The following is a 138,594-nucleotide window of genomic DNA, read 5'->3' on the forward strand; positions in this document are numbered from 1 at the left end:
ACCCAAACTTAGGTAATGTGTGGGGGACTGTTAGCCCAAATCCTTATCTTGCTCCAGACTCCATTGGTTCATCTTTTTGTAAGACAGATACATGACAGGAGGCAGTTTATTGAAGTTGGGGCAGTCACCCAAAGTTTCTTAAGGGCTCTTTCTGTAAGCATTAGGGACTCCTTCGCAAAACAGATAGTGACCAGAGGTAGACAATTAACCAAAGTTGTTTCATTGGCTTCTTCTTTGGGCACCGTGGACCCTCTCCTGCATTCCAGGTTTTGGAATGAAAGCACAGTTTCAAGGCCTTCTTTCCCAGATGGTGGAAATGCTACACAGGATTTCAAGGACTTCCCTCCTTCTCTGCTAACATAGTGTTTCTTGTGATGTTGAAACACCTGGCAATACTATCAGACCAGGCTCAGGACTGCTGAGTTAGTGGGTGAGACATGTCTCCCTCTTCCTCCCTGTCTTGGTTTACTATTCATTCTACCTAAGTGATAAAAAGCATTTCTGGGCAACCAGGATGCTAGACGTTGGCCAGTAACAGCAGCGCAGTCTGAGTTCTTCCTATGCTGTCTCCTGCCTCATTTACGTAACTTTTTAAAACTCAAACTCTCTTTCTCCCATGATTGGTTCATGACCCTCTGCTGTGCTGTACGGGTGGACACACAGCCCATAGCCATCCTCCCAAATGGACCAAAGCCCTTACATGGTTACCCTGGGGTCGGTGAGCAGCCATGGAGGGCTGGAATCTCCCCACGGGACCGCAGGGAAGGCTAGCACCATCTTTCTCAGGAGTCCCAGGCTGCCAGGAAGCAGGTGGTTCAGCAGCTCATTCAACAAGAGGGTTCGTCACCCCTCTGAGAGCAGTTCCTCTGTGCCAGGCCTGTCCTGGGCACATTACAAATGTTGACTCATGTCAACTTCAAAGTTCTGTGAGGCAGGTACAGCCACCAACCCCATTGCACAGATTAGGAAGCTGAGGACCAGGATGGCTCAGTAACCAGCTCAAGGTCATGCAGTCAGGGAGTGCTGGAACCAAAATGACACCAACTGTCTGGCTTCAGAGCCAATGTGACACCGCCCTGACCCCTGGGCGGCCCCCACTGCCTACCCCCTCTTCCCTATGCCCTTCCCAAGCAATACCCCTTTCAGAACCTCCTTTTCCCATCAGCCCTGTCCTTGACCAGAGGCGCCTGACTCCCAGAGCCAAACGGCATCATGATGCCCACAAAAGAGGAAACAGAGGCCATGAGAAGTTCAGGGCACACCCATCTTCCCCCAAATCATAAAGGTAGTGGAGAGAGAAAAAGGAGCAGGTGCAGTCAAAACACCTAGAAATAGTCACGAAGCACCCACTGCAACTGAGTGGCAAACACCGTTCAAGGCACTGGAGACCCAGCACTGACAGGACTCAGTCCCTGCCCTGGTGGGGATCACAGGCCGAGAGGCAGGTGACCTTTAGCTTTAAAATCAAGGAACAAGATAACCTCAGATTTCAGTGGCACGTGTTCTTGAGCAAACGGAAAGTGCAAAGCCTGAGAAGCGGCGGGACCGGGGAGACCTACTTCTGGAGGTGAGCTTTAGTCCCAGGTCCTCATCTCGCTTTATAAGGACCTGTCTGGTGAGGACAAAGACAGTCTTGGGGTTTCAAATGCCCTCTCCTCACTGCACGAAGAAGAGGGGCGGGTGGGTATTTTTATTGGCAGAAAGAGGAATGTGGGACAGAAAGAGGTTAAGCAACTTGCTCAAGGTCACCTGTCAAAACCCGACCCTGTGAGTTGCCCAGCGCGCAGCTTTATCTTCTCCACAGCAGCTTGTGGTAACCGATTACCGAAGCACGGGGCGGAGGGGGCGGCAGGCCTGGTTACCTCGGGCGGGGAGACGAGTACGCGACGCACTCCCCGTGGGGAGTGGGCGAGGCCTCCGTCACGCAGAGCTCGCGCCCCGGGGGAGGCGTTGCCGAGGGCTGAGCGGGAAGAGGCGTGGCCTCGCGTGGGCGGCCGTTGGTGGCGCGGCCCCGCCCCGGATGTCGCGCGCCATAGGCTGAGAAGCGGTGATTGGTTGTTGCGGTGTGAGGGGCGTGGCGGAAGGTTCTGGAGAGGGCTGGCGGGCTCTGGAAGCTTCCGCCGGACGGGTATATAGAGTCCGGGACGGGGCGGCGGCAGCGCGGGGGGAAGTAGATAGCTTGGCGGCGGGCCGCAGGCGGGGGCCATGGGAAAAGACTATTACCAGACGCTGGGCTTGGCCCGCGGCGCGTCGGACGAGGAAATCAAACGGGCCTACCGCCGCCAGGCGCTGCGCTACCACCCGGACAAGAACAAGGAGCCCGGCGCCGAGGAGAAGTTCAAGGAGATCGCCGAGGCCTACGACGTGCTCAGCGACCCGCGCAAGCGCGAGATCTTCGACCGCTACGGAGAGGAAGGTCCGTGAGCGCGCGCGCGGCTGGGGGCGCGTCCCCGCCGTTTGACAGGCGGGGAAACCGAGGCAGCGCAGTTTGGCTGCGGAATCCCTGGGGGATGGTGGGAGATGCCGGGTGCGGCGAGCAGTCCCCGCCCTCTAGCCACGCGAGCCTACGCCCTCGCAAAGGCGGCCGCTAGATGGGAGGAGGAACCGTGGCCGCGCCGCTCACCCAGAAGCTTCTAGCACGTCTAGAGCTGCACCTCCCTGGGCGCCTCCGCCCGCCTCCCTGGTTGCGGGTGCAGACGGGGAGGGGGACGGAGGTTTCTTAGGCTGTTGATGCTCCGGGCCTGCCTATCGCGGCTGATCTGGAAGAGGGTGGGGGCTGTGCCGTCCCGGGCTGCAGTTGGGCAAGGCTTTTGGCTGAGCGCCGAGCAGTGAGCCTTCAACGGGGAGCGCTAGTTCTCGTCCACCTCCCTCCCGGGCTCCTGGGAGGGCGGGGTGAGCTAATCCCTGTAAAGTGCTTACCCAACCCACAACCAGGCATGCCGATGGCAGCCAGCGCCCACTTCGGGCTGTCCAGGTGCAGAGATCTGTGGGGCCCACCTCTAACGCAGCCTCCCTAGGTAGCAGTCCTCAGGGAAAGAGAAAGGAGCTTTCGTGTTTGTCCAGTTGTTCGTGGATAATTCAAACTGTTTTCTGGGCTTGGTGTTAAGAAGTTAAGTGGCTTTTTTATGTAAGGATGGTGGCAGTTTTTGTCAGGGTGTGAGAATGGGAAAGTCTACGTGTATTGTTTTATCAACATTTTTTACTCGCCCCACACACATCTTCAGCCCTAAAGTGCTTAAAAGTGGACAGTGAAAACTGGCTCTGGATCTTGGTTTTTTTTTAAGTCTATCTTTTTAGTGAATTCTTTTAATTCATTGTATCATTGCTGGAGGGTGAGTCAGTGAAGAAGTGACAGGATCTGAGTGGTCCCGAGAGGATCATGTCAGAGCTTGAGCCCCCTGGCTACTGTCATGCCATACTAAAGTACCTGGATGGGGAGTCTGTCTCTGCTACTGTAGTGGAAGGTAAAAGCTCAGGTTCCTCCTTGTCTTCTAACACACTAAATAAAATTCATCTCCTGGTGACGCCCAAGCTTTTTTTCCTTTAAGGCAGGCCCCTGGCCAACCATCTGACTTCTTTGAATTCTGCCTTTCAGGCCTAAAGGGCGGTGGTCCCAGTGGTGGGAGCAGCGGCGGTGCTAACGGTACCTCCTTTAGCTATACATTCCATGGAGACCCTCATGCCATGTTTGCTGAGTTCTTTGGTGGCCGAAACCCCTTTGACACCTTTTTTGGACAGCGGAACGGAGAGGAAGGCATGGACATTGATGACCCGTTCTCTAGCTTCCCCATGGGCATGGGTGGCTTCACCAACATGAACTTTGTCCGCTCCCGCCCTGCCCAAGAGCCCACCCAAAAGAAGCAAGACCCCCCTGTCACCCATGACCTTAGGGTCTCCCTTGAAGAGATCTACAATGGCTGTACCAAGAAGATGAAGATCTCCCATAAGCGGCTGAACCCCGATGGGAAGAGCATTCGCAATGAAGACAAAATCTTGACCATTGAAGTGAAAAAGGGGTGGAAAGAAGGGACCAAAATCACCTTCCCCAAGGAGGGAGACCAGACCTCTAACAACATTCCAGCTGACATCGTCTTTGTTTTAAAGGACAAGCCACACAATATCTTTAAGAGAGATGGCTCTGATGTCATTTACCCAGCCAGGATCACCCTTCGGGAGGTAAGGCACTAGCTGGGACGGTGTCTGTGGAGAGAGAGATGGTTGCTTTTCGAAACAGCTTGGCATATATTTGACAGATATTTCTGAGCACTTGGTGCCTGCTAGACCTGGAGGGTACAGCAGGAACGGGGCTAATCAGGACTCCATTTTTCTGGAGCTTCTGTGCTGGTGACTTGGGTAGGTCTTAGCTGCAGAGAGGTCTGATGACTCCTATCCTACCCCGAACAGCCTCTGGACAGGAGTGGAACTTTCTAAGGTACCTTTCATCTAATACTGTCACTTTTGCTTTCCAAGGCTCTGTGTGGCTGTACTGTGAATGTCCCCACCCTGGACGGCAGAACCATACCCGTCGTGTTCAAAGATGTCATCAGGCCTGGTATGCGGCGAAAAGTTCCTGGAGAAGGCCTACCTCTCCCCAAAATGCCCGAGAAACGTGGGGACCTCATTATTGAGTTTGAAGTAATCTTCCCCGAAAGGATTCCCCAGACGTCAAGAACCGTACTTGAGCAGATTCTTCCGAAATAACCACCTGTGTTCCCCCAAGGACTGACCAGGGACCTTTCCAGAGCTCAAGGATTTCTGGACCGTTCGACCATTTGTGGACCCATGAGAGGGTGGGAGGGCCCAGGGAGGGCTTGCGTACTGCTGAATGTTTTCCAGAGAATATATTACAATCTTTCAAAGTCGTGCACTAGACTTCAGTGGTTTTTCGAGCGATAGGGCAGCAGGTGGTGGTGACAGCAGGAGAAGGCATTCCAGTCTGCTCCACTGGGTCCTGCAGCCCTCCTGGGATGGGCCCACCCCTCCTCCTCCAGGCCCTGCCCAGGACCGAGAGGCCGCCCTGCAGCTGGACTTGAGCTCTCTGTCATCCCTTTGCTTGCGGCATTTAGGTGATACCAGCCTGCCATCCTGGTTACCAGACTTTCTCTTCAGTTTCTGTTGTGTGACCAGTTCATGTTTTATTCCATATTTGTTTCCCATGTCTTGCTCTTCCACTGAAGAAACCCTTCTTTTGCCATCTCAAATTGAGAACCTAGACTGTTTTTACAGAACTGCCTGGTCAGTGTCCACAAGCAATACCTCTTGTTCCAGGAGGACCAAGGGAGCCAGCCTCAGCGAGTGAGAGTGACTTGCACAGCCACCTCTCCCTCGAGAGTCAGGAGCCCTTTCAACCTCTGGCTCAGAGGTCAAGTGTGCTCACTTAAAGGTCCTTTCCTGTAAGGCGATCTCCGGCATACCAGGGCTTCCCAGTGGCCCAGGTCATTTTTTTTGTTTGTTTGTTTAATGGACTCTGGACTTTTTCAAAGGGATCTGATCCTTTTGAATTTTGCACAGCCCTAGATATAATCCCTTTTGATAAAAGGGTCTTTGCTCCTGATTATAGGAGCGCTGTGGAACGTCTGTAAATACGTTTTTATAATTCCATGTAAAGTTGGTATACACTCAAATGAAACCAGTCTATGGCAGCTGCTGTTCTCTGTACAGGCCCATGATGGAATTCAGAAGGAATGGGGTGAGGGGGTTGGAATGAGTTTCTGTTCCCTACAGAACAGTCTGGTGCTCAGACCTTTAGACTCATTGTTAAGTTGCCACTGCCAATACAAGACCAAAGCGTGTGACTTGTCAATGTGCAGCGTGACAGCATTAAAGACTGATGCTAAACCTCAGGGGAACAGTCTTGCGACTCTGTTTGAGGGCTCTGCTGACTGGGGCTGGCGAGGGGGCTTGGGCATTCCTCCAAAGGCAGCCAGGGCTGGAGGTGGGGACTGGGTGAGAGGCAGGATTCCTCTGTGAAACAGAGAACTCTTCTGGACTCCACGTGAGTTAGGGAATGTCAACCCACCCCGACTTTGCATCCTGAGATCTCAGTGGATTCAGAGCTTGAGGGCATGTGTCGGGGGTGGGGGTGGTGAAGGTTGGGGCCCAAGTTAAGCATTTCTCCTTCCTGTCTTCTGGGTCCCAGAAGGCAGTGTGTGGTCTGCCCTCTATACATCCTCCACTCCTTTTCTTGCTGGAACAGGCTGGGTGTCAGGCAGGTCCTGGCCAAGCCTGACTAGGATTCCAGCCTGATGCTGGCTGCCTGCCCCAGAGAAGACCATTTCCTGCCCTCACTTTATTTGCAGGTTGCTGAAACTGCTTTTACTTTGTAACTTTTTTATAAGGAACTGGTTTTACTATAAGTAATTACATAGTCTGGAGACAATGTATTGCTCCCTTGCTACAAAGTGTTTTAGAGTGAAAATTTAACACCCTATTGAAGTCAACTTAGGAGTGGCTTTTCTGTCCCACTGAAACAATTTAACCACTAACAGTCTAGGAACAGGACCATGCAAGAAAACTTCACAATGAAGTGAATGGTCTGTTTTTAAATGGCAATTAAAATTCAATAAAATTAAAAATTCTCAGTTGCTCCAACCCCATTTCAAGTCCTCAGCAGCCACATATAGTGGCAAAAATTGCACAGCACAGAACTAGAGGGCTTTTCACCCAAATCTAAGACACAGGCCTCTTCTTGAGCAGTCGCATCGAGCCATTCCATGGTTGGGAGGTGACCCCAGATATCAGAGCCATGAAGGACCCGATCACAAGAGATACTGAACCAAGGAGACATTTAATGAAGAATTGAACCTGGTCTCCAATGTGGTTGCCATGCCCAGGACTGCCAATGCCCTGCCCCCGGTCTCCATTATGTAGCAGGTCCCTGTGAACTTCCTATGCACAAAGCCTGAATGGGCACACAGTAATGGGAACTCCAAAAACAACCTTCGGAGGGTGTGAGTGGGGCAGTGACCAGGGTGAAAAAGGCCAAAAGGACTCAAGTGGACAGCCTGCTTCTCAGGTGTGCCTTATTTCTGACCTGCTTGTGTGTGTCAAGAGGTGCTTGGTGGGTCCATTAGCAGACTGCTTCTCTTCCTGGGCTGCCTTTTAGGAATTTTTTTTTTTTTAATCCTCACCCATGGTGGACATGCTTATTAATTTTAGAGGGGAAGGGAGGGGGAGAGAGAGGGAGAGAAATACTGATGTGAACCCACAACCGAGACATGTGCCCTGATCAGGAATCGAGCCTGCAACCTTTTGGATTAGGTGACAATGCTCCAACAAATTTAGCCACACCAGCCAGGTCCAGAGATTCATCTTCCTGTTTCTGTGCTGCCTCAGCACATTTTGGAGTTCCTTTTCTGCCAGTGCATGCAGAGCTACCCCACTGACCCACCTCACCTTAATCCATTGTACCAGTAGTGTCATTTTTACATGATTGAAACACAGCACTAAACTCCAAATGTTATCCAGCCTGCTGTGAGAAGTTGAATCCCCTCCCACCTCTGTGCAGCTCCTTTTCCCTCCGTGCCAGTATGGACAAGCCATGGCATCAGAGATTTTTTTTAAAACGTTTTCTGTGCATTCTCAGAAAGTACTTATATAAACATAGTTTCTAAATTTCAGTTCAGTCGTTGGCTGTGTAATCACAGTACCAAACTTGCAAAGGCACATAGAGGGACAATCCCCCCCCCCTTATTTGAGTCCACCCACAGTGAATATTCCCAGTACCTCTTGTGCCTTTCTTGAGATGCCATGCAAATACACTTTTCTGTTTTTCATAATTGGTGCACACTATACACTCTACATTTTTCCTCTTGCGTAGTGTGTCATAGAAATAGCGAGCTTCTGCATCTGCTACTCTGCACCTTTATTCTGCCATGCCTACCCACATGGGCGTGAAGATCCAGGTCAGTGTCTGGTGGCCCCTTACTTAGCCATTTTTCCTGCTTCCAGGCTTGAGTCCCAGCTCGACAATTCTAGCTGTGTGACTGGGGCAAGTGACCACATCCCTGTGCCTCAATTTTTTCAACCGTATAATAAGTATAATAATAGAGCAGGTCCCCCACTTATCTGTGGTTTCACTTTCCACATTTTCAGTTAACACCAGTCTACCACAGTCAAAAAATATTAAATTCCAGAAATGCGTACATTTTAAATTGCACGTCATTCTGAGTAGTTCAAGGAAGTCTCCTGCCAACCCGCTCCATCCAGCCCAGAGCTGAATCATCCCTTTGTCCAGTGTATTCACACTGTGTATGCTCCCCCCTCCCCACCCGCTCATTAGTCACTTAGTAGCCATCTTGATTATCAGATCAACTGCCATGGTATCAGAGTGCTTGTGTTCAAATAACACATTTTATTTAGTAATGGCCCCGAAGTGCAAGGGTAGTGATGCTAGCAATTCATAAATGCTAGCCCAAGGACACTGTATCTGAAGCAGGCTCACTCCCCTGCTATCATGACAACCTGCTCACTCGACTCCTGGGCTGAGCCATCGTGGCTCTGAATCCAGGCTCTGTCACTCTGCTGCTGAGTGTCCTTGGGCAAGTGACTTCACTTCTCTGAGTCTCAGTGGCCTCCTTTGACAACCAGGGGCAATGGAGGTACAAACTTTATAGGGGTGTTGTGAAAACTGAATGAGGCAATGCATCAGGAGGCAAAAGAACACAGTGTTAAGAACTTGGTTTCTGGAGGCTAGCTCTGCTGAGTTCAAGTTCTGCTCACTGCATTCCCCAAGAAAAATGACAAAACCTCTCTGAGCCTTGCTTTCTTCCCATGTGAAACAGAACTAATCATAGAAACCACTCACCCCTTCTCACTCCCCCAGAGCGAGAGCTCAGCTAAGGAGGAGCCTTGCCCAGAACAAGTGTGTAATTAACATGGGCAGTCTTTCTAAAGCACTCAGCGGAAAACCTGTGTCAGATTTCCTTGAATATTACTTTTTCTTATTAGTTACTAATTATCAAAGCACACAGCATAGTACCTGATGCATCAAAAGCACTCACCCATTCAGTAAAGGTATACTGAATACCTACTGTGTGCCCAGCCCTGTTTTTGATGCTAGGGACATAGCAGCGAAAACCAGACAAAATTCCTGCCTTTGCAGAGTTGACCATTAAGTGGGGGAAGGGATAATTAAGAGTAAATAAAGCATTAAATATGCTAGGTAGTGATGAGAGTGATGAAATATAAAACAAGTGGGTGGAGAGCGTTGGGTACAATTTTAAGTAACAAAGTCAGCAAATGCCTCACTAAGAAGGTCAGATTTGAGCAAAGACTTGAAGGAGGTAAGGAGGAAGCCAGGCAGAGAGTGAGAGAATAGCATTCCAGGCAGAGGGAGCAGCCTGTGCAAAGGTATCAAGTTAGGAGTGGGCCTGAGTTGTTTAAGGAACAGCCAGGAGGTCAGTGAAGCCGGAGCAGAGTGAGTGAAGGGAGAATGGGAGGAGAGGACACGGGGGGAGGTGAGAACAGTGCAGGTGATGGGGCAAGGGGTGCCGGGTCCAGGGGGCTTCAAGGAGAACTTTGGCTTTTCCTCTGAGTAAGGAAGGTTTTAATCTTGCACACATTTTGGTTTTTGTTTTGTCTTAATTTACCTTTGCTAGGAGTGAGGAGGTGGAGTGTCATTTAATTGTAAGAAAACTTCAAGTCCCCGAAACATGTCATTATCAGATCCTTGAAATTTCAGCACACCAACTTTCCATCTTAAAAAGCACAACAAAAACAATAAGCACATATATTTTCTATTAAAATCTAATCCTTGAAGTACATGTCTTCCTGTCCCCTCCCACAGACCTGGGAACACTTTCACAGTCTGCTGATTCCACGCCTGTCCAACAAGGGGTAGGGAAGGGAGTCTGAAACCATCTGATTATTCAGCCAGACATCTTCCCTCTTTGTCATGAGGGGAAGAGAGACAATCTCAGGAACACTCAAGAAGGTCCCCCTTCAGAGCAACCAATTTTCCTTGAGGTCACCACCATCTTTGCACCCCAAGTGCCCAGAGTGGCACCTGGCCCGGAAGTGACCCTCTGAGTGTTTGCTGAATGAGTCACTGAATGACAGAGTGATTCAGACAAGAGGACCTGCAACCTTTGTTCTGTGACAGCTCACATCAGGGAGCATGCAGAGGAAGGACAACACAGGCTGGGGTCCTGTCGTGGCTCCCCAGCAAGGGGCCCCCACGCTCCGGCTCCTTCAGCTCCCACATGGGAGGAGTGGATATTCTATGTGTCCCCAGGAAGGCCCTTCTTTCCTGGGCCCTGCTCCTACTTCATGACTCATGTGTTTGTCATTGGGCACAGCTCCTGAGGGCCAGCTCAACAATAGGCCCAGGGGACCCAATGAGCAATAAACACAGCAATCTGTGGGTGCCTTGTGAAGCTCCCTGTCTTCTGGGAAAAATGGACCTCGCTAAAACAGAGGTTTTAGTGTCCCGGGCTGCCATAACAAAGCACCACAATCTGGGGACTTAAAACAAGAGGAATTTAGCCTGTCACAGGCCTGAAGGCCAGAAGTCCAAACCCAGGGTGTAAGCAGGGTGGACTCCTTATGGGGGCTCTAAAGAAGAGAGTCTGTCTCAGGCTTCTCTCCCAGCTCCTGGCGGCTGCTGGCCATCCTTGGGGTTCCTTGGCTTGTAGCTGCAACGCACCAATCTGCCTCCGTCCTCAAGCGGCCCTCCCCTCTGCATGTCTCTGTTTTCTGTATCTTATAGGGACACGTGTCATTGAATTCAGGGCGCGCCCTAATCCAAAATAACCTCCTCTCAAGATCCTTACTTTCGTTTGCAAAGACCCTTATTCCAAATAAGGTCACGCTCACAGGTTTGGGGACAGGAACGTATCATTGGGGGTGGAGGTGGGGTGAGTAAATCATTCAGCCCATTACACCGAGCAAGGCACTTCCTATGACCAGAGAGGTTGGAGAGCAGAAGCCTGACAGGCCCTGGGCACACAGGCCAGGGGACAGGAGCTTGTTAGCGCTCAGGGACGGGCTGTCGCAGCTGAAGTCCCATGCAGGAGGTCCCTAAGCAGGTGGCAGGTGTGGACCCAGCAAGCCTGGGGAGCGGCAGGCCTTGAGGCCTGGTGTGGTCTGAAGAGACGGCACAGGAGAGTAGGGTGGGGCATGCCCATGATTAAGACAGGCCAGGTGTCTGGGCCCTGCTGAGACAGGTCTGGGTGCCCTAGGCAGAGAAGCTGGTTGAAAGAGTTTGAGTCAGGAGGGACGCGGTTTGACTTCCTTTTACCGGGAAGTTGGCGCTGGGACCTGGGCGGTGTGTCTAATTGGGGGCCCAAGTTTCCTTGGGAAGATTATGGTGGACATCAACATAGCCAGGCCTGACTTCCGATGAAATACTTCAGTGAAGGGTGTTTGGAGGGCACAGGGCCTCAAGGTCGGGTCGGGGGTGATTAGCAGAGAAAGTAAGAGGTGTGGGTTGCGGGGAGGGAATCTGACTTGGGTGCTCACAGGCGCCCTCTGGCCACTGTGGGGGAAACACACGGGGTGCAGTGAGGCAGGAGCCTGGAGATCAGAGAGAGAAATCACCTGCTGGAGATGATGGGGCCAAGGTGGTGGGAAATCATTGGAGAGGCTATCTTGAAAGGAGATCTGCCCACCCAGAAAATAGCACTGCTGCCAAATTTTATCACGACTTCCTAAAATCCACTAGCCACGGGCAGGCGCCAAGCCAGGGCTGAGACCCAAGGCCACAAGGCCTAGCCCAGTCAGGGCCACTTATTCCGCTTTCCCTCTGGGCCTGTCCCTCTCCTTCCAGTCCTGCCAGGCTATAAGGGAAGTCCACCCTACAGGTCACTAACAGCCAGAAATCAGACTCCGAGATGAGTCTGCCAGGGCAATGTCCCTCAGCACCATCCTTCCTCAGTCTGCCCTGTCCCCACATCTCAGAGTCAGGCTCCAAGTGGAGGAAGATGAAACTCACACCCCCAGAGGGAGGTCACCTGTGCTGGGATTGGAGCTGTAGTGCCACACCCATGAGGGGCTGTGTGACTTTGAACCAGTGGCTCCCCCTCTCTGGGCCTCTGTCGCCCTCTCTGTAGAATGGGGACAATATCTAGTGGGATTCCTCCTAAAAGGCAGCCAGCACAGAGCCTGGCACACAGTAAGAGCTTAATAAAAGTTCCTATTTCTATCATGTTCCTACTATGACATATGGTGCTTATTCATTTCTGTGCCCTCAACGCAGTTTAATAATAGCAGCAGATGTTCACTGAGCACTTGCTACCTGCAAGGCACCACTGTAGGCATTTGACACAGAATAGTTCATTGCATCCTAAATATAATTGTAACAACTTTAGAATTATTATACCCATTGTCTATGATGAGGAACGTCATTTTACAGATGAGATTGAGGCAGATGCAGGAAAGGGCTTCCCAGGGTCACATAGCTGTTGAGCAGTTCAGATTATGGAGGAATATGACTGTATCCTATCCTACAACCCAAGGTGGACTAAAGACACAGGAAATAAGAAGATGAAATAGGAAGATAAATAACAAGAAAATGAAGAAAAATACCTTTGTGATTTGAGAGTAGAAAGGGCCTTCTTAATTAAATTTTACAGATATAAACCACAAAAATGGATGTTTTATTACATTGAAATTAAGAATTTCCTTCCAGTGAAGAATATCATGAGTGAAGCAAATTGTCATATGATGGAATGGAAGAATATATTTGCAAAGTTGAACACTGTAGCTAGTGCTCAGAGGGTCGTTAGGAGAGTTAAATGGTTTAATAAATAAATTCTTAGAACAGTGCCTAGTGTATAGGAAGTTCCATCTAAACATTGTTTATCATTGTGGAAACTGATGAGGGCTCTATATCCCAGTTCCATTCAACAAAACTATGCAAGTGCATGTGTAAATTTAAGTTTTAGATTAAAATAGTAAAAAAAGCCACCAAGTTAATTTGAATAACATTTAATTTAGCCCAATACATCCACATTATTATGATGACATGTAATCAGTATAAAAAAGTAGCTAATGAGATGTGATATTGTACATCCTCTTTGCTTTCCACTAAGTCTTAGAAATCTGGTGTGCATTTTACACTGACAGCACATCTCAATTTGTATTAGTCACATTTTAAGTTCTCAATAATCATGTGAGAGTGAAGCATTCAAGTTAGATCAGACTGGCCAGTGCAGGTTTACACTCTGTAAGAAATGCATGCAAACAAACAAGAAACGATAGCAAGACCAAGTGCAAACAGGGCAGAAGCTATGAAAAGGTAATTTACAGAAGAGGAAAACCAGCAGGCCATCAGGCAAATGAGGATGTGCTCAAAATTATTAGAAATTAGAGAAATATAAAATAAAGCAGTGGTGACATTCCTTTACAGTGAGTCAGAGTGGCAAAAATTAGTAAGCTGGATAATCCAATGACTGGCAGAAATGTAGGAATATGGGACCCTCCAGTGCTGCCAGTGGGTATGATGCGGGCAGCTAGTCTGAGGGACCACAGAGCAGCTGATTGTGCTCTGTGACCCAGCATTTATGCATCTCAGTGTCTCTAGGGAGATTTTTAGCAGGTCCCTAAAGAGGTATGTTCATGGCTGTCCACTGTGGTGTGGGGAGCTGTAGGCTGTCTAGTGGCCATCCTTGGGGAACAAATGAATAAGTTATGAAGGATGCATCTCATGGAGCATCAAGCAGAATTTAGAAGAACACAGAGTCAAGAAATTAGCAACACAGATGGATCTTCAAAACAAGCAAACAAGCAATACCACGCTGAGTTGGGGGAAAAAGTAAGAAGCGTAATATAATAGAACACCCATATAAAACACATTATACAGTGCACATTTTTTTAAAAGACACAAAAAAGAAGTTTGCCTCTGGGGATGGAGAAGAAATGGGGGTATTTTTCTGCAATGATTATTTTGAAAATTTCAAAGCTATAGAAAACTTACAAGAATAATAAATACCCATATACACATACCACTCTCCTGGATTCAGTGGCAATTGCTATTATTTTGCCACATTTGTTTTCTCAATCTCTCTCTTTCCTTATGTATTGATACTAATGTATACCATATTATGATACTGTATATAAAATATTGTATACGTAATTTTTTTTCTGAACCATTTGGCAGTTTCAGCCATCACAAATTTACCAGTGAATAATGCAATGTGTATTGCCTAAAAATAAGACCATTCTCTTATGTAACCACAGTACAATGCTTACCCTCAAGAAATTCAACATGGACAAGATATTATTATCTACTCAACATTCAAATATCCCTGATTATCCCAAGAATATCCCTTATAACTGTTTTATCTTTTTTTGAATTTTTTATCCAATCAAGGATCATACAGATTTTGGTAGTCACCTCTCTTTTGCCTCCTTCAATCTACAACTGTTCCCTAGGCTTTTATTCATTCATTTGATTCAAAGATTGGCTTTGCCTTTTATGACATAGATCTGCTTGAAAGGTACAGGTCAGTTTTCTTTCTTTCTTTTTCTTTCTTTCTTTCTTTCTTTCTTTTTCTTTCTTTCTCTTTTTTTCTGTCTTCCTTCTGTCTCTCCCACCCCTTTCTTTTTTTCCCCTTCTTTACTCACCTCCTTCCTCCTTCCCTCCCTCTTCCTTTCTTTCCAGAATGTTCCTCAGTCAGGATGTGTCTGCTTTTTCTCAAGATTAGATTCAGGTTAAAGACTTTAGGCGGAACAGAATATTTTACAGGTGATGTTGTGTCCAGCTCCAAACATCACAGCAGGGGCACATGAGCATGACTTGTCTCATCACTGGTGATGTTAACTTTGATGGCTTGGCTACAGTGGTGACTTCCAGGTTTCCCCACTGGTACCTTTCCCCATTATAATTAGCAAGTAATCTGTGAGCTGGTCCTTTGAGAGTGAATGTCCTCTTCCTCATTTATGACCCTTGCCTGAATTATGTATTCATTTACTAACTGCAAATTGGTGAGTTTTCTAACTCAACCTTTCCTTCTGCATGTAATAGTTGGCATTTCAGATTTTTCCGCCCAAAGGGGCAGATGTAATACTCAAATCTGAGCTCTTCACCAGCTGCATCTCCCAACCTCAAGTTTTCAGGCATGCCTCTTGAACTGTAAAAGAGGATAGGAGGTGCCAGGGGCTGCTCTGTGCCCTTGGGCAACTCACTTACCCCTCCCTGGGCTCTGCCTCATCAGTCAACATGCGGATTCAGGTGGTTCTGGCTCAGGACACTACTGTCCCTGTGGCCCTACATCCTGCCCTCTCCAGGTGCGTAGGGGACAACTCAGATGCCAGGTGCAACCAGGGCAGCGGGCATAGTCCCACAGAAGGCACTAGCCCAACTGAGGCAAATGATGGATCACTGTGAATGACAGAGGTCAGCAGAACAGGAAGAAGAGGACAATAGCTGAACCTGTTGCCATGGCAAGCTCCGTGTTTGCCAGCTGGGTGGGGCCAGCACAGGCAGCCCTCAGCAGCTAAGCCCAGGGCCCACTCTCGCCTTTCATTTTGCCTCTCTGCTGGGCTGTGGCCGCGCTGGGATGCACAGCAGCTTACTCTGGGGACTGCAAGGACCCAGTCACTTAATGAGGTTTGAGCAGCGTCGTAGCAGTTACAGGCCTCCAAGAACTACAATTTCCAGGACACACAGCGAACTCCTGGTCTAGCTGCTCGAGTGGCCGGCTTTGAAGTAGAACAAGGAAATCTCTCACCTGTCCTGGGAACTGAGCGTCCTGGCCTTTGCGAGGTGCGTTTGTGTCTTTGTTTCTCAGATCTGCTCCCGCCTGAGCAATCCCGGGTACGAGCCAAGCCAGGAGATGGTGAGATTACCCGTCCTCTCATGCATACATACATGTGTGCTCTGTACAGAGTGGGGTGGTGGGTTGTTCACAGAGGCTTGGGTTGCCTGGGTACCCAATGAAATCTAGCACTTAGTATGTGCTCTATAAACATTTTCTAGTCTAACCATCTCACCCTTGTCTTCCTCCCACCCGTTCACGCTGCTTTGCTATCTTCTACTATATTGCTCTCTCCAGAAGCGGTTTATCTCTCTATCAGACCTCCAGGGCTTTGCACGCTGTTCCCTCCACCAGGTGCACATTTGGCTTACTCGTCGGTGTGTAAGTAGAGATAGGGCAGAGCCTGGCACAGAGCAGGGGCACATTAAATATTTGATGAGTGAATGAATGAATGAATGAATGCCCTTGTCCATTGTACATCCCAGGAAGCAGGGACACTCAGGACCCTCCCTATTCATCTCGGTCCCCCGCCCGCCAGCCTGAAATGAATGCATCTTTTTATCCGCTCCGAGTATGACCGGATTGGGACAGGGGCAGGCCGGGCCGAGAATTGGATTGAGGGCCGCCCTCTGCCCCTTCCTACGGCTCCCAGAAGGTTCGCTTTTCCGGGCGTAGAGAGATTGCTTCCTCTCCTCAAAACTCAACTTTAATCACCTGACTCCCACGACCAGCGCCCCCTCCGCCGCTCACCACCCAGTACCCGCAGACAGACTACCAACCTACAGCACGGGGTCCGGAGCCCCCAACTTCCCATTGGTCGCTCGTCTCCTTCCTTCCCCTCGATTGGCCGGGACCCAGCCGCAGCTCCCCCCTCCGCAGCGGTGGTACAGCCCGTCGCGGCTTAGGCGGGGCGGAAAGGTCCAATGCGTTAAAGCGCGAGGGGGGGTTCGGGAAGAGCCGGACAAGGCGGAGGGATCCCTTTGGAATGTTTCCGTCGGACCCACCCGACCCGTTGAGGCGCTGTGCGGATTGGCCGCGAGCTCCGGGAGGCAACTCCTGATTGGCTGAACTTAGCCTCTGGCCCCGCCCCCTGTCCGAGGCTGCGGGAGAGGCCCGGGCAGGAGTTTGCGGAGGGTAGAGCTGGGTTCGCGCAGGCAGGAGGCGGCGCAGGTGAGTGATCCCCGCAGGCGGGTCACGGCGCTGCCGCCCGGGGGACCCTGTCGCGGACCTGCGGGGATCCGGCTGATCATATGGGGTGGGGCCGACCCCAAGGACGCAGCTGGAGTCGGCTGGGCGGGCGAGGGGATGCCCAAGGCCCCTTCCCAGCCGGGCGCCTCCCTTCCCTCTGCGGGCATGGTGCCAACGTCTCCCGCCGCTAGGATGGGGTCTCCAGCCGCACCCCTGCCCTCTGCACCCCACTGGACAGCCCTCGTCCCGGCGGGGACAGACGTGGAGTCGATATTTCTGAGCGCTACCCAGGCCAGGCATCTCCCCGGAGGTGGCTGTATCCCCAATCGTCCAGGGCCCAGGGGGCCTGGGTTAAGACCGAGGCCCCGGTAATAATAATAATGAAGAAAAAAAATCACCCGACTGGCATTGATTGAACACTTCCGTGTCAGGTATTTACCATGCAGATCATTGAATTTAAGCACTTCATGGAAGCTACTGCTACTTTTTTTGAGTGAAGCAGCAGACCCAGAAAGGTGGAATGATTTGTCTAAAGCCACAAAGCTAGTAAGTGGCAGATCTGGAACTCAAACCCATACCTCAGAGGCCAGAACTGGAGTCTCAGCCACTAGACTACATGTTCAGTGGCTCTATGGCTCAGATGGTCCTAAACAGTTCCTCTGCCTTCTGCTGGCTACCCAGCTTCCCCCGCCCCGCCCCGCCCCCTCCGCACAAACCCCGTGCATTGTACCTGGGCCACACCTGCTGGTCTTTTTCTTCTCCCCACACTCCCTTCTTCCCTGAGCTGGAAGGCAAGGCTGGAGTACCTGGGTCCTAAGAAGAGAGTGACATCTTCAAGGAAGATAGGGGGCCAGGATGTTGGGGTCCCATGCCTGCTGGGTGCCCCTGGGAAGCCTGGGGCCATGCCAGTGCAGTAGGCGTTCTCCCAGGAAACACCCAGGAGCTGGTTTTTCAAGATTGAATCACAGGCCTCCCGCCCTCCTCTGCAGAGCAATACCCTTCTGGACAGGGGAACCTAGGTGCGGTGTTTCCTGTCCCCGAACTTGGGTGAGCTCCCAGGAACCCCCTTCATTGCTTCCTGCTCCCCCTATTCTGTGCGGCTGTGGGGTTGCCAAGTTTCAGGCCCTTCACAGGGAAGAGAGGGTGGGGATGCTGGCATCCCAGCCAACCCACTCGGTGCCCAGGCCGCAACTCCTCTTCTTCAGCCCCGTGTTCAGGTTGGAGGGGAGCCTGAGAACAGGAGGGACGGTGGCAGTTAGCAGTTTCACAGCAGACATGTTCTGATGATTGGGGGGCTCAGAGAGCCCTCAGAATGAAGGTATAAGATACATTCATTCACTCTACAAATATTTATTTAGTACCTACCCTGTGCCAGGCACTGTTTTTGGTGCAGAGGGTTCAGTAGTGAACAAGACAAAAATCCTTGCTCTTGCAAGGGGAAAGAGGCAACAAACAAGCTAAGAAGTAAATAAAGAAGATACCTACAGATGATGGTAAATGCTATGAATGAAATATGAGGGGGTAGCATGATAGAAACTCTGGGCACGGGGGGCTGTCAGAGAAGGTGACTGGAGCTGAGGCCTGGCAGACAAAAAGGAGCCAGCCCTGCAAAGATCAGGTGGAGGGCACAGCCAGGCAGAGGCTCTGAGGCTGGACCAGGCTTGGAATAGGGTGGCTGGGGCAGGAGATGTAGGCAAAGTGGCGATCCTGTGAGTCAAGGGGTTACATTAAGGAGTTTGGAGCTTTTTCTCCGTGAGGTGGGAAACTGTTGTAAGATTTGAAGCAGGGGAGTAACATGATCTAGTTTACATTTTAAAATAGAGACATGGAGTTAAATAACAGCCTAAGACTGGAAGACAAGAGTTGTGCTAGGGCAACATGTAATTAAGTTCATGGGCCTGAGCCGTCTGGACCCCAGGGTTCTAAGAGGCTGGAACAAGCTGGGGAGGCTGCCTGGAGGAGGTGGACTGGAGTAGGCCTTGGCAGGCAGAGAAGACTGGGATGTTCCTGGGCAGGGCAGGGAAGGATGCAATATAATAACGACAATAATAACACTTTCCTCAAGTTGAATGTTAGGCAAAGTGCTAAGCAGTTTATATACATAATCTCTTTGAATCCCCATAAGCACTCTGAGAAAGGAATTCTGTTCATTTTTCAGATGAGAAAACTGAGGCCCTGTCAAGTGAAGTGACTTGCCTGCTGGTAAGTGGCAAGAGTGGGATTTGAACCTAGGCCACCCTGCCTCTTCTGGCCTGGAGGGCAAACTCATTAATGACCCACTTTCTTCACCACCATTATTCCCCTCTCACAGGTGAGGACACTGCAGGCAGCCTGAACCAGGGGAGCAAGTGTGGGCAGAGAGAATAAAGAGGTCGGGAATTGGTGAATAGAACGTGGGGGTCCTGGGAAAAAGGATGTTTGAATCTTATATATTTATAGATGAAAATAGTAATAATCTCCAAAGTTTATGGAACCCGTATACTGTGTGCCTGGAACTGTTCCAGGCACGTGTTCCCTAGAACTCAGAGAGCTTGAGACACTTGCCCAAGGCCACGCAGCTGTTAAGTGGGGAAGCCAGATTTCAGACTCAAGTTCTTAACATTCTGCCTCTCTTAGTGTATGGTGGGGGAGGAGAATCAGGGGAAGTGATGATGAAGGATCATTTTGGGTTTTTTTTTTGTTTGTTTGTTTTTTTTATCATTGAATGTAATGAAAAAACTTGACAAGACAGTATTGGTTTATTCATTCAGAATTTAGTTTTTGCCAGATATTCAATTAGTGCCTACTGTGTGCTAGGGCCAATGATGGGTATCAATGGAAGTAACCAATAAAAGACCAGTATTCAGAATATATAAAGAGTTCCCACAAATCAATAAGAAAAAAAGACAAGCTGTGCAATTTTTTTAAATGAGCAAAGACTTAAACAGGCAAGTCACAAAAGAGCAAGTCCAAACGGTTAATAAGTGTATTAAAAGGTATTCCGCATCACTGATTATGAGGGGAGTGAACAAAACCCCACATGAAAGGTGGAGATAACGGTACCTGTCTCCATGGCTAGATGAAGCACCTGCCCTGTGCCCAGCTCTGTGCTGGGAGGCAAGGTATAGGGGACTACAGCTGTGGGGCTTGTGTTTTTGCTGGAGAAACAAGACTCTCCTGAGGGCAGAGACCACAGCCTGTGCCCCTTTGTCCCCAAAGTTGGACACAGGGTCTGGTGGGTTGGTGAATATTAGGATAAATCATTCAACAAATATTTATTGATCACCTGCTATGTGTCATGCACTGTTCTCTACACTGAGAATATAAGGATGAATAAGAAACAGAACTTCCTGCCCTTTCAGACAACAGTGAACAAGATAAATTAATGAAATATATTTCCACCTGAAAGAGGTGAGAGAGTGAGTTGTATGGATACCAGCAAGCACAGCCAGTGCAAAGGCCCTGAGGCTGGGCTATGCCTAACTTGTTGGGACGAGACCTGTGTAACTGGAGGAAGTGAGTGAGGGTGGAATGGGGACAGATATTTGGGAGCCAAGGGGAGGAGGTTAGCTTTTACTCCAATTGAGTGAGGAGCCCTGGGAGGGTCCAGAGCAGAGCACAGATGTGATATGGCTTATGGTTTACAGGATCACTCTGGCTACTGTTTTGGCAAGAGACCGTGGAGGGACAAGGGTAGAAGCTGGAAGACCCGGAGGAGGCTACTGCTCTAGTTTAGGTGAGTGATGATGGGGCTGGACCAGGTGATACTAGAGGAAGTGTTGGAGAATGGTGAATGAATGAAGGAATGAATGGACAAACTAACAAACAAAGGGATGTGTGAGGATGGGAGCAGCCCACTGGGCTTGACTGAATCCAGGACAGCTCCCAGAAGAGGTGATGTACAGGGAGAGGACAGGAAGTCTTTTACACAGAAAAACATAACTTGGTATAATTTGATCCTCACCAAAACCTGGCGAGGGATACAATGTCCCCATCTGCAGGCCAGGCATCTGAGGCCCAGGAAGATTGAGCGGCTCAGGGGACAGCTTTGTGGTTATGAACTTGGGCTTGGAAGCCAAACCTTAAGATGCAGCCAGCCTCTGTGACTTTGGGCATGTGACAGAAAAATGAAATCCGAACTCTTTCCCCAGCCTGTAAGGCCCCGCACAGTTGTCTACTGTCACCTCTTTTACCTTCCCTCATCTCGTCTCCCCATTGCCTACTCCACCCCATCCACACTGGCCTCTAACTGATCTGTGAGCTGGGGCCTGTGAGTCTGCTCAGAACTCTCCATGCTACCACCTAACTCAGAGCAAAAGCCCAAGTCCTCTCTGCAGCCCTCAAGGCCCTGTTACATCTGCCTGTCACCTCCCTACCCTTGCCTCCCACTCTCCCCTTTACTCACTCTATTCCAGCTATGTGGGCCTCCTTGCTGTTCCTCAAACATGGCAAGCTCCTGAGGGACTTTGTACCGGCTGTTCCCTCTGCCTGGAACGTTCTTGCCTCACATCCTCATGCGGATGCTTCTTCCCAACAGTCAAGTCTCAGATTCAGCTATAACCTACTCAGAGAGCCCCTCCCTGACCTTGTTTATAGAACTTTTCTTGTTTTACTATCTTAATGGGACTATTAAAAGTTATATTAGGTATTTACACCTCCTCCTCCAAAATTCCTGCTTCTGGACATCATGGACAGGGCCCCATCCAGCCAATACAGCACCTGGGAGTGAACTGGAAAAAGGCGACCCTTCCTCCCAGCACACACATCACCACACCGGGGTCTGGTGCTTTTGCGCAGTGAACAACCTGTGTAACTGCACACGGTGGTCCTAGTCAGGGACGTTGTGTATTGAAGACAGTATCAAAAATGGTGTGTGGAATATTTTAAATACTCTAAAAATATTTGTCTGAAGGGAGAGAGGGGGAAAGAGAGAGAGAGAAAGAAACAGAGAGTAGGGGGAGAGAGAGGGGAAAAATAGTGCATCCGCCAGGACAGGTTGTGCTGCAGTAACAGACAACTTAGTGACTGAACAAAAATCTTTGTAGCTGAACTCAGCAAAGGTTTTAATTTTCATTCCTGTTCCATGTCCATTGCAGCTCAGAAGAAGTTCTATTCACTCTAGTTACTCAGGGCCTGGCCTGATCGAGCCACCACCATATCAATTGTGGCTGGTCACCCTGCCAGGGAGAAATAGACATCTGGAGGCTCTTGCTCTAGCAATTAAAAGCTTCAGTCCAGAAATGTCATGTGTTACTTGCTCTTACAACTCATTGGACAGAACTAGTGACATGCCCACCCAGTCATAAGGAGGTCAGTGAGTGCCATCTGCCTCTGTGCTTTGAAGGGAGAGTCGTAAATTTTTTGCACAGCATTAATGACCACAACTGATAGAAAAATAAAGGGAAATCTAGCCACTCTGAGCCTCCATTTTTCTCACCCATTAAATGGATGTAATCATAACATAATATTCCTACATTACAATGTGGTGTAAGGTCATGGAGCAGTCAGCATGGCATCATAATAGATATTAGCTGCTAATATTTATGTGCGGGTGCCAAAGTGCTGGGACAGGGATTTGAACTGAGGCCATTTGATCTGACTGTGTCATTGGGCCTGTTGAGTGCTAATGGTGGGGGAGAGATGGGACCGCTGCCCAGGCCCTAAGCCCACTTTCCCACCCTGCAGATCTCCTGGGCGTGCTCCCTTTTCCCACTGCTCATGCCGCTGGGACTGGGGCGGCGGAAAAAGGCGCCACCTCTGGTGGAAAATGAGGAAGCTGAGCCAGGTCGCGGTGGGCTGGGTGTTGGGGAGCCAGGGCCCCTGGGTGGAGGTGGGGCAGGGGGGCCCCAAATGGGCTTGCCTCCTCCTCCCCCGGCCCTGCGGCCCCGCCTCGTGTTCCACACCCAGCTGGCCCACGGCAGTCCTACTGGTCGGATCGAGGGCTTTACCAACGTCAAGGAGCTGTATGGCAAGATTGCCGAGGCCTTTCGACTGCCAGCTGCTGAGGTACCCACGAGGGAGCCCCCGGGGTCGTGATACTGGGCTAGAGGCCTGGGTGTGCATTCTGGTCCTGACCTACTGTTCAGGTGCTGAAACTGCAGATGCTTAGGCCTGCGCCACACTGGATTATGGGAAACTGGAGGCCAGGGCTGGATGCTGAGTTCCCATCAGGCACTGGGAGGCCTGGGCACTAGTGAATCCTCGGGGCTGATTTCCATAGCTGGATGACGAGTTCCCATGAGGCATGGGAGGCGGGTACCCCAGTGAATTATGGGTACCTGGAAGCCAGGGCTAGGTGCTGAGTTTCCATTAGGTTTTGGGAAACCTGCACCCCAGTGGATTATAGGAACTGCTGTCCAGGACTGAATGCTATATTCCCTTCATGCATTGAGAGGCTTGCACCCCAGTGCATTGTGGGGGCTGGAAGTCCGGTGCAAGATTCACTTCTCCATGATGCATAGGGAGGCCTCATCCCAAGGACTTTGGGCACAGAGGAGAGGCCTGGAGGGCAATAGAGGGATTGAGCAAGAAGTAGCTACAGGGGTCTCAGTAGACTGGGTGGGTGTCTGTGCCCTTCATTCATTACATAAGCATTTACTAAACACCCGCAGTAGGCCAGGTTCTGTGCTCTGGAATCAGCAGGGAGTTTTTGCTAGGACAGAAATTCCAGCCCTAGCAGAGCTGACATCCCAGTTCTGGCTCTGGAGGTGATCAGGCACTGGAGTGGGGCCTTTCCGAACTCAGGTGGGTGTTGCACAGGGCGAGGGAGGGAAGGTGAGAGTTGAGTGTCTCCCACCTCTGCAGGTGATGTTCTGCACCCTCAACACCCACAAAGTGGACATGGACAAGCTCCTGGGGGGCCAGATTGGGCTGGAGGACTTCATCTTTGCCCATGTCAAGGGGCAGCGTAAGGAGGTGGAGGTGTTCAAGTCCGAGGAGGCGCTGGGGCTCACCATCACAGACAACGGGGCTGGCTACGCCTTCATCAAGGTGCTTGAGGTTAGGCTGGGTCAGAAGACCAAGGGGCGGGGCCGCAGGGCTGACAGCTCCTTTCTCTGCAGCGCATCAAGGAGGGCAGCGTTATTGACCACATCCAGCTCATTAGCGTGGGCGACATGATCGAGGCCATCAACGGGCAGAGCCTGCTGGGCTGTCGGCACTACGAGGTGGCCCGGCTGCTCAAGGAGCTGCCCCGAGGCCGCACCTTCACACTGAAGCTCACGGAGCCCCGCAAGGCCTTTGGTGAGGGGCTGCTGCCAGGGCTACCAATATAAATACTCCCTGGTCACTTGGGTCCAGTCTGCAGTACCATGGTCCACCAGAAGGTGGCGCCCAAAGTCCAGCCGGTCGAACTGGAAAGGGGACAGCCCCGCCCTGCTTCGGGGAGAGGGTGCTGGCTCTCTGCCCAGCCTGGAAGGAGAGTGGGGGCAAGGAGGAAGTTGCCCCCACCCAGCGTCCAGGAGCCATTAGCCCAGCCAAGCTCCCCCAACCCTGGCCACCCGCCCCCCAGGCCTGATAAGCCAGGCGTGGCTGACCTGTGCCAGCCCCCCCCAACTCCCTTTTCAGTCTGGCCTCACTAACTCTCAGGAATGGGCTCTCAGGCCCCTAGGGTGGGGGTGGGGGACTCTGAAACACTTCCCCAGGCAGAGAGGGCTGATCCGTGGTCCAGAAGCTATACCCCTTTGACCCTGGGAAGAGCAGCTAGAGATCAAGGCCCCACCCCCTTCCTGTCCAGCAGGCCCTGGGAGCAGATGTGGCCCACTTCAGTCTAACTCTTCAGCCTTTTCCTTTCCCAGTCCCTGGCTGTCCCTCCGCGATCCTTGCCAAGTCTGAGTCAGGAGTCCTGTCCTGGGGTCACCTCAGCCCCCAACTGCCCCTGGAACCTGAAGGAGCTTGGAGAAGATAGAGGGGGATGAGGATGTCTGGATTTCTGTCTAGGACATGCTGGATTTGGGCTTCCCCCACCCTCATAACTCCCCTGCCTTTCACAGACATGATCAGCGTGCGCTCTGGGGGTGGCCGTCCTGGCTCTGGCCCCCAGCTGGGCACCGGGCGAGGGACTCTACGGCTCCGATCCCGGGGCCCTGCCACAGTAGAGGACCTGGTGAGTGTTCCAGCTGGGCCCCAGCCCATCTTCCCTGCACATGCACAGGTAGCAGCATCGCCTGTTAGCTGAGGGGCTTCAGGCACTGGATGCAAACCCTCCTCTGCCTCCCCCTCGCTCTAGGACCTTTCTTGGATAAGTAGGTCTTATTAGTTTCCTTATCTGTAAAATGGGGGGTAATAATACTGATAATGTCAGGGTTGTCATGAGAATGAACTGTGGGTTAATATATAAAGTGGCAAAAAGAGACCTGGCACTTAGTGAATACAGTTCAGTTATAGTCACATTATTGTGATGCTGCTGTTTGTCCTCCCGTCCCACCTCTAGCCCTCGGCCTTTGAGGAGAAGGCAATTGAGAAAGTAGATGACCTGCTGGAGAGTTACATGGGCATCAGGGACACAGAGTTGGGTGAGTGGCTTACTTGAATCCGGGTAGAGGGGGAGGCTGGGGGAAGAGGCTTCCCGGTCCTGTGGACTGAGTCTACCTGAGCGAGCGCCTCTGCTATCCGTGCCTCCATTCTGCTCCCCCCACCCCCAGCGGCCACCATGGTGGAGCTTGGGAAGGACAAGAGGAATCCAGACGAGCTGGCTGAAGCCCTGGATGAGCGGCTTGGTGACTTTGCCTTCCCTGATGAGTTCGTCTTTGACGTCTGGGGTGCCATTGGGGACGCCAAGGTCGGCCGTTACTAGCCTTCCTACTGGACCTTGCGATGACCTGAGCCTGGCCTGGTGGGAGCCCCTGGCGTGGGGACACCACGGCCCAGGCTCCAGCATCTCCCTTGGCCTGGCCCTCGTCCTGGCCTTGGCTCAGCAGTCCCAGGATGATGTGGCGAGGAGGTGGGGCCGAGTCCCTGCCCCACTCCAATCGGTACCACCCCCTCCCTGGTTCCCAGCCTGGCTGGGGTCCCCAGATCCCCCCCACTCCCACCCTGTTCCCCACCTACCTCAGCCAGGTCAGACTCTGGGAAGAACCAGCCAGATTGGGCAGCCAGCCCCCGCCCCCAATACTTTCCACATCAGCTGCCAAACTGGTTTCTCTGTCTCCCTGGGGCCTTGGGTTCTGTTTGGGGATCCTGACCTCCCTGGTTTCCTAACATAGGGGACCCCTTGGCAAATGCAATAATCCCCCCTTTCCTGCCACCCCCCCCCCAGAGGAGCTCCCTACCTCCACATTTGAAACATGAGTCTGCTGTGAAGCCCCAACCTCCCCACCCCACACCTGTCTCCCTCAGCCCAGCCCCAGACACACAGGGATGAGGGATGACGGCGGTGGGCTTTTGTATCTGAATTTGCTGTCTGGAACATAAAGACTCTGCTGTTGGACCTGTCTGGTGGCCTTGGGGTGGGTGTGTGGGGCAGGCCCAGGCTGGGAAAGAATGTAGCAGCTGAAATCCATCCTCCTAGGGCTCCAGATTGAATTAGGAGCTGGCCCTGGCCTCCCGCCCCCTCCCACCCGTTCCGCCTGATGAGTCTCCTGGCTGTGGGCCACTAGGCTTCCAGGCAAGGCCCGAGCATTCTGGCCTGCCGAGGGTTCAAGTCTGGCTCCCTTTGAAACAAGGCCTCCTGCCACCTCAGCCTGATGTGAACACTGGGCACAGGCTGCTGGCTGTAGCCCAGGGTTGTGGGGAGCCCAGGACTGGGAGGAGTGGAGGCCTGGCTTGTAAAAAGAAAGGTGGGGGAGGGAGCTCAAACAGAGCCTCAGGCCTGCTGGGGTGAGCGCTACGGTGAGGAGCCCACTCCCGAAGCTGGGGAAGCAGTCTGGTGCTGCCCGCACAGCCTGGCTGGATGTGCAGCGTCTGCGGGTGCTCGTGGTGGGCCATGCCACGCCCTGGACATAAACCCGGCCTGCTTGTTTTGACAACCCACTTGATCCTTGAGGATTGAAGGGGGTTGGGGAAGGGGGGTCGGCGGGACCCTGGCCAGACTTGGAGGGATGAGCCAAGACTGAAGGGAGGGGAGCCAGCTAGGCCAGAGGTCCCTGCAGGAATGTTGGAGGGTGAGCCGAGACGGGAAATGTGAACCCAGTGCACTCCACATTTCTACTGGGTGGGCGATTGGCCCCCTGGGGTGGGGAAGGCCGGGGAGCCACTGGGCTAGGGGTGCATGGCTGTATTCTCTGGTGGGACGGGGCAGCGGCTGTTGGGGTTACTCTGTGCGTTCTTGGACACCTGTGGGTGTTTCAAGTGTCTGGTTTGAAGGTGTAGGGGGGAGTGTTGAGAGTAGGGCTATGTGTCAGAGTGTTGATGTGTGACCACACTGAGGACTGTAACTGTTGAAGAAAGCGGGGGCAGTGACTGTGTGCCAGCGTGTCTGTAGGTGTAACTGGCAGTGTCTGCATGGAGTGTGGCTGTGTGACTGCAGAGCTGTGAGTATGCGTGTGTCTGAATGTTCCGCTTTCTAGCGTAAGGGGCGACCGGCAAGAACTCAGGGTGTCCAGGGACTCCTTGTGCCCGTGGAACTTGTCTTGGACTATGAAAGGGTATCTCCGGGTGATACGGATATGGCGGGGGTTCTGTATCAGCAGTAAGGATCTCAGGGGCTGCATTTCAGGATGTGGAGAGGAGTGGCCAGTGTGAGTTGGTAACTAAGGGGATGTCTCTGGTGCTGGGGGTGCAAATGTCTCGAGTTCAAGGGTGTGGCAATGGCTGACCCCAAGGCTCTGAGGAATGTGGCTGGCTGGGGACAGGCGGAGATGGTGGCCGGTCTCAGGGTGTTAGGGGATATGATAGTGTGCCTTCAGATGTGAGACTGTGTGTGTGTCCCTACCTCTCAGGGCAGGAGGTGAGGCTTCCGCTGTGGGTCCTCAGGTGTGTCCCAGGTGTCGTTCACCACATCCCGAAGCAGGATCTAGGAGAGTCCCCCGGTCTCTGCGCCTCCTCCTCCTTCCCTCCATGGGTATGACTCTGCTGCCCAGGCCTGGGCTTTAAGCCCCTTTGTAAATAGTGGGCGGATCTTGTGGCCTGGCTGGGCCTGACCCAAACTAGTCCACCCGAGGCACTGCCCACTACCTCCACCCAACACCCATGCAGGCTCTGGCAGGGCGAAAGAGTGCTGCTGCCCCCACCGGGGTTAGCCTCTCAACCCCGCAGCCCCGAGGGTGCAGCGGCACCCCCTGCAGTCACCCCAGCCGGCCCCTGGTGACGCTCACATTTTCCAGTGTTTAGATTTTATCCACTTTATTAATGAGGCAAGCGAGAGGCCTGAGCCTGAGGGGAAGGGGGGTGCTCGTGCCCAGCCAGGCGGAGGGGATCACAGGGGGGGCCAGGACAACGCCCTAGGAGCACCCCTTTCTCATAGGAGAGCTGGGGCCCAGAGTGGTCCCCACCCACTGCCAGGAGCACAGAGATGGGGTCTCTGCCACCCGGGCCCCCAGCGGGCTGGTGCTGGGTGGAGCGGCCCCCTGGAGGCCTGAGTGGGCAGCGGGAGGAGGCCAGGAGCTGAGGAGCCGCCCCTGTGGGAAGGGAGGGAGGAAGCGGGCTGCCGGAGAGCTCGGGCGCGGCAGGAGGTGCAGCAGGCAGCAGGGACTAAGCAGCAGGCGATGGGGACCCAGTGTCCCAGGCACCACCAGGTAAGAAGGCTGGGGTGCAAGGATCTCAGGTGGGGCTGGAGGGCAGGAAGGATGGGACCATGGTTCCCTCTGCCTGCCTGTCCTGTGTTCCTTGACTCAACCCTCCGTCTGTCCCTGTCGCTCTTTCCATCTGTCCATTCTCCCTTCCCATCTGACTCAGGGGGCCGTTCTGCCCTCTCTGCCCTCACCACTGGGTATCAAGGAATGGGTGGTCCTGGGTCAGCCTGGAGGCCTCTCAGGCAGGGACAAGGATTTGGCAGGAGTGGAACGCTGGGGCACCCAGGGGGAGGCAGCTGTGGTCGGCGCAGGGCCTTAGTGAGAGACAGCGATGGAGCTCAGAGATGGGAATGTGGGGCACAGAAATGCAACCATGGGGATAGAAGTGCATCTGTTGGGACAGAGAGGTGGCCATGGGGTCAGCAGTGGGACCATGTGGATAGAGACAGTGCAACAGGGAGAGATGGGTCCACAGTGGCAAAGATGGAGCTGTGGGTATCAAAGATGGGACTGGAGAAGTGACATGAATGTCAGAGATGGGGGAGTGGGGCCTTGGGATCAGAAATGGGTGAGTTATCAGAAGGGACCAGGGCCAGGAATTTAATGTGGTGTAAATGGGAGGTGGGTCTGTGAGGCCCAGAGGCTATGACAGACAGGAGGGCTAGAGCAGCGGAGCCACGGTGAGTCTGGGAGCAAGAGCTGGGATGGTAAGGAGTCAGGCCTGGGCAACAAACGTCATTGGAGTTGCCATGGGGTCCCACGGGCTCTAATGCTCAGAGAACGGACCATCAGCTGGTCCCAACAGTGGGCGCTGTGCCCGGGGCCAGTCTCAACTTGCCCTCTTCTTCTCCCCAGCCCCACCCCGGCACCTGACATGAACCCTTACGGCCCCCTCAACCTGAGCCTAGAGAGCGAGGTGACCACATGCACAGCGCCTGGGCCCCCCAACGCGTCCGCTGGGCCCCCGTCGGGCCTCGGGGGTGCCTCGCCGGCGCTACCCATCTTCTCCATGACGCTGGGCGCGGTGTCCAACGTGCTGGCACTAGCACTGCTGGCTCAGGCTTCAGGCCGCCTGCGCCGCCGCCGCTCAGCCGCTACCTTCCTGCTCTTCGTCGCCAGCCTGCTGGCCACCGACCTCGCGGGCCACGTGATTCCGGGGGCGCTGGTGCTGCGCCTGTACGCGGCGGGGCGTTCACCTGCCGGAGGCGCCTGCCACTTCCTGGGCGGCTGCATGGTCTTCTTTGGCCTGTGCCCACTGCTCCTGGGCTGCGGTATGGCGGTAGAGCGCTTCGTGGGGGTCACGCGGCCTCTGTTGCACGCGGCGCGAGTCTCGGTGGCCCGCGCACGCCTTGCGCTGGCCGCGCTCGCCGCGCTGGCCTTGGCTGTGGCGCTGCTGCCGGTGGTGCGTGTGGGTCACTACGAGCTGCAGTACCCCGGCACGTGGTGCTTCATCGGCCTGGGTCCGGCGGGCGGCTGGCGCCAGGCACTGCTTGCCAGCCTCTTCGCCGGCCTCGGCTTGGCTGCACTGCTCGCCGCGCTCGTGTGCAACACGCTCAGTGGCCTGGCCTTGCTGCGCGCCCGCTGGCGCCGCCGCTCTCGACGGCAACCCCCGACCTCAGGCTCCGACAGCAGCAGGCGCTGGGGCGTGCGCGGACTGCGCTCGGCCTCCGCCTCGTCCATCACTTCAGCCTCCGCTGCCACCGGCGGCATCCTAGGCCGTGGCTCAGCGCGTAGAGCCCGCGCCCACGACGTGGAGATGGTGGGCCAGCTCGTGGGCATCATGCTGGTGTCGTGCATCTGCTGGAGCCCACTGCTGGTGAGGGGCGCTCCGGCCCTTCCAGCCATACTTTTCCCCACTCCCATCTCGGCCCCTCCTGCCCTTTCCCTTTGGAGAATACTTGGGTCCTTTCTCCCCTCTCCATCCAGGGCCCCGCCTCCTCGAAGCCCCACCAGAAAAGAGCCCGCCCTTTGCCGGCTCCCTCTGACGTCCCACTGCTCCCTGCCCCTTACTCGTACTCCTCAGTCTTTGCAGTTCTCCCCAACGCCCACACGCCTCCTCCCCAGCCTCACCCCTCTAGGTCCGATGCTTCATCCCAGCCCCCTCCTCTGCCCCACCCCGTTCTTCTCCTCCCCTCCAGTCTCCTGGCCTTCGGAACACCTGGACTTCTCTCCTTTCTAGCCCAAGCCCCCACCCAATGAAGGCCTTTGCTCGCTGCACCCTTTATGCTCCTTCGGCAGTCTTTCCATTATCTCCTTTTAACAAGGCACCCGTTACCCCCTGATGCTCCGCCCCTTCTCACAGCCCCCTCACCTTCCAGTCGTGCTCCCACCCATCCCAGCCCCACCCTTCGCTGGTCCCCTTCTCTCACACCCACCCCACCGCTCACAATGGCTTCTTCCACAGGTGTTGGTGGTGTTGGCCGTCGGGGGCTGGGGCTCTAGCTCCTTGCAGCGGCCACTATTTTTAGCCGTGCGCCTCGCTTCGTGGAACCAGATCCTAGACCCCTGGGTGTACATCCTGCTGCGCCAAGCCGTGCTGCGCCAAGTGCTTCGCCTCCTGCCCCCGAGGTCCGGCGCCAAGGGTAGCCCCGTGGGGCTGAGCCTAACCAGAAGCGCCTGGGAGGCCAGCTCGCTGCGAAGCTCCCGGCACAGTGGTCTCAGTCACTTCTAGACACACCCTGAGGCCCGGCAGCTAAGGTAGACCACTCTGGCCGGGGCAAGGTCCGCAGCGTGGAGCCTTCGAGGAATAAAGCCATTCTGTGGACCAGCCCAGGGCAGTGTGTCCGGCTGGGGCCGCAGCACGCCTGTGACCGCCGGAGGGGGAGGGGTGGCAGAGGCACCGGGTGCTCCTCTGGGGGTGCAGTGCCGGCACTTGCCACGCGGGGGCCCAGAGACGCCAAGCCGGAGACAGCGGAGCCTGTGCCAAAGGTCGGGACCACAGGCCAGGGCGCCGGGCTCCACTGGAAGCAGAGCGAGATAGTTGCAGCGCCTTTCTTGCCCCTGCCGGTTGCCAGGACTGTCTCCCACAGCCGTTTGCCCAACGTGGCTCTGAGCTCCCCAACACAGCCGCAAGACCGTATCCCCAACCTCGCGCTCCATCGCTGCCTCTAATTCCATACGTCCCTCAACAGCCCCGAACCCCCTCCCTCCGCAGCCTGTCCATGCTTCCCACCACAGTGGCAGCTCCGAGTCCCCACCCTCCCTTCACCCTCTTCACATAACCCCCTACCATAACCCAGGACGTTTCCTCGTCATTCCTAAGCCCCCCACCCCCTCATCCCATCTCTGATCACGGCCCACCATTCCCATTGCTGCGAACAAGAAGAGCCGGGGATGCATGGAGAGGGCAAACCCCAAAGGCATTTTTAAAAACTAACAACAGCTGGATGGGAGCAGGGACAAGAGAGAGGGCTAGCAGTCCCCCGCCACAAAATCAAAGTCCCGGAAGGCCGCCTGCTCCACGGCCGTGAGGGGCCGTGCGTCCCGAGGCGGGCTCAGCGTGGGGGCCTCCCCTGTGAACTCCTCGTCGAAGTTGCTGACATCCGTGCGACCCGACAGCGTGGGCACAAAGGGCGGCGGCAGGCGGCGGGCCAGCAGGGCGTCCCAACCGAGGGTCTGCATGGGGCGTGGGGGAAGGTCAGTGTGGGGTTGGGGCACAGATGGCTTGGGGGGCCATGCGCCCCATCCAGCCCTGGATCTGAGGAGATCTACCTGAGTCACAAGATAGAAGGGAAAAGTCGGGGAAACTGAGAGCTCACGAAGGATCACAGGGTGAGCGTGGGCTTACACACAGGGCAGTGGTTCCAGCCAGGGCAGCCTGGAGTAGGTGTGGGTATAGGAGGGTCAGCGGGGTGACAAGGCTGTAGGTAAAGCAACGAGGACTTAGGGGAAGATAGCCAGGCCCTGAGGGGGGGAAGGGGGCTCACCCTGAAGAAGGGCTGTTTCTTCACATCCTCTGCATCTCTCTCACTGGACCCCAGCCTCCGCTCTGGATTCCTCCGCAGCAGCTGGAGGGGTGGGGCATTGTTAGCCTTCCCCTTTGGGACCCCAGAACCTCGCCTCAGGCTCACCCGAATATGGAGGGTCCTCACCCTGCGCATGATGCCAATGGCTTCAGCTGACAGGAATCGGGGGTAGCGAACCTCATCATTGACGATGCTGTCAAATACTTCTTCCTCGTCATCCCCTGGGAAAGGGGACTGCACGCATAGGAAGAACAAGGCGAATGAATTAGGTACCTCAGGCCATGCCATGCCCAGGCCCACCCGAGCCCTCCACTTGGGCTGCAGTTCTTCACATGAAGGGCAAGTCCCCATTTTACAATTTGAAAACAGACCAGGGAAGAGAAGCCACCTGCCCCAGATCATACAGCATGTGGTGGAGCCAGATTCTGATTCCACCCCTGGGCACGTGCAGGTTCCAGTGCCATCCCCAGAACAAGCAGGGTGGGTGCAACCTGGGGCCTCACCTCACCAACCAGCATCTCATAGAGCAGCACGCCCAGCCCCCACCAGTCCACAGCCCGCGTGTACGATGTGTCTGTCAGCACCTCGGGTGCCAGGAACTCCGGGGTTCCACAGAATGTGCTGGTCCGGTCCCCATAGCCCATCCCTGGGGCAGCAGGTACATGTGAGGTTATTGAGGGGCGGGGTGGGGGTCCAGCCAGCCTTGTCCCAGGATCAAAGGTGGGGTTGTGAGATAACCTTGGTAGGGTTGGGGACTCCATTCCTTCCCCCCACCACCAACTCTGTCTAAAGCCCTCAGATATCCATCCCACCCCTCACCCTCCTTGCAGAGGCCAAAGTCTGCGATCTTGACATAGCCCTCGGTGTCCAGGAGCAAATTGTCCAACTTCAGGTCCCTGTGAGGGGTTGGGGGGACATAGAAGAGGGATGAGTGGGAATGGGGGCCCTGCCTAAGGGCTCCCCCATGGGCAGCATGCACGCACAAGCACGTGCATGCGCGCGCACACACACACACCTGTAGACGATCTTGTGTTCATGGAGAAACTGCAGCCCCAGCACCACACAGGCTGAATAGAAGCTGCAGAGAGAGGCTGGTGTCAGGGAGCCAGGCCTCCCCACAAGAAAGATCATATAAACCTGGTTGTCAAATCCTCAAAAGTCCTGTTCCCCTAGACTCCAGGGGCTGGGGGTAGGTGGGGTCTCCAGGGGAAGGAGCGGGAAGGGGGCCGAGGCATGGGGAGCAGGGCGGTGGGAAGCGGGGGGCTAGGCTCACACAGCACGGGGTTCGGAGAAGACGTCACTGTGGATGTGCAGCATCAGGTCCCCGCCAGCTGAGTACTCCATCACGAAGCACACGTGCTCTGGTGTCTGGAAACAGCCAAACAGATTCACCAGGAAGGGGTGTCCCGCGCTGGTCACCGCTGCCAAGATCCTCTTCTCACACATGAGGCTGGGCAGGGTAGGGTTAGGGGTCAGAGAGCACCATAGCTCCCTACCCACAACTCTCACATACCCTAGGGTCCTTAAGAATCAGGTATTTATTGAGGGCCTCTAATGGCCATGCAACTTTGGGCATATTGCTCAATATCTGGGAACCTCAGCAGCCTCATCTACTAAAAAGGCACCTAGAATCCATCTGACATCCTAGTAACAGACTCCCAACTTCCTTTTGGGAAGGTGGCCGGGGTGAGCTGATTGAAGCACCCCATCTCCCTGGCCAGGAATTGATCAGGAATGAGGAAGCCGAGCCAGTGGGACTCAATCAATCTGCTAAAATTTTTAAAAAATAACTTTATTTACTTGTTTTTAGATAGAGGGGAAAGGAGGGAGAAAGAGAGGGGGAGAAACACTGATCAATTGCCTCTTGTACACACTCCAGCCAGGGACCGAGCCTGCATCCCAACCATGTGCCCTGACTGGAATCAAACTAGTCACCTTTCACTTTGCAAGATGATGCTCAACCAACTGGGCCATGCCAGTCAGGGCTCTGCTGGAATTTTTAAGGAAGAAGGGCTAAAGCTGGTGGATGAACCTTAAACTCCTGGGGTGGGGGTCATCTCTGTCCCCATGAGGGGACTGCAATCAAAGCCCGCACAGGAAAGTAGAACAGAGACAACATCTGAGCACCTGGACATAGCCATGCCTGAAGGCAGACACCGATGGACGTTTCTGAGCCAGAGCAATAAATTCCTCTATTTGCTTAAGCCTATCTGAATTGGGTTCCTGATTAACAAAAGGATGTCAGGAAGATCAGTGTTTCTACTAGGCATTTACAGGGGGCCAGGCACTGTGCACAATGCTTTAAATTCACTTTCTCATTTAATCCACCTGATTACCTTGCAAGAAAGGCATTATCACTCCCATTTATAGATGGAGAGGCTGAGGTTCAGAAGGGCCTGCCCAGGATCTTTAAGCATGTCTGTCGCAGAGATGGGATTTGAACCCAGGGACCAGACCCCAAGGCAGAGGACATGTAATGGCACCATTAAGGGCACAGACTTCAGGGCCCGAGTCCCCACATTTGAATAATCCCTAAACTGCTGCTTACTGGCTGGGTGACCTCAGGCAACTTGCTCACCTTCTCTGTGCCATCAGCAGAATGGGAGCAGTAACAGTATTTGCGCCAAAGGGCTGTTGTGGGGAACAAATGAGTTACTAAATATAAAGTACAGAGTGGGTGTTTTCTAAGGGTTATTACTATCTTATGGGCTAGCTTAGTAAATGTGAAAAGAAAGGCTGCTATGTCTCCCATTTCCCAGAAGACTGATGTTCTCAGAGGGCCTGAGCAGGGTCCCTACCTCTCAACCTCATCTCGGGCCACAATGTCCCCTTTCTTCAGAGCCTTGATGGCGAACAGCTCCCCGCTGGGCCGGAACTCAGAAAGCAGCACCTGGAACCACAGTGGGCAGGGGTGGCCTTAGCAGCCAGCCCAGGGCGCAAGGGTACAGACTCCCACCCCTTGTCCCCATCTCACCTTCCCAAAGTGACCCCGGCCCAGGACCGCCAGGAATTTGAAATCCTCAAGGGTCAGGGGTGACTTCCTGAGAGGGCTATAGAGAGAAGACACTGGTGGGGACAGGGAGAGTAGGTGGGGGTGGTAGGTAGTGGGCAGGGGAGGGGTGTCACCTGCACAGGGTGGGGCCTGGGGTCTCCTGGGTCTCCGAAGGCAGCTCAGATATGGTGCTTGTGTCCTGGATTGGCGAACTCTGTGGCAAAGAGAGAGGGTCAGAGTAAGGGAGGTCAAAGGCACCCCATAACGACCATAGCCACCAAGGCTCTTGTCACCTCTCCGACCTCACGTCTCCTCCTGCTTGCCCCCTTATTCCCTCCTCTCTAGCCACAGGTTCCTCTCACTGTGCCCTGAACAGACCAGGCATGTTTCCACCCCAGTACCTTTGCATGGGCTGTTCCCTCTGCCTAGAACTCTCTTCAAGACACCTGCACAGCTCCTCCTTTACCTCCTTCAGGACTTTATTCAAATGTCCCCTTCATGGGTGATCAGCTGAGCACTCCATTAAATAACAGAATCCCCCAACACCAACACTATGTCCGCCTTCTCTGCTATTTTTCTCTCCAGTACATTTCATGCTGTAAACATATTTTATCATTTATCTACTTATTCCCTTTAAATTTTAAAAGATGTTATTTATTTAGAGGGGGAGGGGAAGAGAGGGAGAAAGAGAGGGAGAGAAACATCCATGTGAGAGAGAAACATCGATCGGTTGCCTCCTGCATGCGCCCCGACCGGGGGCTGAACCTGCAACCCAGGCGTGTGTCCTGAGCAGGAATTGAACCGAGACATTTTCCCTTTGCAGGACAATGCCCAACCAGCTGAGCCACACAGGTCAGGGTTACTTACTTCCATTATTGGCATTAGCCCTTTGGAACCACTTAATTTTATTTCTCATTTAAAAATATATATTTATTGATTTTAGAGAAAGCGGGGGAGCGCAAGAGGGGGAGAGAGAGAAACATCAATGACTGGTTGCCTCCCAAAGGCTCCCAGAGTGGGGACTGAACCTGTAGCCTAGGCATGTGCCCTGACCAGGAACTGAACGCCCTGCGTACCTTTTGTTGTACGGGACAATACTCCCACCCACTGAGCCACACTGGCCAAGGCTGGAGCCCACTTAATTCTTTATACCACATATATATATGTAACTTTGAAACGAATCAAAATTAATATTTCTATGGGAAAAAATTACCTACTGGTCCATCATCCTCCACTATAGACACTGTTCCAAAATTTCAGTCAGTGCAAATAGGTTGAAATACGGTCCTTTCCTGCGTCAGCTGCCCTCCCTAGAGCCACCTGCTGTTAATGATTTCCTGGGTATCTTTCTAGATATATTTTTATACCCACATGAGCAAAAATGTCGGTAAAGGCTTGATTTTTCTTGCAGCCACTATTGACAATATTCCAGTCTTGCCTCTCCCACTGGACAATCTGTCTTGGAAATCATTCTATGCTGGTACACCAAACCAGTTTCGTTTTTCACAGCTGTGTAGTAGTCCACCTTGTTATTTATTTAGCACGGGTTCCCATGGACGGACCCTGAGGTTGTTTCCACTTTTCTGCCCTCACGAAGTTGCTGCCGTGAACATCCTGGTTGTGCGTGTTTAAAAATTCAAGGCAGATATCCCGAAATGGGATTTCTGGATCAGGAGAGTGTCCATTTCTAACTTAGTCAGGTAGGTCCTCCCAAGTGTAGGTAGTGACTGGCATGCCTCCCACTGGCTGCCTGTTTTCCTGTATCTTTCCTAGCCATTGGTGTTATCTGTCATACATATGTCCACCTGGGTGGGGACCCATGCCTAGACCATGGATGGGTAAAGGTAAATGCTGTTTTTTCTATTGTCTGTGACCTCAGGATGGTCTTTAGGTTTTTGAATGGGAAAACAATCAAAAGAATAGTTCCTGATCTATGAAAATGATATAATATTGAAGCTTTAGTGTACATCAGTAAGGTTTCCCCAGAATACAGCCATGCCCATTTGTATATGTAAGTATTGTGTGTGGCTGCTTTCTACAATGGCAGTGTTGAATATTTATGATTGAGACTAATCTGGCTACAAAGCTGAAAATATTCATTATATCACCCTTCACAGAAATACGCTAACCTCTGACATAGATCAAGATGCAGAATATTCCCATCACTTGGAAGGCTCCCTTGTGTCCCGCTCCAACAATAACTACCTCCCCTCACCCTGGCCAAGTTGCTCCATTGGCTGGAGCACCATGCCGTACACCAAAAGGTCACCGGTTCGATCCCTAGTCAAGGTAAATACCTATGTTGTGAGTTCAATCCCTGGTCGGGGGCATAAGGAGGCAATGGTCAATGTTTCTCACATTGATGTTTTTCTCTTTCTCTCCCTCTTCCTCTCTAAGCATATCCTTGGGTGAGGATTAAAAATAAAAGAAAAAAACACCCCCTGCCCAGAGAAAACCACTATCTTGACTCTTATTTGTTTGTTTGTGTTTTAGAGAGAGATGGGAAGGGTGGGAGAAATAGAGGAAGAGAAACATCAATGTGTGAGAGAAACACTGATCAGTTGCCTCTCGCACAAGCCCCAACTGGGGACCAGGAATGTGACCTGAACAGGAATTGAACTGGTGACCTTTCACTTTGCCAGACAACGCCCAACCAGCTGAGCCACACTGGTCAAGGCTTGACTTCTATCTTTGACATGAGTTTTTAAACAAGCTCACTTTTACAGGGCAGTGCACTGAGCACAGAGAGGTGATGTGGCTTGGCGTGGGCCACGCAGCTTGGAAGAGGTGGCAGTGCAGGGATGGGGACCCTGGAGGCCTGACTCTTGAGCTCACGTTTTTATTTAATATAAAGAACTGGACCCAGGTTCTGCCAGAGGAGTACCGTGTGACCCAGGAAGCTCCTGGTGGTCTCCGGGCCCTCAGCTGGGGAGGGGGCTCCCTGGTGCTGCCTAGCCAGGCCTAGGAGGAAAAGAGGGAGATGCTTACCAGACTCAATGGGCTGGAAGGAGGGCCCAGAGGGCTCTTCTGGGGTGAGCTGTCTGAATCAGCCCCGAGGTTCAGCTTCTCCACGGATATGTCGCTATTAGTACAAAAAAGGAGGGTATATTTGGGATCCGGCACCCTGGGGAGCAACCAGGGCAGCTGGGATCCTCACGGCCTTCCCTCCTTACCCTGTGGACCGGGCCTCGGATGCAGGAGAAGCCCCAGGGCTGAAGGTGCCTGTGGCCGTGGCATTGGGGATGAACCTTCGAAGCAGCCGCACCCAGGTGGCGACGTCGATGTTCATCTGCCTAGCACGCTGGAACGCCCTCCCTGGGGCAGCGGCGGGCAGTGTCACACCCTGTGACACTCCTGGGGCCCCTGGCCCCTCCCCTGCCCCAACCCACCCACTCACCTTGCTGCTTGGAGAAGATTTTCTTCTGCCTTCGAAGCCGGGGTATCCTCTCAATGACAGGGTTGCGGAAGGTGACCTGGGGAGAGGGGTCAACAGGGGAGGACCCTCACCCATCTGCAGGCACCTTGGTGGAGAAGCCCTCAGGAGCACAGGTGTGCACACCCATGTTTTGGGGATTCCAACCACTGTGGCACTGCAGTGTATTAAAGGGTTACAAAACTAACCGATCACTTGGCAGGGCCACCCCCTAAAGTGCCATAATGGAAAGATAAGACCCAGGTCATCTTCGAGTGGTGGGGAGGGAGTCTGACTCAACGAGATGTACATTCAACTCTAGCAAACAGGCCCTAGTGCCCTGCTTCCCGGGGGTGGTCCCAGACCTACAGATCAGCGTTACCTGGTAAGGTGCTAGAAATGCAGATCCTTGGGCCCCCCGCCTGGACCCTCAGATTCAGAAATACTGGGGGTATAGCCCAGCAGTCTGTATTTTAATAGCCCTCCAGGTGATACTAGTGCCCACCCAGGAGGGGTCTAGTTGAATTCTCCCAACTCCAACACATCTTCTAGAAAGTGCTAAAGTCAGAGAACTCTGTCACTTTATGTATGTCCAATATGATTGCCACTAGCCACATGTGACTATTTAAGTGAAGTATAATTTAAGTAGCATTAACATTTCAATTTCCTGGTCGCATTAGCCATGCTTCAAGTGGCTAGCAGGCTGGCAGCTAATATACTGAATGACGCGGACATAAAACAGTTCCTTTCACAACAGAACGTAACTATTGTTGGCTCACTGACAACAGAACTGCACAAAGCTCTACTGGATGGCATTTTGGAAAAGCATAGAACAAAATCAAATGCTACAGATAAACCTTGAAGGCTTCGGAATTCGCCCCCAGGGCCAAGCCCCACCATTCTCGCTTGGTTTTAGTTCCTCACGGAAGGGGCTGCCTCACTGCTGTTTCCATCAGTGGTCCTGCATCATGAGATCATGCAGGAATTGCCATATGGCGATACGGCTATGGGGAGATGTGTGTGTATACATAACACAGGACTCATGGATATGTGAGAGGCAAATTCTAAAACATTTTTAGGATAATTTTGGCTAAAAGAAGGGGCCAGGGACCTTCCTTTTCTGTGTCTGTTTTCTCCTCTGTCAGCTGTGCATTGGGTTGTGAGGATGAACAAATTAATGTCCTCAAAGCACTTGGGACAAAGCTTGGTTCATACTACAAGGGGTCAGCAGGACCAGGACCTCCCAACCAGGGGACGTTGGCACTGTCTGGAGACAATGTGGCTGTTACAACAGGGAGGTGGCTACTGGCATCCTGGGGGTGGAAACCAGGGATGCTGCTCAGTGCCCTACCGGGTACAGGGTGGCCCCTGCAGCTGAGAGTGACCGGCCCCCCAGTGTCTACAGAGCCCAGGGTGGGGAGGGATACCCAGATTTGTACCCCAACACCACTGCAAAAGGAATCTCTCTCTATTCAACTGTGGCTCTGACAGCACATGTCACCATGCGCCATGACATGTTGCTCAGTTTTATTTATCTTTCCTAGCTAGACAAAATTTTGTGACTTTCTTTTTTTTTTAAATCTTGCTTCAAAACAAAACCAATCCAAGCTTAAGTCGTGTCACTGGTGTGACTAATCAGATGTACTTTTCTTCAAGGTTCTGAGACCAATCAAAAACCTATCTTCCCTTTCTAGAAAACTGGGAGCTGCAGATGAAGGAAGAATTTTCCTAAGGTCAGGTGTTGGGCTGTACCTCAGCCACCAGGCAGCCCTGGGGTTCCATATCCAGCTGGACCTCGTGCCTCTCGTTGTCCAAGAAATCTTCCAGCTTTAGAAATTTGAGGGCGCACAGGCCCCGCTGGTCCCGCCAGAACACAGCCAATTCCAGTTCCCGTGCCTCAAGGGAAAGGAAGAGGACCATCATGTCTTTTTTGACTGGCTTATTTCACTTAGCATAATGTCCTCCCCAAGGCCCAGAGCCCTCCTCCTTCATGCCCCATTGTCCCCCAACCTAGCTCACCCTTTCCAGCTCCAGGGTGAAGCTCTGGTCCCAGGTGCTGGGGCCACATGGCTTCCAGGATGTCTGTCCCACCACTGTGTTATCCAGCTTGAGCACAGTGCTAACCTCACCTGGAACGGGATGGGGGGTGGGGAAGGGACGGTCAGGAAATGCATTCCAGCAACATATTTCTAAATATTTTCCCTAAAAAATGTGTGCAGATATACATCAAAAGATGCATAAATATGATGCTTATATAATAGCCCCAAACTAGAAACATCTCCCTGTCCACTAAAAGAAGAATATATATAAATGACAATAGTCATATTAACTGAACCATGAAATTGTTGATATTCAACTATTTTGATCTAAAAAAAAAAAAAAGACATCAATTTGATATGGCTCAGTTTAGACAACGGAATATTAAACAGGAGTAAAAATAATGAACAAACTATAGTTCTGTCCAACAACATGGATCTGTCTCCCAAACGATGTTACATGAAAGAAGCCACTGCTTTGGAATACATTCTGTATGCTTTCACGCATAAGAAGCCTGAACAGCAAGCAAAATTAAACTATATTGTATACATAGTTGCTAAAACTACAAAGCAAAAAAAAAAAAAAAAAAAAACCATAAAGTCTGAAGAGTAGCAACCTCTAGGACAGAGGAAGGGGCTGGACCTGGGGAGGGTGACCGAGGGGTCGTACAGAGAATTCTATTTCTTGAGCAAGGGGCGGGGGTGGAAACATGGATGTTTGCCCTATTATTCTTCTTTGATACATACTATTTTGTACGTATGTGTATGTGAGTGTATACATGTTAGCTTTTTTAATTGTGGTAAAATTCACATAAAAGTTACCATCATAATCATTTTTAGGTGTACAGCTACGTGCTACTGAGTTTATTCACACTGTGACCATCCCTAGACCTCTTCTCATCTACTCAGACTGAAACTCTGTCCCCATTAAACATTAACTCCCCATCCTCCACCCCCAGTCACTGGGAAACACCGTTCTTTCCATCTCTAGGACCTAGACTACTCTAGATACCTTGCACAAGTTGAATCATATGGTGTTTGTCTTTTGCGACGGGCTTATTTCACTCAGCATAATGTCCTCCCGTTCCTCCATGTTGCAGCATGTGTCTGCATTCCCCTCCTTTTCAAGGCTGGATAATACTCCATCACATGGCCATACTACACTGTGTTTATCCATTCACTCGTCAATGGACATTTGGATTGCTTCTACCTATTGGCTACTGTGGGTCATGCTGCTATGACCATAGCGTACGAATGATCTCTTCAAGACCCTGCTTTCAACTCTTTTGGGTATATACTCACAGGTGCAACTGCTGGGTCACATGGTGATTCCACATTTAGTGTTTTGAGGATCTGTCATGTTGTTTTCCAAAGGGGCTGCCCCATTTTACATTCCAACCAATTATGCACAAGGGTTCCAATTTCTCCACATCTAATACCTGATGTTTTGTTTTGGTTTATAGTATCCACCTTTTTTTTTTTGCTTTTGTTTTAAATTATTTATTTATTTATTTTAGAGGGAGAGGAAAGGAAGGAGAAACATCAATTCGTTGTTCCACTTATTTATGCAGTCACTGGTTGACTGTTGTACGTGCCCTGACTGGAGGCTGAACCTGCAACCATGGTGTATCAGACGATGCCCTAACCTGCTGAACTACCCAGCCATAGCGTACAGTACCCAGCTTCATGAGTGTGATGTACTCGTTTGTTATAGTGTTACAAATGTGGGGCATCGCAGGACCCCACCCCCACCCCACCTCATCCCCCTCCTCCCAGGGCTCTTAATGCCCACTCACTGGTGTTCTCAGCTTCTGCTTTGAGGCTGCTCCGGCCACTGAGGCTTCCACTTCGGCTATAAAGGCCCCGGGCTGGGCGGCTCAGGAAGGGGGTTCGGCTGTCCGGGGTCCCAGGCCCTCCCGTTGAGAATGAGGAGCTCCAGGGGATGGTCTCTGGAAGGTCCCTGCAGCCCACCACACGCACCTCCAGGGTCCCTGAGGGAGGGTCAGGAGCAGGGGGATCACATTTGAGGCAGGTTGAAGGGAGAGGACCCCTGGTGAAGTGAACACATACAGAAGCCGCCAGCATGCAAGTGGGAGCTGGTGAGGGACAACCAGAGTAGGGCAGGGGATCTGATGCAGGGATGGCTGTGCCCAGAAGTAAGAAATACGGGACCAGGTGGAGGGGACAAGGCTGTCACGGCCACACTGGTGAGGGGCTCCAGATGCTGGGATTTAAGGACAAAAAAGAGGTTCAGGCCATAGGCTCGAAGTCTAGGCAAGGAGAAGCAGAGTGGAACTAGGGGGCCCACAGTATGACTGAGAGGGCTGATCTGAGGTCTGGGGTAGGTGCTGGGGTCTACTGTAGGGCTGGTCTGGTGAGAGAGTGGCTGAGAAGTCTAAGGGGACGGGGTTGATGCTGGGTCAGAGGTTCAGTGCTGATGGTTCTGAGAGTGAAAGGCTGGACTGGGCTGCAGGAAAAAGGGACCCAGGCTGGGGTGTGGAGGAAGTGAGAATGGGGACATGAGGGACAGAAGTCCAGAATCAGAGAGCAAGGTGGGGCAGGAAGTCCTGGGTGCATGTGGCTATCTGGATTAGACAAATGGGGCACAGGCTAGAGAGTCGGGGTGAAAGGGAAAGTGAGGGAACAGCGGGATGGGAGTCTGGAAATCCACATGGGGGTGAAAGGTGGGGGTCTTGGGGCTGGGGACACTGAGGAGTCCGGAGTCCAGAGCTGGGGGGGTGGGTTCGGGTAGGAGCAGTGGTGACTCACCTGTGAGGGGCGCGGGCTTGCATAGGGTGCTATAGTGCGTGGCAGGGAAGGGCCCAGCCAGGCGGGCACTGAAGGCTGCCGATGAGGCCGCCACGAGTTCCTCGCGCAGCAGCCGCCCCTTGGGGTGGTCAGCGGGCAGCTCCCCCAGTCGCCGCTCCAGAGCCTCCCGAAGGAGCCCCAGCTTCTGGTTAGACTCTGTCAGCTTCAGCTGGGCCTGCAGTGGGAGGGGCGGGGCCGGGCTGGGGATGAAGCAGGTCTGGGGGTTCCTTTTTCCAAGCAGAGATCGAGGTCTCTCTGCTCACTAAGTTCTACCCGAAGTCCTACCCAGGGCTCCTTTTCCCTGGAGACCTTAAACCCAAACCTTCTTGATCCTACCCGAGATCCCTGAAAACGAGGCCCAGTCCCATGGAGGCCCTGCCCTGGGCTGCACCCAATCGCGAGGCCCCGCCCCCGCCTGCACCCTACCCTCAGCAAAGGCCCCGCCCTGCCCTTCACGCTGGGAGGACCCGCAGCTGACCTCGCTGACTGCCTTGCGGTCCGGAGCCTTAGCAGAGTTGAGCAGGCGCAGCACGTTCTTGGCGCCCTCCGCCACCGCGTGCTCCACTCGGAAGTGGTGCCGCAGCTCCTCAATGCGCAGCTCCACGGCGCCTAGGTCCGGACTCCCTGTGGGCACGGGACATGTGGCAGTGAGGCCAGCTTGGGACCCAGGGCCAACCAACCCAGGCCCAGACACACAGCCTCCACAAGAACAGGTACTAGCCACAGACATACGGCCACCAACATGAATCAAGTTTCACCCAAGGGGTGGTCAGCCTCTTTTATCCAAACACTGTCCCCCACAGAAACGGCCCCACAGACAGAGGCTGTCACACCGGGACGGTGATATACACAGGCATGCTGTCAACACAGGCTTAGGGACAAAAACGTTGTCAGGGTCCCTCTTCATCCCCAGGGACTGTCATGGGGACACCATGGACAAATGGGCAGCCACAAGGATAGAGTCACACAGACACAAGGACACTTTTTTTAAAAAATAACTTTTATTCATTGCTGATGAGACTACAAGTTGCCTTCCAATGGAAGCAGTTTAGCCATATCTATGAAAATCACCATTGTATTTACTCTTTGATCGAGCAACCCAATTCCAGGACTGTGTCCCATAGAAACACCTCTGCACTTGACATGCATACACAGCTATTCATGGCAGCCTTCTTTCTAAGAGCAAAAGACTAGAAACAACCCAACTTCCCTCGGCAAAGGGACACTGTCACAAGGGCAGATGGACATGATCTCAAGACCCTTGTGAGACACAGTTACATCAGGACAGAACTCCCAGGACTCTACCTCCAGCCCAGGGAAAATCATAAGAATGTAATCACACTGCCACACAGATAAGGCATAGAGGTAGTCAAAGAAATGCCATCACAGGGCGGTATCACCAATACTGAAAGATATGGAGAGACCCAATGTCAAAGGGAAATAGGCTGGCTGTCACACCCAGTATGAAGTCACAAGAACACAGCTTTGGCCTGACACAAGACACAGCCAGTCACCCAATGGCACAGGAACAAGCACAAGGACATACTGTCACACAAGTGTAGGAAACGTGTCACCCAGAGCCACAAGGTCAGGCACGCTTATCCATGGCTGTGGATTCCAGGGACAGTCTCACTGGCCTGTACAGTGACCCACACTCACACCCTGGCACTCAGACAGAGAGAGGCACACTACCACCCACAGGTGTGTGGCGCTCACCAGGAAAGCAACAGTACAGCGTCACAGAAACGCTGGTACTCGCTGGCACGCCGTCTTATGAGCATAGCCACACTCTTGCTTCTAGACCTGCTCTCACATGGCGCTCAATCGGAGACTTTCACACTTACATGGACAAAGTCACACTGTCACCAAGATCATGATATCACCCAGAGGCACATGGCTGTGATCGTGCCATCACAAACCACTACTGAGAAACCCACAAGGACATTCACAATACAGATGGACAAGCACACAGACAGTCACACTGACACCGTCTCCGAAGACACACATGTTGTCATCTGAGTTACAAGCTTCATTACTATGGTCTGAATGTGTCCCCCCAAAATTCACATGTGGAAACCCAGCCCCACTGTGGCAGTATTAGGAGGTGGGACCTTCAGGAGGTGATTAGATCATGAAGGTGGAGCCCTCATGAATTAGTGCCTTTATAAAAGGGACCCCAGAGGCCTCCCTCACCCCTGCCACATGAAGACACAGTTAGAAGATATCATCTATGAACCAGGAAGTAACCCTCACCAGACACCTAAACTGCCAGTACTTTCATCTTGGACTTCCAGCCTCCAGAACGGTGAGCAGTAAATTTTCATTGTTTACTAGCACCCCAGTCTATGGTTCTGTAGTAACAGCCCAGACCCCCTAACACCCACCACAGCTGACACTCCTCTGCCACGGTGACGCACACACACTATCACAGTTACCAAGGCATATTCTCAATCACTGGCCTCAAGAGTCATATTAGCATGGACACACATCAGCAGCACAGACACAGGCACACAATACATCAAGACCCTGTCCCAAATTCAGGTTGACACTCAGGTTGAGATACCCCCAGGCATTCACTGACAGAGACGTACAGGCTGTGGATTCCCCACATTTCTACACAACAGGAACCAACATAACAAAGCAACTACTTAGTCCAGGTGTCTGCAATTTTTTTCTATAAAGAGCCAGGGAGTAAATTATTTTTGGCTTGCAGATCACACAGGCTCTGTTGCCACTACTCAGCTCTGCTGTCCCAGTAAAAAACTGGCCTTAGATAATGTAAATGAAAGGGCATGGCTCTGTGCCAATAAAAGTTTTACTTACCGCCCCCCACCACCAAAAAAGAAGCAGTAGCAGATTTGGCCTGTGGGTTATAGTTTGCCAGTACCTGATCTGGTATAAACCTTGAGTGGGACAAAATGGGAAGCTGAAGCCCAGAAAGGATTGGGAATGGGTTCTTGTCACAGAGTGAGTCACAGCACCCATCTCCCCACCACAGAAAGGGATCCCTCACAGGGCTGGGAGCTGAGCTCTGCAAGTCTGAATGCAGGCCAAGCTGTCTCGAGACAAGGGGCTCACCTTGGGCCTCGTCTGGGGCTGCCTGGCTCTCCAGCTGGCAGGCCTGCAGTGCCCGGCGGAGCTGCATGCGGATGATGTCAATTTTGGTCTTACTGTCCTGTAGCATCTGCTGGGCCGTCAACAGCAGCTTCCGGTCCTGGGGACAGAGGTGGGCCGTGACCAGATGGCTAGGTAGCTGGAGTCCAACCACTGGTCCTGCTCTTCACACAGTGCAGGCCCTGGGTGACTGTGTGACAGAGTGTTTGTGTCTGTGGGGTCCTGGATGTAGAGGGGGTGACGTAGCCCCTGGGCTTGAATCTCTGCCACAGCTGTGTGACTTTGGGCGATCCACTTAACCTCTCTGGGCTTGTCTCCTCAATCTGCAGGAATGGGATCAGTACTGAGAGCACTGATCCCCAGAGGGCTGCAGATTAAAGGAGCTGATCTGTACACAGAGCTCAGGGCTGTGCCAGGCACCAGCAGGCACTATACTGCGTCAGCTGTTAGCACGCATACAGGTCGCCACAGCAGGTGTAGCACTGACTGCAGCCACATGCATGAGTCTCCAAGGGTGACTGGGTGTGTGTGTGAGACAGTCTGCTATAAATGGGGCTCCAGATGTTTGTGTGTGCAGTTCAAGGTATGGCAATGACTGGGCACAGCCCAGGGCCCCTTGTGTGCACAAGTGCTGGAAACTGATTTTGGATTTTTCCATCTACTCTGCGCTGTGTTTCAAAACGAGGCAAAGCTAACCTGTGGTGATGGAAGCCTGAGTATTGACTGAGGAGGGGCAGGAGGGACCTTTCTGGGTGACTGGAGATATTCTGGATTTTGATAGGGGTGTTGTGTACACAGTAAAAATTCATCAGGCTGGACACTTAAATTTTCCACATATTATGTCTGTACGTTACACCTTAATGAAAGGTAGAAAAAATAACCTGTGTGGTCCATGTTCTCACATGTAATATTTATGTTTGTGTGTATACAAGCATGAGTGAGCAAGTGTCTGAAGCAGCAGGTCTGACTGTGCTTGTCTGTGTGAGTGTCTCTAGGTGTCAGTCCAGACCTGTGGCTGTGTCTCCCCTGCTGGTATGACGAGGGGGTTCGCTGTGTCTTTGTGATAACACTCTGGTCTCTGGTTGTGAATTGAATGGTGTATCTGTGGGTCTCAATAATGTCTCTAAATGTTATGATGGTGTGTGTGTCTAGATGTTGCTATGACTCTGTGACTCTAGATGTGTGATCCTGAGTGTGTTTCTGTATGTTAAGATGACAACATGTGTGCATCCAGGTGCTGACCTGATGTGTCAGAGAGATGCCAGTAGCAGAGTGGCTGTATGTTGACCTGACCATGTGCACCCTCAAGTCCCCAGGTGGGAGGGTGTTTGGGCAACTAAGTGTGGGAGGACAGTCTCTGCCATGTGTCTGACATCACACACAGGCACCCCATTTCCCATATGCCCCTAGGAGCTCTCTGCACCCCAGTCCTCCCTCCCAGCCACCCACCAGCCCGTCCTCCCCCACCCCGTCCATGGGTACGATGCATATGGGGTACCTGCTTGTGCCCTCACCTTGGTGCTGCCGTTGCTGTACATCTGGATCATGTTCTCCGCCCCCTGCTTCACCTTCAGCTCGATGGCCAGTTGCTTCTCCAAGCCAGCCACACGACTCAGGTTGGTGGCTGAGCAGCCTGGGCCACCCTCACCAGGGGACTGGGGGGCATCTGGAGAGGGTGGGTTATAGAGTCACCAGGGCCCTCACCTCCAGCTGCCCAGGAGGTTTGGCCCAGCTGAGAGGATCTGCCCTCTGCCCATCCTGGATTCCATCCCCAGACCAGGGTCCTGAGGATCCAACCACCCCAAACCTCGCAGGGAACCCCCTCAGGGCCGGGGCAGGACCAGCAGGAACGAGCATGGGCTGCTGTCCAGGTGTGCGTGAGTCCTCCGGGTTGATGGGACTGGGAACAGAAGCCCCCAATTCTTTACGCAGTTGTGTGGAGTCCATGGGTGTAGTGCGGTTATATCTGTAACCCACAGGCTGTCGGCAGGATGAAAGGAGTGTCCCCCTAGGTGCATGAGTGACCATGTGAGACGTCAGGTGTTAAGAGGGCCTGTGTGAGATGCTGGGTGCTAGGGCAACCCTACGCGCGAGTTCCTAGCTATTGGCACAATGATGTGTTCGGATCTCAGGCGCTGGCATGACTGTGTCCGAGTGTCCGAGTTTGGGTACGGCCAGACAGTCCTGTCTCTGACTGTAGGCATGGCGCTCTGGAGAGTCATGTGACTGTGGAGGGGCATGCTCCAGGTGTAGATGGGCCCAGAGGAGATTCTGGGTGTTGGCCAAACTCTCACTGTCTTAGTGTTGACATGACAGTGTGGGTCCCTAGCTGTTGATATGCCTATGTGTATGGAAAGGCTGTAGGTGTAAGTGGCATTGAATCTTCAGGCCTTGTCCCATTGTGCATATAAGTCTCTGGCTGTTGATGGGACATTGTGCATCTGGAAGAGATGGGCTGCTGTGTGTGTGTGTGTGTGTGAATCTTGAGGGTTGGTGTAACCATGTGTGAGTCTTGGGTGTTGTCTGTGTGCCTGGGTGTTAGTGTGACCATGTGTGCATTTGTTTGGGTGGCAGTATGGAAGTCTCTGGGTACTGCAGTGACCCTGAGACTTTCAGGGTATTCGCATGATAGTGCCTAGGTCCTTGGATGTTGTCTGGGTGTTGGTGTGACTATGTGTGTCTTTAGGTACTTGTGTGACACTGTCGGTCTCTGGATGTTGCTCAGGTGTTGGTGTGATCACGTATACCTTTCTCTGGGTGTCGGTTTTGATGTCTGCTCTAACTGTATTTTGAAGCTGCAGGCTGTTGTGACTGAGCATGTCTCCCTAGGGATCAGCAGAGATGGAGCTAGCATCGCTCTGGGGGCCTGCAGCGGAGCCCCTGGCAGTAGCTCCCCTGCGGTCCCACCTCCCCTGGGGAAGGCCCTGCTCACCATGGGTGGCAGCCGCGGGGTCCGGCAGCACCACGTGGGCATGTAGCTCCTGCAGCTGCTGGTGCAGCAGGTCGAGCCGGCGCGAGGAGCCGCGCAGCAGCAGCTCCACTGGTCCGAGGCTGCGGCCCAGGTCTGTGGTGGCCCGCCGCAGGTTCTCGGCACCCTCCTTCAGCTTAAGCTCCTTGCGGATCTCTCGCCGTAGCCGTTCCCGCTCTAGTTCCAGCTGCTGTTGCACCCCTGGGGCTGCCAGGTCCGCGCCCGCCAGGCCTAGCTGCTCCAGTAGGGACCAGCTGCGGGGCTCGCTCTGTGGGGGATGGAGTGGCGTCAGCGGGCCCAGGCGGATGGAGGGGGCAAACTTCACTCGCCTGGCCAGGCCTGGCCTCCTCCTGGCCCAGGGCTCCCGAGACAGACCCGCTCCACATCCTCTGACCACCAAGCTAGGATGTGAGACAAAGCCCTGTCTCAGGAGCCCCATGGACACAGTCCTGTCTCCCTTCATCTGTTTCTTTCACAGGACCCACTGCCCACTAAGCTCCCAGAAGTTCCCTAGGACAGGCCCTATCTCCCTTCCATTGCCCTCCAAATGACAAGGTTCTAAGGGCAGACCGCTTCTGCCCAGTGCTGTCCCTCCAGACTAGGAGGTTCTAAGGGTCGGCTCCATTTTCCTTTTCTGCCCCCTAATCAAGAAAGTATCAAAGGCAGGCCTTTTCTGCCTCCGAAAACTATGGGGCTGGGATCCCAAAAGCAGACGACTCCTCCTCTTTGCTATGCCTCGAACTCGTAGGTGCCAAGGGAAGGCCTCACTTTCCCGTGGCTATACCTCCAACTAGGAGATCCCAGGGACAGGCCCTGTTCCCCCTCCTGTCATCCTCTACAGCCAGGACCCTAAGGGGCAGAGAGCCCTGTCTCCTTCTTCCTCTATCTCCCTGACGTGGGAGCCTGAAAGGGCCCCAGAGAGTTTCATCTTCCAAACAAAAAAACTCCAACCCTTCTCCTCCCCTCCGCCCAAAACTGAGGGGTACCAAGGGCAGGGCCTCTTGCCTGTGCCGCTTGCGGTCCTCTTCTGCCCTCCTCCCACAGGGACCCCAGCCCCACCTCCAGCTCCTGGTCCAAAGTGGGATCAGCCTGCGCCATCCTGGGTCCCGGCTGAGGGCCCTGCCCTCTTCCTGAACCTCAGCCCTGCCAGGGCCTCTCACAGGCCACTTCCTCTTTCCTGCTAGCTCCCAGCAAGCCCTGCGCTGGGCCAGCTCCGGGGCTCTAGTGCATCTAGGGAACCTCTCCCCTCAGGCCCCATCTGAGTAGACTTGAAGACAGGCTCCCCCAAGCGTATACAGGCTCCCGGGGCTGACCTGGGAGTACACACACTCTCACATACCTGCAGGTATGTGCACAGAACATGGGTATACACCGATATGCAAATGCCCATGAGTGTTTACATGAGCCAGCCCCCTGCCTGCAGATGCAAACCATCACAACTTCCGGCTTCCTCTCTGGGTGCTCACTGCTGCTGACCACAGCCTGGAGGCCTAGGGGGTGTGGCCTGGCCAAGGGCACCTCCCTGAGACCTAATCATGAAAAGACAGCACTGGGCGGGTGGAGGGAGGGTACTCCCAAACCAACGGCCCTCTGAATCTTAAATATGACTCGAGTCATAACAATAGTACTAACAACAGTAGCTACTACAAGCTGCACCCAGGTCAACTAATGAAGTCCATGAGGCAGGTGCTATTATCGCCCCATTTTCAAGATGAGGAAACTGAGGCCCAGAATGACTATATAACTCGCCCAAAGATCTCACAGCCAGCAAGAAGCAGAACCAGGATTTAAAACAGGAGCGCCCAGAATCCTAGTGCAGGCTAGGTTGTCAGGTGTTCTCCCTCCACTGAGGGAACCCATTTCAACAGATGAAGAAAGTCTTCCTCAATTTGGCTCCTGACCAACCCCAAGAGCAGCTCTGCCAGGGAGGGTTTACGGCAGGCCAAGAGCCTCACTCCCACAATCCAACCAACACTCACATTAATTTAATCCTGAGCAGCTGTCATTATTCTCCTCCACTTTATAGGTGAGAAAACTGAGGCTTGGAAAGATGGCGGAGCAGTTCTCAATGGGAGGGGGGAATTTTCCACACCCCACCTCTGGGGGCATTTGGCATCATCCAGAAATATTTTTGGTTGTCATAACTGGGGGTGCAGAGGGGGTGCTAATGGCATCTAGTTGGTTGAGATAAGGGATACTGCCCAACAACCTACAGTGCATAGGACAGTTCCCACCTCAAAGAATGATTCCACCCCAAACATCAATAATGCTGAGGCTGAGAAACCCTGGGTCAAAGGACACAGAGTGACACCCTGGGCTGCTGACCATGACTGCTGGTAAGCATTTCACAGCAGCCCCGCCTGCAGAGAGCTGGTCTTTATCTCTCCCAACCATGAGCACCCTCTTAGTCTCATTTTTCTAATGGCAGAACCAAGGCTCAGAGAGGCAAAGGCACCCAGCCCAGGACGCACAGCAAGGAAGTGACAGCGCTGGAATTTAAACCCAGGGTCATCTAATACTCCCACTCCCAACCAGACCCTGCCCATTGCCCAGCACCACCCAGCCCTCAGCAGGCAGAGCAGGGGTACAGCCAGGAAGGAGCAGAACCATTTCAAATGGGGGTCCAGGCAGAGAGGAGCAGGCGGCTTCCGGCAGCCGAGGCCTGAGAATATGCAGAGCAGGAGGGAGGGAGGCCTGGCCTCCTGGGATCTCCTCCCTAGGGTGACTCACTCCTACCCAGAAGGCAGGGGTCACCAGAGGGCCAGCAGGGTGAACCCTTGAGTCAGGGGCCTGGCCCAGCCTAGAGAATCCCTGCTTCCCCTCCTCTCCCTGTAAAGCAGGACATCTCAGGTTCAGAGGGCCCACCTCCCAGAATTCCCCCTTCTTCCAAGAGCAGCCAGGGACCTAGACCCCCACGTCCGGATATTTCAATGCTTTGGGCGTTTCCGGAATCTGGACAGGACATCCGTTTGCCGGACACAGAACAGACAGGCACAAGTTGGACAGACAGAGGGATAGGGTGGCAGTCTCAAGCAGCCACGAGAAAGGGATGAACAGGGGTGGGGGGAGGGGTGAAGGCGGGCAAGAGATGGGAAGGGAACCAGGGCACGGGTTCAGCCTCGTTCCAGGAATCACAGCCTCCATCCAGGTCATGTTTGGTACACACCAAGCACATGCATGTGCTGGGGATTCCTAAACAGCACTCCCAGGGCCAGGGGGAGAGATAGGAACCCTGGCCCTCCCGAGCCCCAAGGTCTGACCTTGTGTGATCTGCAACACCAGATACGCCCAGCTCCTCGGCAAGGCTGGCAGGCCATCAGCAGGACTGGGGTGAGGGACGGGGGACATGGGGGAGACACAGAGGGTATGAAGGGCAGGCGCAGAAGGAGACGAGAATCTGGTTACACAGCACCACAGGACAATGGTGGGATGGTGAGGCACTAAGAGGGCACAGAACATGTTCAGATTTGGGTCACTGACCAAAGATCAGAAGTCACCCTGGCCCTGCTTGTCAAAGGCGGGGGAGATGAGTTCAGGGCTGTCATGTCTGCAAGGTGGCACAGGGAGAACATGGCTGGGCGGCAGATCGGTGGCAGTAACCTGTGCCCGTGTTTGCGTATATACCTCTGTGTGTGGGAGGGGCGGCGGGGGGGGGGGTGACCCAGCCCAGCTACCCATGCCCAGGTAGGAGTCGAGGTATGAGAGAATCTCCAGTCTGTTGACCCAGGTACTCCCACCTGGGATCAGGTCCACTTGGCAGCCCAAGGGTAACCCTGTGGATTCCGCATCCCCCCACCTAATGAAGGGACTCGGATACTTCTGCCAACAGGTGCCAATCGTGGTGGCGTCGGGACCCTCGTAAAGCTCAGTCCGGAGGCGGAGCCGAAGAAGCTTTGTTGTACCGGGGAAGGGCACCGGCGGGCCGGGTGGCCTCCTCCCCTCCCGAGGCAACACGCCAGGCACCTGCCCCAGGTGGAGCGGTACCTGCCGAGAATCGAACGCTGAGGGGAAGTGGTGGGAGAGTGATGGGGGCTGCTAGGCACTGGGACGTACAGCCAGTCTCAGACAACCAAAGTCGTGCCTCCGCGGCGGCCCCTCAAATTCTCGGGGAAGGATGAAGTTTGGGGGTGCGGCGAGGGCTTCCCGGACCTCCCCGCTCTCCCTGGTGTGTACCTCTACCTGCCGAGAAGGGGGCAGCGCTGACTCCACGGAACCGGCCCAGGGAGAGGACCCCGGGTGCAACGGGAGGCTCCCGCCCTGGTCGCCCCGGTCTCAGGGATCCCGGCAGCGCGGGGGAGGGAGTGCCCGACGGCCGCGGAGCGGCTGCGGACGCAGGTGCGCCTACCTGCACGGCGTCGCTGGCCATGTCCTCGCGCCGCCCGCCAGGGGTCCCCGCACGGAGGGAGGGGTGGCAGGAGGAGCGCGCGTGCGCCCCGCGCTGGGTGTGGAGGGCGGGGAGGGGGCAGGCACGGCGGGACCCAGGCCCGGCGAGCGGCCCTCTCCGGCCTGCTCCGCTCGGGCCCCGCTGGGCCAGGCCGCCGCGTCCGCGCGCCGCGCCCTCCGGCCCCAGCGGCCGCGGGACCCGTCACGTGACCGCCGAGGTCGGCGCCCGGGGAGGGGGCGGGGCAGAGGGGCGGGGCTCCCGGCGGCCCCTGGGGCTGTGGGGCCCAGCCTTCCTGGCGCCCCCTTTTTTGCTGCACTTGGTTTGCTACCGGCGCCTTTCTGCCTAGGGGTACTTCATCTGTGTTCACGGAAACCCGAAAAGAGTGAGCCGGGTCAAAGCAGGGAGTAGCGAAGGCCTTTGGGCCTCCTGGGACCCCTCAGAAAACAAGTAACTCATCTCCCTGTGTTTGCAAGCTCAGGCCCCCTGGACCCATTCGGCCTCTGCCCGCCCCCCCTCCGTGCAAGTGCATGGGAGCTCCCCCATTGCCTGCAAATAACCTCTGGGGGGGGGGTGTCTGGGTTCAACTCCCAGCGCCCAATGCCTTGGGGGAAGCCCCAAAAGTCTAAGAGCTCCTCATCTGTGAAGCTGGATTTACCCACCTATCCCTCGGGTGTTGATAAAATAAGATAGCACGGGCCAAGTGCTGAAAACACAGTAAGCGCTCGATAAGTGTTAGCTGCTTTTTTGTTACCGTCTTTATGAAAAGGGTTTGAATCCCAACTCTCTCACTGCTTCTTTGTGGGCCGTGAAGATCTTGTGGCTGCTGAAGCTGTTTTCCCCTCTGTAAAACGCAGAATAGCCTCTTTCTGACGCTGCTGTATACAGTTGGCGCTCCATAAATGCAGACTCGTGCCCAAGCGGAGGCGGAGGGTGGAGGCTTCTGCAGATCTCCTGGGTCTCCTGGAGTCTCTGGAGAGTGAAGCTTGGCTCCTAGCCCAACCCGCACTCTCTTTACAGTCGGTGACTGGGCCAACCTGCGGTCCCTGGGGCGTGAGGCGGAGAGCGCCCCCTGGCGGCGGTACCTGCACACTGGAGCCCTCCCGGGACCAGACAAAGCGCAGAGATCTGTGGGTACCTTGGTGACAGGCGTAAGTGGCTTGCGTCTTACCAGAGACGAGGGCGCGATATTTTCCCTTTCTTTTTCCTCTGCACAACTCTTTGGAGATTTTAACAGACAATACAAGAGGAGGAGGAGGAGAAATTATACCAATCTAGAATACACCCAGTTCTCTCCCCTCCCAAGATCCCCATTGGGTTCAGTCTTCCTCCATTGTCTTATGACCGACCGGTGCTCATCTCTTCCTTTTATGTCTTTGAGCGCCGCCCTCGACCTCATAGTCTGTTTTCCCCCTAACAGGCCAAGGGTGTCAGCGAACAGCGATGTTAACTCCAGTCCCTTTTCTGCTTAGATACTTTTATGGCTCCCACCTTTTCAGAGTAAAAGCCAAAGTTCTAACCACAGCCCACAAGGCCCTGCACTATCTGTCCCCTTCACCTTCCCTCTCCCCTTCCTCCCACCTCCCACTTGCTCACTCCAAGAGATCACGTTGGCTGTTCCTCAAATATTTATCGACTCAATGAAAGAACCCTTTGAGCTAATTCTTTTGCTCCAGACAGACAGATGAGGAAACTGAGGCTCAGAGAGATGCCCCTCACCCAAATAATGGAGCCAGTATGTTTATGGCCCTTGCCCTGAGTGACAGGGTGTTTTCCTCTCATTCTCCAACCCACCCATTTTATAAATGGGGAGTGTGTGGCAGAGTAAGGCTCCAAACCTGCCCAGGGATTGGGCCACCCTGACTAGGGATGCGCCTGCTGCTGCATGCCAGGTTCCCTCCCCGGATGGAGCTGGGGAAACCTGCCAAATTTTCACTCCAACTCTGGCATTTGTTTACTAAGTGATTATTTATCGATGTTCGCCCAGGACTGGTGACACTGGAAACAGAGTCGCACTCCAGGCTTGAAACTCAAAGACCAAGAACTAATTGTACAATTTCAACCAAATATGACAACTGCAGGTGCTCTGGCCACTCTCCAATCCTCTGTGAAACCTTGGAAGCCTAAATCGCACCACACCCTCACCTCTCTGCTGGAAAACCTGTTCACAGGTCTCTGGAGCTCTTAGGAAAAAGTTCCCGCCCCTCGTTTGGTCTGCAAGTTGATCCTATCAGGCCTCTGCCCATCTGTCCAACCACACCCACCTTCACACCCCTCATCCCTACTGAGCAACATGCCTTCTCTCCATTCAAATGTTCTCACCTTACTTCCAACCTCAGGGCCTTTGCAAACATTCCCTGGTCTGGAATGTCCTTCCATCACATGTCCCCAAGGCTGGCCTCTTTTGATCATTTAGGTCTCTGTTTACATGTCACCTCCTCTGAGAGACCTTCCCAGAGTACCTCCATGCCCTGTCATATCTGGCCCATGGCCTTGTTTATTTATTTTAAATGTCACTCCTTTCTGAAATTGTTCACTGTCTGACCTGTGCTCGCTCAGTCTTTGTGGAGTGACTGACTGAGTGGACGCAGCGTGAGGAGAAAGGCATTCCAGGCCTATGGAGGCTTTGAGGAAGCAGTCACCCTGCTGTGGAGAAGGCAGAAAAGCTGGCACTGAAGTTGAGTTATGAAAGACAAATTAGGAATTTGCAAAGTAGATAAAAAAGGAAGAGGGTATCTGGTAGAAGGAAGGGCAGGAGCAAAGGACTAGAGGTGGGTGAAGGAGAACCAGATGTGTCCTGATTCCTCTGCCCTCGTCTCCCTTCACTCATTCTGCCTTGGCTCACAGCCTCTGCACTGCTCCTCAAACATACCTTTTCCCACCGCAGGGCCTTTGCACTGCCTGTTCCCTCTGTTTGCAATGCTTCTCCTTCTCATCTTGGCATTCTCTCTTCCTTACTTCACTTTCACTTTGCTCACTTTCTTAGAGAAGTCTTCCCTGATTACATCTCCACCTGAAACAAGCCCCATCCCCTCCCTACCAAGCCTCACAGCATTTGATTTTTTTTCTTCCTTGCAACTTTAAATAAATTCGATGCTACTCTTTTCTTTCTAGTCTGTCTTGACCAGGAAGATGTCAGCTCCCCCAAGATAGAAATCCTTGTCTGTCTTGTTCACTGCTGGGTTCCTGATTCCTAGAACAGGGAGTAGCACACGCACACAGGCTCAATAAGTAGCTGTTGGATGTACAGATGGATGAACAAATAGCGCATCTTAAGGGACATGGCTCAGGTTCGTAGTGCTGATGAAACGGGAGTGGGGGCAGGCTCCAGATGGTGCAGATGATGGGGGTGGTGTTCAGATTTGATCCTGAGAACTATGGGAGCCAGATAGATTCTTACCAGGGGAGAAACTGAATAAGAATCGTTTCTCTAAAGATAAAGCGCGTGCCCTGGCCAGTGTGGCTCAGTGGGTTGAGTGTTGGCCTGCAAACCGAGAGATCACCGGTTTGAGTCCCAGGCAGGGCACATGCCTTGGTTGCAGGCCAGGTCCCCAGTTGGGGCCCAGCGAGAGGCAAATGAATCTCTAGCACATTGATGTTTGTCTCTGTCTCTTTCTCCCTTCTCCCTCCTTTCCCCTCTCTCTAAAAAAAAGAAAAAAAAAGTAAAATAAAAAACCTTTAAAGATAATGCTCTTTGCTAACCAATCTCCACCAGTACAGGCCAGAGAAAGAAACAGAAGCAGACTTACATACTGCAGAAGAACTCCATAAATGTGTGAAGAAGGCTAAGGTCAGAAACAACGCCTTGAGGGGGAATAAAAAAGCAAGTAGAAAAAAAATGATAGGATTTGATATTGTTGATGTCCATTATTAAAAAATCAGAAAGTGAAACTATGTATCAAGTTTGTGTATGTGTATGGAGTGGTATGCTTGCAGTGTGCCTTGCAGACTGACTGAGGGGGGTTAAGCTACCTGGGTTCAAATCCTGGCACCATCACACACTAAGGGTGAGATCCAGAACAAGTTACTTCACTGCTCTGTGGCTCAGTTACTTCATCTGTAATAGGGGATGATAATAGCAGTGCCTACCTCAGAAGGTTGCAGGGAAGCTTAAGGGAATTGATTCTTGTTGAGCACAGAACAGGGGTGTGATCATTGTTCAATCTCATTTTTATTGAGGATGTTGTTTCTGCAATGGGGGAGGGAAATAGAGTTGGGGAGGTGAACATTAACTATAATGTGTTGTCTTTTATTTTTAAGTATCAATTATTTTGATTGAGGTACAATTTATGATAAAGAACACAGATCTTTTGGCGCACAGCTCTGTGAATTCTTAATCTGGATATGTACACAGCCACCCCTGTGGCCACTATACCATCTACTCCCTTGATGCATAAATTTTACTTGTGTGCTTTCCTAGGCAACCTTGTCCTGTAGATTCTATTATCATAGATTAATTTTGCCTCTTCTTGAACTTCATACTGCATGGAATCATTTTATGATTTTTTTTAATACTGGGTTCTTTTAAGATTTTATTTTTATTTATTTTTAGAGAGAGGGGAAGGGAGGAAGAGGGAGAGAAACATCAATGTGCAAAAGAAACATTGATTGGTCTCCTCTCACATGCCCCGAACTGGGGACCTGGCCCAAAACCCAGGTAAGTGCCCTGACCCAGCCACCTTTCGGCCTGCAGGATTATGCCCAACCTACTGAGCCACACCAGTCAGGGCTCATTTTATGTTATTTTTATGTCTGGATTTTTAATGTCCGGGATTATTTCAACATGTTTTGCTTTGTTTCTACTGAAATAAAATTCACACACCATATAATTCACTCTTTTTAAGTATGCAGTATAGTGATTTTTAGTATATTAACAATGAATACAATGTTTTTGACATTCACCCATAATGTAATGTGTATCAAAATAGCTCGTTCTTTTTAATTTCTAGTGTCACCCATGGTGTCGATGGACTGCAATTTCTTTCTTCATTCACTTGTTGATGGACGTTTTGGGTTGTTTGCAGTTTGGGCCTATTATGCATAAAGAATATTCATTTCTCGTTATCTTTTTTGTAGGCAAAAAGATCTCTGTCTAGGAGGATTGTGTAATCATGAGGTAGGTGCTTGTTTAACCCCATGGGCCTCATCTAGGGTGATTTTGTCCCTTCCCCCAGGGGGAACATCAGCAATGTCTGGAGATATATTTGGTTGTCACCACTGGGGGTGAGGTAGTTGCTACCAGCATCTACTGGTCAGCCAGGGACACTGCTGAACGCCCTGCAGTGGGACAGCCCCCACTGTAAAGAATGATCAGGCCCAAATAGCAGGAGAGCTGAGGCTGAGAAACCTGGTTAACCTTATTACAAACTGCCGAATCATTTTCCAAAGTGACTTTCTTGTTTTACATGTCCACCTGAGCTTGTCCAGCCCCTGGTACTGTCAGTCTTTTTCTTTTTAGCCATTTTGGAAGGGTGGGTTTTAAATATTTTATATCTTAAAATAATTTTTAATTGAGTTACATCAATATGAAAGGTGTTAATGTTTATTAACCTTGGGTGGTTGGGTGGTTGGGTATACTTTAGGAGGCTCTGATCTTTTCTTTTTCTGTATTTAAAGTTAGGGGGAGGGTTATTTGTTTGTTTTTTGAATAGTAGAACCTCTCCCTGGCTGCATGGATGTGGGGGTGCTGGAGAGTTTTCCTGTTTTCACAGACTTCTCAACTGGACTCGACCAGCTTCAGCAGCCTCCTCCACAAGTCATCTCGGATGGTCTAATTACTCCCAAGCTTGCCTCCCACCTGCTTTCCTGGGACACCTTCTCTTTCCCCAGGAGAATGGTCTTCTCCAGACTTGGGTCTCTGTCTCTGTCTTCAGAGGATGTTGGCCAAGTCTAATGGAGCAAGATGGCTTAGGCATGAATCCCTGGCAGCTGTGTGACCGTGGGCCTGGGGTTAACCCTCTCTGGACTTCAGGTCGCCCACCTGACAATGAATATGCTAAAGCATGCACCTCTTTTTAGGGTGGGAATTCAATCTGTGTATGTAGGTATGTATGTATTATTGATTTTAGAGCTAGAGAAGCATTTATTTGTTGTTTTGCTTATTTATGCATTTATTGGTTGATTCCTGTATGTGCCCTGATAAGAATTGAACCCCCAACCAAGACCTATCAGGATGACATTTTAATCAACCGAGCTACCTCAGCAGGGCAATCTGTGTATATATTTAGATTCCTGAGGACAAGACTGAGCACTAGCACGGGACCTAGGGTAAAGAGAGTGAGGCAATTGCCTCAGATACAGAATTTAAGGGGGTGCCAGAAAACTCAAGATACACAATGTTTTAATGTAATAATTTTTTAAAAATTAATGCAAAAAGTCCAAATAAAGACAGGATCAGTAATCTTGATCTTTTTCTTTTCCCTCAAGCATCAACATGGCTTGGTGTCATGAAGCGTTGTTACTGGTTCCTGTCTTTACTTAAAATTTTGATATTTTGTTTATCATAGATTTAAAGCATTAGTTTTGATTGAAAAATAGTGCATTCAAATATTATTTACTGTGATGACTGAAAAAACATTATTTGTTTTTTGTTTTGTTTTTGGTGCCCTCTTAAATTTTGTGTGCCTCACCCTCATCCTGGCCCTGCTGGGCACACAGGAGGTGCTGTGTGTTACGGTGTAATTACATGAATTATGTACAATATCTACCTTACAACATGTAAGCCTCCCTCTGGAACGACTAATTTCTCTTCATTGGGCGTTTTGGCTAAAACTGTACCTCTAGTAGTGACTATAGCTTTTATTCGTTGTCTAGAACATAGACCCCAAGATAGCCTACACTAACTGAAATTGGAATGCTAGAACTTTCTTGAAAAACGGTGGTAAAAGGGTTGACTGTGTCAGGGGCTCAGGGAGCCTGGAATTCTAGAGCAGGCTTCTCTCATTCCTCCTCCCCAAATCCCCAAATCAAAATACAGGTGAGAAAAGACCGACTCTACCAGGTGTGGGCAAGGACTAATAGTAACTGCAACTTTCACAGGATGTTAGTGGGAATGTGAAGTGGAACTACCCGTTAGGAAAACTCAGGATCCACTCGAAACTAATACAAAATAATATTAAATATAAACTGTACCAAGAAATGGGGTGGAAACCCAACTCAGGATCTACTAAAGGTACACACATGACCTAGGGCCCACCATTCCACTTCCAGGTATTTACCATGGAGAAGTGAACTTAAGTTCACAGAAATACAAGCTTTATCATAGTGGCTGAACACCGGAAAGGAAACAAATATCCTTCAATAAGTGAATGGAAAGTTTATATCGACTGTATTGTGGCATAACTACACAGTGGAATACTGTGCAGCAATTGAAAAGAATGAAGTATTGATATGCGCAGCAACATGGGCAACATTTTGTTGAACAAAAGCAGCCAGACACAAAAGAAAATGTATTGAATGATTCCATTTATATGAAATTCGAGGACGACAAAACTATAGTGATCGAAATCCACATAGCGGTTGCCTGGTAGAGGTGAGGGGGAGAGTCGGGTGGTAAGGGGTGTGGTTGACCTGAGAGGGGCACAAAGGGACTTGTTGGAAACGTTCCATAGCCTCACTTGGCAAGTCACTTGGGTGACAATTTGTTCCCTTTACAATAAACTTTACCTCGGCGAAGTACTATGGGAAAACATCTTAATTTTGGTTTCGTGGCCTGAACTTGCGTGGTCACTAGCACAGCGTCCGACTCGAGCCATGACTCGCAGCAAACAGGAACTGATGGTATGACCACTTCTCTTACTCCGGCGCACTCAGGAGTCCCTTCCCCAACGGAGACGCAAAATGTCCTCTCCACTGGCGTCATTCCAAGCTCCCAATCTTCCTCAGAGCTTCCCCCTGAAGGACCAAGGGGTCGCAATTAACGCCACCACAAAAGCCCTAAATTCCGTGCGCCGCGTGGAGAGTGTATTTCATAGCAGTGACAACTGGCTACAGGTCAATCGTCCAGTACCGGCTTCGACTGCCAGTATCAAATATGGCGGCACCCGTCGCGTGACAAACCATGATCACGTGACAGTACGCAAACTTACGCAGGCCCAGCCCCGGGCGCCTATTTTTAGATTGACCAATGAACTCCAGGCGGCAGGCACGCCCTCTTTCGTCTCTCCACTAATAGTATCGCGACGCCTTCAGCAGAATCCAATCATTGTTTCCTCCCCTCTTGACTGAGAAGTCAGCGGTCCAGTGAGCAGACCCTTAGTCGGACTGAGGAGGCAGGAAGCACTATAACTCGTGCTGGGGCGCGGGACCGGTAACCGGGTTTGGTCGGCTCTTCTCTGGGCACGCGGAGGCGAACGGGAAACCAGGTAAGGGGGAGGTCGGGGGCGCGGGGCCTTGGTGCGGGGACGTTGGGCCTGCGGGAGAGCGGGAGAGGGGAGGCGCCGGGGGTTAAGGGGAGAAGGAATAGGGGGTGCGAGACAAGGGCGGGCGGGGCGGTTGGGGCGCTTGCGCGCGCGCGGCTGCGACCGTTGGGCGCTGGGGAGCATGCGCCTGGGGCTGGACGGCAGTTGGCGCGCGGGACTCCGGGCCCGTTTCCGGGAGATGCTGTCATGGCGCCCCATGGGGCAAGTCCGACTTTGGGCGAGAACCTACCTGTCCGAGGAAATCTCGAGACGTTTCGAGACTGTTCGGGGAGATGTTCGGAGGGCGACGCCGGAGTCTGTAGATGTGACGGGCTTCTCCGTGCCCGAGGGACTTACCCCGTTTCATTCGGCTCAGTTTTTGGTCCGCGTTTAGGGGGAGTTAGTGGTTCCAGAGATTTAGGGCAAAAAACATGCCTTAGGGGATAAACAGCGAAGTGGATATTCTTCATGGAATTTTAAGGTGAAAGAGTACACGTGCATATCTTAGTTGTCACTTGTGGTGTCAATTTCCAAGTTTATCCGCTCCTAGGGCCTCAGCAGTCTGTCACTGGCCCTGGGCGGGACAAATCTCGCCAAGTTATCTCCTGATCTCATTAGTTCTGAGGTTTAGATCCTGGCTAGCCACTTCTGGAAAACTTTACTCCCCAAACTCAGTGTGTTCCCAAATCTATCTACCCAGCAAAACGATTTTGTTTGGCCTCTTCATTTATTTTAAATACCATCTCCTCTTGTTCAGCTAGGTTTAAACCTAGCGTACCATACACTCGCGCTCTATGCCCACAGATCTTCCAGGGCATTGGTCCCACCTTGTAGAGTGTTCCAGTCTCTTCTCTACCTAACATGGTCCGTACCTCGCTTGATCCTCTTTCCTTTTTTTTTTTTTTTTTTAAAATCCTCTTTCCTTGGTGACTGATCTTCCCTGATACCAGTCTCATTCCCCATTCCAACTCCTAGTAACTTGCTCTTGGGCAAATGAAGGGCAGGCACTGATTGAGTCACTCAAATCTAAACCTAATCTAAGATTCCCTAGTACAAACACTCTGGACCTGACCAGCTCCTCCACCTTTGTCTTCTGCTTCTGTGTCAACCAGCCAGCCCTGCTCTTCATTCCCTAAAAGGATTTGGCGCTTTTGGGACTGACCCATTTCTTTCTCCTGTTCTGCCAACTGCCTGGGAAATGACTTCTTGTCTTTGCCAGTTGGAATCCTTAGGGCTTGTATCAGATGATCTCTTTCAAGAATCAGAAAAGAATACCTGCTCACTTTAGCCTCGAAACTCTGCCTTGAGGCCTTGATTCTAGTTTCATTTACTCACCATTGCTGTTGAGTGCTTGCCTGCTGTATGCCAGGTCCTCTTTTAGGCTCTTGCCTGGGGGGTGGCGTGACTTGAGGGGTGCTTTAGATTGGGGGCAGCAGGAAATGCCTTTCTAGAGCAGCATGCCTGAAGGAAATGGAAGAATTCGTGATCTTTCCGGGTGGCAGGAGCAAGGTGTGCAAGGGTGCTGGGGCGTTTTGGTGGCTCATCAGTTGAGGCCAGTGAGGGAGGGCAATGGGAGAGACGAAGTCTGACCATAGAGGGGATCAGGTTGTATAGGACATGGTAGGATGATGAGAGCCCTTGAGTTTTATTCTGAGCACATTGGGAGACTGTGGAGGGGTTTTGAACACGAGTGACATTCTCTGACTTAGCTTCTGTAGGTTACTGGCTGCTGTGGAGAGAGTGGGTGAAGGGTCATGGAGGATGGGAAACAGGGAGGCCAGTGAGAGGGCTATTCGCATAATCCAGGCAAGAGATGATGGTGCCCAGATTCCTATCACCTCACAATGAATGAACTTGTACTGTGTTCCATGCAATGGAATATTCAGCCATGAAAAGGAATGGAGTACTTATACATGTTACAGCACGGATAAATCTTGAAAGTATGCTGCATGAAAGAAGCCAGACACAAAGGACCACATATTATATAATTTTACTATATTAAATGTCCAAAATAGGTGTATTTATAGAAAAGAAAGTAGATAAGCTGTTGCCAGTGGGTTTGGGAAGATGTGATGATAACTAAAGGGTAGTTTGACGTGGTGAGATGTTCTAGAATTGACTGTGGTGATGATTGTATATATCTATGATTATGCTAAAAACCATTGTTCTGTACACTTTAAATGGTGTAGCATGTGAATATTTTAATAAACTGTTCTAACTTAAAAAATAAAGAGCACCCTGGCTAGTGTGGCTCAGTGGATTGAGTGCAGGCCTGCAAACTAAAAGGTTGTCAGTTCGATTCCTGGTCAAAGCACGTGCCTGGGTTGCAGGCCAGGCCCCCAGTTGGGTGTGCAAGAGGCAACTGATCAGTGTATCTCACACGTTGGGAAAAGAAAGAGCCTTTTCTTTCTTTCTCCCTTTCCCTCTCTAAATAAGTAAATAAAATCTTTTAAAAAAGAAAAGGAAAGGGTCATGGCCAGGTAGCTCAGTTGGTTAGGGCATCATCCCTATACACCAGGGTTGACAGTTTGATTCTTGCTCAGGGCACATAAACGAATTAACCAGTGAATGCATAAAAATGTGAAACAACGAATCTGTGTTTCTCTTTCTTTCCCCTTCCCCACCTCTTTCTTTCTCCCCCACTTGCCTACTCTCTAAAAGCAATAAGTAAAAAGAGAAGAATGGTAACTGAGCCCTAGCTCATGTGACTCAGTGGATTGAGTGCCGGCCTGAAAACGGAAGGGTTGCTGGTTCAATTCCTAGCATAGGGCTCATGCCTGGGTTGCAGGCCAGGTCCCCTGCAGGGGGTGTGCGAAATGCAACCGTACATTGATGTTTCTCTCCCTCTCTTTCTCCCTCCCTTCCACTCTCTAAAAGTAAATAAATAAAACCTTTTGGAAAAAAAAAAAGGAAAGGTAATTGAGACTTGCAAGGTAGGAGGGGCGGAACTGGCCTGATTCTGGTGGGATTTGTTAACTGATTGCACGGGACAGTGCAAAAGAAAAGACAGAGAGCCATTGAGAGAATGGAATTGCCTTTTCTGAGACGGAGACAGAAATGAAGGGTTTTGCAATGGGCATTTTGAGCTGAACTTCCAAAGGGAAGTATAGATGAGCTGGCTGGTAATCGAATCTGGAGTTGGGGGGAGTGCTTTTAGAGACACAAGTTTGAGAGGACTCAGCACAGAGGTAGCAGAAGCCCTGGGACCAGATGAAGTAGCGGAGAGAATGAGTGACAGGAAGGCCAGAAACTGGGCCTAGAACCCAGGTTCTGTGCCCAGCTCAGGAAGAGGGACTCCTTCAGCACCTCTATCCACTAGTTCGGAGGCTGGGGTGGGGCAGGAGTGACAAAAGAATTGTCACATGTAGAAACCTATAACACCTCTAATACCTCTTGCACCCAGAAGGTGCTCTTTGTGTATTAGACTACACAAAGTAAAGCCAGAAGGTGAGTTAGCTTTGTATTAATTCCGTTTACCATCTTGGCTTCATTTTTATTGGCCCACGCCCAATGGGAGGCCTTTTCATGAGAGCACTTAATTATTCCCCAGTACAGACCACAGAGAGTGAGTGGAGCTGGGGCTGGGCAGACACTGCTCTCTCACAAACTCAGGTCTCTCCAGCATCAGGTGCAGGCTGGGTGGGTTCCCTGGGGATTGATAGGGACAGAGCTTCTTTAAGGTAGGTGGTCTCAGGTGGTTTATTAGATCTGAGACCAGAATGCTGAGAAAGGCGTTTGTGCAAAGAGCCGGAAGCAGTTCATTCTGCTGGCATCAGTGAGCTATAAAAGCTTGGGGTAGGAGCTTGATGAGTCTGAGCATCCAAGCAAGGCTGGGGATGATTTGAAAGGGATGGTATGGAATGAGGTGGGTAGGGGCCAAGGAGAGGGCTGTGGGGAGGGATTGGAGCAAGTGTGTGTACATGTGGGTGTAGCTGGCCGGGCGTAGGGAGAGCTGAGGTGGCTTGGAGGAGAGTGGTAGAGATGTGGCCACGACAGGCTGAAGCTGGGAGGCGCTGCACAGATGGAGCTGACAGGACTTGCTGCTGGAGTGAATGTGGGCGTGAGGGGAGGAAGGGCCACCAAGTGATGTTCTGTCTCAGCTCTATCAGCTGGGTGGCTTTCTGGGCCAGTCCCTAAGAATGACCCCAGTGCATTGCCCGTTTGGACCTGTGTGAACGGCCCGTAGTTGCTGTGTAGCCTTCTCCCTTGCCTGGTTGTTTTCCTACATGCACCTCAGTGGCTTCTCTGGACCCTCTCCCCCTCCTTTGTTCTCAGCATTATGGCAGAACAGGATGTGGAAAATGAGCTTCTGGATTACGAAGAAGACGAAGAGCCCCAGGCTCCTGCAGAAAGCACCCCAGCACCCCCTAAGAAAGATGTCAAGGGCTCCTACGTTTCCATCCACAGCTCTGGCTTCAGGGACTTTCTGCTGAAGCCTGAGCTCCTGAGGGCCATAGTGGACTGTGGCTTTGAGCATCCGTCTGAGGGTATGCCTCCCCACCATGACCGTCCTCTGACTGCCGTCACTGTGCCTTCCCTCAGCCACCTGATGAGGGGCCCACGCAGAGGGAGCGTCCGGTTTCCAGTCACTCATGCACTCTCTCTCCCTCAGTTCAGCATGAGTGCATTCCCCAAGCCATCCTGGGCATGGACGTCCTGTGCCAGGCCAAGTCTGGAATGGGCAAGACAGCGGTCTTTGTGCTGGCCACTCTGCAGCAGATCGAGCCCGTCAATGGACAGGTGGGTAGGCAACCTCCCTCTGAGGTCGCAGGCACCACACCCGCTCCTGTTAAAAATTCCTGTTCCCACGTTCTTTTTGTGGGCTTTTAAAACGAAGTACAGTACTTAGTTGTAACAAAATTCCCCCAGAAATAATAAGGCAAGAGAAAATGGAAAGTGCCCACAATTTTACCATCCAGAGATATGGCTGTTATTTTGCCGTATATTTTCTAAATTGTCCCTATTTCTGAAGGGGAATTGTACTGCACACAGTTTCGTTACTGCCATTGCTGCTGACAGACCACAGCTGTCTTCTCATGTCACAAAAGTTATTCTACTCTCTTAGGGGATAATTGAGGTGAATTCCAGTGCTTTGTTCTCCTGCTGGGGCAACATCCTTGGGTCGCATGTGGGTACATGAGCTTTTGTTTCCTTAGGGTGAGTGGTGAAGGAGGGAGGTGTAGTGGGAGGTTGTAGTGTGGTTGCAGGCCAGGTACAGAGGCTCAGCATGGGGCCTGTCACTGGCTAGAGAGCAGTAGTGTGGGCTCTGGCCAGGGATGATTTAGGACACTTCCTTGAGTGAGTCATTCCTGCCCACCCCACAGGTGACGGTCCTGGTCATGTGCCACACTCGGGAGCTGGCCTTTCAGATCAGCAAGGAGTATGAGCGCTTCTCCAAGTACATGCCCAGTGTCAAGGTGAGCCTCCTTGGGCCAGGCTGAGCGCCATGTGGTCCTCTGCAGCCTGGCTGGCGTCAGCTCTGGCCCAGCCAGCATTTACCAAACTTGGCTGCAGCAGCTGCCTTTGAGGTTTGCGGTGGTTTATACTCCTTAAAAGTCTAATGAATTATGCATGGCCCCAGAGGCCTGTGCCTGTCTCAGCCCTGGGCTGCTTTTCAGTGGAACGGTGCCCAAACTCTCAGGCCTCTCTAGGCGTGGAGCATTGGGGCCTGCTGTGCGCCCTCGGCCCGAGTTGGCAGGGCCTCGGGCTGGGTGACTGTTGTGGAGTGGAGCAAGAAGCTTCAGCCCTTAGATGGGCAAAAGTGACTTCCTCTACACCTTCATAGGTGTCCGTGTTCTTTGGGGGCCTTTCCATCAAGAAGGACGAAGAGGTGTTGAAGAAGAACTGTCCCCATGTTGTGGTGGGGACTCCAGGACGCATCTTGGCGCTTGTGCGGAACAGGAGCCTCAACTTGAGGAATGTGAAGCACTTTGTGCTAGACGAGTGTGACAAGATGCTGGAACAGCTGGGTGAGTGCCCTTCACTGGGTCTGGGGGTGCTGCCAGAGACCCACCCAGCTGCACCCTCCTCCCCCTGTGCCCCCCCAGACTACAGAGCCAGGTGGGCTCCGACAGACAGACCAAGGGTTTCCCCAGAGTGGGGTCATGTGGGTGGCCAGCACACAGGTAAATGATTTTAGGGCAAATTCTTGTTTTGGCCTAATGTGACGTGCTATTTCTGACTCCAAGCTGAGTGGGACCACAGGGCCCAAATGAGCCACCGTCTGACGCACGCACACGTTAGCCCTAGGCTTGCCGTGGCCTCATCTCCTGCTGGGTTAGTTCTAGGCCCCCTGCCTGCCCTTAGTGAGCCCTGACAGGGCTGGTCAGAGATGGGGCTTGTGTCCTGGGAGGCAGCTGCAGCTCTCACCCCAGCGGCTGTCTCTGCTTCAGGCTCCCCTCCCTGAAGCGTGGCTCGAGGTACGCTGGCACGGCTGCTTCGCTCTGGCAGCGTGTAAGTGGATTGCAGCTCCTCCTGGGCCTGCGCTCACCCTGAGTCCAGCCCCACAGGCACTGGGGACTTGCCCCTCCCTCTACTCCTTGCTCACACTGCCCTCATCTTGGTGCCAGGTTGGGAGGGGCTGGGACTGGCCTGGGGTGGGGGTTGCAGTCTGGTAGGAGCTCACGTCCACCTGTTTCTTGTCCTTCCCACCCAGACATGCGGCGGGACGTGCAGGAGATTTTCCGCCTGACGCCGCATGAGAAGCAGTGCATGATGTTCAGCGCCACCCTGAGCAAGGAGATCCGGCCCGTCTGCAGGAAGTTCATGCAAGATGTGAGTAGGGCAGTGGCCAAGACCTTGGTGCAGCAGCTTTGGCCCTCCCGGGTCCTGGGGCCCAGGCTGACTCTGCTGCACAACACCCACAGCACAATGATGTTGAGAGGCTGTGGAGCCCACCTGCCCTCCTCTGTCTTGTCAGATTGGGAGCTGAGCTTGGTCCAGACCTGAGCCAGACCAGAGCTTAGATCCAGCTTTTGGGAGAGAGATGTTTATTGGGTACAGCACCCTCTCTCGGAAACATCATAGCATGGAGTCACTCCTGGAAGGTTCTGGGCAGGCAGGGTGCCCAGAAGTAAAGCCTTGACCCCCCCCTTCCTGCTCCCCTCTCCTCAGCCTATGGAGGTGTTTGTGGATGACGAGACCAAGCTCACACTGCATGGACTGCAGCAGTACTATGTCAAACTCAAAGACAGTGAAAAGAACCGTAAACTCTTCGACTTGCTGGATGTGCTGGAGTTTAACCAGGTGACGCTGCGGTTGCCTGTTGAGTGGTTCTGGGCCTTTGGGAGGATAGTGCATGGGGACTGTGGCCCTGACTCCAGTGCCTTTCTCTGGCAGGTGGTGATCTTTGTGAAGTCAGTGCAGCGCTGCATGGCTCTGGCCCAGCTGCTCGTGGAGCAGAACTTCCCGGCTATCGCCATCCACAGGGGCATGGCCCAGGAAGAGCGGTGAGTACATGCTGCCGTGAAGGCCCAAGGCAGGACCCTCGGAGGCAGTGCTACCCAGGAACCCGGTACCTGATGGCTGCCTCTTCTTCCTCCTGCGCCCAGCCTGTCGCGCTATCAGCAATTCAAGGACTTCCAGCGGCGGATCCTGGTAGCCACCAATCTGTTTGGTCGAGGGATGGACATTGAGCGAGTCAACATTGTCTTCAATTATGACATGCCTGAGGACTCGGACACCTACCTCCACCGGGTGAGTGGCCCCGCAGAGGTATCACCTCCCTGATGATCCCTTTGCGGTGGGGGATCTGGCCCAGTTTGTCCTCAGACCCCCAGGTTGTGTCTTTGTGGCCAACCTGTGCACCTGTGTCCCTGCAGGTGGCCCGTGCAGGTCGCTTTGGCACCAAAGGCCTAGCTATCACTTTTGTGTCAGATGAGAATGATGCCAAAATCCTCAATGATGTTCAGGACAGGTTTGAAGTGAATGTGGCAGAGCTTCCTGAAGAAATTGATATCTCCACATACAGTAAGTGGCTCTGGCAGGAGGGGTGGGTTGGGGTCCAGGGGCCTCTCCTTTCTCAGTGGCCTCACTGTGTGTGTCTTATAGTTGAGCAGAGCCGGTAACCACGCGCCTGACGTCCTGGAGCCACCCTGCTTCCCACGTGCTGCTTCAAGTCCTCTTTTTAGGCCACAGTAGGCCTTTCTTTTTACTGTTTAAAAGCTGTAGATTTGTGTAAGAATAAAATTTTATTATGAAAGTCTGGCTCCCACCCATCTGTTTCCTACTGATCTCTCCACATTTCACAGACGCAGTGGGTCTGGCCAGGGAGCCCCCAGCCAGACAGCAAAGCTACCTTCTGTATCAGTGTGAAATTTAATTTTAAGTGTCAACATTGAAAAGTTTATACAGATAATAAAAAAAAACATGACACAATATCCACCACCTTCAAAACAGTGAGAACACTCTGCCAAAGAGGCAGACTGGCCTCTGTACCGTGAACCACAGGTGGCAGGGCCAGGAGGGGCCCTGCCCTTCTCCCACCCTTGACCTCAGTCTTAGCTTAACAGGAAAGTTGAACCCCAACACCCTTGCCTCTTGGTTTGTTGCAAAAACAGGTGACTGGGAGGCCAGGGGAGCACAGGATCCTTGTCTGTCCGGGCATTGTGTACCAGGGCAAGGCGCTGTTGCCCTGGGCCAGCTCCTGCCTACCAGGGTCCCAGCTGGGGTGCAGCAGAGGCAGCCAGAAGCAGGCCCATCAGGTCCAATTCCACCCTGGCTGTGTGTTCCCAGGTTTGGTGCCAGAGAACAACTGTCAGCTCCCTCTCTCCAATGAAGGCAGAGGGAGCAGGGTGTTGAGACAGGAGGGGGACAGTCCAGTATGTGCAAAAGCTGCTGAGGAGGCCACAGAAGCTGCTGGCCAGGTCAAATCGTGGTCACATGCCAGACTCTGATGTCCTGAGGACCTGGAGAGAGAAGAGCCCAGTGAGGACGGAGTCTGCCCCAAGGCTGCCTTCTGGTCCAGCACCTTTGCACCAGGGTCAGCCCTTACCTTAGTCTGGTTGTGGCTGGAGCTCAACGTGGATGTGGCGAAGTCCTTATACTTATTCCCAGTGACCATGTAGGCCCACTTCTGGTACTCCTCCCTCACCTGCAGGGCCCAAGATGCCAGGTCAGGGGAGAGAGCCCGGGGAAGTAGGGGGAGGGGGAGCGTACCAGCCCCCCACACAGCTTGACCAAAGCCCACCTTCTTGTTGAGCAGGCAGTGCAACAGGAAGAGGAAGAAGCCCTGAAAGCAGTTGAGGATGGTGAAGACGTAGGCCAGCACATTACTGTGGCTACTCGGGCTGAAGAGGAACAGGCCAGAGGCCCACGTGCAGCCCAGCACGAGGAGCTGTGCGATGGCTGTGATGGTCAGCACCCTGGGGGAGAGAGCGGCTGCTTGAAGCAGGGGGCCAGCCCCAGCGTCCCCCCACCCCTGTCAGCCCCTGCCCTCACCTGGCCTTCTTTAATTTGTTCATGTCTGGGTTGATCTCAGAGAACTTCTGAGCGAGCTTCCAGACAGTTGTCACGAAGATGACACCATTGCACTGAGCGGGGAGCAGAGAGTTTGGATTAGGGGTTCCTTGGAACTTGCAGGGAAAGAGCTGGTCTATCGGGCTCAGTGAGGGGCCAGGCAGCTCAGGCTTTGAGGGTGGAGTGTGGGGTGAGGGCTAGTTACCAAAATGATGAAGGCCACAGGTCCATTGAAGCTCCAGGGGAAGCCGTGGGAGGTGTCCAGCCAGCAGCTGGGCAGTAAGGGAGAGGTCTGGTCAGGAGCCAGAGGGATGTCCAAGGGAGTGGGGCACTGTGTGTGGTATGCCCCAACCCCCATCCATCCCATGGCCCCGCTACTCTGCACTCACAAGCGTTTGCGGCCATAGCCCTTGGGATAGGCTGCTGCTGAGATGGCCACGATGAACCCAGGAACGCCGTAGCCAATCAGGTAGAGCCAGGGCTTGCTCAGGCCCTGGCCCTGGAACACACGCACCACGAGGAAGTAAAGCTCCAGGCCCTCGAGGCTCATCCAGCAGAAGGCGGCCAAGAAGCAGTAGTGCAGCAGCCCGGCCACCAGGCGGCAGGGCGGCCCCGGGTCCTGCGGGGTAGGGGTCGAGGGTGACGTCAAGCCAGTGCGGGGCCAGAACACACGCAGCCTGCGGCAGCGGGTCTCCTGCCCGAGCCCTCGAGCCCTCGTGGCGGCTTGGGCCACGACCCAGAGGCAGTTAGGCGACGTTGTTCCCGCTGGCTCCTGGGCGGGGCCACTTGTCCCTCGGGCCAGTCTCCCCAACTGAGCCCTGGGAATAGGCGAGCTACCTCTACCCTGGACCTTGCTGGCCTAGTGCCCAGGCGAGAGTGGGGCACTGCACGGGGTGGGACCTCACCTGGCCGCCTTGGTTCTCAATGCCTGCTAGGAATATGGCGGAGCCCACGAAGAGGCATATGCAGAGGTGCAGGTGCACTGTGGTGCGCGAGCCCTGGATGGGCCGCACAAGCAGGAAGGTCAGGATGCACAGCAGCAGGCAGATCAGTGACAGCACCAGTCCCACTTTGGTGATCAAAGCCAGCTTCCAGTCCTAGATGCAGGATGGGGTGGGTGGGGCTTGATCAGCACCCTGAGGCCTTCTGCCTCCCCTGTGGGTCCCACAGCCCAGACCCACCTGGGACCTGACTGGCCTGCAGGACTCAGATTAGGCTGATCACCTCCCCCCACCTCTCTGCCTTCAACAGAGCAAGCCTGCTATATCTTTGTCATCCTAAATATCCTGCTAGACATACACACCCACAGGTGCAGCAAGGTTCCCCCTATGCTCTCCCAAAAAGGTCCCCAGTGAAGTATTGACTGTCACATGTTTTTCCAGCACTGATGAGTCCCCTTCTGTGATCTCATCTCCTGCTTCTGCCCTTACTGGCCACACTTACCAGCTCACAAATCCCACATTTCAGTATTTCCTGGACCTTTGGCCTGGACCACCAACTTCCCCTACTCTGCCAGGCCCATTCCAGTTATCCACATGGCCGTATTTTTATGGATCACCTGAGGCCACATTCAGGAAGTTGTGTTTCAGCTTTTAGTGATATTTAACAGCTAGATCAGCTGGATTGGGGTGGGTAGTCAGAGGGGCACTAGCTGGGGCAGACCTCCAGTGTCAGGTCAGACTGTTTAGTTGCTGGGTCATAGAGAGGTAGGTGGCCTGTAGTTCCCAGGGAGGGGACCAGTTGGCGGCGGGGGTTGGGGGTGTTGCACAGGATAGGCTACTTGGGCTTATGCAACCAAACAGAACCAGTTGGGCCACAACATCAAGAACTAGCTGCTTGTCTCAGCTAAGCCAGCCTTTGGCCTGTGGGCCTTGAGGGTGGCCCTGGGCTCTCACCTCTACGTCATAGTGGGCCATGAGAATGGCAAAACTGCTCAGGTGGCTGCATCGGCAGGTGGTGCTGCCATTCCCGCTGCCCAGCTTCCGGCAGCCTGTGGTGGCCCAGTACCCGCCACTGTCCTTGTCACCCTTCCAGAAGGCGCAGATTAGCTCCTGCTGTGGCCCGGGCTTCTCCGCCTGTGGGCAGGTGGGGTGGTTAGGGTTAGAGGTTAGTGTCAGGGCTGGAGAAATGAGAAAGGGCTGCTTTTCACCGACAAGTATTTACTGAGCACCTGCCCTGTGTGCCAGCCAGGGGCACAGAAGGGAACAAAGCAGGCACAAGCCCTGCCCTTGTGGGGCTGATGTGCTCACTGGGGGCACAGACAGTAAATGATAAACCATAGAGATAAGTAAACTAGACAGTGTGTTAGAAGGTGCTAAGTGCTATTGGAAAAGAAGAAAAAGAAGCAGGACAGGAGAAAGGTGGGGCATCACTGATTACAAGTTGTCATTTTAAAAGGGGGGGAGGCCTAAAAGAGAAGGTGGCATTTGAACAAAGACTAGAAACAGGTAAAGGACTGAGTCACGTGAGGGAAAGCTGTCCCAGGCAGGCAGCACAGTAAGTGCAAAGGCCCTGGGGTGCATTTCAGGAAGCAGATGACTGGCCGCAGGTGGGAAATGGAGACGGTGGAGGGGCCACCATGACATTGGCTATGGGGTGGACAGTGGGGCCAGTTCCCCCTCCCCACCCACAGACTCACAAGGTGGGAGAAGGAGAAGTCGACAGGGGAGTCTCGTTTCCCCATGTCCTTCTTGCTCAGAAAGACCGTGTTGACAGCGGACAGGAGCCTGGGCTGGCCACCACTGACGGGACCTTCGTGCATCTTTTCCAGCTGGACTTTCTTCTCAGGGTCCAACTTCAAGGACGCATTGGCCAGCAATTTCTTCATGTTTCGGCTGGAGAATATGCCTGCCACGGTGGCGCCTGGGGGACAGACAGGCTGGCTGCCTTTACTGCCCTCCCTCCTCCCTCCTCAGATGCATAAATTAGGCGTTTCCAGTTGTTACACATCTGGAACCTCACCCCCTATTCACGCCCAGCTCTTCCCGCCCCCCCAGGAGGCCCCCTCAGGCTCCCGCTGTTACCAGACTCCCCGACTCCAACTGCCTCAGCCCAGTTCAGCCGCATCCGGGCGAGGCTCTGGCCCACGGTGACAGTTCCGTTCCCTTGCTCCCGGATCATCAGGGACAGCTCTGAGGGGAGAGGGGCAGTGATGGGGTCTCTGGATGCAGGGTAGAGCCCAGGGCTGGGGCGGGGCCTCACCTGTGAGGAAGAGGCCTCACCTGTGTCCGAAGGGGAACGGTAGGTGAAGGAGGCTTCAGGTATGGCCTTGGCCAGTGTCCTCAGAACTTCTTCGAGCTGTGACAGCAGGTGGGTGGCCACGCGGTGCCGGTCAGGGAGGGCCAGGGCCTCCAGGTCCCCAGGGTCTTCCAGTAGCTTGTCCAATGACTTGATGAGATTCTGGGGGTGATGGGTGACAGCTGCTGGGTCACTGAACCACAGGAACCTCCCAAGGACCCTGATCTCAGTCCCTCACCAGGGGACACACCAGAGAGCCACCCAGGTTGCCTAGGGGACAGGCATGGGGGAATCATCGAAACACTGCGGTAGCCAGAAGACAAGTAGGAGGATCGAGTGCAGGCCTGTGTGCACATATAACACGGCACTTAACAGTTATCAGTCATTGACATTGTGCGGGTTCTGTTCTAAGTCTGCACCGTCCAGAACAGTCGCCCGGCGCCACATGTGGTACCATGTTGAAGCGGTAACACTTTGGATCTATTGGGTTAGTGTAATGTTCACATTATTTCACTTTTTACTTTACCTTTTTTTTTTTTTTTAAATAAAGCTACTGGAAAATTTAAAATGACATAAGGAGATCATATATTTCTACTGGGCTGAGTTATTGTGTTAAAACTTACATCTAATGCTAACTGTGTGCCAGGTACTATTCTTTGAGCCTCTCTTAGTTCATTGAAACCTACACAACCACCGTATGGAGTAGGAGACTGCGACCCACACAGGGGAGTTACTTCCTGAGGTCACAGCAGAAAGTGTGTGTTTGCGGGGGGATTTGAATCTTTGTGGTTCAGCTCCGGAGGCAAAACTCTCACTTCCTCCATTCTGTAGCCATTACATCCCCCTTGACTGTGAGTGTGCGTGAGGGCCCTGCTCCAGCCACTGGGGGTCCCAGGAATCGGGGGGCGTGTACGTCTGTGTTAGTGTGATGGGGATGTACATGGTGTGTGTATACTGTGCACACAGCCACACGGGTTTGTCCGATCGGAGGCCCTTGCTTGGGCTGCCTCACTCACTTGGAGGCGTCACCCAGCCAGCCCCACACTGTCCTGAGGTCCCCCCACAGTCCGGCCCTTACCTTGATGGTGTCCTGGGGCGAGGCAGGCTTGAAGTCTCTGCTGAGATTCTGAACTTTTTCAAAGAAGCGGGAGAGACTCTGGGAGAGAGGAGATGTGGGGTCAGAGAGCCTCACAGCTGGTGCGGGAGCAGCAGCAGGGAAATCAGCCCCCGCTGGAGTCTCTCACCTGGCTCTTGATCCCAGGGGGAGGGGTCCAGGCAGGGAAGATCTCTGCAGGGGACAGAATTGAGGCACATTAGGTGTGAGAGTGTCTGTGTGCATTGGAGGCGGGGTCTAGCGCCAGGCGAGGTACCTTCACACTGCGTAGTCCTTGGTTTATTCAGAAATCCGGGTTTGGGCACCCAGCCTGCACGGCAGTGGCATGTGTATGAGCCCAGAGTGTTGACGCACAAGGTGGAGTTGTCACACAGATGCCTCCCGGAGCTGCACTCGTCCACATCTGGGGACATGAAGGAGGGAATCAGGCCCTGCCTGTCCCAGCCGGATCAGCCCCTCTCCTCTCCGTGCCCCGCCCCCTTCCCCGTGTTAGTGCCCCCGACCCCACCCCTTGGCTGGAGGTGATGACACCTGGTGACTGCACATCCCTGAGTGGTGGATGCAGGTGTTACAGGAAGTGTGCAGAGGCCTGACACGTAGCAGGTGAGCCCAACACAGCCATGCAGGTTTTGAGATAGTGAAATACCTTCGTCCCAGTTATTGATTAGCTGCTGCCTGAGGTCCCCAGGAGCCTCCCCTTGATACCCCTGCTGCTTCCTCAGGGCCACCCAAGTCTTTCCCATTTAGCCTCAAAGGGATTAGCGCCTGGAACGGCAGGGCAGCCCCAGCATTTATTCCGCTGGGTTCCTGTGGGTGCCGCTGAGCATGTGATCAAAAGTTTCAGTTGTGGTGTCTGGGAGTGTGTGTGGGATCTGAACTCTGAACCTTCGCAGACAGTGCTGTTTGGGCCACTGGGGGACCCAGGAGCTGGCGTCCAGCCAGGGCGGCAGCGGCACTTATAGCTGCCCGGGATGTTGATGCAGCTTGTGGAGTTGTGGCAGGAGTGTTGCCCCGAGGCACATTCATCCACATCTGAGGACAAAGCCAGAGTGTCAGGCCTTCTCGCTGCTGACTGCATGCATCCTTCCTTCCTCTTCACTCAAGCTCCCTTAGCAGTTCCCACCGAGGACACCTCACTACATCGCGCTTACCCGGCACCTAGCACATCAGGATACAAATTTTGATGACATTTTTCCCTGTAAAAGCACCGTAAGCTCAGTGTCCCTACAAGGTGGACCTGGCTGGACTGTGCCTGTGAGGTGTTATCCCAAAGCTGGGTCCCCTCACATGCTCTGCTGGGTGGACGGGGGTTAGGGGACCCAGGATGAGGGCTTTCTAGCCAGGGAGGCTGCGGCACTGGCAGCGCTCCCCGTGCGGTTGGGGCACCGCGGCCTCCACGAGCTGCACTCCGGCCCTTGTCAGAAAAGAACCAGGAGCTCGGCCCTGCCCGGCCTGAGCGCCCACTCCTCACTGCCAGCACTGAGGACACGCCGTGGCTGGAAGCACTGCCGCCTCTTCTCAGAGAAATCAAGTTGTGGCACCTTCCTCTAAGCTGGCTCAGCAAAATAAGAAGATGTGTCATATTTATGAGATCTGAACTGCAAACCTTCACAGATGGTGTTGACTGGGCCATTGGGGGACCCAGGAGCTGGCTTCCAGCCAGGACGGCAGCTGCACTTATAGCTGCCCTGGATGTTGAGGCAGTGCGTGGACTTGTGGCAGGAGTGTTGCCCCGAGGCACATTCATTCACATCTGAGGACAAAGCCAGAGCATCAGGCCCTCCTTCCACACACTGCACACTCTTCTCACTGCCCGGCACAAAGGACCCCACCGTTAGTACACAGGGCACCAGCTGGTGACCTTCAACTTCACCCTCAAAGCACCTTATGGTGGCCTCCAGCAAGATGGCATGGCAGGGACAGTAGTCTCTCGTTCATAGGCGGCAAAACCAGGAGGGAAGCTGAGTTTGTGGGCTGGACTTCCTGACCAAAGATGCCTGCCTACTCCCTCCTGGGTCCTGGTCCATGCTTCCTCTCTGGGAACATGAAGTGACATCTCCCTGGGCTTGTGTGTGACATGCGTGGAAGGGGAAGTGTCGGGAGTGCTCACAGGGGCTGCACAGAAAACCCCCGGTGCAGAAGGCCCTGCTGCCTCCCTGCTCTGTGGCAGGACCTTTCAGGAAGAGGGATCCTTGGGCAGGGCCCTTGGCAGGCCTGTGGCATTTCAGGAACATGTGGATCTTCTTCTGCCTCCTTGGGCTGCGGGACCTGCCTTGGCGCCTCCCCCAGCTCCAGTCCAGCCTCACAGTGTCTTCCTGGGGCCTCCACCTTTGCACACCTTCGGGTCCTCCAGGTCCATCTCCAGCCCCGGTGGGCACTTGCAGGTGTAGCTGCCCTGTGTGTTGACCCAGATGTGGCAGCGGTTACAGATTCCAGCGGCAACTGACATTCATCCATGTCTGCAACAGGAGGAGAGCGGGGTGGATGCCTGCAGCCATGGGCAGCCTTCAGCTTCTTAGCATGGAAGCATCTGGAAGCATCCCAGGTGTGTGGGTGCCTTTTCTAGTCCACGGGGAGGTGTCCTATTGGTAAAGGTGGTGGTCTAGATGCTTTGTTGCCCACATGTGGCCAGAAGTCTTCCCTGCCAGCTTTGCCTCCTTCAGACGTCCGGGCAGCTCCCAGCTAGGACAAGGACATCATTGCCACCTGTGTCCAGCCCAAGGACTTGGGCAAAGGCCAGGGCAGTTCTTCTTGGAACCAAGTGCAGGAGAAATGCCGCATTCCTTTAGCAGGGCTCATTTTGGCGGCCTTTGTCCCGACTCTCCCGGGGTGGGGGCTGTTGGCTGAGTTCTCCTTGGAATCCCCGTAGCTCTGGTGAGACAGTGATCTGCCATCCTGGCTAATTCTGAGACTCTAGCCCCTGGAGATGGACGAAGAATCACCCTTGAGCCTGACTCCTCAAGGAGCCCAGGAAATGAAAATGATGCCAGATAGGTCAGGGCCACCTGGACAGGTGTGCCAGGCCATAGTGGACAGCGGGGCTCACATCCAGCCGTATAGCCTTGGGGCGGGAAAGGCGCCTCTTCCGGCCCCGAGAAGGCAGCCCCTGGACTGGCAGGAAGTGGTGAGAACCACGTGATCCAGGCCAGTGGTGGGCAAGGGCTGGGTGCCTGGAGCAGGGAGCAGGTGCTGATAAGTGAAGAGTGGCAGGTGTTTCTCTCATGGGGCTCCTTGTTCTCCCACCAGGGACACACACCCGTGGGCCTTGCCAAGGAGCTTTCAGCCTCTGTCTTCTGCCCCCAGTGGTCTGGGCCCCCATGGCTCCTGGGCTGACCTCCTCAGGAGAGGGTCAAACCTGGGGCAATTTCCAATGACGCCCTCTCTTGTCATCTGATCCAGATGGGAGCCTCTTCATTCACCCAAGTCTCTGAGTTGGGGGCAGGATGGGGGAAGTCGGTGTCACTGCACCCACCCCCGACACGTCACCCGACTGGTCCCTGACATCCATGCTGCCCACAGTCCCGTGAACTGAAGTTATCAGGGAGGCTCAGGGCGGAGGCTTCCTTGGGGAAATAGATGGAGGCTGAGAGGCTGAGAATTGGGGTCAGGGTGCAAGGAGGCATCTTCTCCATGTGCGGTTTTTGGCCAGAGGCAGAGCCTTCTGGGGGAGGTGGGCCTGAATCTCCCTTCTCCCAGTTTTCTTGACGGGGTCCCTGGGTCCATCATGGCCCAGGGCATCTGAGGGACCTCCTGGCATCAGGTCTCATCCGGGCAGTTCCTGGCCACGGTGCAGCCGACAAATGTTGCTCTGGAACACAACGTGCCTTGAGCTCCTGAACTATCTTGGAATGTCACCACCCTCACTGTTTTATGCAAATAAGATGTCAGGTAACCTGGAAGGCTTCCGAACTTCCTGAAATGGCTTCTGCAGAGGGTCCTGAGCCTGGGGGTTCACAGAGGACTGGGAGACCAGGTGGGTGCCCAGGGTGGCCCGTTGATGCCTGGAGAAAGTGGGTCGAGCAGCCGAGGAAGTGGCCTGGGTCCTAGTCCAAGCGGAGACCTCATGGGCCATGACACCAGCAGACACGTCCTCAGGTGCGTCAAGGGATGGAATGCCAGGGTGGGCAGATGGCCCAGGTGAGCCCTCACAAAGCTCGGTCTTCAGGCGACAGGCCCTGATCCAAACCAGCAGGCTGCTCTCTCCCTTGAGGTCCCAGCCCGCTCTCATTCAGCCGGGTCTCTGTCCAGCGGCCCCAGCCCTTCCTCTCTGCCCTGGTCCGTTTCTCACACAGCAGCACATGTCCGCCATCCCCACCACCACCGCCTGTGCCACAGGGCTTGCTGAAGTCCAGGCACACCCAGTGTGATCCATGGCCACCACGTGCAGTTGTGCGGGGTGCTCACTGCACCAGGGTGTGCAGACAAGGAGGCAAATGGGGGCTTGGTTCTCATGCCACCCTGGCTCTCTGTGCTGGTGGGATGGGCACAGGCACACTTGTCCCGACTCATACCTGGGCGCTGCACCTACAGCCAGGGACCTATATGCTGCAGGAGTGGCTCTGGTGACCCCAACCTCACAGATGGGGAGATGGAGGATGTGGGGTCATTCTTACCTTCACACATGTTCTGACTCTTGTTACCGAATTGTGTTGTCCTAGAAACAAGCGTGTAACCCGAGGAGCACAAGCACTTGTAGCTCCCCTCCGTGTTCTGGCATTCTGCCAGTTTTCCACAGGACACTAATAGGGGCGGTCCGCATTCGTTGATGTCTGAAACAAAACAGGGCAAAGGGTCACCTCCCAAAGGCATGAGTGCTCTCAGGGCAGAGAGCCTTGTCTCCCAGGTAGCATGAGGCCTGATGCTTAATCAGTGTCTTTTGGGAAGGAATTAGACTCTCAGGCAACACTGCTGCAGCTGGGCTGTGGCTGGAGCAAGCCGTTCCTGAAGCCCACTCATGCAGCTCTGCTCTCTCAGCTCTCTGCCTGTCACCCTGGATTTAGATACAGGAAAAAGTGATGAAGTGGTGGGTGTGTGGAAGCTCTGCATCCCCCTCCCCAGCCCTGGAAGGGCAAACTGAGGCAGATTCCAGACTCCTGGAGACCTAGCTCCTTTCTCTCTAGGAAGCCATGTTTATTTATTCACTTCTCATGTTTCTCCTTTGTATCTTTTCCTTTCTCTTTTTTCTGTTCTTGATGAAAGTCTGAAGACAAAGGCTGCAGACCCCCAACCACTATTCATGTCTCCATGTGGCCCTCCACCCCGCAGGCCTCTGTACCATCGCAGCTCTCCGAGGGGCTGGTGACGATCTCCCCAGATGAAGAGATGAACCCCAGAAGACAGCGACAGGCAGTGGCGTTGACACACGTGGACTGCGGGGGGCACCACGGAGCACAGGCCGTGGAGGCAGAGGCTGTGGGGATGGAGACCACGGTCAGAAGATGAGGGCTGAGCCCAGGGCTGGGGAGGGGTGCAGGGAGGGGTAACCCTGAGCTTCCCCCCTGCAACGGGCCTTTCTCCCACCTGGGCTGAGAGGTACCGGGGGTTGTGGGGGAGGTTGGGACTCTGGCTGTGGACTGAGTTACCCCCAGGAGACTCACCCCTGGTGTTCCGGGGTCCATATTCCAACAGAGCCAGCAAAACACACAGCACTGGAACGGAGAGATGGTGGGTCAGGCAATCACAGAACGGGGAAGGGTTGACAGAGGACTGAGGCTGGCACACCTGAGGGCTGTGTCACCCCCCTCAGGCTTGGGCTCTGTCATTATGCAAGAAGAGACTGGGCAGGTGGCACCTCCTGGGCCTCCAGTGCCCATGGCCAAAGGGCCTGCGCCTACCACCGGAAGGTGGTTACAGGAACTGGAGGGTGGGGAGGGGCTCGAGCCTGGCAGGGTCTTGGCTTCTGCTGACCTGTGTGCAACAGTTCAGGAAACAGATGGGAGCCAGGTGGCCTTAGTTCTCTAATCCCAGAGCTTGGTCAGGTGCCTCAGTGCCTCAGCTTCCCCTTCTGTAGAGTGGGGATGAAGAGGGGACCCATCTCCCAGAGTAGTGGGACAGTTAAGCACACAAGTGCTGCCTTTGTATCGTGTTTACTGTCATCATTTCTTTACGTAAAAATGAAGGGCCAGACCAGGGGTTCACTCAGATCCCCCCAAATCTAAGGCGCTCCAGCCCCCATACCCTTCCTCAGGGGCACAGGTGCAAGCACACCACACCCACATCTGTCAGCCCCGACAACTAGCTTGGGACCCAGGAGTGACATTTCATCTCCTGGTTCCCTGCACACAGGCCGGTGCTGTGGGCTCATGTTGGGGGCAGTGCTGTACGGGCCCCCAGTCCTGCTGTTCCTGCTGCTCAGGGGACCCCCCTCCCACAGCGAGTCCTGGGAGTCCTCCTCAAGTCAGCAGGGGCTCTAGAGATGGGGACCTCCTTGCCATTGACCAGAGAGACAGACAAGGAGACAGAGATGGAGAGAAAATAAAGAGGAGACAGAGACAGGGACAGAGAAAGAGCTAGAGACATGGAGAGAGGAGAAAGAGGGAGAGCGGAGAGACAGAGCTGAAGAGAAAATTAAGAGATGAGAGAGACAGAGAGATAAACAGAGGGCAGCAGTTAAGAAGACAGTGATAGGGAGAGACAAACAGAGAACTAGGGAACTCCTAGAAGGGAGAGACGGAGATGCCCGAGATGCCCGAGGCTGGACAGCGAGGCACAGAGAGACAGAGAGATTGAGGGTGAGATAGAGAAACAGAAACAGAGAAGGGGGAGGGAGGGAGGAGGGCACCGGGAAGCAGGTGGCGGTGTGGGAGGACTTGAGGGAGCCATCCAGCCCCTGCTGACCTGGAAATGCCGGGGAGGCAGCCCAGGCCGGGTAATCCAGGAAGACCAGATGGGGGACTGGGGGCAGCGGGGTAGGGATCAGGGAGAAGGGCAGGCATGCGTCATTTCCTGGGCCAAACGAAAGGATAACTCATGGCTCAGTCGCCCTTGGAGGAGCTCCCCGGGGAATTTTGGGGTAGGTCATGGTGAGCACCGCTCGAGGAGCTATGGGGGGTGCAGACCGGAGGGTCCCCTGAACACTCAGCCCCAATTCCAAACCTGATTACCCCTCAGACCAGCAGAGGGCAAAGACCCCTCTCCCCAAGGCTCTCCTAGCTGGGGGTAAACTGAGGCTGGAATTCTCTCTTCCTCCTCTCTGGCCACAGGGTCCAGTTAGTTATCTCCTTGGCCGGGACCCAGTTCCTCTTTGTAGGACAGACCACAAAAAAACCTTCCCTGGCAGGGTGGGGCCTGGGCTGATTCGTCCCCAGTTCCTAAAGCCCCATTAGCAACTTTCACGCTCACAACTGCTCTAGGAGAGAGGGGTCCTTGTTTCTGTCCACTCTACAGGTGGACAAACTGAGGCTCAGAGCCCAGAAAAGGCTTATGGAGACTCTGGTGAACAGGGGGCTGGGGAAGGTGGAAGTGAGGAGTCAAGTTCCCCAGACCCTGCAGGGAGGGGCTTCTTTGCGCCCCATCAGGCAGAGCTGGGCTTCCCTCCCCCACCACAGAGGCTGCTGGGCCAGACCTTCTCCATCTGGGGCCTTGGAAGTCACCCAAACAGGAGCCTGGAGGGAGCTGCCGGTCGTCTGCTCCCAGACCCATCTGGTTTGCATTTCCCTAGCTGAGCCCTGCGCAGTCAGATTCCTGCGTAGGGACCCTGCGGCAGGGGCGGGGCCAACATTCTCGCCTTACTCCTCCTGCCCGAGGACCCCCGCCCATCCCCCAGACCCGCCCGTGAAATCATCCTCATCCTCATCATCATTATCGTCGTTGTCATCATCATCGCCATCATCATAACAATGAAAATAATAACAATAAATACTGTTTACTTAATTCTTCCTGCGAACCAGGACTCACTCACCCCTTAACACCACCCTGCAAAGTGGAGGCCGGACTTGACCTGCCCCATTTTACACATGGGGCAAGTGAGGATGGGGCTCCGTGACTCAGCCCCCTGACACACTGCCCCCAAAATCATCTAATTGTATGCCTGCCACAGGCGAATTACATGTTCTGCAATTCGCACCTCGAAAAAGCTATGAAAAAAGGCTCGTTCCCGTTACCCTGAGTAAGCACAGGGAACCCCATCCCTGTGGCCCACGGAAGCTGTGGCTCCCCAAGTGTCACTTCTTAACTCTCTCTGTTGCCTGGTTGCCCAGGCAACGAGCTGCCCCGATAACCGTTAGAGCCACCCAGGGTGGGGCGGGAAGGGAGGCACGAGGGAAGTCACAGCAAAACTCAAGTTCAAGCCCGCAGTGGTAATCCCTTCGACCCACAGCTGAGTCTCAACCGGGTCTGAGGGAGCCTGACTGGGGGGTCTCTGGGCTTCCCCTGCCACTGAGACAGTGGGGGATGTGCTGGGGACACCCCACAGTAGAAGGGTGCCCATCTTTAGCTCCCTAGCACCACTCTAAGCTATCTGTTAAGAGTAACTTGGGGGGGGGGGGGACCACAGCACTCCCTTTTTGCCCCTCTCCTTCCCCGCTGCTTCAGTTTCCCCTCCGAAGGAGCTGCCCGTCCATTGTGGATCCAGAAGGAAGCTTGGAGAATCCTCAGGGTGTGGGGGAGCAAGCTCTTAGAACACCCAGGGGGGTTCCTGCCTGGGCGCAGGGGTGCCTGGGCACTGCCAGCGGCTCTCCCAAGGCACCCGCCTAACCATGTGTCTTTCTCCATGTCAAGCCCCAGAGCTGCCAGCTGTGCCTCCTATTTCACCACAAGGCGGTGGTGGGGGCGGGGAGGGAGGAGGAGGGGAGAGATGGGAAACAGAGGTACCAAAGGGGTCCTGCCAGGAACCCCCAAATTCTCACCGTGTAGGACGAGAAAGATGCTGAGGTGGGGACCTCCCATGGTCTGAGCTGCTGGCAGGGGAAGCAGAAGTTGGGGCACGGCTGCTCTTGTCCCCAGGCTGGGCAGCTGTGCACATCGTGTGGCCGCCGGGCCTTTATAAAGTGGGTGTGTAGCGGGAAAGGGCGGGGAGCCACTGCCCCAGGTCCCTCCCCGGAACTGGTCGGGCAGCTGGGAGCCAACAGGAAAGTGCAGTGAAAACACAGACCCAGGGGCGCTGTGTGAGCACACACACTGAGCCGCAACTTGCTCTCAGGTCCTTTGCAGCACTTCCACCGTTTGAACTTCTGACAAACACTCTGACCCCGCTCTGTGCTCATGGGCACTTATCCCAGAGGAAAGTGAGGGTGGGGAGGGCACAGGTGGAGGAGTGTGGCACACGAGGCTGTTTCTGTTGGGGAGGGGCCACATCAGAGATAGCGCGGGACTCCTCCTCGGAGACCCCCACGCTCTTTGCCTAGGCAGGCCCCAGTCTCCAAAGCCAGCCCCTGAGCTAACAGGACCCACCCCTGATTTTCAGGAGAGGAAACTGAGGCAGAGTCCAGAGTCCAAATAGGAGCTGGAGGAGAGTGAAGATACTCTTCCTGGATGCCAGGGAGGCACCAAAAAGAGGAATTTCAGACCACCGAGGGGCCACCATGTGGGAGACGGCCTTTCTGGGCCAGTGTTTCCCTCGGTGGGAAACTTACATTTCAGGGGATCACAGGTACCACATTAATCAACAGAGTCACATGACAGGGAGTTGTTTCCTTTTTGAATAAGTCACATGACTGGCTTGTCTCTAGGACCATCTAATAATTTTTTAAATACGTTTTTACTTATAAAGAGCTTAATCTGAACCAGGCCTGACTCGAGGTGCTATTTCAACACATTGACTGCAAAACACCTAAGGCAGGTGCAGCTCCGATTCCCACTTACAGAGGGGGAAGCTGAGGCACAGCTAACAAGCAGCTCAGCAGAGATCCACAGGCAGGAGGCCTAGTCGCCAGGGGTCCAGGAAAAAAGTCTCCCCCGGGTGTTGATGTGGCTTGAACACCGTAGTGGCCCTGAGGTTTATCCAGCTATAGCACCCACGGTCAGGTTCCTTCTGGTATTAGTTATTTTTAAGTTTATGGAGTCTCAGGGTGACAAAAAGGCTTTCCAGTTATGACATCAATACATAGTTTCCTTTTTAAATGAACAGATTCAAGGATGCAAAAGTGTAGAAAATTCAAGAAAATATTAAGTCCATCATAGAAAGGGGAAGATCGTGGTCATGGAAAAACAGGGTCACCAACGGCTGGAGGCGGGGAGGCATCAACCCAGGGACGGCAGCAGAGCAGCCACGTGCCTAGAATTAACCCCTTCCTACCTGGGACCATTCACTTGACCTGAGGAGGGTGCCGGAAGGGAGTCTCATCAGGCTGCCTGAGGGGCCTGGGGCAGGGAAATGGACACTGGTGGAGGCTGGAGGGGGGGGCCAGATCAGTCTAGAGTGCATTTTGACTTTTTTACCAAAAAGTCGGAAACCCCATTGCTGGATGTCCTGCCCTACAGGCCAAGGTCTGACAGCTGGTTCCTGGAGAAGCCCTGGGGTGAGAGCTTTGGCCTGGGGGCTGTGGGAGGCCGCCCTACGCCCCAGGGCATTGTCCCCACACCGGCAGCTCCATTGTCCATTGTTTTACCTCTTTGTCCTGGGATGTGCCTTGGGCTGTTGGAGCAGGTCTAACCTGTCCAGGATTCAGCCTTGTCTGGTGAAAGGGATTGGAACGCCTGCCCACTGTCTTCAGGAGCAGGGCGAGGAAGAACCGGGGCAATGTGGGAGAAAGGGCTTTGAGATGTTTGCAGCAAGCTTGGGGCAGGCACAAAGAACATCCCCCCGCCACCACTGCAATGGGGACTGTCAGCAAGCCCTGTGGCCCTGGCCTCAACCAGACCCCAAATCTTCTCACTGGTCCTCACGGGCCCCGCCCTGGTGTAGTCACATCATCTCCCGCATCGGCGCCCTGGATCCTGTCCCTGACACTCTGTTCCCCGCACAGTGACCCAAGTGTGCTTGGGGCACCACCTGAGTCAGGACACATCCTTGAGGGGCTCCCGCCTCACTCAGTGCAAACCTCCAAAGGTGCAGAAGACTCTGCAAGTTCTGCCCTGTCACCTCCTGGCCCTCAGCGCCCTCTTCCCTTCAGTCACTTGGGTGACGTTTTCCTTGTGGGAAACAGCCGGCACATTTGACCTCTGCACTCCAGCCCCAGACAACTGCTTGGTTCCCACATTGCTTTCCTTCATGCTTTTTGCTCACACATTCCCTGGCCTACCTTCCACGCCCAACTACGCTGTGACCCTCCAATATACACGGTGACCGTAGTCCTCTCCTGTCGTCAGCAACCCCAGCTGCTCCCCACTTTCCCCATTCTCGGTGGCGCTTCATCAGACTCCTGGCAGGGAACTCACCTGCTTCCCTCTTCTCTGCTTGCCCCCCACCCTAGCGGCTGTGAGCCCAGAGGGCGGGGCTTCGAGCCCTTTGCGGCCTGCCCCTTGTGGGGTTCCACAGTCAGCAGCACCACCCCTGCGGTGCCCCCCTCTGAAGAAAACCCCCTTCACGCTGCCCAATCAGGGCCCTGCTGGAGTACTGACAACACACCTCCTCCTTCCTTGAACTTCTCTGAAGTTCCAGCCCCACTGACCTATTTGGCAGTCCCTGGACAACTTGTGGCCTCTGTTCCACATGGTGTGTGGCAGGGACATGGGTCCCCATTTGTCAGATGGGAGACGGGCACCCGGGGCTGTTGAGCCACTCACCTGAGATTTCTCAGCTAGGAAGTGGCTGAGCCAGGGTTATTCAACCAATAATAATGAGTATTATATATTATAATATATTACTATTTTCATTATTATAGCGGCAACAGGAACAAATCTCCATAGAGGGTGCTGGTTGTCTTCCTGCACCTACTCTCTGCCTGGCCCTCTTCTAAGCACTTCACACTTATCTTCTTAGGCGCCCTGGGAGGCAGGTGCTGCGATTTGCATTAGACAGATGGGGAAACGGAGGCACAAAGTGATGAAATGACTTACACAGTCACAGGGCCCCCGCATCTCCCATCAGAGGTCCGAGGTGAACCCCATCTCTTCCACTGTTGGACCGTGGGACCTCAGGCGGGTTAAGTGACCTCTCTGGGCCTCAGTTTCTCCATCTGTCAGAACCTTGGCAGGCACAGGTGAGGGTCATTAGGGAGTGAACGAACTGCAGGGGCTGGGAGTGCTTGCGCGGCCAACATGGGCAGCGGCTGTCAGGAGGACCTCCTTCTCTGCAATGCGCTCTGCTGTGGGGAAGAGGACGAGGGGACCCCACACCCAGCCTCCCCTTCTTGTGCCGCCCGCCCACACCCAGCACTCTTAGCAGCCCGCGCTGAGGCGGGGGTCAGATGGGGTCTTTGGACAGAGGGGTGCATAACAGGAAGCCCCCTGACCGGGAGACAATGGCAGAGGAAGGGGCCGGGCCAGCCCCCGCGGATGAGCCCAGCTGCTGGCTCCAGGAGGGCGGCACAGCTATTGTGAGGCTAGACAGCTGTCCCAACGCAGGAAGCCCCAGCGAGTGAGGAAAGAGGGAGGGAGGCTGCTGGTCAGCCCTGACCCCAGACCCAGAGGCAGGCGGGACAACAGATCTTTGTCTCCTCCTGCAGGCTGGACACCTGGGTTCCCCGCCCCCCCGGGCTGGTCTACTTGACCAGGTACTCATAGTCAGACCTTGCCCAGCCCCAGCTGGCATCCTCCTGACCCTTGACAGCCACCCAGTCCGGCCCAGAGAGTTGGGAGGCAGTGCTGAGCTGGGCCATATTTATAGTTCCCTGGCACTGCTGAGTGAACTGCTAAATATAGAAGCCAAGCTATTTGGGGCCTAGGCCTGGGGCAGGGTGGGGTGGGGCACCACATGTGTGCCTCCCTGGCATGGGTCCCCAAGAATTCCCCCGGCCTTTCAGTTTCTGGAGCTGTGGGGACCTGGGGGCAGGGAGCAGTAGGTCTGCTTGAATGGCGATACGGACAAGAGCCCAAAGTGACGAGAGGGGAAGCGAGAGGCTGTGAGGCCTTAGAGCAGCGATTTTAAAACTTTTTCTTTCACTTTTTCCCCCACCATCCTCAACCGTTTTCATCTCATGGCACACATAAACTAATTACCAAAACTCTGTGGCACACCAAAAAATATATATATATTTTTTTTTGCCAAAAAAAAAATAGGCATAATTTTGATTCATTCACCCCAAATGGCTCTTGTTGTTGTATTGGCTGTTGTCCTTTTTTTATTTGATGATCTAAGGGGAAAAAAGTCAGTGCCCCTGACTAAATAATCAGGTATTGCACGTTTTAAAAATTCCTGGGGCACACAGGTCAAAATCACAGTCTTAGAGGGTTTGAGGGCCCAAGGAGAAGGGCGAGTTTATGGATGGGGGTCCCAGCACCCACTTCCTTTGCCCCCTTCATCCTAAGGCCTATTGCGGTAGGAAAAGGGGGCTGAGCTGAAACCCCTGAATGCTCTGTGCTTCTAGGAAATTAAGGTCTTCAGGAAGTTGCAGGGACACCCCCAAACCCCAAACAAACCCCAGCTCCTAGCAACCCACTTCCCCTTCCCCATCAGCAGCACTGAGATCACTGGGGGCTGTGACAAGGGCTGGGGGCGGGGTGGGGCTATAAATAGCTGGTTTATAAGCAGCTGCCAAGACTGCCAAGCAGGGTTCCCCAAGACAGAACGGAGAGAGCTCCTAACGTGGCAGCTGGACCTCCAATTGTCCCTGGCTTCCTCCCCTCCCAGCGATCACCAAGATTTAGGGAAGGAAGGGTGAGCTGAAGCGTGAGTTGTTTAAAAGTGTCAATGCCAATGATCTTTAAGGCGGCCGAGGGACACAATGGCCATGAAGACTTTAATAGAACCTTGACGCTTCCTCAGCCACTAGATCAAGTGGACGAGAATATTACGCAACTGTGAAAACGTACCCCAGGTGTGTGTGATGAGATGGCTGGGTCCCAGCAACACACTCCTTTCTTGACTTTAAAACCTGAGTGAAGTGCAAACATCTTGACTTGCTTGATGGATTTTGTAGTAGAATCTTATTTTTTTCCAGCTTTATTGAGGTACAGTTGACAAATAAAATCAGAATATATTTAAAACGTACAACTTAATGATTTGGTTGTAGTAGAATCTTGAGCAAAAAAGAAGTCCCCGGAGCCCCATACAAAAGCCACCTTTGTCCTAAAGCTCAGACGCAGAGAAAACAAAACAAGATAAGGTTTCAGCATACTATCGTGTAAGAAAACAAAACAAAACAGCAACAAAAAACAAGTGACAGAATGAGAAACAGAATGCAGAGCGGTGAAGGGAGAGAGCAGAGTCATGTCCCAGCTCTCGGCCGGGGGCAGGGGTCGAGGGAGGGGGTTCCTTATAGGATTTTAAAAAATAAATGAATGAAGTAAACTAAAGCTGGTCCACAGTCACGAGAATTATATTTAATTGATTCTGTGAACCTGAGCCCCTACAAAACTTTTTGGGGAACTTTTAAAATGTTTGAAGTTTCTAATGAGAAGTGGTTAGAGGAAACACAAGAAAGAGAGATGGAAAGAGTTTCCCAAGATGGGGGTGTTCGGCGTGGGGAGGCCCGCGCTGGGTAAGGGAGCCGGCTGGGGGTGGCGGTGGGCACTGGAGGAACTGACGGCGGCCAACAGGAAGCTGAGCAGTGCAGAGCTGAGAACATTCAGTGCTACTTCTGCCCCTTTCTTGAGGAAGCTTGCAGCCTCTTCCTCATTCTGCAAGGGCTTCTGGGAGCGGCTGACAGGGGCTGACAGTGCCCCATGGGGATGGGCTCCAGCCTCCTGGGGACCCTGCAAGGGGGTCCCAGAATGTGGGGCAGGTGGGGGAAGGAAGGGGATTTAGTCTGAGTGTCCAAGGTCAAGCTCTCCCTGTGCCTCATTGTCTCTAGCTGGCACCCCCGGCCCCGCACCGTCACTTTCTAGGGTCGTAGGCAATGGTGCTCCTGGTCATGACCCAGCTCAGAAAGAAGTGAAGGATCCTGGGAGACAGGGGCTTCAGAAAGAATAAACCCACCCCACACTCTATCAGGTTGGGGTCTCCTTTCACCAGCTGTGGAAAACAGTTGGGCACTTCCTCAAAAAGTCAAATAGAGTTCCTCCCCTATGACCTAGCAATTCTGCTCTTAGGTAGATACCCAAAAGAATTGAAAATAGGGACTCCAACAAATACTTGTACACTCATGTGCATTGAAGCGTGGTTCTCAGTCACCAAAAGGTGGAGACAAACCAGTGTTTGTGGACAGACGAAGGAATGAACAAAGTGTGGTCCATCCACACAACGGAATAGTATCCAGCCACAAAAATAACGAAGTTCTGATAGAGGTGATGGTCGCCCAACATTGGGAATGTGCTGAATGCCACTGGATTGTTCACTTTTAAATGGTCAATTTTATGCCATTGTGAGTCTCACCCCCATTTTTAGGAATCCTGAGTGGGTGATGGTACTGTCCCCCAGCCCTACCTTAGGCATCTCTGCTGTTACAACCTCTCTTTTGCGGCTCACGGGTTGCCCCTCAGTTTATCTTTCCACTGTCTCAGATGAAGTAGACATTATGCCCCTCCTTTTACAGATCTGACAGTCACATATTCACTCAACAAACATTGCGTGCCAGGCACTGTTTTGGGCACTGGGGTCCAGGTGTGAAGAAGCCAGAGCAAAACCTCTGCCCCATGGAGCTGACATTCCTGGATGGGAGATCATGAACGTGATACAGGAGGATGATGTGGAGAATGTCAGCAACGAGAATGTTAACACGGGGCAATGAAGGAGGAGGGGGTGCTGGTGGGGGAGAGTTGCCAAACTAAACAGGGTGGTCAGGGAAGGGCTCACTGAGAAAGTGAGGGAGGTGAGGGAAGTGAGGAAGGAAGAGCTGCGGAAATACCTGGGGAACAATGCTCCAGGCAGAGGGGAAAGCCCATGCAAAGGCCCCGAGGCTGGACAGTGCCTGGTGTGGAAGAGCGATGAGGCCGGTGTGGCTGAAGCTGAGTGAGCCAGGGGGAGGGAAGTGGGAGATGAGGCCGAAGAGAGGATGAAGTGACAGCGTATGCAGCAAGCAGTGAAGTCGGAGGGGAATTCCAAATATCTAACACCCAGCCAAGAGTGGAGGTTGACCAGTTGGACTGGACTTGTCGGCCCTGTGTGGGTTCTCTCTTGTACCCTTTATTTCTGATGGCCTCCATTGAACGCCTGGGGGACTGGGACCCTCCACAGCAGCCACCCCTACCCCAGGGACAGCACAGACCTCCCCACACCATGCTCGAGGGAGGAGTCATTTTATAGGCAGGGAGGCAGGCTGGAGTGCGGCGGGATCACCCAGGGGGCTCCTGATGCTCTCTGCTACCCTGGGGTGGGAACGCGGACTTTGGGCGACTTCCTGCACCCAGCCCCCATCATCACTCACCTGGACCAGTGCGATCACGGCCTGGTCCCCTCCTCTGTCCTCCCTGCCTGCAGCTGCCAGACGGTGCCTACGAGCACCCAAGTCAGGGACCATCTCCTCTGCTCAAGAGCCCTCCTCCATGGCTCCCACTTCCTTCAGAGCAAAAGCCCAAGTCCTTTTGCATAGCCTGAATGCTCTGCCCTGTCCCTTCCTTGCCCTCATGATCTCCTGCTGTCCCCCCACACTCTGCTCCAGCCACACAGGCCTCCTCACTGCTCCTCAGCACTTCAGACACATTCCCACCTCAGGGCCTTTGCATAGACTGTTCCCTCTGCCTGCACCGCCCTTCCTCCCCCAGACACCCACACATTGCCCCCTTCACCTCCTTCAGGTCTTTGTTCAAATGTCACCTCTTCACTGGGACCTTCTGTGACCACCTCATTAAAATTGCAACCAGCCCCAGACTCCTTTTTCGAAGCACTGACCACCTCCGAAGTCACTGTTTCCGCTGTTTGCTGTCCGCCTCCCTCCAGCACACCTGCCATGGCCAATGGTTGTGTCCCCTGCACCTTCAACAGCACCGCAGACACAGCTGGTGCTCAATAAAGGCTGCAAAAGTGGATGTCAAGGTCAGAGTTTGTTGCAGTTATATCTTTGACACCTTTAAACACCTCAGTAATCTCTTTTCATTGTATTTTGTTTCCATTTTCCTTTTTAAAAAAAATCCTCACCTGAGGACATTTTTTCATTGTTTTTTAGAGAGAAAGTTAGGGAGAGAAACATCAATGTGAAAGAGAAGCATTGATTGGTTGCCCCCTGCATGCCCCTGGGCCGGGAATCATATGTGCTTGGGCTGGGGATCATACTTGCCTAGACTGGGGATCGAACCCACAACCTGCATATGTGCCCTGACTGGGAATCAAACCCCCACAACCCTTCAATTACAGGATGACGCTTCAACTCACTGAGCCACACCAGCCAGGATCTCTCTCTCTCTCTCTCTCTCTCTCTCTCTCTCTCTCTCTCTCTCTCCCACACACACACACACACACACACACACACACACACACACAGCAGCCTCTTTGATCCACAGCTGGAATAGAGGGTGAGGCTTCAGCTCTCAGGGCCTTGGGAGTTCAAGCAAAGCTCTGAAAGTGAGTGACCCGCTACATTTTGCTCCTTGGTGCCTCCTCTCCTCACCACAGTCCCAGCTCTGAGCCTTCAGCAGTCCGTAGCATTAACCACATTTAATATCACTTCACCTGCCCCCCTCAATGCTAGTTGTTGTTGTTTTTTTCCCCTGCTTTCCACTTATGGAAATGTCCCTGGCTTCCTTCTGTGACGGTGGAATGAGGCTCCTTTCAAAGTAAATTCATTTAAGAATAAGGGGAAAAAAAAAGGACAGCAGGTTGATTGGGGGAACAATCTCAATCTGTGGTTCGTGGAGAGAGGAATGAATGATGCTTGGGAGCTGCCAATCAGCTCCGTGCTGCAGGAGGCGAGGGCGGGGCGGCGTGTCTGGGCTCTGTGTGCAGACGTGACAATGCCTCTGCCAAATGTCCTGGAAGTGATGCCATCAGGAGCTGGAGAGGGGAGAGGGCGCCTCTGGGAAAACAGCATTTTTTTTCCGAGTGGCCCAAGGAGGGATTTTTTTTGGAGATCATTTCAGGTTTGCACCGTCATATTTGGGGTCCTGGGTGTCACTGCGGCTTTTCGTGGCCCTGAGGTGGGTCTGATTCTGAGTGAGAAAGTTCGGCGGCAATGTCTTCGTGCATGTGCTGCTACCACGCCTGCCTCTTGCCCCCAGTTTCTGCCTGACTCAGGAAGCTAGTCCGGAGGCCCACCAGCCTGCCGGGCCCCCTCAGGGGGGCCGGTGCCGTGGCATTGGCCACACCCTGAGCTTTCCTTGAAACAGAGTCAATAAAATCCCTAGACAAATGGCCAAAAGGCACATGAAAAGATGCTCAATATCACTAATCATCAGGGAAATGCAAATCCAAACCACACTGAGATATCACCTCCTTTTTATTAGGATGGCGACTACAATCGGAAGATGACAAGTGTCGGCAAGGGTGTGGGGAAACTGGAACCGTTGTGCACTGTTGCTGGGAATGTAAAACGGTGTAACCGCTGCAGAAACTGTATGGAAGTTTCTTAAAGAATTAAACATAGAATTAGCACTTGATACAGCAATTCCACTTCTGGGTATACACCCAAAAGAATTAAAAGCAGGATCTCAAAGAGATACTTGTACACCCATGTTCATAGCAGCATTACTCACAATGGGTTCAAAATGGAAGCAGCCCAGTTTTCCATCAACAGATGAATGGATAAACAAAATGTGGTGTATATGTACAATGAAACATTATTAAGCCTTACAAAAGAAGGAAATTGTGACACATGCTACTATGTAGATAATCCCTGAGGACATTATGCTCAATGAAAGAAGTCAGTCACAAGAAGACAAATACTGAATGATTTCACTTATGTGACATGTCCAAAGTAGCCGAATTCAGCCCTGGCTGGTGTGGCTCAGTGGACTCGGGGCCAGCCGGCGAACCAAAGGGTTGACGATTCGATTCCCAGTCAGGGCACACGCCTGGGTTGCAGGCCAGGTCCCCAGTCGGGGGTGCATGAGAGGCAACCACACATTGATGTTTCTCTCCCTCTCTTTCTCCTCCCTTCCCCTCTCCCCAAAAATAAATAATAAAATCTTTTAAAAAATAAAAAATATATATAAAGTAGCCAAATTCATAGAAACAGAAAGTAAAAAGGTGATATTCAGGTGTGGGAGGAGGCAGAAGGGGCAGCTAGTGTTTAGTTGGGTACAGAGTTTCGGTTTTGCAAGATGAGAAACTCCTGGAGGTGGGTTGCACAAACAGTGTGAATATACTTAGCACTGCTAGACTACCCACTTAAAAATGGTTATGACAGTAAATTTTGTGTTGTGGTTTTTACCACTTAAACATTTTTTTAAAAGGAAGGAAATTCTGATGCATGCTAGAACATGGGTGACCCCTGAGGACATTATACTGAGTGAAGTAAACCAGTCACAAAGGACGAACCCTGTATGACTCCACTTTTATGAGGTCCCTGGGGGAGTCAAACTCATAGAGACAGGAAGTAGGTCGTGGGTGCCAGGGGCTGGGGGCAGGGGGTGAAGAGTGAGTGTTCAGTGGGGGCAGAGTTCCAGTTTGTGAAGATGAGAAAGTTCTGGAAATGGATGGTGGTGATGGTTGCATGTGAATGTACTTAATGCATCTGAATTGTCCACTTAAAAAGTGGTTAAGATGGTAAATTTCATGTTCCGTGTATTTCACCACATTAAAAAAAATAAATCCAAGGCAGAGGCTAAAAGGGGCCACATACTGTTTCTTTTTCCTTTTCTCCCAGGCAGGAGCCGGGTGAGAAAGAAGATCCCTGATGTTTTAAACCCCTGAGATTTGGGGTTTGCTTATTACTAGAGCAGAACTGAGCCCGTCCTGACTCAGATGTGGCAGCTGACACCTGAGTCCTCTCCCACGTGTGTTGACGCCCTCCAACGTGAACCCCAGGACAGGAAGTACGATGACAAGGGAGACACTTGCCTCAGGAGCAAAATTAAAAGAGGTGCCAAAGAACTCAATGGTCAAGAGGATTATTATTTGAATGCATGTGTGTGTGTTTTTAAAGATTTTATTTATTTATTTTTAGAGAGAGGGAAAGTTGAGGAGAAAGAGGGAAACATCAATGTGTGGCTGCCTCTTGCACGTTCCCTACTTGAGAACTGGCCCACAACCCAGGCATGTGCCCTACACTGGGAATTGACCCTTTGTTTCGCTGGCTGGAGCTCAATTCACTGAGTCACACCAGCCAGGGCCAAATGCATGTGTTTTAAAAATTCAAAATTAATGAAAAACATTGATGATGACTGAAAAAGCAAAATGTTAAATTAAGGCAGGATCTGTCACAGCAATGCGCCTAGACATGTTAGAAATGAGGTAGAGGGTACAAGAAGTCTTTGTGCCTCATACGCCTCACTCTAGTCCCAGCCCTGGTGAACACCCATGGCCCTCTGCCTGGGGGGCTTTTTAGGGCCCACGTGGCCACAGGTCAGAACTGATAGGGAGTTAACATTCCTGGGAATAACCCTCCATCTCTTTCGGTGGGTCGATACCCCAGCTCCTTCTCTCCTCAAGTGTGTGTCCTGCACACTCTCTCAGAGGTCCCCGGAAGGACTGAGCCCCAGGTCCCCGCCACAGAAATGCACTCATTCAATCTTTGTATTTGCTGCCTACAACTCCCTCTCTCACTTCCCTTCTTCTCTCCTCATGCTCTCTAAGGTCCCCTTCTGATGAAGTACCTGCGCTCAGTCCTTGTCTCAGGCTCTGCAGCTGGCGGAAGCCGGCCCAAGGCAGATGTCGGTTACAATTTTATTTCAACATGGCAAACACTGTAACTCCTGATTCACCTCCTCATCTTGGGCCAAATCTGCCGCGTTCCTGATTTGTTGCTGTACAACAAATTACCCCAGATGTAGGGGCTTAGAATAACAGCAAACAGTTACGCTCTCACAGTTTTTGTCAGTCAAGAATTAGATGTGGCTTCCCAGGGTTCTTTGCTTCAGGGTCTCTTACGGGCCGCAGAGTCATCTGAAGGCTTGATGAGGGAGGGGTCCACCCCCAAGCTCTCTCCGGTGTGGCTGGCAGGATGCAGTGCCTCGCTGGCTGTGGAGGAGGTGGCTCTCAGGTCCTCACCACGTGGGCCTCTCCACAGGCCAGCTCACAACCTGGCAGCTGGCTTTACCAGAGAGAGAGAGAGGAGAGCGAGCGAGCCATGGGAGTGTGAAGGAAATCTCAGTCTTCCTTAACCTAATTTGGAAAGTGACATCCCATCACCTTTGTCTTATTCTGTTGTTAGGAGCAGGTCATGTGGCTTTGCCCAGGCTCCAGAGCAGGGGGTTACACATGGATACCAGGAGGGGGCGTCATGGGGAGCCTCTTGGAGTCTGTCCTCTGATTTACCCCTTCTTAGTGTGTGGTTCCACCACCAATTCAGGCCCCAAGTCGGGGTGTCATCCTGTCCATGAGGCATTCTAACCTTGCTCCAAATGGCTCTTCTGATCTCGCCCCCTTCCTTTATCCTGTGCTGGCCTTCCCTCTCTTCTTGGAAGCTCAGTTCCCCCTCAGGGCCTTTGCAGCTGCTGTTCCATCTGCCTGGAACTCTCTTCCCCAGATGTCTGCCGGGGTCTTCCTTGAGGGTCTTTCCCAGGCTGCTGACCAGGGGTCAGCTGGGGCTGCAGTCTCATCTGAAGACTGGATCAGGGAAGCACTCGCTTCTTCCAGCTTAAGCTTTAACATGAATTCCTTAAATATGCATTCCCGGTGCACTGTTTAGTCCTGCACAGTAAAGCGTTAACTCAGTGGGCTTGGGGTGCTCCAATCCTACCCCTTCTAAATGAAGGCCTGTCTGCAGGATGCCCTAGCCTTGCTCCTGGGGGGTCATCTTTAAGGCCTGGGAGTGTCCTGCCTGATAAGAGTGACTGTATACCTCAGGCCTTAGACCACGCCAGAGAGCCATGCCCCCAGTATGATTCGCGGTGGAGGCCTTGGGCCGCCACGCGCTAACAGCTGGACCTCTGAAGGGGCTGAATTCAGCCACGTGAGTGGTGAGCCAGTCCCACGTGACCAATTCTCAGTAAGCAGCCTGGATTTGTAGCCTCAGGTGAGCATCCCTGGTTGAAACTACGCAGTACATGTTGTCACTCCTCACTGCTGGAAGAGTCAAGAGCTGGAACTTCACTCGGAGGGGACACCTGGAAGCACGAGCCTGGTATCGCCTGATTCCCACCTCATGTGCCTTGTCCTTTGCTGATTTTCACTGGTATCTTTTCCTTATAAAAAATTGTGACCCGGAGTACAACAGCCTTCTAGGTTATATGAGTCCGAGTGAAGCATTCGCCCCCTGTCCAAGCCCCCAGCCTCCCAGCCACCCTCCCTTGAGATCCCATCTCCTTCGTCACTCATTGGCATGTTCTTGCTCATTTGCTGTTTCCCGTCTCTCTCCTCTGGACTGGGGGAAGGCCAGACGCTTGTCTATGGCTCTCAGGAGAGGCAGATGACCAGAGAGGTCGGCGGCAGGTCCTAACTCTGCCGCTCTCTGGCCGTGTGACCTGTCAGTGCTCCAGCCTCCCTATCTGTAAAACAGGAACGTGAACGTGAGTCACTCTTTCTTTTAAAGATTTTATTTATTTATTCTTAAGAGCGGGGAAGGGAGTGAGACAGAGAGGGAGAGAAACATCGATGTGAGAGGGAGAAACATCGACGGATTGCCTCTCACGTGCCCCAAATTGGGCACCTTGCCCGCAACCCAGGCATGTGACCCTACTGGGAATTGAACCAGTGATCTTTCGGTTTGCAGGATGACAACCAAGCCACCGAGCCACACCAGTCAGGGCGCAAGTTCCTCTTTCATAAACCATTAGGAGATGGGTGGGCTGGTTTATTAACACCCAGAAAGACCTCTGTAAGTATTAGCTTCTAAGTGTTGGTCGCTCTGTCGCCCTAGTAGCTAGACAGGGCAGGGGTCAGTGCCCAGTTAAGAGCAAATGAGTTAAAAAGACCCTTCTGAGGCCTTTGACGTGGAGAGGCCGGGGGCACCAGACATGTCCAGATGGTGCAGAGGAGAGCCGAAGACGTGCCCGGCAGGGCTGGACACCCGCCCAGCCTGAGGCTCTGGCCACACACTCGTCCTGCCAGGACTATTTGGGACTGCCCTGGAAGCCAGGCCTGTGGTGGCCACCGGGGAGGAGGTCCCAAGGAGTGGCAGAGCTAGATAGAGAGGGAGAGTGTGGGGAAAACCAAATCCCACAGTCAGGGCTCCTAGGAGGAAGTGTGTGGGAGGGCTGAGGGGGAAGAAGTGGTCGGGGCCGCTGGAGCCGCGGCTGCGGGCGGGCCCCAAAGAAAGGCTGTGCTGGGCGACTGCCGGTCTGCTCTGGCCTGGGAAGATGTCTCCCTCCTGCTGGAGGCCCTGGAGATGCTGCGGGGCTTCTGGACACAGCCCTCCCCACCCCCACGGGAGGAATGTGCCCACTCCCCACCCCCTGCTTCTAGATTCTTCCACATAAGGCTTTCAGGGGTGCTCATGCCATATGAGTTCAGGACAAAAGAATCAGAAGCACATGGTCTGAGTCCCTAGGGAGGGGTAGTTTTGGAAATGAGACTAAAAGGAAGAAACCAGAGCCAGAGGGAGAGCGCTGGGATGTGGGCTTGAGAAGCAACAGGAGGAGGTGCCTGGCTCTGAGCAGGCTCCGCCCCTCACAAAATCCACAGGGCTAGAGCTCACACCAGGGCCAAGCCTTGGCTGCGGAAGAGGGCCTCTGTGGACCCCTCTGCAATCTGGGCCCCTCCCTCTGCCTCCCTGGCCCTCAGTGTCCTCCCTAATGGTCCAGGAGCTCAGGTCAAAATACTTGGAGTGATCGGTCTCTCTGTCTCTGTCCCTCTCCACTCCCCCACCCCCCCACATCGGTAAACCCCGAGGGCTCTACTTTCAAAATCTATCCAGAACCCACCCACTTTTCACCCCTGGACCAGCCCCATTACCTCCCACCTGGACCAGTGTAGTCCCCTCTGCCCTGATCTTTCAGCGCCCACTCCACCCCCCACAGGCTGCTCGCCCAAGAGTGGCCAGAGGGCAGCCTCTGCTCAGGAACGTTCGGTGGTTCCCACTTCACCCAAAGCAAAAGTCAAAGTCCTCCCTGTTGAGACTAGCGAAATGATGAGACTTCAGTTCTTGTCTTTTTGAAGGAAACAGTTCTATCAGAAGACAAAGTGCAGCCAAACAAGAATGTATTGGTCACAGCAAAAACACACTCAGGATGAAACAAAGAAGGACGTAGCATAGAAGCAACAGGAGAGCCAGCTGCGGCAGGGCTGCTTTCGCTCACTGGGAAGTCAGAAAAAAGGGTGCCTTGGGGACGGGCCCAGGGGGTTAGCCGAGGACACGCTGCCGCCGTCCGCTGCTCCCCTCATTGCAAGTCTCGTGGGGACCCTTAGAATTTAGAAGAGGTGTGCCTGTAGGGGAAGAAAAGGGGGTCAGGCAAAGCACCGCACTCATGACCCATAAAGCTCTGCATGTCCTGCCCTGTCCTCTCCCTACCGTTACCTCCTCCCACTGTCCCCTTACTATTCCCTCCAGCCCCACTGGCTTCCTACTGTTCCTGGCACCTCCCACCCCCAGGCCTTTGCACAAGTGGCTCCCTCTGCCTGGTACCCTCCTCCCCTAGATCTCACCAGGCTCTCTCCTCGCTTCCCCCAGGTCTTTACTCAAATGTCACCTCCTCAGAGAGCCTCCCCTCCTTCCCTGAGCTCTGACTTAAAGACACGCTCTCCTGTGCCTACTTTATTTTTCATCGCACATCATCATCTCACACTCGGTAGATTTTCGTTCTTGATCCTAATTCCCCAGGAGAATGTCAGTCCCGTGAGGGCAGGGCTTGTTACCCGCCGTGTTCACAACAAGGTCCGGCACTGCAGGTACCTGTTGATACAATTGACTGGTGACAGTCTCATCTGTGGATTAATGCGGTGGCTTCTTTATAGCTTTATGGAGGTGTAATTTACATAGCATATAATTTACCTGTTGTATGCAGTACAGTTAGAAGATTTCTAGTAAATTTACTGAGTTGTGTTACCACTGGCACAATCCAGTGTTTGGGAACACGTTCGTTACCCCAGAAATTTTGTCGTTCCCCCTTTGCAGCCCATCTCCCCTCTCTTTTCCTGCAACCACTGGTCCATTTTCTGTCTCTACAGCTTCACCTTTTCTAGAAATTTTGCATAAGAGGAATCATACAAGATGTAGCATTTTGTACAAGGCTTCTTTTACTCCGTATAATATTTTGGGGGGTTCATCCGTGTTGCTGCATGTATCAGTAGTTTGTTCTTTTTCATTGAGGAGTAATGTTCCGTTGAATGGGAGGACCACATTTTGTTCGTCCATTCGTCTGCTGGTGGACATCTGGGTTGTTGCCCCCTTTTGGTGATTGTATGAGTGATGTTCCTGTGAACACTCCTGTATAAGCCTTTGTGTGGACATACGCTCTCACTTCTGGATCATATGGTAAAGGTATACGTAATGTTTTTAAAACAGTCACCAGATTGTTTTCCAAAGTGATGGTACCATTTTATATCGCCACCACAAATAATTAAGGTTCCAGTCACACTAGGACCTCACTCACACAGGGAATTGTCGGTCTTTTTAGTTTTTCTTAAAGATTTTACTTATTCATTTTCAGAGGGGAAAGGAGAAAGAGGGAAACATCAATGTGTGGTTGCCTCTTGCACGCCCCCTACTGGGAACCTGGCCCACAACCCAGGCCTGTGCCCTGACTGGGAATGCTACCGGCAACCCTGGGCTTCGCCAGCAAGTTCCTCTAATAGGTATGTGCAGCAGTATCTCACTGTGCTTTTAATTTGCATTTCTCTAATGACTAGTGCTGTTGAAGATCTTTTCCTATCCTTATTAGCCTCTTTGCTGATGTATCTATTCAAATCCTTTTCCCATTTTTAAGTTGGTTTTTGGTTTTATTATTGAGGATTTTAAAAGAATGTATTTTTCATTTTTGTGTGGCTGGTAAATAAAAATGGAATTTTTTTTAAGGTTTTATTTATTTATTTTCACAGAGAGGGGAAGGGAAGAAGAGAGGGAGAGAAACATGAATTGGTTGCCTCTCACACACCTCCAACTGGGGACCTGGCCCGCAACCCAGGCATGTGCCCTGACTGGGAATCAAACAGGCAACGTTTTGGTTCACAGTCCAGCGCTCAGTCCACTCAGCCACACCAGCCAGGGCCATTTTTATATATTGACCTTGGATCTGAAACCAGAAAAGCCGCTGTTCATGCTGCCTGCCACCTACCAGACCCAATAAGCAGGGATTGAATCTTCATGGGTGCTTTATTCAGATGGCCAACGATCTGAGAAGATGGTGAGTTTGCACCCTAACAGACCATCTTAAATTCCGTTTTAAACCAACCCTGCTTATAAGGAGAAGAAAAGTGTAGGTAAGGGGTTTGGAATTCAGGAAAAATGTTAATCAGATAAAAGCTGCAGCATTCGCTCATCTGTGTCCTGGGTGGTGGGCGTATTACCGTGGAGAACAATGGCTCGGATGCCACCTCGACTGCTTGTAGTCCTCCTGAGGCACAAAGGTGGAACTGCTGTGGTCTCCTGGAGTCAAGGTGGGTCATACCCTCAGTTCCCGAAACAACAGCTTTTTACATACATTGATTATTAAGCTTATTTGCTGTTAACTGAAAGTAAGATTTTTCCAAAATTTGAGTCTGCCATCACACCTAGGGAGCTTGCTAAATGCGTTTAATTCTATTAGTATATTGGTAGATTTTTATTAGATCTGCTGGTTATGTAATTGTGTCATTCACAAATAGTGACCATGCTCTTCATTACATTTCAGTTTCAAGCTTTCTCTTTTCTTCGTTGTCTCGGCTGCCCTGGCTGGGCCCCCGGGCGCAGCGCTGAAGCGGAGCGGGGTCACAACATGCTTTCCTTGTTCTCATCTCAGTGGGGACTCTTCCCTCATTTCCCAGTTAAGTTGCATATTTGCCATGGGGTTTTGGTACCTACCTTATATCAGAGTTTAGAAGTTCCCTTCTACTTAGAGTTTTAAACATGAGTGGATGTTGCATCTTATTATTGAATTCTGGGAGCTCTTTATATACTGTGGATACAATATGGATACAATATGTGATTTGCACATATTTCCCCCAGGTCTGTGGCTTGTCTATTTGCTTGGCTGATGTCTTCTGAAGAGCACAAGTTTTCATTTTGATCCTGCTTTGGTGACAAATGTAAGAAACCCTTGCCTAAGTCAAGGTCACAGAGATTTCCTCGTATGTTTTCTCCTACAAGTTTTATAGTTTGAGGTTTTACATTTAGGTCTACAAACCATTTAGAGTTACTTTTTCTGTAGGATATGCAGTAAGGCCTAAGTTTTTTTGGTGCTTTTTTTTTTCTGTGTCTCTTCTATTCTTAGGAAAATTTGGAGGTGGGGGCATTGCTCTTTCCGGTAGAGTTAACAGTTGGCACATGCTCCCTGGGCTGGAACCCTCCCACCGCGGCCAGGCTGGGCGGCAGGAGCGAAGGCTGTAGGAGCCTGCCCAAACAGGACGTTGCCCAACCCTCGGGGCTGAAATCCAACATCAAGAGTCCTTATCGGCACTTCCATCAACAGCTCTGGCTGCAGGGCCCCACCACCCTAGTCCTACCCCTTCCTATGGCTTCAGCTTAGGCAGAAATCTTGATACCCAAACAGAGCAATGTGCCAGCGAGGCCCCAACTGACCCTTGTACCGTCTCAGAGGGGGCAGCCCCTGCCTCTACAGCCTTCTTCTCCTGGATCTGGGGTCTGAGTGACCCAGCTTCCAGCCTCTGCCCCATCCCCTAGCTAGATTGGCCCTCCCTGAGTCCCCAGCCACATCTGTTCCCACCAAATTAGCACAGAGAGCAAACATTCCCAGCAGCCCTGCCCAAGTGAATCCTGGGTTAGGGTAAGGCTGGGGTTCCTTGTCTGCTGGGGGCCAACCTCAGGTGGCCTGTCCTCCCCAGCCCCTCACCCTACCTGTCCCTCTCCCCATGAATGGTGGGAAAAAACAGCAAACCAAACCACAGAGGGAGGAGGTGGCAGCTGGCAGACATGCTGAGATTGCGGTGAACAGAGACCCAGCCCCAGCCCGGGGTTGAGGACTAGCTTGCAGTGAGGCCCAATACAGCTGTTTATACGTAAAATATCTCTCTGTATATATGCCCTGTTGGTCTGCCCATCAGCCTGCCCATGTGCTCTCCCTATGAACACCTGAGTCAGGTCAGATCCTGTCTTCCCTCTGCTCAGAACCTTCTGTGACTCCCACCTCACCCTGAGTAAATCCAAAATCCTCCCCAAGGCCCATAATGCCCTGCATGATTTGCCCCATCACCTGCATGCCTCGTTCCAGCCACGTGGGCCTCCTCACTGCCCCCCAAACGCACCCGCCAGGGGCCAACCTCAGAGCCTTGGCACTGACCGTTGTCTATGCCTGGGATGCCCTTGCCCAGATACTTTCATTCCTTCTGCCTGAAGCAGTTGCTCTGAGACCACCTTGTATTTAAAATCTCAGCTCCCTTCCCCCAGCCATCCCTCTCCTTTTTTATGCTTTAATTTTCTGTATAGCACATGTCACCTTCTAGTATCACTGTAATTCACATTTCTACCTGGAGGGTCATCCCCACAAAAGCATCTTTTTTGTCTTGTTCACTACCATACCCCCAACGCCTAGACCAGGGCCAGGCACACAGTAGGTGCTAATAAATGTTTGTTGACTCATCTTCCTCCTCTTCCACCCTTTGTCCATTAGGTGGCTGGCTCCACCTCCAGCGCCAGAAGTGGTCACATGGTCCAGGCCTGGCCAGTAGGCACAGTCCATCCTTTCTGGCCACAGTGACTGGTTTCTAAATGCCACATGACCCCCAGTCTGTCCAATGAGAGGTAGCCCCAGGATTTTTACTAGAGCTGTTGGCAAAGTGGCTTTCTTGCTTTTCTCTGGAGTTTCTGATAAAACCTAAGCCAGGGATGGCTAAGGGCATTTTATTCCGTGGGAAATGGCTGCCTAAGAATGAAGCTCCCCACAGGAGAGCTTAGCTGACTGGGGGGTGGGAGGGTTTAGGTTGAGCCCCTGGGTCCAGCTATGCCTGAAGTCAACTTACCTTAGACTTTTCATACACATGAAGCAATAAATTCTTCTTTTCTCTTTCAGTCAGTTTGGGTTTGGATTTTTACCTACAACTGAAATAGTCCTGACCAATTCTTCCTTCCTTCCTTCCTTCCCTCCCTCTCTTACTCTTCCTTCTCTTCTCCCTTTTTCTCCCTCTCACTCCCTCTCCCTCCTCCATTCTCTCCCTCCTTTCCTCCTTCCTTCCTTTTAAGGCTAATTTAATCCTTATCCCATCCTGGCTTGAACCACCATCCCCCAACACACAGCCAAATCAGAACTGTACCTTTTACCTTCCTGCCAAACAGCCCTCCTCCCACCACGCCCTCCCGGCCTCCCCAGGCCTACCCCTCCCCCAAGCCGGGACACTGCCAAATCCGAATGTGAATCCCAGCTCCCCCACTAGAGGGCTCCCTGCCTCCCGTAGGTGATTTCACCCCCCGGGGCCCCAGTTTCTCCATCTGTAAAACCGAAGATGTCATCCTGACCCTCGTTCCCAGCTCTTCCTCCTCTCCATCCTCTTCTGGCGGCAGTCACCTGAGCTCACTCTTGCCTGCCCTGCCTGTTGACTGTTTTCAAGCTCTGCTCAGAATCCCCTGCCCCTGCCCCTGCCCTGACTTCATCCTGTGACCTACAGAAGGTGCCACCACATCCTGACCTCTGAGGACACCACAGTCAGGTCCCAGGGCACTGAGGGGACTGTTGACATCACCCCCATCTTACAGATGAGGAAACCGAGCCTCAGGTCACTCAGCCAGGATGTAAACAAGGCTGTGTTTTCTCAGAGGGATAAATGCACGATAGGCTGAGTGTTCCGGGGCAGGGAGTGGGCCCTGGGGAGACAGGATAGTCAGGGAGAGCTTTGTGGAGAGGATGACATTTTAGGGCCAGAGCTTCCCAGACACAGCACCATTGTGGGGAGGTAAGCCAGGTGGGGAAACTGCAAGGGCAAAGGGTCAAAGGTGGGAACCATGACGGTGTGTTTAGGATCCAGGAAAGGGGTTGGAAGGAAAGCAGAGGGCAGATCAGAACCTAATACTGGCATAGCTACGAGGCCAGGCAGAGGGCGCCGGGGAGGAGCAGGGTGGCTGGAGGGGCTGGGTGAGCTCCCACTGAGGGCCATTACCTTGGTACCCATCAGGGCCTCCCCTCTGCCAAGACAGCTGTTCTTGGCATGTTTTATTTTGTTTACTCAGTGCCTAGTTCATTTTGGCTTTGGCCCCTTTTAACAGATGAGGAAACTGAGGCTCCAAACAGGACCCCCCCCCCCATGTTGGAATTATCAGCTTTCCAGGCCTTGCCACTCCAGATCTTAGGATCCCTGGGCCCAACTGAGAGTCATTTAGGATCCTTAAAACCAGCCCCCAGCCACTTCTTCCAGGAAGTCTTCCCAGCTTTCTCTGGTCAAAGACTTCTCTCCTCTGATTCGGCCCCTTGTCTGTGTCAGGCCCAGAAAGTGGGGTTTTTGGAGGCAGATTTGTGGTTTTGGGTCTTTCTGACTCTGTCCAGCCCACCACACACCTCCATGCAGGAAAGCTGAGAAGATGGGGGAGGGGGACTTTTGGGAGGGAAAATATTTTGGTTCTCAGAAGGCTGAAAAATTGCCTGATTCCCAGCCGATTAGGAGTAATTAACCCTTCGCGAGGCAGTAATTAAGTCTGTGCCTCTAAAACCATAATTAGAAGCTCCAGGAGGCCCCACCCCCTCCCCAAGAGCCAGGCAGTCCCCAAAGCTGAGGCAGCAGGGAATGAGGACAGGGCTCTGTTCCCTTCACGGGACTGAGGGAGACCCACAGTGTCCCTCAGGCCCCCCAGCCGCTGAAGGCAGGGACCCGTGAAGAGCATTCACGGAACTGGAGCACATCTCTGCACAGTCCCTTTTGGGGCTGTCTGACCACGCAAGGAGACTTAACTCTTGGCAGGGGTGAAGGCAGGGGAATTGGGCTGGGCTGGGGTCTGAGACGTGGGGCTGGGACAACGTTTGAGGGCTTTTCTGTCTGGCCAAGGGGAGCTGAAGCAGAGACCCCAGCCTCACATGAGGGTGAGGACACGGGGGTACAAGGCCGGCCACAGGAGGACGGGGCAGTGCTTGGGGTGCTCCCGGAGGACAGGGGATGCAGGATGCCCTCTGGTGGGATCACTCGCCACAGCCACGAGGTGCTGGTGAGGACCCAGGCTGGCTCTGTGGTTCCTGGGTCTGGGGGCGGGGGGGGGGGGGTGACGGACGGGTAGTGCTGTGCCAGCAGAGCCGACCCCCCTGTCCCAGCACTCAGTGCCATGCAGGCTCCTTTCTTTGCCCCATCCCAACAATATAACCCCCCAAGCTCCTGACCTCCTCCAAGGAGCTGTCTCAGGCTAACTCCCGGTCCCCCCTGCCCCAGGCCAGTTCCTCTCCTCCTCGGTGGTGTAATTGCCATCAATATCAGAGGCAAAGGCTGGGGAGAATGAGGTGGGGCAAGTGGGCGGGGGCTTTCCTCTGTGAGGGGCACCTGGTCCTGGGCTGTGGTGGTGGGTGGGGAGGGTGGGGCAGGAAGGCATCTGTGTGGAGCTGGGCGGTGACGAGGGCTTTCTGATCAGAGTGCAGTTATTCTTCTCCCCTCAGGATTGTGGGGCTGGATTTGTCTCTAGAAGGAACCTGGAAGTCCCCCCTCCCCTCTCCCCTCCGTCTCTCGGCTCTGGCCAACCTGACCTCCTTTCCTGTTGCCCAACACCCCAGGCTCTTTTCTGCCCCAGGAACTTCACTCTTGCCCCTGTGCCCTCCACGGGACCCCCACGCCCCTCTCCATGTGGCTGGGCCCCTACCTCCCTCAAGCCTCAGTGCAAACATTGTGTCCTCGGAGAACCCTCCCCATTCACCTTATCCAAAGTGGCTGCCCCTCATGTTACATCCCTGTTTATTTTCTCCTCTTAACACTCATCTCCACCAGCAGTGGCCTCCGGGGCCGTTGCCCCCTTCCTCTTCTGTCTTCTCCCAGGCTGTAAATGCCAGAAGGGCAGGAGAGTATACCTGTTCTGTTCCTTTCGTGTCATCTGAACCCAGAACAGAGCCTGGTACACAGTAGGTGTTTAATAAATGTTTGTTGGTCATGGTGTGGAATAAATGGACAAGGTTAGCATGAAAAGAGCGGCTGGGAAAAGGGGAATGTGGAGGAGAATTTCAGAGGTGTGGGCTGTACTGTATACTAATGGGTGTCCCTGGAGGCCCTAGGAGAGGTAAACCGCCCTCCGCGACCCACTTTCTCAGGAGTCGCACGCACCTACCCCCAACTGCCTACAGGTGGCGCTCGTTCCCCGCGCTGCAGCGTCGGGAAGCAGGCGTGGGAAAATCCAAGCGTTGGGTGGTTGGAGAAGGGACCTCCAGATGTAGCCCTCTCCCCGGTCTGCCTCCTGGGTCAGACCCGATTTGCACGCCAGGCCTTGAGACCCTGCCTGGATGGATCTCAGCTCCTGAGGTCTGAGGGGCACGGGGATGGAAGCTGAAGATTGTGGGGAGCTGAGGACTCCACCCCTCTGCCCCATGCAGGCTTCTGCTCCCCACAAAACTGGTTAAGCGGACTCGTTCCTAGGGGAGGGTAAAAAGGGTGGAAAGCGCTTACTGTGGGCCTGTCCTGCCTTTAGAGCTAAGCAGAGTGCAAGGTACTCCTCGGGCCCTCTGTGCATATTTGTGGAATAGTGACTAGGCGACTCCCTGTTTTACAGCCCGGAAAACTGGGGCCCAGGGAGGTTGCGTGGTGTGCTCGGGTTCACGGAGGCTGGGGCTGGAGTCTCAGGTGTCTCCAACTCCAGAGTTAGCTGGTTTAAAAAACATTTAAAGCCCTGGCTGGGTAGCTCCGTTGGTTAGAGCGTCCTCCGGATATGCCAAGGTTGTGGGTTCCATCCCTGGTCAGGGCACATACAAAAATCAACCAATGAATGCAAAAATAAGTGGAAAAACAAATTGCCCTCTCTCTCTCCCCCTAAAAAAAAAATCAATATATATATATAAATAAATAAAAACATTTAAAAATGGATCTCTTAGTTACCCACAGTGATAAAGAAATCCCCCTGGAAAGCTCAAGTCTTCGGTGACCTCCCTCACTGCAGCCCCTGGGCAACCGGGGTGCCCTGGAAGGCCGCTTCCTCTGCGTTCACACACACACTGGGGGCAGGAGCTCTTGGGATTTCCAGCTGGGCCACTGGGCAGACGCTTCCCCCCTCTGGGCCTCAGTTTCCTCATCGGTACAGTGGACTTAATGGTCATTAAATCGTCTCCCCATGTGGTAGTGAGCACTGAATGAGTTATCCCCCCAAAAGCCCTGCAAGCAGAGCCTGGCACACAGGGGCGGCGCCCAGATGGGCGGGTCCCTCTGGCAGTCTGCACGTCCCCGTGGGAAACACCCCAGGCTTGACCGTTTCTGCTTACCTCCCTAGTAGGAGGGCCTGGTGCAAGTGTGCACCTGTGGTCTGAGGCCGCCTGGGAACCCCACCGTGTGTCTGTGTTTGATGTGCTGCACTCAGCTGTTCCCACATGGGGGTCGGTGAGTGTGCCAGGGCGTACCCGCAGCTGGTTCCTGCACACCAGGGTTCTCAGCCTCAGCGTTCTTCACACTGGTGCTGTAGGGACTGTTCTGGGCACTGCAGGGCGTTGAGCAGCATCTCTGGCCTCCACACAGTAGAGGCCACCCCCACCCCACCCCCAGCAACTGCAACAACCAAAATGTCTTCCAACTTTGCCAGAAGTCCCCTAAGGGCAAAATCACCCCTTTTGAAAACCACTGTTGAATACCCTTCTGCCGTGAGCATACGCTGGTCAGCGTACACTTGTGAACTTCTGCTCTGGGTGGCTCGGTTGGGTGTCCTCCAGGAGCTGGCCCAGGCACAAGGATTGCAGGGCACTCGGTTTATTTGGGAGATGCTGTGGTCTGAATGTGTGGAGCTCCCTTGTCCCTTCTACCACGTGAGGACATCGCAAGGAGGCAGTCATCTACGAACTTGGAAGTGGGCCCTTACAACCCCACCACGATCTTGGACTTCTAGTCCCCCAGATCTATCAGAAATAATGTCTTTGTTCACAAGCCATCCAGCCAATAGTATTTTTGTTACGGTAGCCAAAGCTAAGACAGAAGATGTCCTCAGAGAACCTGAGAAGGGGGGAAGGAAGGGAGACCAGCTGAGTCCCTCTGGGGCCCTCTGGGGTTCCATGTGGACCATGCACCGGCCAGGGAGGAAGCGAAAGTATTTATCCACTAAGTTCCTTCTGCCTCTGGCCAAGGGCTGCTCCTGGGGCGTTCATCCCTGAACTTGTGACTCTGGGCCATGTGCCCTCCTGCGACCAGGGCCCAGATGTCTGGCTCTGCAGCATCTGCACCAAAGGAAGTGTGAGTGTGGGGATATGGCTGTTCCTGGGGTGTCTCTGGGCTGTCTGAACAGGACGGCAGGAGCCCACCCCAATTTCTGCAGCCGGCTGTGTGTGTATTTAGTGCGCCAGCGTGTGTTTATCTGCCATGCATGTGTTTGCGTCTGTATTTATCTGCGCAAGTGTGCTGTCTTTGTTTTCCCTTCTGCTCCATCTCCGAGAATGTGGGAGAAACTTCTGTTTTTAATCAGGGGCCAGGGAACTGTCTTGTTGTCACCACGGTAGCGACGGTGTTAGTAACTCGGCTGATTGGAAAGGACCCTTCGGGGCCATCCACGACATTGGACTGCAGGACCTTGTCCTGGGACCCTCACAGAGGGAGCAGCAGGAAGGCGCCCTGTCCGCGCCCAGTGTGCCAAAGAGGGTCGCCGAGGCCCGTGGCTGCAGGAGGCCCCTCAGCTGGCAGCCAGAAGAAGGGAGTTAACATCTATTAGAAAGTAATTATGTGTTAAGCATTTTATGTGCATAAATGCTTGATGAATCCCCTCACACATAGAACAAGAAAATTCTCACCCCTGTTTACAGATGAGGAAACTGAGGCTCAGGAGGGGACCCAGAGCTTGTGTAAGGCTGGAGGTTCTCAGGTCTCTAAGGCTTGGCTCCTTGTTCCTTCAAATGGCAACCCCTTTGGAAGCTGCCCAGGGCTTCTTGGTCCTCCTGTGTGCCTCAGTTTCCCCTTCTGGCCACCATGAGGCATTCCCTGTTAGCCAGCCTGGGGGAGGCAGAATAGTCCGTGGTGCCTGGCAGGGTGCCAGCTCTCCCGTGCTTTCCTTCCTCTTTGCTCCAGGCCCAGGCGCCTGGCTGGCTCTGTGAACACAGATATTAATTAGCGTTAATTAATAACCCCTGTGGGGTGGGGGTGTTGCCTGTGGATCCTTAAGCTCTGAAAGAGTGAGAAGCTGACTTGGGTCCCTGGTGTGTGGTGGCTGGAGCCTGGGGACGGGCAAGGGCACGCACCAGAGCAGGGCCCCTGGGTGGCACTACCTGGGAGGTCTTAGTTGGTGAGGGTCGTTGCCGGGCCCAAGCCCGGAAGGCTGAGACCCAGGCCCTGTGGCTTCTGAAGCTAATCCAGGCTGGAGGGAACCCTTACCCCATTATCTGGGAGATGGAGCTTGTGATCCCTAGAAAGGTCACGTGCTGGGCTCACATCCTCATTCTGACACCTACTGCATGATCCGAGGTATATTACCCACTTCTCTCCTCGGTTTCTCATCTGTGACATGAGGGTCATTTCCTTCTTGCACATTGTTGAAAATATAGACGACCTTACACAGTCACTGTGGAAGTCAGCAACCAGCAGCCACAGTTGTGACAGAAGGCCCTTGGGGCCAGTTCTGCTGCTTACCAGCTGTGTGACCTGACAAGTCAGTGTACCTGGGTATCAGTTTTCTCATCTGTAAAATGGGGCTAATACAGTATGTACTTCATGGGGTTGTAAAAATTAAATAAAATAGGCTCCTAAAAGGATTAGGACAGTGCTGGGCATGCTGTAAGCGCACAGTGAAAGTGGCAGAATCAAGGGAGAAAAGAAACAGCTGTGTTTGGGTCAACGCTTGGAGGTGTCAGGGTCCAGGTAGGAGAATGTCCCATCCTAACAGGAACGTCCAGAGAGTTTATCTCAAATGTGGGCCAGGGCTGCCCAGTGATGCTGCAATCTAGTCAAAATGGTGCCTCTGTTCCAGGGAGATCCACAGAAGCTTTCTTAACCCATCCCACGGATATTGGGTACTGAAGCGATTCGCTTGGGGATCTGGTTTCCCAAAACCCCAAACCCTGAGGGGGCTGGGAGATTTGGGGTGCAGATGATCTGGGATTTCCCTTCTGGGCCACGGGGGCTCGGTGCTGCTGGGGCTCTCTGAGACAGAGTAGAACGTGCCCCCTGCTCCCCCACACTGCACCCCATCATCGCCACTGGGCAAGGGCTGCCCCTGCGGTGGATTTGCTCGGCAGCACTTTCTTTCCACCCTGGGGATGGTCCCAGCGGCCAGGGGCTGGTTGCTGGGGGCCGTGCGGTCTCCGTGCCCAGGAGGGCCGTGGGCATGTGGTGGGCTCTGATATTCTGGGGAAGACAATAAAGAGAATAAATAACGGCGTGCCTAAAGGGGCACCTGTTGGAGAAAAAAGGACGATTAGAACAGAGCAGAGGTAAGGCGATGGTGCTGTGGGCGGAGGTCCCGAACACCGAGCTCAGCACCACGAGGCAGCTAATAAATGTTCTGTGCTTCTCTCTGGTCCACGGAGTGACAGCCAGAGAGAGGGAAGCCCGTGTGAAATAGATGCCTGAGCTGGGTGGAAGGGAGGGAGGGAGAGGCTGGTAATGATGTGAAAAGTAATCGGCCCTTCTCTCTGGGAGGCGGTGAAACTCTAATTAGAATGAAAATGTGGTTTAATGAGGATGAAAACGGTAATTGTGCCGGGCAGCTCAGTCCCCACGTGCCACTTTCCCAGGGGGCCCCTTCTGGGTCTCGAAGGGCTAGGACTGGAAAATGGGTGAGGAGGGCTTGGGGCTGGGGAAGGGCATTGTCTGGCCTCAGTTTCCCTGCAGAGTTCTCCCAGATGTTGTCCAGAGCCCCACTGGGCTCTGGGGCTGGTTCCAGGCACCCAGAGCCCTGCTTTTCCACCTCATACTTTGTCCTCAATAATAATGCAGCAAACAGTGGAATCGAAATAGCGATGTTGTTCATTGAGCATCTACTATGTGCCAGGCACTGTTTCAGACCCTTTATAGATGCTAATTTGTGTAATTGTTAAAATCATCTCCATTTTACATGTGGCAAAACTGAGGCACAGGGAAACCATGGGCCCTGATAGGAATATATTAAAGAGTGGGTGAGAAAGGTAGGCTCAAGTAGCCAGGGGCCTCCTTCTTTCCTTAACCAGGCGGGTGCTGGGAGCACCAACGGGTTGCAAGCTATCAGGCCAGCTATCACGCCAGCTATCAAGGCCAAGGGACCCCTCCTGCCCTTGCACAATTTCTCTGGCTATGGTGCCACCCATCCTTCTCTATCTGCCACTTCCGATCTACTAGAGGAGGTGGGCATGGCTGGATGGGGAAAGGGGCAGGGCTTTTAGGTACAGATGCAAGAGGCTTTCTGGAGAAATGGGTGTGGCTGGTGGGTCTTGCTTGGGTTTCTGCTGGATTTACCAACCCCTCTGAACCCAGAAGAAGCAGGAGCCGAGCCACTGTAATGGGCTGCAGAACTGGAACGCAAAGTTGGAGCTCCTGGCTCCCAGATCTGAGCTTTCTTGCCATGGAAACTTGAAGGGTTCTTAAGTGTTAGTTGGGCTAAGATGGAAGTTTATAAAATCTCAGGGTCTCCAGTTTTGCTTCTGGAAGCACCACCAATAAAATTCAGCCTACAGTGAAGGCTCATCAAAACAGAAACATTCACTGCGGCCAGGTGGGCAATAAAAGGAAACCTGTCTGGTCTTTCCAAGTGGCCCCAGAGAGAGAAAGATTAGACTGTTTGCTAAATATATGGCAGACAAAACCTTAAGAGCCTTAATATATGAAGAGCACTTACAAATCAATAAGAAAAAAATATACCAAGTGTAAAATTGGCACAGGGCATGAATAGGAGGTTTACAAAAGGATGATAAAAAGTCAACAAACCTCTGCAAAGATGCTCAATCTGGCTGTTCATTGGCTAAAGAGTCACTTAAAAAAAGACTTTATTTATTTTTAGAGAGATGGGAACAGAGGAAGAAAGAGAGAAATATCAATGTGTGGTTGCTTCTTGCATGCCCCCTACTGGGGACCTGGCCCGTAACACAGGCATGTGCCTTGACTGGGAATCAAACCAGCCACTCAATCCACTGAGCCACAGCAGCCAGGGCTAAAGCATCACTTTTACTTGTCAAGCTTATCACTAGCAGGTGTGAAGTTTTGGGGATGCAAAAGCACACATGTGCACTCTCACAAGAGTGTAAACTGACACAGCCTTCCTGGAGGGCAGTCTAGATATCTGTGTTAAACATTTAAGTGTGTGAACTCTGTGACCCAGCAAATTCATCTTTAGAAATATGCAAAGATCTGCAGAGTAATTCAGGGTGGTTAAGATCCCTGAAGTCAGGAAGCTGGGGTTAAAATCCTGGCTCTACCACCTGTAAGCTGTGCCACCTCGGGCACATGGCTTGATGTCAGGGAGCCTCCACTTTCACACCCAGACAATGGGCGAGTCATGAGGACTCCATGAGGTAATGTGTGTGAAGTGTGTAGTCTCTTGCCAAGCACATAGTAAGTGCTGTTATCATCATTATAAAAACCTTTATGGAAAGCCTAGGGGATTGACAGAGTAGAAAATGAAAATATAAAACCTATATTCACTGACACTGTGTGATCCCTGTGATATATTAATTAAAAAAACGAAAAAGGGATTTCCAACATAATATATAGCCACATATGTCAAGCATTTTGATCAAGAATCAAATAAGGAACTTTTTACATTGCGATGCAGTGTACCCAGGTTTAGAATGGAAACAGAAGTTTCATGAAGTAATATTTACCCTTTCTCTGCGCAGTGGGTTCTGATGTTTTCTATTTGTTTTGTTCCATTTTGAAAAGCAGAGCATTCTCACAAGTACATTTTTTTCTCTTCGAAGTTCTGATTGATGCCAGCTGGACCCCTAAGAAAGGACAGTGTCTAGACAGGGACTAAGAAAAGGGTGGGGGGACTGGGGAAAGTGATGGTTCTTACCTTCTGGTTTGATCGCACCGCCATTAGCGGGTTGTGGTGTGTGTGAGCTCATGTGTGCATGTGTGCGCATGTGCATGCATGTGCCTGTGTGTGCGTGCGTGAGTGCCAGGGCCAGGACAAGGGCAAGGTGAGCGAGCAAAACTTAAGGGGTGTTTTTAACATAAATTCAGTCATCAAGGTACATATTTTAATTCAATATTTTAAAAAATCAAAATATGAAAAATCCACATGAACAAAGCACCAAACATTTAAATCCAGCCAGAATCGGACTCCGATTTGCAAGAATCGGTCTCACTCACCTCGCCCTAAGGCTGGTCCCGTGTGCCTGCGTGCATTTGCACATTGTTTTCATGCACATGTTCACATGATCTTGGGTATCCATGGGTGTGAAAGCATGTGTGTGCATGCTTCTGTGCGCTTGTGTGTGTGAGGTGTGAGCTGTGTATGCACGAGCGCAAACACGTTTTCATTTGCTGGCAGGTGTGCCTGTATGTGTATGTGCATTCTGAGTGCACAGAGAAACATCCAGAAAGGCAACCTCAGAGTGTTGGCCATGCTTCCTTCTGGGGGGCGAAAATTCAGGTATTTCTTTTTCTTTGTATATGCCCAGATTTTCTGCCCCTGATATGTGTCATCTTATGACCAGAATAAAAACAAGAAGGCCATTTTCACTGTGTAAAGAAGATCATCAGCCCTGGCTAGTGTGGCTCAGTGGATGGAACACCGACCTGCAAACCAGAGGGTCGCCAGTTCAATTCTCAGTGTAGGGCACATGCCTGGGTTGCAGGCCAGGTGCCCAGTAAGGGGCGCACAAGGTGCAACCACACATTGATGTTTCTCTCCCTCTCTTTCTCCCTCCTTTCCCCTCTCTAAAAATAAATAAATAGAATCTTAGAAAAAAGAAGGTCATCGGGCAGTGGTGCCTGCAGTGGTATCCCCTCAGCAAAGCCCGCTGGGAAGACGAGAATGGGAGAGATCCCTGAGCTTACTACGAAGAATTGCTGCCACTCACTGAGCATTTCACTGTGGGCCAGGAACTATGGCCAAATGTTTTCAGTGGGCCATGTCTTGGGCTTGGTCCACAGCTGTATCCATGGCAGGTGAAGGGTGCCGAACAAGTAGTTTTTGAATGAATGGGTGAATAAATGAAAGTCAGGACCACTGCGGTCTGCCTTTGGCTTTCTCTCCTCTACCTACAGCTCCTTCTTGATAGTCCCCGTGTGGCCAGCTCCTTCTCACTGCCCAGACTCCAGTTAGCACCACGTCCTCCAAGAAGCCCTCTCTACTATCCTGTCTACACCAACCCATCAGTCTATTTTAATTTTCTAAATAGCACATGCCTTGTTTTTATTGCTTATCTCCCTGCTGAAGACAGACCTCATCTCTCTTATTCATCATTGTATCCCCACCCTTTGCACTCAGTGTCTGGCACATAGTAAGTGTTCAATAAATATTTGCTGGATAAATGAATGATGCCCTCCTCCCAGAACAAATGAAGAAATTTAAGAACAGAGGTTCAAAGTCATCCACCTGCCCAAGGTCACTGCATTTTTTTATGTGGTGGGACCATGATTTGAACCCTTGTCTTCTGATGCCATCAATCTGTGTCATCAACCAGGAAGCTCTCCTCTCCCCCAGATGGCACCAGGCCCTGTGCCTCGTACTCTCATGTGTCATCTGGGTCCCTAAAGCTGTTTGCAAGTGGGCCAGCTGCCAGGGGAGGACCTTGGGATTATGGAAACAATAGATTCAGTTTACTGAGTGCCTACTGTGTGCCACTGAGAGGAGCTCAGAGAGGCTATGCCATGTGCTAGTGTCCCATGGCTGATACATGGGGCATGGCCTATGTTGAGGGTTGAATTATGCCCCCAAAAGATATGACCAAGTCCTAACCCCTGGAACCTGTGAATGTCGCATTATTTGGAAATAGGTATTCACAGATATAATCAAGAATCTCAAGATAATGAGATAGGCCATTAAAAAAAAAGAACCTCAAGATAAAAGCATCCTGGATTATACAGGTGGGACCGCAATCCGCAGACAAGTGTCCTTCAGAGAGACAGAAGAGAAGACACAGAAGAAGGACGCCACATGGAGGTGGGGGCAGAGATCGGGGTGGTGCAGACACAGCTGTGGGGCACCACGCGCCCCTGGGAGCTGGCAGAGGCAGGAAGGATCCTCCCCTGGCGCCTGCGGAGGAAACTCAGCCCTGCTGACACCTTGATTTCAGACTTCCGGCCTCCAGAACTGTGAGAATAAAGTCCTGCTGTTTTAAGCCCCTCAGTTTGTGGTCATTTGTTATAGCAGCCACAAGAGACAAATAAATCTATTCTTCCACATTTCAGCATAAATATTGCCAAATGTACAGAAAAACTGAGATAATTTTCCAGTGAATACCCACTCATACACCTTCCGCCTAGAGTCCGCAGTTGACATTGGCCCTATTTGTCTTCAGCTATCTTTCTGGCCATCTATCCATCCTCCTCGTTTATAAAAAAATTTTTTTTTTTAAATTAAGAACTCTTCAGAGCAGTTTTAGGTTCACAGCAAAATTGAGTGAAAGGTACAAAGATTTCCCATATACCTCCTGCCCCCACACCCGCGAGCCTCTTCTATTATCACCATCCCCACTAGAGTGGTGCATTTGTTGTAATCGATGAACTTACATTGATACATCATCATCCCCCAAAGCCCATAGTTTATATTACAGTTTGCTCTTGTGTGGTACATTCTGTGGGTTTGGACAAATACAGAATGATATGTATCCACCATCGTAGTTTCATACAGAGTATTTTCACTGCCCGAAAAACTTTCTGGGCTCTCCTTATCATCCCCCACTTTCCCCAACCCCTGAGCGTTTTACTGTCTCCCTAGTTTTGCCTTTTACAGCATGTCATCTAGTTGGAATCACATTGTAGGTAGTGTCTTCAGATTGGCTTCTTTCACTTAGCCACATGCATTTTAGTTTCCTCCATGTCTCTTCATGGAATAATAGCTCAATTCTTTTTAGCGCTGAATAATAATCCATTGTCTGGATGTATCACGATTTATTCGTTCACCTGCTGAGGGAACACCCACCTCATTTTTTTAAAGTATTTCAAGGTAAGACCCTGTCTCCTCCCCATTTATTTAAACACAGTGGCCATAGGGATCTTTTAACAGTCAAATCATGTTCCTGCTCTACTCAAAACTTTTCTGGGGTCCCCATCTCACTCAAGTGAAACCCACGTGCTTCACTGCACCCCCTCTCTGCACCTCTTTATCCCTCTCACTGGTCCCCCACCATCCTCCAAACCTGCACCCATCGGCACAGTCACTATTGGTCACATGTGCCGGCCGAGCGCTTGAAAACGACCAGTCCAAACTGAGATATGCTCCAAGCAAAAACATACTGGATTTCAAAGACTTAATACTGATAAAAAGATGTAAAAATATCTCATTATCATTTTTATATTGATTACATGTTAAAAGGACAATATTTTGGCAATATTGGGTTAAATAAAATATATGGTCCCAATTAATTATATCTATTCCTTTTCTATCTTTTTTTAATGCTGCTACTGGAATATTTTAAATTACATATGTGCCCGTATTTGTGGCTTCACTATATTTTTGTTGAGTGGTCCTGGCCTAGGATGTTCATTCTAAGTGAACGGAGGTCTTAGTCACTTAATAATTGTTTGTTGAATGAAGGAAGGCAGGAAAGAAGGAACGAACAAACCAACCCAAACGTGAATGGCACCAAAGAGGTGACTCTAAGTCAAAGATTTACTGGCCCTGGAGCGTAAAGACCTCAGCTGCCGCCTTTCCGGAGCCACCTGGGCTCTGGCGCCTGCAGAACGGGGGAAAGTGGGCGCGGTCAGGCCCCCACCCATCACAGTGCAGATCCCAGGCACGGCTGGCTGGTTGCTCCCCTGCAGCCCTGGGACAAGATGACGTCTCAGTGGCTGGGACTTCCGGGGACAGTGAAGGAGGGACGTGCAGGGAAGGGCACCAGAGCCAGGAGTGGGGCTGCGAGCAGGCTCCAGCCGGCCGCGTCCCCTCCCGGGGCTGGGCTGGCGGGAAGGGGCTGGGCTGCTGGGCAGGCGGGACGGAGTCGGGGTGTCTGCTATCGACCAGCCTGGGCGGCGGCAGAGAAGCTTTCAGACCCACCAGCGCGTCCCGGCGGGGCACAGAGGTCGGGGCTTCCCCCTCCCTTTATGGGGGAGGCCATGGGGCTTCCCCTCAGCCCCGCATCCCGCCCTCCAGCAAGGCCTGCAGGCTCCGAACAGGAACAGGCTGGGGAATCCCAGTGCTTCTCAACCCGTTGTCGTCATGCCCGGGTGGAAGCGCGTTCCCAGGAACCTGACTGAGATCGCTTGCCTCCCTTGAGGTCCGGGCCTGTGCGAGCAGCCCTGGGTCCCCCACCCCCTCAGAGTGGGGAACGGGTTCACCCAGAAGGCCCCAGACACGTCCCATCCCTTTCTTCTCCCACCCCCAGCTACTATTACTCTGATTTCTATTGCCATGGGAGACTTTCATACAAAGGGGCCCTGTATGGCTTCTATTCTATTGGTCTGGCTTCTGCTCCGCATCCAGTTTTCTGAGATTTATTCACAGGCTCCTGTATTAGCAGTTGGCATTTTTTTTATTGCTGCACGGTATTCCAGGGTATGGACGGCCCTCAATTTGTTCATCCAGTCTCCTATTGCCAGACATTTGGGTGGTGTCCAGTTTTTTGGTGATAACAAGTAAAGCTGCAATGAACATTTTCCAATGGATTTTTGTGCTGACATTTTTTCATTTCTCTTGGGTAAATACCTACATGTGGAATTGTTGCATTGTATAATAAATGTATAACTGTCAAACAACAACAACAACAACAAACCAACCCTGGCAAACTGTTTCCTGTGTACCAGCGGCAGACGAGAGTTCCAGTTCCTTCGCCTCTCACTGACACTTGGTGTGGTCAACCTCACACTTTGCCCACGGTTGTGGCTCACAGCCTGGCCCACAGTGGCGGTCACCTCCACCGTGAACCCCTGCCTCTGCCTGCCTTCCTCACAGTTCTTCCTCCCCTCGGAAACCAGACACATGGCTTGTCTTTTGCTTCTTTATTATAGAAAATTTCCACACATGTGCAGGAGTGGAGAGAAGAATGTGAAAAGCCCACATGGTGCCATCGCCTTACTCCAGTGATAGTCCACACTCTACTCACTTGGCTTCATTTCTCACATCCCCAGATTTTTTAATGGAGTGTTTTAAGGCAAATCCAGGCACCATTTTGCTTCTGTAAGTATCCTAGGAATCTTCTCAAAATGTAATCAGGTGACATCATGCCTGCCTTGAAATCAGCCAGGGGTTTCCACTGCTCTTAGGAAAAGGTTTCTTCCCACGGCCTGCGGGGCTGGCCGCTGGCCTCTCTGCCTTCATGGTCTATTGCTCCCCCTTCTTCAGTCCCTGCTCCAGTCACATTGTTCTGACCACATGCCAAGCTTGCTCCTGCCTCAGGACCTTTGCACATGCTGTTTCCTCCATCTGGAGTGCTCTTTCCCCAGATGGCTGCGTGGTTCCGGCTGTGGACAGCATCTAGACAGTCTCTGATGGTCCCTGCCACCTGATCTTCATGTCCTGAAAATTCCCTCCCTTTATGTGTGGGCTGGGCCACTCACCTCTAACTAATAGGACACAACAAAAGTGATGGGATGTCACGTCCAAGATTAGGTAAGACTGTGACTTATGCCCTGCTGAGCTCTCCATCTTGCTAGCACTCTCTCTTATCCTCCCGCTTGCTCTCTCCAGTGAAGCCAGTGGCCATGATATAAGCTGTCCTATGGAGAGGCCTGCGCGGCAAAGAACTAAGAGTGGCCTTCAGCCAACAGCCAGCAGGGAACTGAATTCCGCCAGCAGTCCTGTGTGTGAGCTTGGAAGTGGCTCCTCTGCAGCTGAGCCTTGAGGTGACCGTAGCCCCTGTGGATGCTGTGAGTGCAGCCTTAGGAGACACCCTGAGCTGGAGGACCCGGATTCCTGACCCACAGACACCGTGAGATCATCCATGTTGCTGTACTAAGCCACTGGATTTGGGAGCAATTTGTTATGCAGTATTAGAAAACTAATACAGCTCTCTCACCTCCTTCAGCTCTTTGCTCAAAAGTCACCTTCTCTGTGGGGCCTTCCTTGGCCACCCAATTAAAATTGTACCCCCATCATCAGCCATCCCCATTCTCTTTCCCAGCGTTATTTTCCTTGCCAAACTTATCGTCTGTTTTATTTAACTAATTCATTGCCTGCCTCTCCTCACTGGAACATGGGCTCTGGGGGGCAGGGGCCTCTGCCTGTGCTGTTTATTGCTGAATCCCCAACCTTAGAACAACGCGAGGCACATAGTAGGCCTCACTGGGTTCAAAGGTACATAAACTGTTGGCCCAGCAATCCCACTTCTGGATGTATATCCCAAAAATTAAAAACAGGATCTTAAAGAGATATTTGTACACCCATGTTTATAGCAACATTACTCACAATAGCTAAAACACGGAAGCAACCCAGTGTCCATCAACCAATGAGAAAATAAACCAAATGTGGGATATTCATGCCACAGAATATTATTCAGCCTTAAAAAGGAAGGAAATTCTGTAATCTGCTACAACATGAATGACCCTTAAGGACATTATACTAAGTGAAATAAGCCAGTCACAAAATACTGCGTGATTTCACTTATTTGAAGTCCCTAGAGGAGTCAAATTTGTGGGGACAGAAAGTAGAATGGTGGTTGTCAGAGGCTGGGGGAAGGTCACAGTGAGTTAGCATTTAATGAGGAAAGAGTTGCAGATTTACAAGCTGAAAAGAGTCCTTGGGATGCGTGAGGGTGAAGGTTCACAACAGCGTGAATGTGTGTAATACCATTGAGCTGCACGCTTAAAAACAGTCAAGAGGGCACATGTTATGATATGCGTATTTTAACACGCACTTACTATGTGACCCAGTCCCCCAGGGGGAGGAGCGTGGTTGCCAGCTTCAGGTTTGCAGTCATGGGTTGGGGTCCTGAGTGCCCCCCTCCTCTGTCGAGCTGAGCTGTATGCCTGTCATTCCTGTCAACCCCCCCTTCATCAGATCTGCCTGTTTGTCACATCTTCCAGCATCTTGGGAACTTGTCAGAGATGGGAAATAGCCTCCCTGCCCAAATATGGAACTAGAAAGCACTCATTTATGTCTACTGAGTGTGGACTTGAAGACGTGGAGAGCTGGGCTTGGGCTCCCTTGTCCCTTCTGCAGCTGCGTCTGGCCAGCTTGGTGGGCAGGAGTCTGCGAACCCATGGTGGGAGGCGTCATCGGTCCTGGGGACACTATTCTGGGGGAATCACACCTTGGAGGGGCCTCTGACAAACGTCTTTCCATTCCCCATCGATAGACGTAGCAGCCTTTGCAGGGCTCAGCAAGCCCCACTCCAACCCTCTCACCCTTTACCTTCAGGCACACGGAGAGGCCCAGCCCACGCTCATGAAGGTCGGTGTGTCCTCCCGTCACTGAGAGGCTCACAGGCTGGATGTTCTTCCATTCACCCTGCCGTGGACTGAGTTGTATCCCTGCAAAATTCCTATTTTGAAGCCCCAACCCCCAGTGTGGTGGTATTTGTAAGTCTTTCGAGAGGTAATTAAGGTTAAATGAGGCTATAGGGTGGGACCCTGACCCCACAGGACTGGCGTCCTTGTAAAAAGAAGGAGAGCCCTGACCAGGTGCTCAGTTGGTTAGAGTGTTGTCCCGATATGCCAAGGTTGGGGGTTCGGTCCCTGGGCAGGGCACACGCAAGAATCAACCAAAGAATACATAAATAAATAAGTGGAACAACAAATGGATGTTTCTTTCTCTCTCCCTTCTTCTCTCTCTCTAAAACCAATTTGTAAAATAAGAAAAAAGAGAAGAGGAAGAGACACCAGAGACAATTCTCTCCGTGCGCACACAGAGAAAAGGCCCTGTGAGGACACGGAGAGAAGGCAGCCAGCCGTCTGCAAGCCAGGAGCCCAATCTGCCAGCACCTTGATCTTGGCCTTCCGGCCTCCAGAACTATGAGAAATAAGTGCCTGTTGTTTATTAGCCATTCAGTCTCTATTCTGTGATGGTGGTTGAGTTCAGGAAGACACAGAAGTAACAGCTCCTCGCTCCTGCCGGCCCTGGGCTGCATCACCGCCCCCACTGATTTTTTGGACCCCCATTGATTTTTTGGATGAGGCCCACACCGGCTTTCAGGCTTCCTCCATCGCGGCTGCGGGTGCGTCACCTGCCTCCCATCACTGATCGCAACCTTAGCCACACCCTGGGCTGACCTGGTGAACTGGGGAGTTTTCACCAGGCTGACCTCTGACCCCCACCTCCATGGAGATAAAGGTAGTTGGGTGGGGCTGGGTTTGGGGAGTTGTCAGCCTCTCCCAGGTGATTCTCAGGTGCCGACAGGGTAAAGAACCACTGACCTAGAGAAGCCTTTCTCAGTGGGACAATTCTGTCCTGTTCCCCTCCCCCCACCCCCGCCCCCAATCAGGGACCTTTGGCAATGTCTGGAGACATTTTTGGCTGTTACGACTCAGAGAGCATGGGTACTACAAGCATCTAGTGAGAGGAGGCCAGGGATGCTGCTAAACCTACGATGCACAGGGCAGGACCCTGCCATGAAGAATGACTCAGCCTCCAATGCAAGTACAGTAAGTCCTCACTTAACATCATCGATAGGTTCTTGGAACTTTGGAAAAACAGCGTATAACAAAACCAATTTTACCACAGACAAATTGATATAAACAGAAGTTCAGTTCCTATGGCACCTCAGCGACGCTCTTCAAGGCCCTAACATATGACCCGAGGAAAGGAGCCCCGCTCTGGAGGTCCACGGGCCAAGGGTGCCCTCCCCCGCCCCTGCAAGGCGCAGGCACCATGTTGGGGGAGGGGCTGCTCTGTGCCTATTTGCAGAGGGGAAAACCCGGGGCTCAGAGGAGGGAAGTGACCTGGCCCTGCTCAGACCGCACAGCTGGGTGCTCACGCCGCTCTTTAACACAGAAAGCAGTAAAAAGGACCCACAGGTAGTGGGGAGGAAAATCCAGGTGGGTGGTAGCAAGCCCGCTGGTTAAGCAAGCAGACCCAGCAGCCAGCTCTCCGGCTCTGCGCCTTCCGGCCAGTGCTTCACCTCCTCAGTCCCCATTCATAAAATGGGGTATGGCAGTAATGCTGCCTGCCTGGCGGCCACTGCAGGGGACCCACAGAGCACTGGCAGCTTCAGGGCACAGTCTGCCGCAGGGTGGGATGGGACCCACGCTCAGAACTGATGGGAAAGACTCAGTTACTGTCTGGGGAAGGAGCACGGCAGCCGAGGGGACAGCAAGCACAGCAGCCCTGGGATGGAAGGAAAGCAGGACGCTTGCTTCACCTTCTCTCTTCCCCTCCCTTTAACCTGAGCCAAAATTGGAAAAGCCAACTGCAGGCCAGGAGATGAGACCCAGTGGTGTACTTGAGCCAGATCAAACTGGCTCACAAGAACCAATTATGCATATCTCTTCCTAGCTCAGGGCTCAGCGACATCACTTCCACAGCCTGAAATCACCACGGTGGGAGAATTTACACCATGGAGATTGGCAAACGCATGGAGGTTAGCAATCAGGTCCCCTTGCCCCAGATGGTTTACCGGTGCACTGAGGCTTTCACCCATCTGGACACCCCCTCACTCTCCCGCTTAGTCCATCTGAGCTGCTGTGACAAAATGTCATAAACTAGGGGCTTCCAGCCTCTGAGACTATGAGAAATAAATGTCTGTTATTTATTAGCCGTTCAGTCTATGATTTTCTGTGACATCATAGACTTCTCATTGTTCTGGAGGCAGGAAGTCCAAGATCAAGAGGCAACTGGATTCAGTGTCTGGTGAGAGTTACTTCCTGGTTCATAAGTGACCATCTTCTCTCTGTGTTCTCACGGGGTGGAAGGGACAGGGAGCTTTCTGGGGTCCCTTTTATAAGGGCACTAATGCCATTCAGGAGGGCTCCACCCTCATGACCTAATCACCTCCCTAAGGCCCCCACCTCCTAATACCTTCGACAGGGGGGGTAGGATTTCAACATGTGAATTTGGGGGGAACACATTCAGTCTATTGCACCCCTTCACTCCCTCGGTGACATCCCTTTCACAACGTAGAATTGATCAAGGTAAGGAAATTGACACCACGGGAATTGTCAAACATTACAAAGCTCAGCTGGTTTACGCCATTGCTTACATCCGGGGGATGGCCCCTCTCATCTTCCTGCCCACCTTTCAGGACAGGCAAAACCCCTTGCCCTCAGGTGGGGTAAGGCAGGACTCCAGTCTGGGGCAGGAGGGAGATGAGGAACAAACAGCATGGCAAAGGGTGACAGCAGGGTAGAGAGCAAGTGGGGGACAAGGGCTGCCATTTCAGGTTGGGGTGCAGACCACTCTCTGACCTTTGTGCAGGTCTGGGTATCTTCCCACTTCCTGCCCCTCCCCCATCAGCTACTTGAGGACCACCTTGTACTTTCAAGCCTGGAATCTTTTCTCTCACCCCTTCCCGCTCCTCCCACCCCCCTGAGACCTTAAGGCCTTTGCCCAGCTGCCTTGGGTCTATCCTGTTCCCTGAAATTTTCATCACACAGGAATTTCCCAGCTCCAGCTCATTTTCTGCCCATCGAGTTCACCTTTCACCTGAAATTGGTTTCGTTGTCCACTCTGGGAGGCCTCCTTGCTCTTGGTCAAATGGACGCATGTAGGAAATGACTAGGAGGTCATCGTGTCCTTTTGGTAAGTCACGGTCACCAACTCACTCTGTCCGCACCCACCCCAACCTCACAGCCACTGAGGGGGCTCCTTAGGCTGGTGGCAGCCCCACCCAAGGCTTGTCTGCCCCGGCAAGAGGCTGGGTTGGGAGGGCACCAAGCGCACATCCTATGGTCCAGCCTACTTCACTCTGTCCTACCTCAGCTTCCCCAGCTGCTCGCCCAACCTCTCCCAGAGGAAAAGCTGGAGAAGAGTTTCCAGACACACAAGGATAAGATAAGCCCCCTTGTTCTATGCTCCTCATGCCAGTATGGGCCCAGCTCGAGTGGGCCTAGGAAATCAGGAAACTCTAGATCTTTCTCAGACCAACACTCCACTTCAGGTTGGGCCCCCAAATGATAGCAATTCCCACTGAGCTTGAAATGGGGCAATTTCCACCCTCCCAGCACCTGGGAACCCCCAAAATCTAGACACCCAGCCAAGCGCCATCTCCTGCTGTGCCCTCCCTGTTCTTTCCTCCCCCTCCCCCTCCAAATTCCACAGCTGAAGTCAGAAGTCACGTCCTCTGTTTATAGATCATGGCAGGAGGGGGGCTGGCAAATTCTAAAAGCTCATTAAGGCCTGAATTCTTTTTACAGATGAGGTTTCCTGAGTCTTTCCTTTTCTCCACCCCTCTCCACCGCCCCTGCTTTCCCAATGCCGTATTTATTTGAGTTAGAAAAATAATGAGGTCCCCGAGGTCACACACAACACATCGGCTCTGTAATCAAAGTATTGCTGTGGAATTAAAAATATATAGAAATCTGTGTGTTGGCGCACGGGCCGCTGGCCGTGGACACAAGGCCCACTTGCCCATTGCCACCCAACCCCACCAGGCTGGCTTTGGGGGAGGGACATAATTAGCTAGTTTCCAGCCAAGTCTCTGGGAAGAAAATAGGACGGAAATGCCCAGGTCCTCCCGGTAGGGGCTGCGGGTGGAGAGAAGCCCACTCAGAAGGCATCCTAGCATGAAGCGAGGAGCTGAGGGCTGGCTCCCACCAGGCTTGATGCGACCAGGGGTGGGACCTCAGGGCCACCACAGTGGGGAGGCCAGGCTGGGTATAAAGGGCAAGAAAAGCATCAGAGAGGAGACCCCTCCCAGGGGTGCACCCCGCCTGAGGGAGGAATGGACACCACTATTTCAACCCCCTGCCCTGGCCGCGTGGCTCAGTTGGGTGGAGCATTGTTTAGCGCACTGAAAGGTTGCTAGTTTGGTTCCCAGTCAGCGCACATGCCTAGGTTTCAGGTTTGGTCCCTGGTTGGGGCACATCAATGTTTCTCCCTGTCTCTCTCCCTTCCTCGCTCTCTAAAAAAAAATAAATAAATAATAATAATAATAATAATAATGATAAATGGAAACACGCCCTCAGGTAAGGACTAAAAAATAATTTTAAAAACTAGACCACGGTGTGGTGGGTTGAAGAGTGTCCCCCTGCACCCCAAAATTCCTGTACACCTACAGCCTCAGCAATAAGGTCTTTGCAGATGAAATTAGGTAAGGATCTCGAGATGAGATGCTCTGAGCAATGGGCCCCTAATCCAATAGTTGGTGTCTTTAAAAAATTTTTATTTATTTATTTATTTTTAGAGTGAGAGGGAGGGAGGGAGAGAGGGAAACATCAATGTGTCGGTGCTTCTCACGCGCCCCCTACTGGGGACCTGGCCCACAACCCAGGCATGTGCCCTGTCTGGGAATCAAATCTGGAGGCCCTTTGGTTCCCAGGCCGGCACTCAGTCCTCTAAGCCACACCAGCCAAGTCCAATGGTTGGAGTCTTTATAAGAGAAAAGAGATTGGGACACAGAAAGACAGAGAGGAGGAGTCCATATGAGGACAGACAGAGACTGGAGTGATGTGGCTACAAGCCATGGCATGTCTTCAGCCACCTGAAGCTGGAAGAGGCCCAGCAGGATCCATAGAAGAAGCAAGACCCTGAAGACACCTAGATCTCAGATTTCCAGCCCAAGGACTGCGATAGGATATATTTCTGTTATTTTAAGCCCCCCAGTGTGTGGTCGTTTGTTACGACAGCCCCAGGAAGCCTCTGCCTCTAAAACCCTCTATGGACCTGGTTCACTTGGAATTAAATGCTGCCTCCTGACTTTGGCCTAAGGTCCCTTGGCCAGTGGCCCCTGCCTCCCCTAGGCCTTTTTGTTCACTATTATCCCTCTTGCCCTGTGGTCAGGTGAACACCTGCCTCTTGGCCTTTGCCTATGCTGTTCCACCCGCCTGCAGCTCTTCCCAGCATCAACTCACTCAAATTTCAGCTTACAGAGCAGGCCTTCCCTCCATCCTGCTCTATCCCAGCTTTATTTTCCTTTATATTCCTTATTACAGTGTCACACTTGCATATGCTTTTGTTTAGTCTCTGTCTCTCAGGATATCAGCCCCACGTGGGCAAGGATTTATTTATTTATTTTTCTCATCCTGCCTGGTGCCCAGAACAGGGTTAGACATAGGGAGGTGCTTGAACAAAAGTGTAAAATGAATCAGTGAGCGAACAATGACAAAGGACCTCAGTCGCCCTCATGATGCCAGGCCTGGGGCTGGTTCCACCTCTAGCCTCCCCCAGCTCTGCCTTGCCCCAGAGGCCTGTGGGGTGCTGGGGCTGGGGGTTCTGGTTGCAGAAGGCTGGCCTTTGCTCTAAATATGCTCTAAAACAGAGGGATTCGGGGCATCTCCAGGCTTGTGGGGAGTGGAGGGGCCTGGCCCACCTCTCCCCTCCCGTCCCCGCCCCCGCCCCCCTACCCGCCCCCCTCCTGCCTGGACCAGAGCAGCACAGCTGGTGACATTTACAGAGTCTTAGGGTGCTTTTGGCCAGCGGAGGGGGGGACACAGGAGTTTGCAGAGCTTGTGTGTATGTGCGTGAGAATGTGTAACTGGGGGAATTTGCGCTAATGTGTGTGGCTGTGTGACTGGGTGCGAATTCGAGATGTGTGAGTTTTTGCACATTGGATCTAGTGCCTCTCATGTGTCCGACCCTGTTCTGGGCACCAGGGGCCCTGGGGTGAATGATATAAAAACCCTCCCCAGTGCTCACCTTGCTTCAGCAGCACATGCACTGAAACTGGAACAACACAGAGATTAGTGCGGCCCCTGAGCAAGGATGACACGCAGATTCGCGCGGCGTTCCATATCTGAAAAAAAACAACCCTGCCCGCGTGGGGCTGACATCCTGGACAGACTCCAAACAAACCTGTGCGTGTGTGCGTGTGTGTGTATGTGTGTGTCTGTGGGTGAAGTAGCAATAAGTGTGAAGGGGTGAGCGTGTGTGAGAATGTGTGACCATGTGATTCTGTGAAAATCTGGGGATGTGAGTGCGGGTTGCGAGGCACGCGAGAATTTGAGGGCGCGCTTGATTTCTGAGGGTGCGACTGTGTGAAAGTGAGGGTGCGCGGAGGTGCGTGAGTGTGTGAGGCTGGCAGAGTCTGCGAGCGCGTGAGGGTTTGACAGCGTGTGCCTGAGAGCGGGTGACTGAGTGGGGACTTGAGGACATTTGTGTGGGTGTGAGAGTGTGTCACTACGAGGGTGTGTGTGAATGTGGCCGTGTGGGGGTCGGAGGGGCTGTGACGGAGGGTGAGCCCTCGAGGGTGTGCGAGTGTGTGTTGGGGGACTGGCGACCCGTGCGCTCAGGGCACACGCGCACCCTGGGCCTCGCCTCCCTCGATGGCTCACAGCACTCCATCCCTGCCCCCTCCTTCCCCAACTCACCCTTCTCCTCGGGGTTCCCTTCTTCCTCCTCCCTCCACTCGTTTATTTATTTATCTATTTTGGACTTGGGCTTCACATTTGAGGTTCTGGGGCCTGTCACTTCATCCCCTGTCTTTTCCCCCCACAGCCCCCCAAGGAGGGTCAGAAGGGTGAGAAGACAGGGCCGCCACCACTGAGTCTTCTGCACCCAGCGGTCGCTGATACCCCAGTTGCGCAGGGGGGCCCAGGGAGGCCCCGGGGGTGGAGGCTGTGGGGCTGTTGCCTGGGCAGATTCTTCCACCCTCCTGCTGACAGATTGCCCTCCCCCTCCCCCCACAACCCCAGAGGAAGGGGAAGGGGGACTAAAAACTGACCTGCCTGGCAGTTCTCAGCCCTGGCTGCACATCCGTCACCTGGGGGAGCCATAGAGGGTCTTGTGTCCTGGCACATCCCCGCCCCTACTGCACTGCCAGCTGGAAGTAGCTGGGAGCTCAGGAGGCAGAGCCTAGGGTCCCCAGCCTCAGCATAACTGACACTGGGACATATCATCCTCTGGGGTGGGGCCGCGCTGTGTGCCCTGTGGAGTGTTGAGCAGCATCCCCGGCTTCTGCCCCCCAGGTGTCAGTAGCACCCTCCCTCCCAATCGGGACAACCAAACGCTTCTCCAGACGTGGCCAAGTTGCCCGCGGTGGGCAGAGTCGCCCCTGTGAGAACCTCTGGGCATAGGGAACAAGTGGACCTCAAAGGACACCATAATGCAAACCCTGTACTGTCTCCCAGGGCCCCCCCCCAAAGCTATGTGTCCTGGGGGCTTTCTTTTTGCTACATGCTCCCCCAAAGCTCCTAGGGCAACAGAAGGAAAGTGAGACCTGGCTTGGAGGGGAACTGAGAGCCCAGGATGACAAGAAATGGGGGTGGGAGTCCCCCTCAACTGCCCTTAGCACTGCTGGCTCTAAAGGAAATGGTTTCCACCTGCCTTCTCAGCAGCACTGCCCCAAGGCTGCAGATTAAGAATCAATTAAGAGCGGGATGGAGGATGTGCCCGGCGGAGGCGGGGCTAGCTGGGAGCACTGGCCTGCAAGCTGTGGGTGACTGGGGGGGGAGGGGAGGCGGGGGCGGCATGACTCAGAGGGCCCAGATGCTGACAGGGAGGCCCCCTGAGGCTACAGTCTGGGGTGCTGGCAAAACAGTGCCTGTTTCATAGGTTGTGAAGGTGGAAATGTGTGCAGATCTTAGATGGATAAAGACTCCATCTTATCTTATTTAGCAGACACTTAGCTATCAACGGGTGCTAGATAATTGTTTGCTAAATAAAAATATTTAAAACAAATGGCCCTGGCTGGGTGACTCAGCGGGTTGGAGCACCGTCCATACACCAAAAGGTTGCAGGTTCGACCTCCAGTGAGGCACATATCTAGGTTGCAGGCTTGATCCCCAGTTGGGGCAGAAACGAGGGACAACCGATCGATGTTTCTCTCTCACATGGATGTTTTCTCTCTCTCTCCCTCTCTCCCCCTTTCTCTCTCTTTAAAAGTCAATAAACATTCTCAACTGAGGATTTTAAAAAACTTAAAAATTGAATAAAATGAAATGAATGGTGGGGCTGAGCCCTACCCCCACCCATATGTGGCTGATGGCCACTGTGGGAGACCCTGCTGGTGCCCCCGCCCAGGGCCGCTTTCCTGGGCCAGTGCGTCCATCTTCCGCCTGCTTCCCGTATGGGCTGCCAATGGCTCCCACCTGCTCTTCTCTGGGGAATGTCTTTGCTCATGGGAGCCCCTTTCTCTGGAGATTCCAGGAGGGCTGCTCCCTCTGCCCAGGTGCAGCCCACAGCCAATGGCTGTCCGCCATGCGGGTGAGAAAGGCCAGCCCTTGTGCCTCAAGTTGGAACGACTGTGTGATGCAATTCACGCTCCAGAGTCCCCCCGCTTGCTGACCGGACCCACTGCCTGGCTGAGCCCCGTCCTCTGCCCCAAGGCAGAGGCTGACAGCTCTGCACATTCTGTCAACTGTGTCACATGCTACTCATTAGAAGATGGTCACTCAGGCAACTCACACTCAAGAAGGGGGTGGATGGGGCTTCATCTCTTGAAAGGACGAGTATCGAAGAATTTGGGATGTATTTTAAATTTTGTTAAAAATGTTCATTGAGATATAACTGACATATAACATTGCATTAATTTCAGGGATACAACATAATGATTTTATATGCAGACTGTTCCCGATGACAATGGTCAACTTATAATTTTTCTACTTTATGATGGCGTGAAAGTGGAAACCTTCTTCCTTCTTCCTTCAGTAGAAACCGGCGAGGCTAAGTTATGATGTGCAGTAAGTTAAATGCATTTTAAACTAAAAGATATTTCCAATGTACAATCAGCTTATCGGGATATAACCCCCTCCTAAGTCAAGGATCATCTGTGTGTGTGTATGTGTGTGTATATAATCAAAATGACAACCACAATAAGTCCAGTTAACGTCCATCACCACACATAGTTATAACTCTTTTTCCTGTGATGAGAACTGTTAAGATCTACTCTCTTGTAGTGTATCTAGGAGGTGACCACAGGAAGCACCAGTAGGGCAGAGGGACAGAGAGAAGACAGCTGATGACGGATATGTCATGAAGCCAGTTACCTCTGTGGGCAATTGCAGCTCAACTGTAATGGCGGCCTCTGCGGGGCGGGGGCAGCATAGGACACTGCCAAGGAGCGTAGGAGGCTGCCCGTTTGTCTGCCGCCTCCTGTCGGGTTGAGAGGTGCTCCCAAGGTATGAGGACTATTCCCTGGCGCTTCCAGCCTGCTGTGCAGGACAGAGCAGCCATCAAAACCTTTGGGAAAGCCCCCTGGCCAGGAGCGGCTGCAGACAGCAGCAGTGGGGGGCGGCTGGACCCTGCCAAAACTGGGGAGGGGGGGAGGGTACAAATTTGGCGTCAAGACTTTTTGCTACAAACTATTAGTTGAATAATTGAATTAAAATTTTTCAATAGTTGCCCATAGCTTAAAGGACAAAATCCACTTCTGAGCTGGCATATAAAACCACTGCGACCCAGCTTTATATCTCAATGCTACATCGGGGATGACAAGTTCAAACATCTACAGAGGCCACTGGGCAGGAAAGATAAAGGGCAAAGCCAGTCAAGGGTGAGGAAAATGTAGTTCTTGGACTTACTTCATTTTCCTTTTCTAAATTGAGATGTGAGTGTGGCTAGGTCTTGCTCTGTCACAGGGAAAGCAGCAAATACTGTGAGCAAGATGGTAAAATGGTAACAGACCTTGGCCACGGTGTTGGGAGACAATGGGGAGCAGTGGAGACTGTGGAGAACTAGAAAATGCTTTTCCATGATGCTTTGTGGAAATGCAGGCCCAAGATTACCAGATTTTCTGTTGTTTTTTTTTTTTTCCCTAGACAAGGCTGGATTTTTATATAAAATCCTTAACTATCTAAAATCTCAATGAACAATCCAAATATTTCTTTTTTAAGAATTTTATTTATTTATTTTTAGAGAAAAGGGAAGGGAGGGAGAAAGAGGGGGAGAAACAGCAATGTGCCAGAGATACATGGATTCGTTGCTTCTCACTCGCCCCCAATGGGGACCTGGCCTGCAACCCAGGCATGTGCCTTTACTGGGAATTGAACTGGCAACCCTTTACCTTGCAGACCAACACTCAACTACTGAGCCACACCAGCCAGGGCTCCAAATAGTTCTTAAAACAAAGCACACCTGTGGGCTGTTTTTGGCCAGTTCTCACCCTTTGTGCTACCCTTATCAAGCACGTTACAGTCTCAAGAAACTGATATATAGCCTTAAAAAACCCCAAGCTTTTCCACATGCTTTTCCTTCTGCCTGGCCTACTTTCCCACTCTTGTGGAAAACTCCTATTCATCCTGTAAAACCCTAATCAGAAATTACCCAAAACAGGACCCCCCCTGGAACTCCTATTTGGGCATTTTCTTATTTTTTTGAGTAGACTTACTTATCTCTTTTCTCCACAATCTGTGAGTACCACCTCTGTGAACGTTGTTCAGCTCTGCGTCCTCAGGGTTCCGAGGTCAGCATGACAGAGCACGAACAGAGCTGTTTGGAAGCATGCCCTTGCTTTATCTGCATCCAATTGTACAGTGAGTGATGTGCAAGCTGGCTCTTAATTAAAAACAGAAAAGACCCTGATCTGTAGTGCCTGCCAACTTCCATGGTGTAAATACTCCCACCATGGCTGATTTCAAAATACCAGTATTACGTCACAAGGTACCAATGTGACATTCCTGAGTTGGGAAGCCATGTGTCTGATATGAGCCAGCTCCAGCACAGCACTACCTGCATCTCTTCCTTCCCCCTAACGATAACTTCCCCTCTTGCTTCAGTGACAAAATAGCCATTCCTTCCCATCTTTTTCCTCAAAATGGCCATAGTCATCTTTGTTTTTTCAACTTCTAAAAATCTTTTTAACTGGAACATACCATACCACAAAGTGTGTATATCATAAACATACAGCTCCGTGAATTTTTATGAACTGAATACTCCCATGTCATTGAACACTCCCAGCCCCTGAAGAGACCCCCTTCCAGTCACTGCCCCTTTGCCTAATTTGTCATCACAGAAGAATTCTGCCCATTCTAGAACTTCATGTAAATGGAATCAAACAACATGTCTTCTTCTGTATCCACTTCTTCTCTCCAATATTAAGTTTGTGAGAGTCATCCATGCTCTTATAGGAAGCAATGGGTTTTATTTTTTTCATTGCTGCATAGTATTCCATTATCTGACTTACCACAGTCTGTTCATTCTATTTTTATGGACAGGTGGGTAGTTCCCATTTTGGAGTTATTTGCCTAAAAGCAGAACCACAGGATCATGGAGGAGGTGAATGCTCAGCTTTTATAGATGAAATAAAACAGTTTTCCAAATTGGTTTTTCATATACTCACCCACTGCCAGTGTGTGGGATTTGAGTGGCAGAACCATCTTTTATTTTTAAATTGGAAAAAAAAGATTTTATTTATTTATTTTTAGAGAAAGGGGAAGGAAGATGGAAAGAGAGAGAGAAACACCGATGCAAGAAACATCGATCAGTTGCCTATCACATGTGCCCTGACCCGGGACCAAACTGGCAACCCAACAATATGCCCTGACCAGGAATCGAACCAGCGACCTTGCACTTTGCAGAACAACGCCTAACCAACTGAGCCTCACTGGTCAGGGCTAGAACCATCTAAAATGTAAATCAGACAAAAACCCTTTAATGATTCTCATTTTAAGATGAAGTCCAAACTGACTAACGGCCTTTGTCCTCTGTTGGGCTCTCCCGCACACGCTCTCTGCCACCCTCCCTTCCTCATGGTGCTCAGGCTGCAGTCCTTGAATATGACACATGTGTGCCCACCTCAGGGACTTCCACGCACTGTTCCCTCTCCCTGGAAGGCTACCTCCCACTCTTCACCAGCTAACTTCCATGTCCCTTAGCTTAGCTCAGAATGCAATGAACATCTCGAAGACGCCTTTCTCGACTTTCCTCCCTACCTAAATTGGCTCCCCGCTGGGGTTGTTCCCCTAGCTTCCTGTTCTTTTGCTTCAATGTAATAATGACGTATTTGGATGACGTAGGTATCTATTTTATCAATGCGTAGGCATCAGTCATGTTCTGTTTCTTAACTGTGGTTGTAGGTATGTTGCTTATTTATTAAATTATACATTAAAGTACATCAAAAATATGTATAAGTCCTCAACACTCTGTTAGGTACTGTTCAAAACATTTTTCAAATATTAATTCATTTAATAAATTCATTTTACTTTTTAAATATTAAGGAAAAGAATTAATGGTAAAATGAATTATTTCACTTTATAAAAATTAATTCATTTCATTAAGTCCCCAAAATAGCCCTAGGAAGTAGATGGTGTTATTATCCTACTTTATAGGTGAGACTGTGGAGATACAGAGACATCACCCCTCAACCCCCAGCCCCCACCCCGGCCAGTTTAAGAAGCTCGGAGTTCTCCCCTTCATCCTTCACACCTGACTGGCCGACTGAGTGACACCAGAGGACAGAGGTGCAGGATCTGGTAGGATATTTTAGGATTCTATTCCAGAAGTAGACCAATCACCACTGTACCCCATTGGCCGGAACTCAACTGCATCATCACCGTGCCCAGAGATTACAGAGGCTGGGAAATGTAGTCTTCCTGTGTGTACAGGAAGAAGGAACAGGTTTAGTGGGACTATGGCTTTGTGCCTGCCCTATTTCATGAGTGCCTACTAAGCGCCAGGTACTCTATTCATTTATCCTGTTCACTGCCGGTAAGTAAATAGTAAAGGAACACATAGTAATAAATTATTTAAAATACATTGAAAATAAATAAAAATTTAAAATGTTTAAAAGATTTATTTATTTATTTTTAGAGAGAGGAAAAGGGAGGGAGAAAGGCAGAGAGAGGAGCACGGGTCGGCTGCCTCCCGCACACCCCCACATGGGGACCCAGTCTGCAACGGAGGCACGTGCTCTGACTGGGGTTGGACCAGAGACCTTTCGGTTCATAGGTCAGTGCTCAATCCATGGAGCCACACCAGCCAGGGCAAAATTAAAAATTTTAAAATAAATTTAAAAGTAAATGATAATGAATAAAGGGATCACTTGCGTGTGCGTGCAGAAAGGGTATGGAGTGTGGAGCCGGGATGGTCCTGTCCTCCTGCATGGGGTCAACGGTCCCAGATGGCAGAGCCCACTCCCAGATGAAGCAGATCCCGCTGCCGGCATCCATTCTCCTCTTTATTTGTTTATTCACTTATTTATTTAATGTTTAAGATTACAGCCTCCTGAGTTTCACCTGAGCACATAGCTTCTCTGGTGAAGACTACATTTCCCACTCTCCCTTTTAGCTAACTGTGTCCATATGACTAAGTTCTGGCCAATGGGATGTGTGCAACTTCCAGGTATGTCCTTGAAGCTGTTGCCCTCCACTCCCTTTTACCTGATTTCCCCTGGGAACCCCAGCGGGATCCACCAGGGAAGTGAACAGCAAAGCTGTCCCACTAGCCCTGGACCATTGACCTCTGGACACTTCCATGAACAAGAAATAAACGCTCATTTTGTTAGAGCCACTGAAGTATTGGGCCTCTTTGTTACAGCATCACGGCTTGTGCTTGAGTAATGCAGCATCAGCCCTCACCTCAGGCTAACCCCTCGGGTGCTGACCTAGCTCCTCCATTCCTGTCTCCACAGTAACTACCTCCCCTCTCCGGAACGCTGATATCCTGAACAACAAGTGCACAAATCTTCCTAGATCAGATTCTCTTTTTAAAAAATTTTTTCGAGAGAGGAATGAGGAGAGAGAGAGACAGAGACAGAGAGATTTGTTGTTCCACTTATTTATGCATCTGGTGGCTGATTCTTGTACGTGCCCTGACCTGGGAGTTGGTTCTGCAACCTTGGTGTAGCGGGATGATGCTCTAACCAGTGTAGCTACCCGGCCAGGGCCGCTGGACTGTGTTCTGAGTAAACACGATTACGTGAGAATCAGGAATGAGATAGAGAGCTTATGTCCAGGCTTCATTTATTCAAGTTCCTAATGCTCTGGACTAACTGCACCTTGTGCTTCAATCACCAGCCTACACAGAGTCCAGGCTCCTGGCATCCCTTCCGCTTTAGAGTTTTCCTTTGAGGAGACTCCTCTACATCATTTTGGGTCAACGTGGAACACCATGGCAGGGCTGATTTCCCCTCACCCCAGATGGGAATCTGATCCCATTTTTTTCATTGTCATCCATTTGTTTGTTTGTTTTCAAGTATGGGATAAGGGCCATGGGGAGAGGAGGGCCTCTCCTCCTTTCACTGTTTAAACTTTGGGGACTTAAAAGTGGTGTGCTTTTACCAGGTGAACCCATTGGGCCATGCCTGCTGTGTGCTTGACAAGGAGGTGTGCAGAAGGTGGAGGCCAGTGACTGAACTTTGGAGGACCTTGGGGTGCCAGCCTGGGCTGCTTTGCCCTCAGACCCATTTTTCATCTTCATCCTGGTATGGCTGGACCATCCCAGAGTGGCTGGGAGTAGCCTCTAAACATTCTACATTCAGGCCTCCAAAACTTCACACCCCATCCTCTCTCCAGGCGCTCTCTCTCTGCCTTTGTCACCTGCTGGCTGGACAAAGAGGGACTTGCAGAGGGCTCTGAGACACTGGAAGGAAATGGCTGGGTTTGTGAGTGGAGCAGACCAGAGGGAGGCGGGTTTTGTGAGTGGAGCAGAGCCGCCTGCCGTGTGAGTGAGAAATAAGCCTGTAGTATGTTAAGCCCTGGAGGTTTGGGGATGCTTGTCACAGCCACTGGGGTGTACTAACTCTGACTATTACAGTATTTGAACTTGCTTAACCCTCAAAACAACCCTAGAAGGTAGGTTCCCCAATCTTCATAATCCTCATTATTATCCTCAATCTATAGATGAGCAGCTAAGGCACAAAGAAGGTCAGCCACACACCCAAGGTCGGTTCCTCATCCTACATTGTATTTCCTGGTCCTGAGGGGGTCAGCCCCAGCCCCTAGCCTTGTCAGCCAGTACTGCACCTGCT

The 138,594-nt window shown here is 52.5% G+C and overlaps 6 protein-coding genes and 1 non-coding gene across 15 annotated transcripts; 5 read left to right on the top strand and 2 right to left on the bottom strand.

Annotated features, from left to right (window-relative positions):
- Positions 1–2,125: 2,125 nt before the first annotated feature.
- DNAJB1 (DnaJ heat shock protein family (Hsp40) member B1) lies at positions 2,126–5,837 on the top strand. The gene is made up of 3 exons (XM_054562078.1): positions 2,126–2,416; positions 3,596–4,176; positions 4,471–5,837. The coding sequence occupies exons 1-3, from the start codon at positions 2,206–2,208 to the stop codon at positions 4,699–4,701; spliced, it is 1,023 nt and encodes a 340-aa protein (XP_054418053.1). The 5' UTR covers positions 2,126–2,205; the 3' UTR covers positions 4,702–5,837.
- A 10,949-nt stretch (positions 5,838–16,786) lies between these two features.
- On the top strand, positions 16,787–26,250 carry GIPC1 (GIPC PDZ domain containing family member 1). Of its 9 annotated transcripts, XM_054562086.1 has the most exons (12): positions 16,787–16,868; positions 17,318–17,432; positions 17,876–17,933; positions 19,045–19,088; positions 19,198–19,257; positions 20,513–20,601; positions 22,551–22,871; positions 23,670–23,855; positions 23,927–24,107; positions 24,857–24,969; positions 25,297–25,378; positions 25,508–26,250. In XM_054562086.1, exons 7-12 carry the CDS (start codon positions 22,584–22,586, stop codon positions 25,657–25,659), a joined length of 1,002 nt encoding a protein of 333 aa, XP_054418061.1. In that variant the 5' UTR covers positions 16,787–16,868; positions 17,318–17,432; positions 17,876–17,933; positions 19,045–19,088; positions 19,198–19,257; positions 20,513–20,601; positions 22,551–22,583; the 3' UTR covers positions 25,660–26,250. The 9 variants fall into 9 exon arrangements, with proteins under 9 accessions (XP_054418061.1, XP_054418057.1, XP_054418062.1 ...); XM_054562082.1 differs by lacking the exon at positions 19,198–19,257; XM_054562087.1 differs by lacking the exons at positions 17,318–17,432; positions 17,876–17,933 and adding an exon at positions 18,262–18,379.
- A 3,058-nt stretch (positions 26,251–29,308) lies between these two features.
- Positions 29,309–31,205, top strand: PTGER1 (prostaglandin E receptor 1). Its single transcript, XM_054562093.1, has 2 exons — positions 29,309–30,350; positions 30,939–31,205. Exons 1-2 carry the CDS (start codon positions 29,409–29,411, stop codon positions 31,203–31,205), a joined length of 1,209 nt encoding a protein of 402 aa, XP_054418068.1. The 5' UTR covers positions 29,309–29,408.
- A 670-nt stretch (positions 31,206–31,875) lies between these two features.
- PKN1 (protein kinase N1) lies at positions 31,876–54,284 on the bottom strand. Its single transcript, XM_054562070.1, has 22 exons — positions 54,175–54,284; positions 49,794–50,097; positions 48,376–48,527; positions 46,826–46,961; positions 44,226–44,371; positions 43,709–43,922; positions 42,736–42,930; positions 40,923–41,032; positions 40,656–40,799; positions 38,889–38,964; positions 38,665–38,806; positions 38,480–38,573; positions 35,626–35,705; positions 35,474–35,549; positions 35,298–35,389; positions 33,773–33,949; positions 33,515–33,577; positions 33,319–33,395; positions 33,003–33,145; positions 32,626–32,733; positions 32,461–32,541; positions 31,876–32,149 (listed from the first exon to the last, which is right to left on the bottom strand). The coding sequence occupies exons 1-22, from the start codon at positions 54,193–54,195 to the stop codon at positions 31,946–31,948; spliced, it is 2,835 nt and encodes a 944-aa protein (XP_054418045.1). The 5' UTR covers positions 54,196–54,284; the 3' UTR covers positions 31,876–31,945.
- Positions 54,285–62,431: 8,147 nt separating this feature from the next.
- On the top strand, positions 62,432–70,809 carry DDX39A (DExD-box helicase 39A). The gene is made up of 11 exons (XM_054562075.1): positions 62,432–62,573; positions 66,885–67,096; positions 67,222–67,349; positions 67,934–68,026; positions 68,395–68,578; positions 69,265–69,383; positions 69,723–69,854; positions 69,948–70,057; positions 70,160–70,304; positions 70,430–70,577; positions 70,659–70,809. The coding sequence occupies exons 2-11, from the start codon at positions 66,889–66,891 to the stop codon at positions 70,673–70,675; spliced, it is 1,284 nt and encodes a 427-aa protein (XP_054418050.1). The 5' UTR covers positions 62,432–62,573; positions 66,885–66,888; the 3' UTR covers positions 70,676–70,809.
- A 97-nt stretch (positions 70,810–70,906) lies between these two features.
- ADGRE5 (adhesion G protein-coupled receptor E5) lies at positions 70,907–85,366 on the bottom strand. The gene is made up of 19 exons (XM_054562091.1): positions 85,263–85,366; positions 82,014–82,064; positions 81,692–81,826; positions 81,030–81,185; positions 78,023–78,169; positions 77,302–77,448; positions 76,547–76,590; positions 76,381–76,458; positions 75,287–75,464; positions 75,089–75,196; positions 74,704–74,927; positions 73,961–74,140; positions 72,971–73,162; positions 72,455–72,684; positions 72,271–72,337; positions 72,048–72,139; positions 71,797–71,971; positions 71,602–71,700; positions 70,907–71,515 (listed from the first exon to the last, which is right to left on the bottom strand). Exons 1-19 carry the CDS (start codon positions 85,300–85,302, stop codon positions 71,486–71,488), a joined length of 2,373 nt encoding a protein of 790 aa, XP_054418066.1. The 5' UTR covers positions 85,303–85,366; the 3' UTR covers positions 70,907–71,485.
- Positions 85,367–129,381: 44,015 nt separating this feature from the next.
- On the top strand, positions 129,382–129,490 carry LOC129061592 (U6 spliceosomal RNA). The gene has a single exon (XR_008528197.1). It is a non-coding gene; the product is annotated as a U6 spliceosomal RNA (small nuclear RNA).
- Positions 129,491–138,594: the final 9,104 nt, after the last annotated feature.

This window comes from Pteronotus mesoamericanus, unplaced genomic scaffold (assembly GCF_021234165.1).
Source record: "Pteronotus mesoamericanus isolate MK-2021 breed Mesoamerican mustached bat unplaced genomic scaffold, CSHL_Meso_final scaffold_636, whole genome shotgun sequence".
Taxonomy (NCBI): Eukaryota; Metazoa; Chordata; class Mammalia; order Chiroptera; family Mormoopidae; genus Pteronotus; species Pteronotus mesoamericanus.

Bases quoted from the DNA above. Each gene is read 5' to 3' on its own strand.
- DNAJB1 (XM_054562078.1), top strand. From the start codon at position 2,206: ATGGGAAAAGACTATTACCAGACGCTGGGCTTGGCCCGCGGCGCGTCG. The intron at 2,417-3,595 runs GTCCGTGAGCGC...TCTGCCTTTCAG, and splicing joins CGACCGCTACGGAGAGGAAG to GCCTAAAGGGCGGTGGTCCC. The intron at 4,177-4,470 runs GTAAGGCACTAG...TTGCTTTCCAAG, and splicing joins CCAGGATCACCCTTCGGGAG to GCTCTGTGTGGCTGTACTGT.
- GIPC1 (XM_054562086.1), top strand. From the start codon at position 22,584: ATGCCGCTGGGACTGGGGCGGCGGAAAAAGGCGCCACCTCTGGTGGAA. The intron at 22,872-23,669 runs GTACCCACGAGG...CCACCTCTGCAG, and splicing joins TTCGACTGCCAGCTGCTGAG to GTGATGTTCTGCACCCTCAA. The intron at 25,379-25,507 runs GTGAGTGGCTTA...CCCCACCCCCAG, and splicing joins CATCAGGGACACAGAGTTGG to CGGCCACCATGGTGGAGCTT.
- PTGER1 (XM_054562093.1), top strand. From the start codon at position 29,409: ATGAACCCTTACGGCCCCCTCAACCTGAGCCTAGAGAGCGAGGTGACC. The intron at 30,351-30,938 runs GTGAGGGGCGCT...CTTCTTCCACAG, and splicing joins TCTGCTGGAGCCCACTGCTG to GTGTTGGTGGTGTTGGCCGT.
- PKN1 (XM_054562070.1), bottom strand. From the start codon at position 54,195: ATGGCCAGCGACGCCGTGCAG. The intron at 48,528-49,793 runs GTGAGCAGGGCC...CACCCTCTCCAG, and splicing joins CCCCGCGGCTGCCACCCATG to ATGCCCCCCAGTCCCCTGGT. The intron at 40,800-40,922 runs GTGAGCTAGGTT...CTTTCCCTTGAG, and splicing joins TCACCCTGGAGCTGGAAAGG to GCACGGGAACTGGAATTGGC.
- DDX39A (XM_054562075.1), top strand. From the start codon at position 66,889: ATGGCAGAACAGGATGTGGAAAATGAGCTTCTGGATTACGAAGAAGAC. The intron at 67,350-67,933 runs GTGGGTAGGCAA...CCCACCCCACAG, and splicing joins TCGAGCCCGTCAATGGACAG to GTGACGGTCCTGGTCATGTG. The intron at 69,855-69,947 runs GTGACGCTGCGG...TTTCTCTGGCAG, and splicing joins ATGTGCTGGAGTTTAACCAG to GTGGTGATCTTTGTGAAGTC.
- ADGRE5 (XM_054562091.1), bottom strand. From the start codon at position 85,302: ATGGGAGGTCCCCACCTCAGCATCTTTCTCGTCCTACACG. The intron at 75,465-76,380 runs GTAAGGGCCGGA...CATCACCCCCAG, and splicing joins CGCCCCAGGACACCATCAAG to AATCTCATCAAGTCATTGGA. The intron at 71,701-71,796 runs GTGGGCTTTGGT...TGGGCCCTGCAG, and splicing joins ACTGCCTGCTCAACAAGAAG to GTGAGGGAGGAGTACCAGAA.